Source organism: Ruditapes philippinarum, unplaced genomic scaffold, assembly GCF_026571515.1.
Source record: "Ruditapes philippinarum isolate M1 unplaced genomic scaffold, ASM2657151v2 ctg527_1_1_1_1, whole genome shotgun sequence".
NCBI classification, from domain to species: Eukaryota; Metazoa; Mollusca; class Bivalvia; order Venerida; family Veneridae; genus Ruditapes; species Ruditapes philippinarum.
Window position 1 is genome coordinate 850 of NW_026865278.1, and position 144,179 is coordinate 145,028.

General features: G+C 32.7%; 6 protein-coding genes and 1 long non-coding RNA gene across 7 annotated transcripts in view; 1 reads left to right on the forward strand and 6 right to left on the reverse strand.

Moving 5' to 3' along the window:
* Positions 1–7,131: 7,131 nt before the first annotated feature.
* On the forward strand, positions 7,132–30,620 carry LOC132728501 (uncharacterized; the record flags this gene model as incomplete). The annotated part of the gene is given in 14 exon segments (XM_060714141.1): positions 7,132–7,263; positions 7,955–8,724; positions 9,149–9,305; positions 9,624–9,817; positions 10,046–10,100; positions 11,355–11,613; positions 13,529–13,752; positions 15,440–15,478; positions 19,448–19,561; positions 22,891–24,059; positions 24,571–24,688; positions 27,033–27,083; positions 29,159–29,349; positions 30,117–30,620. Coding segments are annotated over 14 exon segments (3,704 nt in total), but the record flags the coding sequence as incomplete, so codon positions are not given.
* A 12,107-nt stretch (positions 30,621–42,727) lies between these two features.
* Positions 42,728–48,326, reverse strand: LOC132728509 (phenolphthiocerol/phthiocerol polyketide synthase subunit C-like). Its single transcript, XM_060714150.1, is given in 5 exon segments — positions 42,728–42,789; positions 42,792–42,917; positions 43,174–43,377; positions 43,861–44,021; positions 48,127–48,326. Coding segments are annotated over 5 exon segments (753 nt in total).
* Positions 48,327–53,648: 5,322 nt separating this feature from the next.
* On the reverse strand, positions 53,649–64,383 carry LOC132728511 (uncharacterized). The gene is made up of 4 exons (XR_009625495.1): positions 64,302–64,383; positions 56,700–57,559; positions 55,817–55,976; positions 53,649–55,311 (listed from the first exon to the last, which is right to left on the reverse strand). It is a non-coding gene; the product is annotated as an uncharacterized LOC132728511 (long non-coding RNA).
* A 28,379-nt stretch (positions 64,384–92,762) lies between these two features.
* On the reverse strand, positions 92,763–117,236 carry LOC132728500 (DNA-directed RNA polymerase I subunit RPA49-like). Its single transcript, XM_060714139.1, has 12 exons — positions 117,102–117,236; positions 112,837–112,946; positions 112,140–112,216; positions 110,549–110,634; positions 106,011–106,060; positions 104,106–104,265; positions 102,455–102,544; positions 97,811–97,907; positions 97,156–97,295; positions 96,379–96,457; positions 95,348–95,470; positions 92,763–94,291 (listed from the first exon to the last, which is right to left on the reverse strand). Exons 1-12 carry the CDS (start codon positions 117,151–117,153, stop codon positions 94,150–94,152), a joined length of 1,206 nt encoding a protein of 401 aa, XP_060570122.1. The 5' UTR covers positions 117,154–117,236; the 3' UTR covers positions 92,763–94,149.
* Positions 117,237–124,841: 7,605 nt separating this feature from the next.
* Positions 124,842–131,729, reverse strand: LOC132728496 (proline-rich transmembrane protein 1-like). Its single transcript, XM_060714136.1, has 4 exons — positions 131,551–131,729; positions 127,953–128,170; positions 127,410–127,547; positions 124,842–126,909 (listed from the first exon to the last, which is right to left on the reverse strand). Exons 1-4 carry the CDS (start codon positions 131,570–131,572, stop codon positions 126,757–126,759), a joined length of 531 nt encoding a protein of 176 aa, XP_060570119.1. The 5' UTR covers positions 131,573–131,729; the 3' UTR covers positions 124,842–126,756.
* A 2,438-nt stretch (positions 131,730–134,167) lies between these two features.
* LOC132728502 (proline-rich transmembrane protein 1-like) lies at positions 134,168–140,014 on the reverse strand. The gene is made up of 4 exons (XM_060714142.1): positions 139,851–140,014; positions 136,176–136,393; positions 135,646–135,783; positions 134,168–135,167 (listed from the first exon to the last, which is right to left on the reverse strand). The coding sequence occupies exons 1-4, from the start codon at positions 139,870–139,872 to the stop codon at positions 135,003–135,005; spliced, it is 543 nt and encodes a 180-aa protein (XP_060570125.1). The 5' UTR covers positions 139,873–140,014; the 3' UTR covers positions 134,168–135,002.
* A 1,438-nt stretch (positions 140,015–141,452) lies between these two features.
* Positions 141,453–144,179, reverse strand: part of LOC132728499 (transforming growth factor-beta-induced protein ig-h3-like) — a 4,449-nt gene continuing 1,722 nt past the window's right edge. Inside the window, exons 3-6 of the mRNA XM_060714138.1 lie at positions 143,222–143,408; positions 142,616–142,714; positions 141,933–142,046; positions 141,453–141,611 (exon numbers count right to left, since the gene is read on the reverse strand). Coding sequence (XP_060570121.1) covers positions 141,475–141,611; positions 141,933–142,046; positions 142,616–142,714; positions 143,222–143,408 — 537 coding nt within the window. The 3' untranslated portion in view covers positions 141,453–141,474. The remainder of the gene's footprint in view (positions 141,612–141,932; positions 142,047–142,615; positions 142,715–143,221; positions 143,409–144,179) is intronic.

The following is a 144,179-nucleotide window of genomic DNA, read 5'->3' on the forward strand; positions in this document are numbered from 1 at the left end:
CTTTCAGCGAATGTTCCCTTTTAAAATTACAGTGCTCGGCGAAGACCATAAATTTCAATTTCGGCAAAATAAGCTGGTCAATATACTATTAAAATGTAATATTAACACGTTTGAAAAAAAACTATCTATCAGTCAATGTTAAAATCACTCAGGCTCGGAATTTGTTTGCATATTTTATGACGTTCTCAAATTGTGGCTAACATACGTAGATAATTATCTTTTATCTGAAACCGCACAGTTTGCTTTCATAGGTTTAGAATAGGGAAAAAATCAATAAAAATGGCATTGAATAATTTTCTAGTTTTAACTAAACTATTTGGTATTCCAAATGTAAATAATTGCTTATACATAAACTCTCCTTAAATGAAAACATTAAAAAGAAATAAAACGAAATATGAAAAGAAGTTTAAATATTTGTTTTTTTAGTTATAAATGAAATATTGAGAAATGTCAATGTAATAAAATAATAATCTGTAAAAATATTTTTTCAATGCTGTGAAACATACTTTCCTTACTTTCACTGCTGTCTTGCCAGATTTCTTTCTTCTTATTTCAGCCAATATGTAGCATTAAAATGGAATTCTTTTAAATAAGAAGGTTAAAAAAGAGAAAAAGTGCATGTATACAAAACAGAAAATTAAAATAAAACTCGATATATTTTAAAAAGGGGAAATACACTCGTTCCCCTTTTTAAGGCACTATTTTTACATTATTTTCAGCTAAAGTAATGGTATTGTTTTGTGAAAAGTAAATGACAAACAGCTAAAGTAAAAATTCAAATTTTATTTTTTGTTTCTTTTGCAAATGTTTTCGGGGGAACCGTTCCCCCGAAGAACAAAAGCCATGTACAGAATACAACATGTTTCGATAAATAAAAAGCAATTTTTTAGTAATAAGAGATGCATTATGCTTACATGGGAACCATTTCCACATCAAAATAAAAAGTAAATTTCAAAACTTATCTTTAACACATATTCTAAAGTGGAACCATTCCCCCTTTAAAAAACAGATATAACAATTTGATCAAATAAAATGCAATAATTAAGATATAATAGTCATGTTACCAGTACGAGGGAACCATTCCTCCATCAAAATATAAAATAAACTTCAAAATTAATTAAACATCAAAACACATTTCTAAAGTGGAATCATTTCCACTTAAAAAAAAACGATATAACAATTTCATCAAATAAAATGCAATAATTAAGAAATAAGAGCCATGTTACAAGTAGGAGGGAACCATTCCCCCATCAAAATAAAAAAAATAAACTTCAAAACTAATTAAACTTTAAATCACATTTTCTAATGTGGAACCGTTCCCCCTTAACAAAACAGTAAATATAACAATTTGATAGTATAATGCAATAATTAAGAAATTTAAAGCCATTTTACTGGTAAGAGGGAACCGTTCCCTCAATAAAATAAAAATAAATTTCAAAACTTATCTCTTACCCATTTTCTAAAGTGAAACCGTTCCCCCTTAACAAAATAGACATAACAATTTGATAGTATAAAATGCAATAATTTAGAAATTTAGAGCAAGGTTACCCGTAAGAGGGAACCGTTCCCTCATCGAAATAAAAAACAAATTTCAAAACTTATATATAACACATTTTCTAGAGTGGAACCGTTCCCCTTTAACAAAACAGTAAATATAACAATTTGATAGTATAATGCAATAATTAAGAAATTTAAAGCCATTTTACTGGTAAGAGGGAACCGTTCCCTCAATAAAATAAAAATAAATTTCAAAACTTATCTCTTACCCATTTTCTAAAGTGAAACCGTTCCCCCTTAACAAAATAGACATAACAATTTGATAGTATAAAATGCAATAATTTAGAAATTTAGAGCAAGGTTACCCGTAAGAGGGAACCGTTCCCTCATCGAAATAAAAAACAAATTTCAAAACTTATATATAACACATTTTCTAGAGTGGAACCGTTCCCCTTTAACAAAACAGTAAATATAACAATTTGATAGTATAATGCAATAATTTAGAAATTTAAAGCCATTTTACTGGTAAGAGGGAACCGTTCCCTCATCAAAAAAAAAGATAAATTTCAAAACTTATCTCTTGCCCATTTTCTAAAGTGGAACCGTTCTCCCTTAACAAAACAGGTATAACAATTTGATAGAATAAAATGTCATAATTTAGGAATAAGAACCATATTACTGGTAAGAGGGAACTGTTCCCTCATCAAAATAAAAGCAAATTTCAAACCTTATCTATAACACCTTTTCTAGAGTGGAACCGTTCCTCTTTATAATAAGAGCACCGATAGGCGGAGCATTATATGCCCGAAAAGTGTTGTTGTTGTTGTTTTTTTTTTTTTTTTTTGGGGGGGGGGGGGTATAGTAAGGATGAAGCATTTGTAAGACATGGGAATATTTCACATGAATTTGACAGTTGTAAAACTGTTAACAATATTAAGGTCATTTGATATTGACCTTTGACCTTGTCACCCTAATATATACGAGGGCTGTCCGGAAAGTTCGTAGACAAGTGTATAATTTAATAACAATTGGTCGTATCAATGTAATATATTTATATTTTGCTAAAATATGCATTTGCTTAAATATCTTTATTAATAAAGATGAAAACACTGATATTTGCAACATACCCATCACCATGGTAACATGAGTGACGGTTTACAGAGCACTTTGATACTATTTTAATAGCCATTCCAACAAAACGTTTATAAAATGTGTAGCTATAACGCAAACGCATAATGATTAACGTGACGTCATAAGACACCAATGCATGACATTTGGTGAAAATTTTGACATCATCAGATAATAAACAACTTGTTTATTACGGTTAGACGCGGTTAGCTGCGTAATATTTTTGTAGAAAAAAATGACGTCAATTTCACGTACGGAGCAACGGAGTGTAATCAAATTTTGTGTCAACGCTAAAATGACACCGACTGAGACATGGAAGTTTATTTCCAAAGCTGATTCGGCCGCAAATTGTTCGAGACAACTTGCATTTAAATGGCACAGTAGATTTAGAAGCGGGGACGATAGTGTGTTAGACAAAAACCGCACCGGACGACCGAAAGTTGCACAGTCGAATCACGTTGAACGTGTAACAGCGTGTCTTCAAGAAGACAGACGTCGCACTGTAAGGAAAATAAGTGATATTTTAGGTTTAAAACGGACTATGGTACATGAAATAATGACAAATGAACTAAACATGTCCAAAGTGTGCGCAAGGTGGGTACCACGATTGTTGAAAACAGAGGAAATGGCAGAGCGGGTGGATGCGTCATCGGAGTTTTTAAGATTTAACGGTACCGAGGGCATTTCGTTTCTACCGAATATTATTACCACGGATGAAACTTGGCTGCATCTATATGAGCCAGAATCAAAGAGGGATTCAATGATATGGAAAACACCAAAATCCCCAGCACCAGTGAAAGCTAAACAAAATAAATCTGCAAAGAAGTTTATGTTCATCTTCTTTATGGACTCCGAAGGGATGTTGCTCCAGCACGCCGTACCAAGCAATCAAACAGTCAACGCATTATATTACCAGAAGGTAAATATTAAGCATGAAATAATAATATCAGGCATTAAAGTAAATTAATTCATATTTTAAACATATTAAAATTTAAGACAATATATATAGCATGTGTGCTTTATTTAGATGGCTTATAAACGAATACAGAGGCAATGATCAACTTTAACGGACTTTCTTTTTATTCCAGGTTATCCGCCGTGATCTTATTCACGCCATTAGAAAAAAGCGGCCTGATATGGACATAGAGAAAATGTATTTTCACCAAGACAACGCACCTGCACATTGTTGTGAGGAGACGCTGCTCACCATTGACTTCCTTGGCTTCCGAAGACTACGACATGCACCTTACTCTCCCGATTTAGCACCAATGGAATTTTCCGTTTTTCCGAGATTGAAGTCTGAATTACGCGGGAAAAAATTTTCTGACCTGGCGGAACTACGCATGGGTGTCCGATCTGTGGTATCTGGTTTCGATCGAAATTGGTACAGAAACGTTTAAATGCAATGGGTCAGCAGACATCGGAAATGCGTGGCATCACATGGACGTTGTTCTGAGAAAGAGTGAGAACAGACGTTCATTTGACGTTTATGACGTCAAAGTGATCCGTGATTGTTTGTTTATGTTATATGTCAAGACTGTTTTAATGTTAATATTCATCACAGTTAAATGGTTTTTTTCAAATTTGTTTATGAGATATGTATATTTTTGCTGGCAAAAATTCTTATATGTATGTATTGTTTAAGAGTGAAAAATGAAATAGTATATGAACTTTCCGGACAGCCCTGGTATATGGATCTTTTATTCAATGTAGACAATCATCCTTTGAAGTTTGAACACTGTAAGCCAAATGGAACTTGTGTTATCTCCAGAAACCACATGGCTGTTCATCCTATAAATTGTACAGCTGTAGGTTGATTAATACTTTAGTTATTGAGCGAAAAACCGTTTTTAGTTTTAAGGTAATACTAATAGTGACATTGACCTTTGATCTAAATATCAATAGGGGTCTTCTAATCAATATGGACAATCATCCGATTAAGTTTGAATATTGTGGGCCAGATGGAACTTAAGTTATGCTACGGAAACCAAATGGCTAATGGACAGATGGACGGACACCAGGGGGTATAACATAATATGTCTGACATTCTTTCGGGCATAAAAAGCGTAAATTTAGAAATTAGAGTCATGTTACTGGTATGAGGGAATAAGTACCTCTTTAAAATAAAAAATAAATTTCAAAACTTATCTATAAGACATTTTCTAAAGTGGAAACGTTCTCTCGTCAAAATTAAAAAAATAAGTTAAGTTTTTTTTTTAAACTGAACCAAACATGTAACAAACATCTTGTTCAAGACATCGAAAAACGCAAAATCATAATTCAATACACTACTTAAAATGTTTTTTAGATGGTTATATTTACCAATCATACAAATATGCTTTTATAGTATACAAACACACCTTTGATTAGAAAGATCTTGTTACATCTACAAAAAAGAGCCACCAAAAGGTGGGGGCAACAATTTACTCTTTTTTAAAACTTTTTCTAAAAGCAAACAAATAAACAGCTTTTTAAGGAGAAAATTTAACGTACCAATTAAACTTGTTTCTTTTATTTTAATAGGTTTGTTTAGTCACACTTGTTGTTTAGTCCATGTATGAATAATTTTCATTAATAAATGACAAAGTAAAGAAAATAAATTCAATCATCTGACCTTGACAGTCAAGGAAATTTAAAGGTCAGGATCATATCTAAATCATTCAACATGTCTGTTTGGTCGCAAGTGTTGTTTTTTCCATGTATGAATCAAATCCTACATAAAACACAAAGTTATGACAACTTAACCAAAATGCAATAATTTGAACTTGACAGTCAATGTCCTTTAAAGGTCAAGGTCAGTTCAACCTTTCAGCATGTCTTGTCCAAATGGTTGTTTTGTCCAAGTTTGAAATACTTCATCCGACACATGTTCGAACACATCTGAGCAATTACCTAGACAAGCATCCTGACCGAGTTTCATGACAGGTGAGTCAAAAATGTGACCACTAGAGAGTTAACAAGGATTTTCCATATTTGAGCAGTGTGACCTAGTTTTTGACCCCAGGTGACCCATATTCAAACTTGACATAGAAATCATCAAAACAAACTTTCAGACCATTTTCCAGGATATTTGGATGAAAACAGTAGCCACTATTTTTAGCTCCTTGGACCTAGTTTTTCATCTGAGATAACCCATGTCCAAACTTATCTAAGCAATTACATAGACAAGCATCCTGACAAAGTTTGATAATGATTGAGGTAAAAATTTGACTGCTAGAGTATTAACGAAACAAGAGCTGTCGGTAGGACAGCAACGCTCGACTATTCTTAGTGCTTTATAGTAAAAAAAGCCTTGATTAAAAGGTAAAATTTTCTCAGTAAAGAAAAAGGTAAAAGTTTTCTTTAAATCCATATTGCAGTTATAGGCCTTGGAGAGAGGCCTATTATGCTCTCAAAGAAGAGCATAAAATTTCAGCATGTTTCAAAGCCTTATGTCAATGAACTTTGAAAATATTTGAGGTATTACTAACGTAAATTCTAAGTCGTAAAAGGGGCATAATTCTGTCAAACTGCTTGATAGAGTTACCTCCTCCTGTCTACAGTTTGGGGTCATGATGGACTTTGAAAATATTTGAGGTATTACAAAAACTTTAAAGTAAATTCTAAGTCGAAAAAGGAGCATAATTTTGTCAAAATGATTGATAGAGTTACCTCCTCAGGTGAGCTAAAAGGAATAACAATGTTACAGTCAAATAAATCAAATATGGAGCAAAATTTAAAGTCTAATCATTTGACACTGTGACTTTGAAGGTCAAGATATTTTAAGTCATGGTCAAGTTCAGTCTGGTCTACTTGAAGGTCTTTTCCAAAGGGTTGTTGTGAAGACACTCTACTTTGTAATGAAACAAAAGCCAATGTTAAAGTTTTAGGATGGCAACAAGAAAGTAAGGCATGAGTGTACATGGCAATAGCTCGCACTTTTTTATTCTTAAAAAAATCCAGCTAAAAACTAACAAGAAATGTCGAACGAAATATATGCCCCCTTTCTAGCCCTTGACTCACATTATTTATAATTTAGTTATAGAAATTTGCCATCCATAAAGGGTTACATGGAAGTGTTCAATAATGGCAGAAAAGAATGAAGACTTTGTGATAAATAGTTATCGAAATAATGAGACATTTAAGGCCCCTGTGACCTAGACCTTTGACCTAGTGACCCAAAATCAAAAGGTGTCATCTGATAGTTATTCCTTGTATTATGCAGCTACCTCACATCATTTTATTTATTATGTTCTAAATATTCAATGATAAGGTGTAATCCTATCATAATTGATTGAAAAGTTCTCTGGCGCTTTACAAAACACAGTAACACACTACTATAGATTTAACAATTTGCATTTCCTGTCTCATAACATAAATAATTGTATTCAGAGAAAAGATACAATCAGCTTATATAGTAAAAAATGAAAAATTTTGTTTAAAAAGTTTCGATAAATATCTAAATTTTCACATTTCAAAATTATAACATTATTATTCGTTGATACCAATTTATTTCACTGCTTACAGGTCAAAATTATTCGACGTATGTAGTTGTTTTGCCGGGGCAAGACATACTGAATGGAACAGAAAACCCACAAATCAAGTATGAACTAGTTATGACCACAACTTCCCCTAACCCAGTGGATGTGATTATAACTGGTAGGATATTTTCCATTTTATCATCAACATTGCATGTATAAATATATTAGTTGGCAATATGACTGAAGTTATCTACTTATGTCATTTCTTGCATGTAATGCAGCGTAAATTAGGAGCTAATTTCAATCGAAATGGAGCAGTTGAAGAGACAAAGAAAAGAACATATTGGAAGAAATAGTTCATGATCACAGTAGAATACACCTGTTGTTAATAGAAGTTTATTGATTATTTCATTTTGAAATATTGTCAAATCTTTAACAAAACAACAATAATAATGACCAAAGTTTGTCATTCTGAACGTTGTATTCTGCGATTCGAGTTTGTCGGTATATATTACATGAAAACACTGCTTAATTAGCATATATTTTATACTTAAATCGATCGCAAATTATTCAACCTGGCACCTGAAGATTGATTCCAATATTTAGAAGTGAGTAGTAAGAATACCGCTTAAGTTGGTGATTTATAATAACGCTTAAGTTTCAGCCGTTGACCGGTATGAGGAAATTAAAATATTTACACACTTTAGACTTTAACTGCCAGAATTGAAAGCGATCAGCCTCTTGTCACCAGTATATACCCTGGCCATTTTGTATTATATCTGCGGGTTTTATATTTTGTTTTACGTTTATTTACAGTAATTTTCAAGATCTGATATGTTTTATTATGAAATAAAATAATAATTGAATAGGTGTTGGTGGTCAGATCGGATCGACAATGTCTGTCGCAGATAAAGAGGTATACATTTTCTACCACACACATGGTATGAACGGATCACAGTATGCGAACAAGTCAATTATAGTTAGTTCGTCCAACGGTCTATTTAATCTACAAGTTTTTGTAATAAGAGAAGACTTCAACCATATTGAAGGGTACCTTGGAATTCCAATCGAGTCTTTGACAGGCCCGCATCAACCGCCAGGTCAGACTGTGTACAGTTATGTTGTAGCGACGTTCTGTGACGTTGGAGGCTATTGTCAACTCTCGGTCGCTGCTTTGAACGACAAAACACCAATCTCGATAGTGTTGCCTAGCAACGTTGAAGAAATAGTTTTGTGCAGGTCAAAAAGCTACATTCGCACCAAGAGAGATACGACACTTACTTTAAATAGATTTGACGCTCTCCAGCTTGAGAGTACTAATGACTTAACCGGCACTGTTATTTACAGTTTCATGCCGATTGTTGTATTTGCTGGCTCCCGGAATGTTACTAATGGAGGCATCGTTGCCCATACAGTGGAGCAACTGGTCCCTACTTCGCATTGGGGATCTGAATATATTGTTACAAATTTAGGCACGAACGGTTATGGTGACATTCTGAAAATAGTAAGCAACTGGAATGATACTAAAGTGAAAATGACGGGTTACCCATCGTTTGTTATGAAAGACAAATTTCATACCACTGTGAGACGCCTTGATAAAGGACTTAACAGTCATATTATTGCTTCCCATCCAATCCAAGTAGGTATTGCAAAGTTACAATAAGATGTAATGTCATAATTCACAAATATTCATTTAAATGTTCTAAATATTCCAAGTTATTTAATTTGTTACAGCATCTGTGTAGAGCTCTTACAAATTGGTGATAGTTAAACTTTCTTCAAATTTTTACACAGGATGTTATTTTATATATGTTTGAAATTTCTAATTGTTGTTTTATGGTAAATCTTATAGTATTATAAATACCTTTCAGCAACTTGAACACGTATTACTTTCCATTACTATAAAGCAGCTGTTTTATGTGATTTCTCGTAAAGTCTTCAGTCACACTTTCAATGGCAGTGTAGAAAATGTTTCGTCTCCGCTTTGTAAGGACCATTGGTTTGTAATGGTATTATTGAATATTCTTCAATAGCATGTAGCACAATGTCTTTCACTTTCATAGGTAGTACAGTTCACTGGCTTGACATATGCTATTTTAAATGAAACATCAGCCCTCAGCATGACAGTTGTTCCCTCAGTACGTAACGCTTTTACAGGACAGATCAAGGTCGCATGCCAAAGTGATAAACCTGTCAAAGGAGCATTCTTCATCACATCAGGTATAAAAAATTTAATGCCAAATTATGCTCGTTATCACTTGGGCATTCTTCATTTACTACAGGCGGCAGTATTGCAACGGTAAACAACTCGGAATATCATATATCATCAGATATATTATGACAGCTAATGACTATCTATAAACCTAAATAAAAAATATTTTGCATACCCGCTGAACTTTGAAGTATCTTTAACGCTCTATGTGTTATTTCTTCCACATCCACTAATCTTGAAGACCCCCTTTAAGTTTTCGTGTTGTTTTCGACATACTCTGCTCTTTGAAATCCCTTTTAAGTTCTATGAATCATTTTTCATTTCAGGGAAGCTTTCAAATGAGACAATAATCAATAAGCAGAATAAAGTAGATAAAACCAGAATCAAATACAGTGACTACTTGATAAGTACTAACGAAGCTAATAGTCTATCATTTACAATAGAGAATACAGACGGTGCCAGTGGCATAATGAAATGTGACGATCAAGCAACCATGCCAACCTCTGTTATCTTCAACGAGGTAAGATAAGCTAATGTACACCAGATGTCAACATTGTAGCTGTGTGCCTTTCTACATATATCACTGACAGAAAAATTAATTTTATGACCATTTGGCCTCTGATGAATCAAGTCACGGTGTTTCATTCCGTTTCACTCATAGCTTTAATATAACTTTAATATAATTAGGTTTTATTTTTACATTTATACTAATACTTTGACGTATATGTTTTATGCTTTCTTTTTTCAGAATGTCGACAATACTCAAGTATTTTCTCCAAATTATAATGGAGGCACTTGTTATGGTGAGAACACGTTATACTAGTAGAATAAGCACATGTTTCATATTTATCTCTAAAAATATATGTCTGAATTAAGTACTTACTAGTGCATAGAAAAACCCAACACTTTACGAGGGTAATTTATTTTTTTCCCAAGTAATGTCAAATATCCTTAATAAAATGAAAGGCAAGCATTCATCAGAAACCATTTAACATTACCTATGATTTGTCTTTTTTACATTATGCCTCAGAAATGAAAACATTTTTCCATCATTATAAAGCCAATAGGGCAAACATGAGTTTTAATATGTTAAAATAATGGTTTTAGAGTATGTTAGATACTTCGATGTTAGATCACTAAACGAACTAAGCTTGGCCAATGAGTATAACATTTTGGAAACTATAACTGGACACCAAAAATAAAAAAAGTTTTTAGGAAATAAAATTAAAAAGCATTCCTAGGATATAATGCATAGATTCCTGACCTGTCTATTTCGTATTATCATAAGATTAGTAGATACAATACGAATTTCACCTCAACATATTTATTAACGAAAGAGCACATGTTGATGTTTGTGGTAAAAACTATTGTTATTCAAATGAAAAGGCAGAGTAGGGATCTATCAATGGGCCTTTAACTTGACTATATTGTTTAAAAAATGGTGAAACTATTTTTCATGTACATGTCATCAAAAAGCTCATGGACAAAGGATATTTTAAAACCAGCAAGGCAAGACAATTAAGTTGCCTCCTTCACATCAATCTAATCTAGCACGATTCAATAACTCACCGTTTCTAATTACTAACCAAAGAAACCCTGTTTCTTGCAAAACTTGGAGTAAAGGCAGAATTCAGTGTTGTATTTATCGCAGAAATTTTGTTAAATATGGTCTACTTTTATAAAGACAGTTCCCGTTGTCGTTGTCTATGTCCAGCTGAAAGTTATAAAATGCACATACATGTAGTTGTTTTGATTAAATTCTCTTATAATTATAAATTATAAAACAAAATATGCTGCGACGGAATAAAAAGATTTTTCTCTTAATTGCATTGATGCTTTCCCAGTTAGAGCCTATTTGTTTATAAAAATATGAAAAAAAAATGCTTAAAGTGATGAAAAGGTGAATCTGATTCCATAATCTAGGCCACCTTACATGACAAATTTCATCATTTCGTGCGACCATATGTCACCTTTTTGTCAATACAATCAATGTTAACATCCAACTTATTGAATTTTGACGCATTGAGGCCAGTGTGATTATATTCTTTATCATGCAGAGGGTGGGAAAGCGAGTACAGTATTCGACTCCTCAATGAGCAGCTCAGCACCCTACACGCTTAGTCTTCTAGATCATCCAGAACATGTTTTACAGATGAGAGTTAAAGTATGTGGCGAAGCTGCATTACAATTCTTCATGAATGACGGTGACCTCACGAATTCTGTGTTCCTTACAGTAACACATACTCAGGTGACAATCACCAAATGTTTAGTGGATTGTGGAACGGGTCAGGCGGCAGTTATAAGCGATACTAAACGGTAAGTGTTATTACAAAAAATAGTGACCATTATCTATATATAAACAGTAGTAGGAGTCAGACAAAGCTACATTTCTATAAAATCAGGTTAGACTGATACAATTTAAAAAAATTATTCTTAGCATAATAACTCGTAAGGAAGTCCAAATTCAAAGTAAAATATCCGTTATGTTCATTATGCAAATGATGAATGTAAGTATACATGTTTATAATCAGTTCAATTAAAACAAGCGCTTTTCTTTAGCTTTCGAGATTTGATCTTCTTCAGAAAAATGACTGTTATAAAAAAATGGCAAATGACAAATAACACATACTCAGGTGACAATCATCAAATGTTTAACGGATTATTTTTTTGTTCGTACAGGCATAGATAAACATATGGTCCCTGATATGCTATATATGTTTAAACACGGTATCTAACACCTCAAAAAATTAAATATACTGTAGCCTATATACGATCGTTGTACATATGCAAAAAATCTAAATTTAGTGGAACATGTAGACGTCACTGATATGTGCCATTCGTGTTTTCGCCCAGCGACCCATTCAAGCGAAAGGTCGAGAATTAACAAGTTTAAATGGCGGGGACGCGGGGCGAAAACGTGCTAATTACAAAGGACACGGGGCGAAAGGTAATAAAAAATATTAAAAAAAACTTCGTCACGCGGGGGCTCGGAGTGAGATTTAAGAAATAAAACGGTGAGGGGCGAAGCCAAAACAAGCTTACTAGCGCCCCCGCTAATAAGCGTGTTTTCGCTCCGCGCCTCCTCCATTTTAACTTGTTAATTCACGACTTCATGCTTGGCGTTGTCGCTGGCAAAATAGCTAATTAGAGGGGGTATGGGGCGAAGTATATTTATCAAACCTCGAACCGCACCCCCGTGTTTTCGCTCCGGTCCCCGCCGTTTTATTTCTTTCATCTCGTTTTGCGCCAGCGCGGGCGACGTTTTATTTATTGCACTTATGAACAAAATATGCGTGTTTTCGCTCCGCAATCAATCCCGCCATTTGAAATTGTTAATTCTCAATTTTTCTCTTGGGGCTGGCGGGGCGGAAACACGCTAATTAGAGGAGGCGCGGGGCGTTGTTTTATCATTATGAACGTCGCCCTGCGCCCCCTTATTAACGTGTTTTCGCTCCGCGCTCCGCAATTTTATTTCTTAAATCTTGGTCTGCGCCCCCGCGTGGCGAAATTTTACTTATTAAACTTCACACTGCGCCCTTGCTAATTAGCGTGTTTTCGCTACGAAAACGAAACGAAAACACGAATGACACAAATCAGCCACCATAAGACTCCTAGTTTTATTACTTTTTGAACAATCCTCGTATATGTACTATATAGTTTCAAAAATAGGTCAAACTTTGTTTAAAGGAAAATTATAAGTTGAACTTATTTAGAACAAATGACCATTTTTATAATGTAAGAGTTCAATACAGTATGAGACATAGCCTTTAATTTAAATGCCTACTTTGGCACTACTTAGTTCTTTTACTGAAAACAAAATACATCAGTGGAAGTAACTAGAATTACAATAAATCTATATGTCCGTGTGTTATTATTACATACATTATACAATGTTAAATAAATTGTCCTGTTGTATTTTGCTATTGATGACCTCTCAAACATTGTTCGATTTCATATTCTCCTCGTTTGAGTGTTGCCTTTTGTTTTGACTTTTTCTTTAAACTGCACACATATGTGTGTGGATATTTATTCGTTCTTAGGGAGATGTTAATATATTTAACATATATTTTTTTCGTATGGTGAATTCTACGGATGTTGGCCGCTTTTAGCGTTTTAATTATTTCATGTTTTTTTTCCGTGTTGCATACATACAAATAATGAGTCCAGTTGACATGTTTATTTTAAGATCTGTATTTCTACAAGCGTACTTATGTTGTTTTTTTACAAACAGATTTAATTCTGAAGACAGTGCAAAGTGGAATTGTAAAACGGACATGGCTTTTTTCTGGTTTACTCAAAAGACTGAGGCTTCAAAAAACTATTTTTGCTTCGGGATTGGCAAATACGACGACACCAAATGCACGGGAAATGAAACAGAAAGCTTCTTCGAAGTATCTAGTCCGTTTAAAATGATTAAATTGATGGGTGTAGCATCCGACGCAGCCTTTAATTGGGGTATGTGGTTTAATCTTTTTTTCTTTTTCATATTACAAAAAAAATCGATATAACAATCTTTAAAATCGTCTAATACGAGGGACGATCAGAAAATATCCGGCATTTTCATGCTTTTCTCTTCCCACGTGCAGCTATATACACACATTATATATTGGTGAAAACTACATTCATTCCCTAATAACGTGGTCAGTTTATTTTCAATGATAGTTGTGTATACACAGTATTTTGCCCTCTGATATATGATATGTGTTTCGTCTTTCATGGACTCTTTGTTAGAGAAATAAAGTTTCTGGTTGCAGAAGGTGAAAAGCCCTGCCACATCTTTTAGAGGCTTCAAAAAGATTTTCTGATAAATGTGTATCACGTTCAACCTTCTACAACTGGGTTTCTCAGTTTCGTGAAGGCAGAACAAGTGTTTGTGACAGGCCTAGGACTGGGCGGCCAGCTGAGGCGGTGACCCCAACAATGGTAGTAAATGTTAAAAGCTTTTGTCAACAAAAATCGTCGAGTAACTTTGGAGGAGGTAGCCAACAAGTTAAGCATCGGTAAGGCATCGGCACACACGATTTTACACCTAAGCATGAGCAAGGTAAGTGCCAGGTGGTGCCTAGACAGCTGTCCGCAGATCAAAAGGCAAACAGAGTAACCAATGCAAAAGAACATTTAAGCCGTTTCAATCGTGAAGGAGATAAGTTTTTGAACCGCATTATCACTGGAGATGAGATGTGGGTTCATTATTCCGAACCTGAGACAAAAGCTCAGTCAAAGCAGTGAAAACGAGCTGGTTCCCCACCTCCTACACAGCTTAAGCTGTCTCCTTCGGGTGGTAAAGTCATGCTTGTTGCCTCTTGGAATTCACGAGGAATGATACTTACTCATTTCATGCAAAAAGGTCAAACTGTCACCGCCAAGTTCTATTCTGAAGTAATTCTGAAAAATCTCAGAGAAAAGCTGAAACAAATGCGTCCCAGGTTAGGACAGAAAAATGTCCTCCTTCTTCACGATAACGCCCCCTCCCATACCGCCGCAGCTACAGTGGAGGTTATCAACTCTTACAAATGGCAATTGTTGTCTCACCCTCCTTATAGCCCAGACTTCGCCCCTTGTAACTTTTATTTGTTTCCAGAACTGAAAAAAATGCTTGCTGGAAAGAAATGTAAGACAATGGGCGGCTTTGATATCTGCTGTTACACAGTACCTGAAACATAGGTCTACGTCATGGTTCACGGCGGGAATACAAAAGCCTCCACGAAGATGGCAAAAGTTCGTAGACGTAGGTGGTGAATATTTTGAAAAAGAGTAGAAAGGTTTTTTTTAAAAATGTTGAATGGTTTTTGAGAACGAGTCAAAAGTCCGGATATTTTATGACTTCCCCTCGTATAAGACTATTAATATTGATTTCTGCTAATTTTAAATAAATGTGTAATAGAAAGAGCATCGAAACACGAGGCTATGTGATTTGTACGAAGGGGCGTAGCCCCCGAGTATTAATCAGATTGCCGAGTGTAGTTATTCTATTAAAATATGTGAAGTTCCTGAAACAGTTTTAGAGAATTATAAACCTACATGCAACTTATTTGATACAATTATTTTCAAATTATACTATCAAATTCAATTTAATTAACTTATTTTGCGTGTATGATTACATGCTATATATAAACTTGCCTTTTTTCATTTAAAATTACAGATTTTATTGATAAAGCAGGATGTGATGTTTACGAATCAGGTAAGTGTATTGTCAATGTCAATAAAATGATATTAAAAAAGAACATATCCTCCATATTAGGTGCAAAAATGACTGGAAATCCTCTGTCAGAAATGCGGGTTTTTTTGTTATCTGACTATATTTTTTCTTATCAACAGAATACTGTTAGAATTTGTCGTATTTAGATTGTCAGAATACTAGTCCTCTTACATTGATGTTGCAGTGTGGAGGGCGTTCGTTGCCAAAATTCCAGACATGTAAAGTGTTCCTTTTCAAATGACTTTTGAAAATGCGAACTTGTATGCCTACCATTTTTTATTGTACCCGTGCATAGCACATAATATGCCTCTTAATTCAATCTTTTAATTGAAGGTTCCCACCTTTATATAACAAGTTTACATATATATCGTAACAACTGACCTAACATCTAAAACGACAACAAATGTACAAGTTCGTACTTTCCATTGCATGCAATACATATGCATGTTTGCACACTTATAGATCTGAAATATACAAATGAAATGTAAATCCTCAATACAGAAAATAGAGTTTAAGAAAACGTATTACCAGTTGTAGAACTACAAGAGTACGTTAACACAGTAACATGTTTAAAATTACAAAAGTAGATTCACAAAGTTAAACGATTTTAAGTCAAGCATAACGCCCCGCCCCTCTCGGAGTATTTACGAACTTCTATTGCGGACAAGTATAAAACGGCGCCTCTCCCATATTTCTAAATAAAACTGAAGGACAACATACGGCATTTTTCATAACATATATTTGTTACATTTGTTACAAAATTTTTGTCACTAGCAACATCACTTGAAAATTGCTGATTTTACCATTTATGATGAAGATAACTTAGGCATTAACTTATTATTTAACATCGTGTTCTTATCAGTTACAAGTTATTTATCATTTTAGTGATTATAGCCTGTCCGTGCTCTGCCTAGTGCCCTGTCCTGTGTTTTGTTTGGGGTCCGCCTGGGCTCCTTGCCACTTGTTCTTGTTGCTGGGTCATGTGGGGTTGCTTTCATTGAGCGCCACCTTTCCTTGTTGATCTTGTTTATCATATATTCCTGAGAAACATCGGCGATTTGGAAATCTTTTAGGGGAACAATGACCAACTTCAATCAACTTCATCACTTTGTTTCCAGATTGTTATACTTCACAACAGCAGGTGTCAAGTGCCGTGTGGCAGCTGTAAAAAGATGCCCCGCACTTCACTTCAGTGTTGTTATATTTTTCTGGTCCTTCGGGATCATTGATGCCAACGCTATTAAGTGTCGAGAATTGAGTACCGTTCAAGCCGGTGCTAGGGGGCGTGAGGGATGTTGCACTTGTTCATTATCCATCATGTACAGACTCAATCAAACCGAGTCTTTAATTTTTATGTAATTTTGTTGTGATTAATGCTTTCGAGGGATCACTTTGTTTCCAGATTTGTAATTTACTTGTTCAAAGCTTATGGTCTTAACTTTCATTCAATATTCTTTTTCTTTTTTAAATAAAGTATCTAAAGGAAGCAGCGTGATTTTTTAACTTAATATATGAGTGTGGTTTTAAGAAAGGAAAAATAATCAACGATAAGTTTGAAACAAAATTTTTAATACTTCTACGTAATTAACTTTCATTTTTAAGGCATCACTAGAAAGTTCATGAAGGATTCTTTTACTTGAGTCTAAAATTATCAAAATTGACCAAGAAATAAAAAAAGTAAGTAGGGGGCGCCACGCCATGTTTCTCTTACTGAATTTCAGAGTGTGTTTTGTTTTTTTACTTAGGGACCAAATGCGGTTTTTCATGGTATGGTACTTACGTGTCACATTGAAGGTCTCATGATAATCGCCATAATAACACATCTGCGGATGTTTCAAAATTCAAAATTGTACCAGTTCATGTTGAATTTTGCTTAAGCCGGTGCTAGGGGGCGTGGACGGTAACTTGCTCTTTCTATTACCGTGAACAGGCTCAATCAAACCGAGCCTGCAACATTCTCAATTTTGTCGTTTTGAGCGTTCTTTAGGGATTCTTATTTTCTCTATTTTACAGAAAGTAACATGATAAACTTTTAAACAAAAAGTTAATTCATTTTGATTTAATTCATTTTTATTTTAGGCATATAATTATATATCATAAATCGTATGAAGCACAATTTTATTTCAATCCAAAATTTAGAGGGAACGCCGTGTTTTTCTTACCAATTCTCAGAGGAAAAAATGATACATTTTGAAACAAAAATTTCAATACATCTATGAATTCATTTTTATTTCCGAGGCACTCATGGAAAGCTTATGGAGTAATCTTTCATTTGATACCAAAAATATTTGACTTTTTATAGAAATAAAAAAAAAAGTTAGAATGGACGCCGTGTCTTCCTTCACTTTATTGAGAAATAGGAGAGAGACGACGGGTATTATACCTGTCCGTACATTTCCGTAATGGAAGATCGTAAATACCCAGAGAGGGGCGGGGCGTCATGCATGACTTAAAATCGTTTAACTTTGTGAATCTACTTTTGTCATTTTAAACATGTTACTGTGTAAACGTACTGTTGTAGTTCTACGACTGGAAACACGTTTTATTAAAATATGTTTTCTGTATTCGAGTTTTACATTTCATTTATATTTTTCAGGTACAGATAGATATCTACAAGTGTGTAAACATGCTTATGTATTATATGCAATGGAAGATACGAACTTGTAAATTTGTTGTTGTTCTCCATGTTAGGTCAATTGTTAAGATTTGCATGTAAACTTGTTATTTAAAAGCGGGTACCTTTAATTAAAAGATTGGATTAAGAGGCATATCATTTGCTATGCACGAATACAATCAAAAAAGCTAGACATACATGTTCGCATTTTCAAAAGTAGTTTTCAAAAGGAACACATTACATATCTGGAATTTTGGCAACGATCGCCCTCCATATTGCAGAAGTACAATTTGACAACAAGTTCGTTTGATTGTGGATATAAAAAGCACCTGCTTAATTGAATCTGAAATCTCTAGGTCATTTCTATAAAAATTGGCTCCCACATGTTTACGTTAAGGGCAAATTTTAACTTACTGTTGTTGCTTTTTTATTTTCAACATATTTGTCTTGGATTGCCGGATAATGTATCTGCATTTATGAAGAATCAATTTAATATTTATACACATAAAGAGTAGGCGACAATATTAAAAGGGTATTAACGTTGTTCACGATGTATCAAAGCTTCATATACTATATATCAACCAACGTAAAAAGGGATAGAACAACCAAATTTAAGAGGATAATTTCAATTCTAACATGCCAAGATAAAGCTAGATTGAGCAAGAAGTCTTTTTTATGACGGACAGTGGTCATATGGTGTGTAAGCATCTTTTTTTCTAATCATTTCATATCGTGCAATATTAAACCTTAGATAAATGTGTTCCTTCTTAATTTATATAAGTGTCAGCGCGCCTTTAAAAAATATAATATTAACAATGAAGTCAGAGGTCCGACAAAAAATATAAGGACTGCTTGAACAGGCATTATGACGATTTTACGGACTGCTATTTAGCAGCGTGCAACCGCGAGACGCAAAATATTAAAGTTTACTGCCAACAACAGTTACCAAATTTTATTAGAAATTTTGTTATTTAAACAATATGATTTCCATGTTCGTTGAGCGTTTACAATTCTGTTTGTAGTAGAGTGCAGTATGATATGAGAATTAGCGCACAGAACTTTATAAGTGCATTGTAGTGACTTCCTAGTCAGCCCAAAACATTAAACGGACGCAAGCCGAACGTTGATTCTAAAGATAATTGCTTTCATTGCCTGTTGAATAATTTACAAAAAGCTTGTATATAGAATATGTAAACGAAGCTTAATCCATAATGACAAGCAAGCCGACGATACAAAAATAAAGTGATGCAATTTGATCAGAATTCAAACTTTGATATTTCCAAGGACTCTACAAATGTTTAAAATGTAATTCAATCCGGATGTATTTTTGCCATCAGACTGGCGGTGTATGGATAGATGGACAAACTGTTCTGCATATGGTTCTAGCATGTGCTCCGATAGTACACTCACAGATTTCGTTATGTACAATTGTGCAAAGTTTTGTGGAAAATGTAAGTAAAATACCTAAAAATGTTTACTTAAATTCATTCATTTTTAGTATTGTATTTAACTTGTATTCTTATCAGTATTGTCATGTAACTCTTTTATCATTATTAGTATTGACTGATCACATAATCCACGGCACTGGAATATAAAAAAGCCATGCAATGAAAACGATATTACACTAATGTTCTAACTATTAGATTTGCCAAAGAGTAGGCTTATAATTATATTTACTGATTCATATGCACTGACAACATAATAAACAAACATGATCGGCCGTCGGCGATAGTACTGATACTTTCATACAATGATGACCATTTTATCTCATACCCAATATCTGCAGAGATTTTTTTTTATAAAAAAGGTGAACTTAACAAAACACACACGCACACACACGCACATGTACGCAAACTTAGTGTCACTTACGTTACAATAGTAGTTGAGTTTAAAGGATTGCAGCTCAAATATTAATCTAATTGGTGGAATTCTAACTAAAGCATTTTATAGTCTCAAAATCAGGGATATGATATTATCTTGATTCATTTATCCCAGGCTAAGTAGGATCCACAGTGGTTGTTGTAGATCAAATTAAATATACAATTCTGTTTAACTAAGAAAAGGTAAAATGATTGAAACACGGTAAGCTGACATACATTACATTATATGTATTGGTCCGTGTAAATCATCAATGACATAAATCACTTCGTAAATGTGTAATGTCATAGTTTGCGTTCCTTATACATGGGGGGAGAATCACGCCGTTCGTTACCCAAACAAACAAGATGACGGATGCAGCCAAAAGTAGGTTTTCCCTTTTTTTCACTGAAATTCGTGATGTTCTTGTGTAAAGGTACATAAAATAACCTTCTCCACAAGTTTCCTGGCACACATGATTTTATTTTCGTGATGTTCCGTACTTCATCTCCAGATTCGAAGCGAGAGAACTTTCAACCGGTTTTATCGTGGTAACGTACGGCTTTTTCTCTCAAATTCACTGTTTCTTTCACATATATGCGTATTAACTGAAACCACTGGCTTTAAAAGTTGTAATATGTTGTCAAGTAAGCATCCCTGCCCATTCTATCTAGAATAACTGTTCAAAATATTAATATCGGGGCATTTTCCGGTAATGATAACGTATGGCGCACAAAATATCAATGGTATTTAAAGTCAGTGGTTTCAGTTAATATACATATATGTAAACGAAGCAGTGAATTTTAAAGAAGAAGCCGCACGTTACCACGATCAAACCTGTGGAAAATTCTCTCCCTACGCGCAAGTCAGATAAGGTACGAGACGAATCATGAAACAAAATCCTGTGTGCTAGGAAACGTGTGAAGAAGGTTTTTATATGTACATTTACATTAGAACATCACGAATTTAAGAGAAAAAATGGAAAACCCTACTTTTTGCTGCATCCGCCATCTTGTTTGTTTGGGCAAGCAACGGCGTGATTCTCCCCCGTTTATAAGAAACACAAACTATGACATTACAAATTTACAAAGTGATTTATGTCATTGATGATTTACACGGACCAATACATAGATATGGACGTTTCAATATATCAATTCAATAAAAAGGTAATGAAATAAATAAATTGAAACACAACTTTTTTATTTGCTTATTTATATTTAAATACAAGGGCCAAGTACGACTTCTAAATATGAATTAATATGGAAATGTTTCAAAACGAGTTCTTTGACAGAATAAATATCATATTATACGATATATAATATTGAAAAAACCTCCAGGTGACTGCACAATAATTTTTCTAGAGCCAAACACTAAGTCACACTTTCCGCAATTCGCTGACACTATTTTTTATTTTTTAAATACGGACGTGACATTCTTATTTGATATCTAAATTGAATGTCATCATTCATAGGCAAACATGAATTCACTTAGAATTAAATTTGGGTAATAGATCCTACTTATCAAGAATTCCAAGTCGTAAAATGGGACACCTACCGGAAGTTGATATTGACTCGACGGCTGTTTCTGCTTATTTTATCAATTTGAGTTATGTAAAATAGTATTTCTTTGAATATATTTTATCAAATGTTATCAAATGAATTTGAAACAGTTAATTGTTCATAAATAGGATCGTATTTGTCCAACGATTGTGTATCTGCTAAGAGTCCTAAGATTCACTATTCGGCACAAAACTTTGTATGAGAATTGATAAGCAGTTTGTCCCGAATGTCCATTTATAATGGAAACTGTAGTATGACAGAAAACCAGAATGTACTGATTCCTGACGTACTTCTTAAATAATTGGATTGGTAACCGATTTACCTGCAAATTGAAGAACAGACATTCCAATTACCCTTTCTTCAGTTCTTTCTGTCAAAGTTTTCAAATTAAGCCATCACATTTGAAGATAAAAGTTACCGTATCGCTCGCTGTGCGGGCTGTGCTGTCCTGCTCTCCGAATTTCCCACTAATATTGCGTTTTAAAAGGCTTAGTTGGTTACTGTGATATAAAAATGTTAACTTATTATTTAATTATTATCGTTATCATTATTAGCAGTAGACGTTGAAGAATGTCAAGTAACAGTGGCATTTGTAGTAGCAGAAATAGCAGAAGTAGCATCAGCAGTTGTAATACCAGTAGCGGTAGTAATGGTAGAATAAGTTTTATGTTACCACGATTAATGACGGAAACAGTTGCTAATCGCACATTTACACATGGCTTGATACTATCCGACAATAATAATGTCTTAACAACTTTGTAATACATGTAATAGTAGCACCGACATGAAAAACGTAACATACTTAACTAAAGCCGCATGCCTTCTGATCCATGCTTCTTTTAATGAAAATTTTGAAAGTGTTTTAAAAACCAAAATATTGTTATAGTTACCAAAAGCAGGTCAAAATATGCAAAAAAATGTCCTTACTGCGTTTTGTCACGCAGTAAAAATTTGGTGATAAATAATGCAAAATCTGACATTAGCCGCACATAACATGCAAATTATAACTTAAATCTTTTTTACTTTCAATAAAATCATTTTTATATTTTCTTTAATATTTCTCAAGCTTGACTTTCCTTGTAAAATAATTTGTGTCATCGCAGCAGGAAAGAAGGAGAGGATATTATACAAATATGGACCTCTAATCTATTCTAAAATCTATTTTTAGAAGAAAAAACAGTGAATGTACTCTGATATTGACTAGTTTTTTTTTTACGAAAAATTACATCTAAACAAATCGGAGAAAGTAATTTTAAGACTATTTATAGATCATATAATAATAAGCTTTATTGAATATTTTCGTATCTCACATCTTATTCTTAAGATGTTTTCTATGTTTTATTTTTATTTCTTTTATTCAAAAGGTTTCGCCGATAGCTATGGACGTAAATTTCTATTCAGAATTCCTATATCTAGTTCGGACGTTACAGCTTGTTCAATAGTTGTATCCCCTCTTAATCAACAAACAAACGTCGCTTTCACTGAACTTAACACATATGATCAACCGCATCCAGAATATGTTCGTCAAGGGACACGAAATGATAATGGAGAAATATACTATGACTGTACGGTTAGTTATCGATTGAAGTACGTTTATGAAATAACGTCTGATGACGATGTTGCCGTTGTCGTTGCAATAAAAGTTGCCGAAGAAATTGTAAGTGCTCGAATATATCCCGTGGACACGTTTGGCACTCACTTTATGCCAGTTGAAAATGACAATGAAAGTACTAAGAAATGTTATTTTGTGTCCGAACATGACATCGTAAACCTTAAGGTATATTATTCCATCAAATTAGCTTCTTCATCTGATATTTTTGATGCGAAAATTGAGGACAAAGATGCAAAGGTTCTAATTTCGCAAAATGGAAACGACCTTACCGGAACTTCAATTCTTTTTGATAAGCCATCTACTGTATTTTGCGCAGATAAGTTTTCAGATATTACAAAAGGTAACCATTACACTCAGCTAATGCCAACAAACACTTGGTCAACTGAATATACTGTTCCTGCATTTGAGGTCGATGTCATGAACAGACCATTTGACGGAAGGCTTATAATTGTATCTAATGCCGACAACACAATAGTTAATGTATCTGGAGGATTTGATGCTATTCATGCCATATATAGCAGAGGGGATAAGCTTGAGCAAGAAATAGACGTTTCAGTTGCTTATCGAATCAAGGCATCCGAAAATATAGCTGTGGCGTTGTATCTGTACGACCCTACAGACGAGAGTAAATCATCATACACCTTGTTACCTCCAACACAAAATTTTCATGACACGATGATTACGTCAGTTCCAAACAAAATTATGAGCAGCCTTCATAGCTTTGATGTGACAGAGATTAAAACATTTTATATTGACGGAAATCTCAATTCCGCCATAAAACCAAAGTCTGCAGACGACAATGAACCTTTTTATAGGCAACAGATGCTTGGAAGCGATAGATTTGAGATTACAATTGTAAAATCTGGTACAGAAAAGTGGTTTTCGGTTCCAGGCAACAGTAAAGCTGCATTTTTACAAACGGTAAGTGAATAGTAAACAAAAGAAATACATCTTTTTATTGCTTATAATGTATCTGGGATAAATTTGTTTAACGATATATTACAAAACTACCCTGGTTATACCATAAGATGTTAGGCTTTAAATTATGGAGGGGAAATCCGCCAGTTCGTCTTTTATGTTGTAAGAAAAAAATGTGATTCCAATAAAAATTTCATTTTTTATTCTCCATTCTTTTAAGAAAAGTGTAATTATAAGTGGCTAGTGTCTGCCATTTTGATGCTTAGTAAACATGCTACTCCATTTACCTATGCACTGTAAGATATAGATCTTATCCTTTGAATTAGAATAATATGAAGTTGGTATCAACGAATGAAAATTTGCGATTCTTATCTTATGACACATTATAATGCCTTCTTATTTTACAATAGGACGGGTTAAGTATATATATGCACTTACTGGTGGTTTTAGACAATTTCTTGGTTAAGTTTTACTGAAAAGCATACCGAAATAGTTACGATGTTTTGTATTCTAGGATCGAGATGTTTGCAGCATATCAATACAAGAATCTGTTGGTGACGGTATAGACAATGATTGCGATGGACTGAAAGATGAAGATACATGTTTTGGTCCTTATGGCGTATATAGAGAAGGTAAGTTATATGGGTAGGGAAAGCGACATAATAAATCACGACATATGTAGGAAAAAAGAGTTACGTAGCAGTCTTTTATAAAACAAATACTAGTAGTAAATAAATAAATAACGTATGCAGAAAAAGCCCGATAGGTTTGTTGTTACTCAAATGAAATGTTACATACTTACCTACTGGTGTTTCTTGAAAGTTATTTTGTTGTATACCCACCACTTTTTTCGGATTAATATAATACTACTTACATTTGTATGGATTAATCGATGAAATATTTTACTGATTACGACTAAGAGTGAGAATACAAACACAAAAAAGAAATCTCTTATATACTTGTAATTGTTTTATATTTCAACTATTTCTTTTCAAACTCCAACAGACTTTTCATCTGTGAGAAAGATTTGTTAACTTGTTGTTCGCAAAAATATGAACAACTAAAATTATGACCAACCCTTAGAAGAAATACGAAAATAGAAATATCGCTTATTTTAAATGAATTCGACAGGTATGATTCCTTAATAGTCAACAAGACACACTCATTGAGAAGTAAGTATTATAGCAGATACTGTTTGTCTGAGTTTTTGAGAGTGGTTTAAAGTACGTACTCTTTGCAGCTGAAAAAAAATGTCACTCTTATGGCTTACGAAAAAGAGTGATATTTGTGACAAGGAAACGCCTGGAAAAAAGCGCAACACAAAAAACGGCCATTGGACTCTTGCTGTTGTGACACAGAATATTGAAACATGTTAACATAGAGGTTAATACTTGGTTGTTGCTCGACAATCTGCGATAGTGAATCTGTCGTAAAGTCACAAATCTAGCTCCCATGCATGAATCAGATTGTTCCCCTGTCTTGTTGATGGTTCCAGTACTTGCTTTGTTGTACATAATTTGATCGTTTCTATAGATCTATCTGGAGATGTAGCCCTAGATGTTGACAAATTGTGTGGTTTTTATTGTTTTTAAAATGTCTTCATATCGATACTGTAAACCTAAACTTTTATTTGCATGTGACTATAATTTATTCAGGAGTCATCTTGAACGTCACTGGTAGTTGTTTACATCATTTCCATGTACGTTCATTCACTGGTCCATTTAGGAAAAATAATGCCGAGCAGCAAGGCGACAAAAAATTGCATGATTACCTAAATTTTTGCCACAATGGCCTTGAAACACCCTAAATGTTGTTACTTTATATATAAAAACATGGTATGTGGTATATGGTAATAAAGTAATAAAACAGAAAGGATAAAGGATATTTGTGATTGAGTTGTAGACAACAGCTATCATGACTTAAGTATAACAAATATTTTGCTGCTTGTATCGAAAAATTGGTATAATCAAATTTGATAACAGGAGTTAATTTTTTTTATATTTTGCCTATATTTAGCAGAGGTCAATCAAACGCTTAAGCGGTTGCAGATAAAATAATTCATCAACCGACCTTTATCGCCATATTGTTTAATTTTTGAATTACATATAATAATCACATACAAATGTCATTCGTCTTTTATTCTGACATGCAAATTTAAACAAAATTTATTAAGAAAAATCTGAAAAAAGGGAAAGAAATGAAAACAAGTTACAAGGCGAGATGAAGAAAATAAAATGTGCGTATTGGAATTCAAGCAGCACGCCTTCAGATTCATGTTTATTTCATGAAAATTTCGAAAAAGTATTTGAAAGTGTAATATTGTGAAGGATCAAAAGGAAGCAATTTACGCATTAAAGATGGCACTTACAAACCATGTTAATTACCAAAAAAAGTGCTCAAAATATGCATAGATAGCATAGCTTTACTTTGTTAGTAACGCAGTAGAAATATAGCTGTAAATACTGAAAATCAGTCATTAATCGCACATAATATGTAAAATATTACTTGAATCTTGAAACTTACATCTTAGTACATTTTTCGCAAATTTGATTTTATTGAAATAGAATATTAGATAATATGACTCATCTGGAGGCATGTAGCTTAATCCCGAATTATTTAGAGAAGAATTTTTCTAGGACTTTGTCTTCCATACTAGTCTTGTTTTGAAATAGATGTGTTATTAACTGTAACGTGTATATACTTTATAAAATTATTAATTGTAAATAATGTAAACTAATGATTTAAAAAGGCCAGAACAATATATGCTCTTATCTTGAAGTCATGTTATTATAAGTATAACCATTTTATAATTCCTGTGACGACACGTAAGTGTTTCAACTCCTTTTTGTTAAATCTATGAAGTTGATAATGCATGGTAAAATTATGCAATTTGTACATGCCAGATGAAATTATACTTTTTCGTGATTTATGATATATAACAGATGCTTCAATTGGAAAAGAATATTTCTTTCACAGATTACGATCTCGATGGAGGATTTGGCGATGACTGTGTTGAAGAATTAAATGGTAAAGGTTTTTAAACTTACTAACAGTAAACGCTGAGAGAAAGCTATTTGTTTGTGAGAACAATGCTCTTTTGCTCTTTCTGAAACTAACTGCCAATGTAAACTTCAAATTTGAGGTGTAGCGTCTGTATCAATGGAAAATTTACTGCAATTAATAGCGATATATTATATCAAAATGGTCCCTTTCGAGATCACTAGAACTTTGAATAGAAAACAACCTGATTTATAAATGGATGGTGTGTCAATAACTTTGTCTGCTGCATATTCAGATGCACATCTACAAAGTTTGCTGCACTGATGTCCGGGACTTTTATGGAGTCTCACACGAGCTTTGAATAGAAGAATTAAATGTTTCAACATATTTTCCCGTTATCATTCTTGTCCCCCGCCTTTTAGAAGAAAAAAAAAATATAGAAATAGGTTCCGTCCGTCTGTCCGAATGTCTGCATTACCGAATGGGATAGGTGGCCATCTAACTGTAAACAAACCAGAAGAGAACAATAGAGTTCATTCCGTAACAATAGAATAAGGGCCTTTAGCCCTCTATTAAACAATAGAAAATAACAAAAGAAATTGCCCTTTATTCCATTCCGGCCGGCCGGACGTCCGAACGTCCGTCCATCACACTTTCGTGTCCGGTCCATAACTTTGTCAGTTATCAAATGATTTTGAAATAACTTGGCACAAATGTTTGTTATGATAAGGCAATGTGTCATGCGCAACAACAGACCCCTACCTCTATGTTCTAAGGTCGAACTTGCTCATTCAGGGTCAAAATTGCCTATTTGAGGGTATATGTCGTGTCGGTATATAATTTTCTTATCTTTGAAAGGATTTTGTAAATATTTGCCACAATTGTTCACAACGAGACGATGTCATGCGCAACAATCGTCAGTCACCTACCTCCAAGGTCAAGGTCACACTTGGAGGTCAAAGATTAACAAGTCTGTATAGGGTATATTTTGTGTCCGGTTCATAATTTTTTTCATCTATCAATGGATTTTGAAAATACTTGGCACAAATAGTCACTATAGTAAGACAATGTGTCATGAGCAACACCTGCATCCCTACCTCCAAGGTCAAGGTCTCACTTAGAGGTCAAAAATTATCATTGTCTGTTGTAGGGTATATATTGTGTCGATCTACAGCTTCTTCATAGTTTTTCAAGGGATTTTAAAATAATTTGGCACAAATAGTCACAATAATAAGGCAATATGTCAAGTACAACACCTGCATCCCTAACTCCAAGGTCAAGGTCACGCTTAGAGGTCAAAGATTTACATAGTCTGTTATATGGTATATTTTGTGTCCAGTCAATAACTGTTTCATAGATCAAGGGATTTAAAAATACAATGCACAAACATTCACAATAATAAGACGATATTTCAGGCGCGAAACATGGGTCCCTATCTCCAAGGTCACATTCAAAGGTCAAAGATTAACATAGTCGGTTAACGGGTATGTTTTGTGTCCGAACATCATCTATTACTTCTTTATAGTTTAATGGATTTTGAAAATACAAATTGTTACAATTATAAGACAATATGTCATGCACAACACCTGCACCCTTACTTCCATGGTCAAGGTCACACTTAGAGATCAAATGTTAACATTATAGATTTTTAAATTATGTGTTTCATTTTTATTTCTTTAATAGATTTATTGTTGCATTTGCAGATCGAGCATTGATCATATTTTGGACTAAAAGTTCTGAGATCCATACCAAAATCTTTTGAAAATAGCACAATTTTATGCTTCATATAAACTTCCCCGAGGCGGGGACGTTGGTAACTCTGTTACAAATTCTTATCTAATTTTATTATTGTTTAGTTAAGTTGTCAAGACGTTTCGTGTTAGGATTAAGCAATGTTTAAGCTATTTCTTGTGTTCCTTTAAACGCAATGAACATAATTTCATATTCTTTCTTTCCGAATATAAAGTTGAAGAATGTGTCTGTTTGCTGTTGAATGAACAAAAACTGTATTCTAATATTTTGTGAATACTTAAAACAGTTATTTTATTTTGTATTTTATAGCGAGTTGATCAATTGTCTTTTATTTTCATATGTGCTGAAAGAACCTGTAATAGTTACTGCACCAACAGAACCATTGTGTCTGGAAATCAAAAAACCTAAGGATCAGTGCTGGACCGTATGCACTTGCAGCTGTGCCTGGGTAGAGAAATACGAGTCTCAGAAAAACCTGACACACGATGAACTTGTTGAAGCCCAGCAGGAAGATATTCAGCAAATACAAAGTGAACTAAAGGTACGTCCCTGTTTTTGCAATATCCAGAACTGTTCACTATTCATTCATTTTTTCAAGAGTTTATCTTAGTAACCATCTCAGATACAGAGATTGATGTAAAATATAGACGATTTAGCATTTAAGCAAACGTGTGTTGCATTGTTGATTTTGTTGTCATTTCATTTCAATTATTTCTGTTATGAAAATGTCTTGTGAGCAGTGTTGATGAACGATAACAGAGTTAAATATACAACATATTCAAATATATAACCATTTGTCATGTAAAAGACGTGATTAAGATAGAGACTAATGTTTTGAATTATATAAATCATATTTGTTGATTTCATATACAACTTTAAATAAACAGTATTGTTTTTGTAACGATGGTTTCACTCGTTTGGAATAGTCGGACTTTCCATATATTGCTTTATGAAAAGTAAAGTAGGAGTTTGTTATGCCGACCTGTTTGTGTCATTGTACTACATTTTGGTAGTTTGAGAGATCGATATGACGAACAAACATAACATTTTTTGGTGTTTCCAACTTTTAACCTTTGCTTTCTCCTCGCCACTTAAAACATTTTCGTTCGTTTACCAAATAATCTATTCCATAATTTGTATGTAACTGTACAATGATTAACTTGTTGAACGTTTATAGATATCTTGGAAACATTAATAAAGAATATAATTCGCTCAAAGTAGATTTAAGATTAAGGAAGACAATTTCACCACAGTTTTTAAAACTTTAATACTTGATTTCATGTCCTTTGCTTAACTACTGACTTTCAGGTCGACCCAAACGCTTTGCAGACAGCATCGGCGCAGAAAGAGAGCGCTAGCGATGAACGTCAGAGTGCTGCAAACATTGGTTATGTTGGAATTGGTTTGTTTGCTCTAGTCTTTGGTACGATCTTCATCATGGACATATTTACTCTTGTCAGGGACGCATGCATCCTTTTCTCCAACCTGCGTGAAGGATTTCAACGGCTTTCTGATTGCATCAAAGGGAAACTGTGTTAAATTGTCATCCGTTTGGTTTTCACTCTTTTAATTATTTCCTGTTTTCGTATGAATACTCATTCATAAAATAAAAAGGTGAAGCCAAACGAAATAAATTTAAAATGGGCCTTGTCAAACTGCTTGTAAGTAATAAAGTTTACATTCCACGTGTTTATAAGCAAATATGTAGCAAACAATGTTTATCAAATTGTTTACAAAGAGTAAAAATATGAAAGTATGTTGGCTTTAATCCGTCTTTTTATATATTCTTTTAAAAAATTATAGTCTAATCATCAAAAAAGCTATATAATAAATATATATATTTAATGCAGTTTTTGTAGAAATATAGTCTATGACAATATATTTCTACCACTTCAGGTAAAATTTTATAAAAACGTGCCATATTCATCAGAAACATTTATCAATTTCCTAATTGCTTATTTGAAGCAATTTTCATAAAAAAACTACTATTAAATATATTACATTTTTTTCAATTTGGTCATAGCTTTCACAAGTACTACATGGATATGATAAGGTAAATATTCAAGTAATTTTTCATCGAGCAATATTCCGACGACAGTATAAAATCCTTATTGGCATCGCTTTGAAAGCGTTTTTGACCAGGTTTGCCGGTCTATTAGTTGATTTAACACACATATGATGTGATATGTTTTTTTATTGAAATTGGTAGATCCACAAGGAGTTTTGTCCTTGTTTTTGATATTGTTGTTGTTATTGTTTGTGTTTGATGTTTTTTACGGCTATGTATCTGTGATAGTAAATGTTAATTTTGTCACTGTAATTTTAACAAAATAAGCATGTATGAAATCCGTTTTATTTAAAATCATTACTAGATAAACAGGTAAATACAATAAGGACCATGTGTCAAATTTTACATATAAAATCATATCACAGACTTTGCTTTGGTTTTTTAGAATGATGGTATTTTGAATTAGACTAGATCACTCTTTCAAGTTAACTTTTTACTTTTAATGTATAATACACAAAACTAATACGCTAATCTTTTCAAAATGCTTTTACTTTTGGCGTAATTTTCAAAACAGATCTAAAAGCATGTAAATTGGCTTAATATGCTTGTATATTGATCTTATAGTGGTATTAAATATATAGTGACCTAACATAATTGCATGTAACACTAAATACGTGCTACTGCGTTGAATAAAAATGGTCTTATTTTATGAACAAAGTGGCTTTTTGTAGAAGACCAAAGTTTGACAAAAGTGTGTGTTTAAACATTGTTAAAGGCTGAAATATACAATTCATGTAAAATAAAACAAGTAATGAAATTCTGGAGACCTATATTTGCTTGAAGTTTTTTGCAGATTTAAATTAGACACTATTTGTTTAAAAAATATGTTACAAATTTTATTTCAGAGGAAATGCTACAATTCAATAAACATGGAAGAAAATATTAAGTTTATAATTCTTTATGTTTTGACGGTCAATTGTGAAATGTTTAACAGTTTTATACAAGCAAAACTTGAATAAAATTATAAGCTTTTTACGTCAACTTTCATCTTCTTTGCCTTTCTAAAGAAAAATTATAATTGTTCTTATTTTCACTGAATAAATATGTAAAATGACATTACAAATGATCTGATAAATGTATACGTTTGTTTACTTTGTACATATATATGTGACTTTTACACTCGTTTTTGCTTTGAATTTTTATTGCTTTATTATAAACATAACGAACTTTGTTTAGCTTTTTAGTTTGCAACGATTTCATTGAAGATTATTTTGATGTAACTTTCAAGCAAAGTTCATCTGCGGTCTGTACTTATCCCTTCTGTATAATTATTGATAGGTATCATTAAGACAAAACGCCATCGCAGCAAATAAATTTTTACATTGTTAGAATCAATATTCTAGATTATACCTAAAGCAACATTTGAAACAATTAACGTATACATGTAGTAAGTCAAATACCTATACTCCCCCACCCCCTGAATCACTGTGTTACGTCTGTCCGTTACGCATTCCCTCGATTGGTGTCTCCACCATGTCTGCTCTTTAAATCCTATACCCCCTTAAGGATTTTTTTCAAAGATGAATCAGATACTCCACAAAATAAGGAATCATGACAACCATGTGCCGTCTCAAGTGAAGTTGAATCTATTGTCAAAGTTTTACGTTTATGCTCAATTAAACTGAATACACTCATAAGATTTTCTTCAGTGCTTGCGCAAGTATTCACCTATTTACTTTTTGCTTGAGCAAAGTCCATGCTATTTTTGTGGCCAATTCAAAGTCAACTTTTTAATGGTAAAATTTCAGACTATTTTGCGTCCGCTCTAAAACCGCCTTCGTCCATTAAGGGTTTTCTTCAATCATGGTTCTACTGTTCAAATCAGTAAGATGGTATGCAGAACCAACACCGCCTCTGTGCCATTTCAAGGGCAATATCGCACTTGAAGGTTAAATGTTAGACAAATTTCGTCGCAATATATGCCATGCATTTTGAAGGATTTTATTTAAATTACAAACCCTTAAATTAGCCAGGTGATGTCAAGGATCCACGCAGAAGATGTGCAAGGTTAAAGGTCAAAAGTCAGGCCATTCTATGACAGCTCTAAAGATTCTTTATCCATTGATTTTTTTTCAACCTTGACTCAAATTTTCATCAGAACAAGGAGATGTGCAGAACACATGGTGCCTTTTGTGCTACCTCAATATCACTGTCACATTTGAAGTATAAATTTCAGATAATTTCGTGTCCGCATAAGAAACATGTACTACTTAAAAATCTTCTTAAAACTCTGTTTAAATGTTTAACTCTACAAAGTTATGTACGGAATACATGCCCTATTGGGCCATCTTCAGGTCAAAGTAATCTTTGAAGGTCAAATGTCAGACAATTTTGTGTCCGAAGAATCGGTTCAATACTTATTAAGTGATTTCTATTAAACTAATATAAAATGTTTGGATAAATGCACATACATAAAATATGTGATATAATGATTGAGGGAATATTTGTCACTCCTGTGAAGCTCTAGTTTTCTATATTTTTTATATCGAAGCATTAAGACATTTCAAAACGTTTATATGCACAGTAGCATTTTAATAGACACGATTCATTACATATAATTTTTCTTGTGATTATTTCTGATTCATGTGTGTTTTTTTCTGGTTGCACTGTCATTAAATAAAAAATAAAGCATGCTTCTTATTTTTTGTACCCATTCTTGTTGAAAAAAGAAATTTAATAAGGCCATTAATGTCATTGTTCAGGTTGTTAAGATTTTATCCTTAAATCGTTATATACATTAGATCACATAAAGTTAACCAAAATAGACTTTTAAATATGTTTCTTTGTTGTTGGTATAATTTAGGCAAGGAAATCAGTTTTCCATATATAATACATGTAAATAACATATATTTTTTCAGAGACTCATAAAAAGGAAAGATAATATAGAAATAGGAAATTAACATAGAAACAATTAAGGAGATATAGAAATGGCGTTGACCGTCTCACTGATCGTCCATCTGTCAGACCGTCAGTCAAAACCAAATTGATTTTGTTGAGCTGAATCTCTTCTAATATCATAATTTAAAAAATCCGAAAAATATAAGCTCTAATGTCCATCCGTTTTAGCCATATCTTAGAAAAAATTGGTCTAATAATCATAAATATTGAGAATATGGTTAAAGATCCTGTATGTTGTGATCAAAGTGGTTAACCACACTAAATGAAATTATACATATGTAGATAATTATGCAAATAAAACAATTTTCAAACACCGAAGAATATGTAAAATATGTACTGCAAATATTTGTGTATATTATATGTAATCATTCAAATATATGCATACATTTCTTATTGTAAAATTTGAGTTAAACTTTATAGAAAATAAAGTCCTAATTACTCCCTACTTACATGAAATGTTAAATTCGGTAATATCCTTATCAATAATGCTTTTTGGAACCTACAATATTGATAAATCGTAATTTGAGCATCATATTTATGATTTAAAAACATAAAAGATTGTGTTACAGGATCTTTGATATAAATATGGGGATGAGGATCACTAAATGCTATTAAAATCTGTTTAGAGGATTTTGAATTATGGCCCTTCAGTACCTAAAATGAATATTTTAAGGAAAATTGCCATATTGAGTCTTTTTTTACAAATTACTTTGTAATTAATCTCAGAAGGAATGTATTTACATATAAAGAAATCACGTTCCTTAAATATTATCACAACCTTGTCACTCCTTACCTATTGCTATCTTTGTTTTTTTCAACAAAGGCACTTTATTTTATTATAAGAGCTATTTTGATTGAGATCTTTCAATATTTTGTAGTGATAACATTACAAATTCGTTCCTATAATGTGCCTAAGATAACTAAAAACATTTTAGTCAATTGATTTGTTTCTAATAGCAGAACATATTAATCATAACGTTTGATTGTTCAATTAAACACATTTTTTTCTAAAAGGGTGGTTCCAATATTCAGCAATCGAATATTGCTGAATCACCCTTGGACATGTGGCCTGCTTTTTATATTTGTCTGTTGACGTCCTATTTGTGATATGTAGGCTTCATAACTTCTGATCCCCTTTCAAAATTCATTACATTTAGTTCCGTCCATTGTTTTCTTATTTAGGGCACACGCATTCTTTTACTTTGGTACCATAAGACGTTTTTAATGGAATGTCACTGGAATGGAGGTTGGATGTTTTCATGCATATTTCAGTACCGTTCATGAACAGACTCAATCAAACTGAGCCTGCAACAATTTCAATTTTGTTGTTTAGAGGTTCTTTAGGAATTCTGCTGTTCTCTATGTTATTGCCATATCAGTGTTATTTGTGCCGTGCGAAGACCGTAAATGTCGCCCTGTACATTTAAACAAAGATGTTATATTTTCGATCATTGAAGATTGTTCAGCACGACATAATTGTTGTGTGTGTGCGTGCGTGCGTGTGTGTTTGTGCGCGCACTGTGTTTGGTTTATGGTTATTTTAGTTTCTTCTATATTTTATCGTTTAGGGCACATGTATTCTTTTACTTGGGGATCATACACATCTTTTGCACAGTTTCACAAAATTAAAAGAATTTTCATTGAATTTATAACAATGATGATTAAGAGATAAAAGGCTATGTGTTAAATCGTTCTCAATATATTTTGCAGAAGCGGTTACAATATTCAAGGTCACTGTGATATTTACCTTCACGCATGGACACCAAATCAATAGGGTTTTGTTTTACTCATAATGTTTATACTACGGTTTAAAGGCTGTGAGTCATTTGGTTCTCTAGTAATTGACCAGAAAGTTTGTTTTTTAAATTCAAGGTCAATGTGACCTCGGCTTTCAAGCGTGTGTGCACAAAAATAAGTATTTAACTAAATTTGGGTGGTCGTTATGTGAAGTTTGAATCAGACGGTTCTCTAGTTATTAGCAGAAAAAAGAAATAATCTACAGACAGACTGACTGACTGACTGACCAAGATATAAACAGACAAACCGACATTTGCAAAACAAAATACTATATTTTCTTCAAATGAAGAAAAAAATAATGTTTATTCAAATGTAGATTTCGCAAAGTCAACTGCATCATTCAGAAAGTCAAACCACTTCTAAACATTCTAAATATAATACATTTAGAACACATTCCTTTTGTGTAATTCGCCTGTTTTATTATTAAAATGATTTAACAATAATATAATGAATGTTTACTACAATTGACAATAATACGTCTGAGATTTATATACACTTTCCTCATAAGAAACAAACATTTATCCTTAGTTTGATAGAAGCTATGTCTATAAAGGCTAGATACGATAGTGCTTTTTGTAAAATATCAAGGACACGATATAAATAAGCATTATCAATAACAAAGTTCGAAATAGGAGTATAATGCAAATCATAATCAGTATGCGTAATAACTAATCTTAAAACAAAAATATGTACAATACAATGTAACTGTAACACCAACTTTACATTTTCAAAACATGTTTCTTACATAATCAAAAGCTTGTCATTTAACTCAGATTTATAACTTTAAGCAGTATTAACGATACTGTAATAGCATGTTCTCCCTTTAAAATGGTTTTAAGAACATTATTTACATTTGCTTCTCTTTTACTGGCATCTCTCAATTTTAAGATACAGAGTTGGTGAGTTTAAATAAGTTTTCAGCAAGAAGGTGAACGATACCATTGAAAGTAATGTTACTGTTTGACATGAATGCTGGAGGAATTCGATATCCTGTGTAGTGTTGAACGACATTAATGAAAGTCAATGTTGACATTGAATCAAAACCTAAATCAGCCAGTTTAACATCAGTGCTTATTTCGGGATCGACTTCACCTGTTACTTTACTTGCAGTATGCATAACAAAATATGTAAGGGCCGACATCTGCATCTCTTTGTCTACGTTTTGAAGACTTGTAGTGTCAAATTTGTATGATGAACTATCAATATCTGACTTATTGTTAAAAGAAACTACTTCATCAAAAAGCACTGACATGACTCTTCTATTTCTTGCCATAAATGAATTTGAATAACTCCTTGACAGTGTTTCCCAGTTGATATCAGCATAAACAATATTGGTGGAGTTTTGCAATAATGCTGCTTGCATGCAACAACGTATTTCCGCAACAGTCAGGAGGTTAAACCCCAGTTTAGAAAAATTGTCGGTAAATGCAGGCCTTGATGCCATACCAACATTCAAAGGACCCCAACGTATCGATTGTCCAACTAAGCCCCTTTTTCGTCTCCAGTCAATAAAGTCATCTAAAAAACAGTTTGCAGCCCCATAGCTACTTTGACCAGGAATTCCAATTAAACTGTTGATTGAAGATGATACAACGAAATAGTCCATATCCAATCCGTCTGTAACATTATGAAGATTCATCGTCCCGATGACTTTAGGTTGCAGAACAATGTCGATGTCGTTTTCTTCTAGTTTATCTAGAAGTTTTCCGTGCAATACTCCCGCACAATGAAAAATACCACGTATACTAGCAGAATCACACCGCTCATGGATATCATGTATTGCATGTTGCACTGATTTTAAATCTGTAACATCACCTTCTATACATAGAATCTTGCATTTAAACTTCCTTTCGATCCTTGAAATCTCCTTTTCTTTCTCCGAATTTGCCCGGCGTCTCGATATTGTAGCAATAGTACCAGCACCCATTTCAATAAGGAGAACCAATATTTCCCACCCAAGACCAGTGGCTCCTCCAGTGACAATATACACCCCTTGTTTGCTGAAGAGTTTATTTAAAGGGTTTCTGATTGGAAGAGCCAGGTTAAAATTCTTTGTCACCTCAAAAGATGTACAGGCGACACTGTTCACCTGTAATGTTAAATTTTGAATATTGTCGTGTGCATCAAACGGAAAAGTGGCGGATAACAATATCCCTTCTGACGCCTTTGATTTCAGACTAACTTCCTTATAATAGCTTTTCAACCAAGGAACAATGTCTGTGAAAGCAATAGTGATATTATCTTTTGTCAACAGGTCAGCTGGGTACAAACAAACGAACTCCCGTTTATTTGGTATTGTCAAATATTGTCGAACTTGTTCCGAAATACTTCCCTGAAGATACAATATTTTATTACATCTTCTTAAAAAAGAAAAATTTGGATCAATTTTCCCAATAATGATAAGAATATCCATACCATTTTTCGATTCTCCTTTGCTTTCTTTTTGATTTATGTTGACATGTGAACGTCGTTTATCAGACAGTACGCTTTTTAGGATCATAGCAAGCATCCTACATTCTTGTGCACTGTAGATTAAGACATTGGAATGTTTTGGAACATGTTCAGCAAATTTCCAGCTGATGATTGTGTTAAGTAGTACTCCAGGCTGATAATGCGGAAACATTTCTAGCTTTCTGGTGCATCCTTTAGGAACAGACACCTCCGTCATGATTTGTGTCGGATATATGCATACAACTTTGTTCCTATTCAGAAGACAAGTTTCTCTAGAATCGGATGTCTTGTCTATTATGTATCCTGTGTACTCAATGCCACACAGGATATGTGGATTTTCTACGTTCAATACATCCTGATATGGGGCTACACGATTTGTCCTTCCTAGAGATATTATCATGGGGTGTTTATAAACTGACTGTATTCGAATTGCTATGTTTCTTTTCGGCTTTGCAACTTGACTGATCGATTGCTCCGTAAAGAACATATGATCTCCCGTATCTGAATTTAGTGAACATGCTTTGTAAAGAGTATTTACTTTAGCCACAGTGTTGGTATCTGCTCTCAAATTAGGGACGATATCACTTTTCCTCGTCTTTAAATATTGGGCCTCATATATTGTGCCATGTTGAATTACAATTTCAGGTGGCAAAGCTTTCATGTCTTGACATGTATCAAGAATAAGTTGTAGCAATGCTTCTTTTGTTTTTACAAGTGATGGTTGCAGATCTACGAGCGTTACCTCGTTGTAAATGAACTCTACACTTATTGAACGTACAAAGCCCCATATTGCTCCAGAACTAACTGTTTGCTTATCCGAAGCGGAAGTACATATCTGTGAATTTTGAGTGGCAATATATACTGGAACATTAAAATTCCGTTCCATCATATATTTCAAGAGGACACCAATGATAAAACAGTTGTCTCTGACCTGAATATGAATCTTCTTTGAGTCTTTCTCGCTAAGATGCGAGTCTGTGTTTGGTTCATTTACAATAAATAACACAGCGGTTATGTCTTGGATGCTTCGAAATTTTGAACCGATTTCAAATGCGTCTTTTACATATTGTGTTGCCGTCTCGCGTTTTTGTTTTTGGAAAAGAAAAACGTGTTTGCAATCATTAAAAACGCTTTGTGTTGTTTCATCATATAAGTTTGCTAACGCTAGAATGTTTGTACTTCGACTTTCAATTTGCGGAAAACCCCTCAATGGGTGCCATTCTTGGTTATAGCTTAGCTCACATGGTGCTTGACAGCCGTTTCTTCTTCCGTAAGTTGTATAGTTTTTGACCTCTGCTACCAAAAGTCCATCAATTGTCGTCAAAAGAACATTGAAATGGACTTGCAAAACAGTATCTAAAACCGTCGTGTTTATTCGACAAGTATATATGTACATAGTTTTCTCCGGCTTTCTGAAGACTTTAATTTCTCCAATAGCAACTGGGAGACATGTTATACTTTCTGTCTTCATCATTTGAATACTGTCTTCCGTAATTGTATGGAAAGATGACTGTATCATAACATCAAGAATGCAAGGGTGAATAATTGTTGATTCACTTTGTTTTATGACAATATCAGGCACTTCTATTTCCGTGAAACTGCTTTCTCCATTGGTATCACAATGCTTCATCATTTCAAAACACTCTCCGTACTTGAATCCCATTAATTCAAGTGAATCATACATTTCTTTGGATTCTAAATGTGTGTCTAGCGTGTCCGTCATGGCGAGCTTCAAAGTATCAATTTCTATTCTTCTTTCACGCTTTTTCTTACATGGAAGCGCAGGACGAACCCATCCCTTGCAGATGGTATTTTGACGGTTTTTGATGTGGAATAAAATTCCGTCCTCTTCTTTTATTGCATGTACATTAAGTATACATTTTTTTCCCGTTTCTACTTTCATCGGCCTTAGAAACTCAAGAGAAACAACGATGCTATAACAAGGTATACCAAATATATTTCGTCCTATGACAAATCCAATATCTGCATATGTTGCACCGGGAATAATATGCGCTCCTGAAACAATGTGTTCATATATAAAGGCAGTTGTTTCTAGATCAAATATAGCTTGGTATTCAGGCATGGTTGTTTCAAATCCAATTTGCCGTATGTAAAGATGCATTGTATCTGCAGAATATGACGCTTGGATTCTTGCAAGAGAATCCTGACTTTTGTACAGGTTCCTGTGCTTCCTGAGATTATGCGTCGGTATATCTGTTACTTCTTTTTTGCATTGATGTATTTTGGTCCAATTCAAGTTTACATTATTTTCATACAATAAACACAGAGTACTAGCTAACGTAGTAATTTCTTCATTTCTCTTCATTGAAAAAAAACATGAATAAATGTGGTTTTTTGGTCAATATGTTGGCTATGTGTGATCTTAAAACAGGTGATGGTCCGATTTCTACAAATATATTTTGAGGGAACATAGAACCTGCTTTTTTGATGGCTTTTGAAAAAAGCACTGGCTGACTTACATTTTGTTTCCAGTATTCACCTGTCCCAATAACTTCATCACCTACAACATCTCCTGTTACAGTTGAAATAAGTGGTGAATTTCCATTGACAACATCTATATGTAGTTTCTTGGCAAATTTTGAAGCAGCATGGTTCACGTAAGTGCTATGATATGCACACCCTACATTTAAGTCAATTATTTCAGGATTCAAGCTGTCAGTCTTCTTTATTTCTTCTACAAACAATTCGATATCTTCAGCTTTTCCAGATATGGTGCAAGATAATGAACTGTTGTTAACTGCTATTGAGACTCCTTTATGACTTTTGCAAAGCTTTTCGATAATAGCGATATCTACATTACGAACAACAGCCATTGTACCCTCCTTTACTTTCGACAGGTACTTCGATCTGTAATAAATTATGCGTACAGCAGTTTTAAGATCAAAATATCCAGCGACATGCGCTGCTGCTACTTCTCCAACAGACTGACCTAGTACAACATCTGGTTCTAGACCAAAATGTTTCCACATAGCAGCTAATCCAATCTGACAAGCAAATATTGCAATATGGGTAACCATGGCGTCTATGGTAAAATCGCTTGATTCTCTTAGTTTGTCTGATATTGACCAGTTGATCCTTTTATGTAGATATCTATCAACTTCTTTAATAGCTGTCCTAAAGACATCGATTTTCATAAGACTGTTACACATGCCTTTCCATGCAGTCCCCACACCACAGAAAACGAAAACTATTTTCTTTTCACCTATAGGTGAAAAAACATGTGTTGTACTGTTGAGGTATAATTTGCATGCGGATATCAATTCGTCTTGAGATTTACCAAATATAGCTTTGCGTATTGGTCTGTGATCTTGTTTACATGTTGATGTACAAGATACCGCTGAGGTATCGTACTTCTGAACATTTAAATGTTCAAAAACATTTTTTACACTATCTACAAGACTTGTTCTGTCATAAGCAGACATTGTAATAATGTGAGGCAATACTTTGGCATCATCATTCTCTACATCAGTTTCTTCACCAACACAGTATAAGTATTCCTCTATTACGGCATGGGCGTTTGTTCCGCCAAATCCAAAGCTGTTTACACAGGCTGTTAGCTTTCCTGAACCAAATGATTTCCATGTGATACATTCTGTAGGAACTTTAAAACCTTTGTCACTCAGATTAAGTTTTGGATTTTCATCGTTTTGTGTATACCAAAGAGATGGTACAATCAATCTATGTTTCATCATCAGTAGCACTTTAATAATACCTGCCATTGCTGCTGCAGCTTCCAAATGACCAATATTAGTTTTCACAGATCCTATGTATGCTTCTGTTGATGCAGTTTTGCCAAAGTGCCTAGCCAGTGCGTCTACTTCAATTGGATCGCCAACAGAGGTTCCTGTACCTGTAAAGTGTTTGAAAATGTTCGATAAATGGTTAGCATTTTAGATAATGTACAAAATATCCCTTATAACATAGACAAGTAAAATGTAATGAGTGCCAATAGATTATGACTCACTCCAAAAAGGACGGACACGAACCTGACGTTTTTAGTTTCTCGTGTTTGAGAAACTTTATCCGACGATTTATTTTTGTTGTAACGCGAAAAATCTTGGGAATTGCTTTTATAATTTTCACAACCAAGCGTTATGCATTTTTTATCTCAAAACTTAAAACGTATTTACTTCATTAAATCATTAAACAGTCTTCATACATTGTTTAACAAGTTCACGTATTTTAATTTAAAATTTTATCAAACTTTCTATTATTAATCCGGCACTCAAATATTTTTGTTGTGAAAGTTATATTACCATGTGCTTCAATCACTTGTACCCTAGATTTATCCACTTGATATTGCTCATAGAGTTTATCAATCAAAATTGATTGCTGTAAGCCAGATGGTGCTGTTATAGGTACAGTCATGTGACCATCTTGATTCGTACCAGTCTTTATCGTACCCCAAATTCTGTTTCCGTCTTGTATCGCCTATTTTCAAAGAAATATAGTGTCTATGAAATGTTTTAAGTACAATGTTTAACAATAAATAGTATTTAATAACAAATTGTCTTAATTTGTGAAAACTCTAAAACACACGACGTATTTTTTTATTTACACAATATTTAATCTCTAAAAAAATGGGGGAAAAATAAGAACAAAGGTTTTCTTAATCAACTACAGTAACTTATAAACATGCAATATATTTTCCAGATTTAATGATACAATTTTTATTGACGATATTTTAATTTAAATTATTCAATGTCTTTGTGATGACAATTCCACACCCTTCCCCTCTTGCATACCGTCAGCTTCTGCATTAAAAGCTTTACATTGACCACTCGGAGACAGCATTCTAGCTTTGGATAGGATGATGAACATATGAGGATCCAGTAGAACATTGACACCTCCACATATGGCTGCACTGCACTTACCTTAAGTGTTACAAATATTTGTATCAACGTATTAGTATTGCAGACTTATTTCGTATGTATAGCTTACACGAACTAACCATTCTTTACAAAAAAATCATTTACAACAGATAATATCATCATTAAGGTTATTTTGTAATTCTTTTTACTCTAAATGGACAAGAAAAAAGAAAACATTAGTGTATTGATGTTTACGAATTATGACCGAAGCATTTTCGCTGATGGTATATATACCTGTGATTAAGAATATATATAGTACCTGTTTGTAAAGCTTGCGATGCAATGTCTATAGCAACAAGAGAAGACGAGCATGCTGTATCAAGAGTAACGGCAGGACCTGTGAGGTTGTATGCATACGATACTCTAGCACTTATAATGCTGTTGTGTGTACCTGTAACAGTGTAGGTGTTACTAATTGCATTGTCTTCTGCTGCTTGAAATTTATAATCGTCCGTCATGCAGCCTGAAAATATAATGTACTCTTTTGGCACAGACCAAAATGAAGAAACGTTTGTGATAATTCACTGACAATTCTTTACATACATGGATGGACATGTTTTACTGACTTTGTGGTTTTCTTTTAATAATTATGATGATGATAATCTATGGAAATTTGATACATTGATGATTTTCATGATTTGCCGTTGATAAATGTACTTTTGGTTATTGATGTCGTTTTTGTTTTGTAACATGTGTAGGTTCTATACAGCCAATTTAATTTTTATTGATTCCTAAAATCAAACATGGGAATTTCAATGATCTATCGCTGATAAGTGCACATTTGGTTATTTTTGAAAAGTGTTTAGTTATATTACGGTATCTTTAATTTACTTCTTTAAATATCCATCTAATTGTTATTTGGTCTTTCTTATATAGGTATCTGAAAGTCACAATAATTATGATTAAAAGATTAAATTTTTTATAATCAAAAGTACTTTTTACAAACCTATGTAAACTCCAATAGTTTCGCCATCAATGTCCTTTTTTAGGATACCACCATCTTCTAACGCCATATGCACACAGTCTAAAACCAGTCTCTGTTGGGGGTCAACAACTTCTGCCTCTATGTCATTAATTCCATAAAATTTGCTATCCCATTTGTTGATACTGAAAATAAACAAAAGAGCAATGGTTGCTCTTATTAGCTTACCTAAGTCCCATCGCTTAAAACGACCCTATGCACATCTAATTTAGAAAGTGAGTAAACAGGTGACAGTCAAAGTAAGTTTACATTTGGCCAAAATTATTTCAAAATTTTCAAATATCAACTGTTGGTCAGTCACCATTATGACAGTCAATCTTCTGGCATATACATGTATAGTCAATTCAGTTAAACTTGACGGTAAAAATAAGTTTATTAAATCATCAATGCATCCATACAAAAATAGATAAAATTCAAATTCAACAGTGACTTCCAGAATGTTTGAATTGTTTTGACCCAAGTTTCAAAAATATAATCTTGCCATTACTATAAATGAGACAGGAGACAAAAGTTTGATAAACAATAACATAAAATAGGGACATGTATAGATTTTCTTCCACCTGACTTTTATACGAGGGATGATCAAAAATAAACCGGACTGTGACTGTCAATTAAAGAATTATCAACGTATCACTTATTGTTATATATCACACTTAATCGGAAAACAATACCTGTAAACTGATGTTATAGCTAATCTGAATACGCAAATAGCTTGTCCGTAACAGCGAATTCAAAAACCATGGTAACGCACACCCTGCGCAGTGCGTTAATTCGCCTTGACCACAGGCGCTTTATGCTGCGTATATTTTACAATATGGCACATTTAGATTTCAAACTACGCCAAAACGTCATGAACCATATCTTTGACATTGTCAGTAAAAATGACTTCATTTAAAACATATTTATATTTGCAATCACAATTCAAACGTCACTTGTTAAAAAAATATTCGTGTTAAATCTATGTCGTCTGAAAGTCTCGAAAATCGATCAATAAGAAAAAATGGTCAAAATTAAGACGAGAACCTGTTTAAAATGTAGAAAAAGATTATGGATATCAAGGGAAAAGTTCCAGGAAGCCACAGTATATTTTTTATTAGCATGAAGGATTTAGAAAGGGTAATAGAGAAATAGAAAACAAGTAAGGGAGAGACAAAAAAAGAAATTTCAAAGACGTTGATGACGTCAATCGCCAAGACGTTGAAAATGACGGTCGATTGACTGCGGACATTGTCAACGATGTTCGACAGTAGCTACGGGACGGTGCAGTCAACTCTAAGGATTTTAAAAAGATAATAGTTAATGCATTTATTACATATACTGTATTCTTGGTTTACAATTGTACAAATTATTTTCTGATTTTACGCAGTAGTGTTATCATTATGGAGAAATTGTGTCAACAATTTAACAGTCACTGTTCAAAATCGGCTATGCATTTTATTTATTTAAAAAAAAATGACAGTTTTGGTCATAGTTGTATTATTCTTCTTTTATCGTATGTATGATACGTTATCATTCCCCAACATTATTTTACTTTATTTGTAATACATAATATAGTTTATTGCATGTGCGATTTTCCCAACAATCAAGTTACAGAAGGAAAGAACGGAAGTTTGCGTGTTTACAGGAGATCTTTATTATAATCCATTTTATTACAATACAATGATACCCACTTGTACAGAAATATATATAGGCAGTGGATCAGCCGTATCAACAACATGACTGTATCACGTATTGGCCTACTCCGTAATTGAGTGAAAAGCTGCTCCGTTAAGGACAATACGCTTGTGACGTCGTTAACGTCATTTTTAAAGTTATACCGTGCGCCGCATTGCTATACATGTACATGCCAATAACAGCATAACTTTTTTCTTTGTTAATATTTCTTGTTGGTATTTTTGTATCATTCAGGGAATAGATTCCGATTTATTTTCCGTGTATTTTTATGTAAATTCATTTAACAGGTAAAGAACCATTTACAAAGTCCGGTTAATTTTTGATCACCCCTCGTAACTACTTTTTAATCCATATTCTAACGTGAGCAATATATCATGGAGACGAACATTCTGAAAAAATTTTAAGATCAAATAAAATTTTTGAAGTGTCAACAAGATTTTTCGTTGTTGAAAATTAGAAACATAGTTTTTAATTTAAGATGTCAAATATTCAAGCTTAGCCAAAGTAACACTTATAAAAACATTCTGATAAAGTTTGTTGTAAATCAAATCAAAATGTATACCTTTGAAGAGTTAACAAAGTTTTTACTTTATTCCCTGCTGTCTGGAGACCGCAGGGTATTGGTACGCGTTTAACTTTTGAGGCATGGAGGAGCACGTGACCTGTTTTCGGTACATGGAGGAGCATGTGATCTGTAAACCGTACATGATTGGTTAATTGACCTTTTCGAAAACCTAGCTAAATACCGTTTGCCGGTACGTTACGGATTTACCTGTAGGGAATTAGTCCGAATTACAGCTTATCGAGAACAAAAAACTATTACGTGATATTTCTAATTTTCTATAATTATTTTACCGTTTAAGGTGGAAAAAATTGAATGATGTGTTTGAAAATTATCAATATTTCTGTAATATAGATCTATCTTAAATTTTACAAACAATGAATTTTTTATACTGAACATTTACAGAATTAAAATATTCGTAGGGGATTCTGCCATAATAAATAGAGATATTTTCTGCGTAAACTTGTGTGTTTAGTTTATTTATTTTTTGCTCGGAATTATTTTTAAAATGGTAGACCTATTTAATCATTTTCTTAAAAAGAAACAATTGTTTTATGTTCGACCTTCTCCTGTCTTCAACGGTCACCAGTTTCCAAAGAACTTCTTCTATAGTGATCGTTTATTCAATTGTCAACTAACTAAAACGTTCACCGCAGGAAACCATTTTACTTGTTTAATCTGGTGACCTATCTTTCAATGTATGATGGCCCTTCTTTAAACCTATCTGGTATTATCATGATAAACATTCAAACAAACACCAAGACGACCCATCTTAGTTTTCCGTTATATCGATAATGTGGCAATTTGATGAAATAAAAAATGTGTGCTCTGGAGAATATTTTTTTATTAGAATTGATGACACAAGATGGCACATTCAATCTTATTTGTGGTATAATAGGGATTATTCTTCTGAAAGTCAAATAAAAAACGTAAACATAGTTTATCTTTGAATGACCTCTTAACCAAGTTTTAAACGCAAGATGATCAATCTCCAAACTCATCCATGATATTTTTTCCATAAACTTTTCTTACAAAGTTTTGATGAAGATCAAATCGAAAATGTGACCTCTAAGCTGAAACCAATGTTTTTCTTGACATCATTATAATAGTGGTTATAATGTTTTTCTTTGATTTGACGGTGGATGATGGACGACTGTGTCGGATTGACAGACCTACGTTTAAAAGCTAATCATTTGAGCTTAAGCGCAGTATGTTGGCTGATTTCTGTCATTTAGTGTCTCCGGGCTTCAAATGTAGAAGGCGAAGACACGACTTTGGAGAGCGCCGACACGAAGACACAATACATTTTCGGCAAATAAAAACAATATTTAAAAAGGCGACGGCACGAGATCTTCTTCTGCAGAATTATCGTGTCAGCGGGTATCGCAAAGGCGAAAAGCGAAGACAAGATAATTTAACAATTTTTCGTGATATCCATTTTTCGGGGCAAAGGCACGACGACACGAAGGCTCGATGAATTGACACGAAATGGCAGAAAACATCCACCATACATTCTGTACATACGAATAAGAAACGGAATTCATCCTCTATTAAAGCGTATAAATTAATGAAAGCAAAGGGACTTCAGTATGATAAATTCACAGGCAATATTATCTGTTAATTATTAAACTCACAGACTAGGTTGTAATTCAAATCAAATTTTGAATAAAAATGTTGCAGCAATTTTCCGGTGAGAGTGTTATGAGATCAATATAAAATCATTATACAGTTTTGACATACATTTAACAAAATGAACATTTAAATATAGAATTGGAGGTTGTACCAACCTAAAGGTTATATAATTATTTGCTACTGGTTTTGAATGGTTAATTCAATATGTAAAGGAATAACATCTACTAAGTATCCTTTTTCTTGAGGAGTCATCAACTTACAAGTGAAAACAAAATTTGCATTAAGATTATTCATTTGCTGTGTGCACATATGATAATAATAAAACATTATTGTATTAATAAAAGAAAACACGTGATACGTACTCGCTGACAAAACCCGCCTGTCGAACGTAAGTTTTACCGGAGACACTCGGATCTGGATCATAAAACGCATCATTATTCCATCTTTCACGTGGTATCTCCTTTACGTGATTTTCACCCATGTAAAGTACTCTCCAAAACTCTTTAAGATTGTCTGCCCCGGGAAACCGGCATCCGACGCCTATTATGGCAATTTCGTCCATTTCTCAATGCTCTTTTCTTGTCAATAAAAAAGTCATTGTCTATTTATACATCAGTTAAACACTTTTTGATAATAAATTAACATTCTTTGATGAAGCTATTCATTTGCTAAAATCCATCATGTTAAATATAATAATTCATACATGCGTTTCATTTTGAAAATATTGAAAGTCCGCTGTCAGGATTGATGGGCGTCTTATAACTAAAATTATATACAAGTAAACTTATAAAAGTCTAAAAACCAAATTAACCAATGGAACAAGACGTTAATTAAATTTCTAATTATTAACAAATCATACGACTCGTTTTATACACAATTATTTTAAGACCCTATAATGACGCATGACTCAAACCTTTTAAATCAATTTAATTCATTTTAACTTTTTATTGCAAATTTAGTCATGTGTTTTGACGTTCATCAAACAAATATTATAAAGTATAATTTGATAGTAATCTTATAATATAAATTAGTGTCATTCTAACTTAAAAGCGTACTAATGGAGAAATTGTTTCAATATTTCTGTCTCCAATGGAACGCAAATCATAAAGATTGTTTAACCAACTCACTGTAGCGTTTAAATTATGAACAGTTTATAACGTAGACTCAATTTTTATCGTAAATTACTCTTGCTGTCTTTCTCCACCAATAAAACTGAAAGGTTCAGAAACGTTCAAGGAATATGTTTGACTTTAAATTTGATCAAACTAAGATGATTACCCCACGTCCTTTCAATATTTTGTCAATATATTGTTGCTGTTGCTTTTGTTTCGTGTGCGCGCGTGCGCGCGCGTGCGTGCCTGCAAGCGTGTGTGTGTGTGTGTGTGTGTGTGTGTGCTCTAGACGATACTCTCCTACCTGATTATGTCTGCTCTAAATTGCCTTATACATATAACATTTGCAAATTAAACATATACACCACACAGCACATTTTGAAACTTCAAATACATTTCTTAATATATAGCAATGATACTTTTATAAAGGAGATACAAATATAATTTAACTGTTTACAGATCATGAAATGAATAAATAATAATTGAAAACCTGTAGGTGCTAATACTATACGTGTATCAGTTTTTTCAACCTTACGCTTGCGCAAGTGACAGAGGTCAAAGATAGATTTGTTAAATGAATTTAGTTGAGGGCAATGTTTTATAAGTACAATTAGTGTTGTTAGAAGAAATATAATTTTCTGTTAATATGTAGTTAAACTGATAGCATCGTATTTTATTAAATTAATATAACTATGTTTCTTGACTTATTGGTTATTGAACCTGGTCAGTTAAATTTTATTTACCCTTTCAAAGATATTTAGGTTAGATAAGTTAATCATTTATATTAGATATGTCAATCATTTATATTTGATAAAATCTTTGATCGTTTCGACAGCTTGGCGTGAATGGGTTGTTACTCCTTCTTTGTTTAATATGAGTTACAATCCTTTAGCATCAAGCCCTCGATTTAGGGAAGGTTCTCACAGTATGTATCTACTAATTATCGAACGTATAAAATCCCGACTAATCAGTTCAAAAATCTTCAAAAGTCACTCGTGGAGTCGCAATTATGAATATAAGTATGCTTTTAACAAATACACATAAAAATAATTATGTTTTATAAATGAAACAAAAAAGCTTTTATCATAATTTCTCATATCATTTTAAAACTTCAATGATATTTTGTCGTAACGTTTTACTTATTTCTATTAAAGTATAAACTATATGAATACGTGAAACTATCTATATATTTTTAATTAAAGTATGAATTATATAAATACGTGTTACGAAGAAATGACAGCATAACATTGTCTTGCGTCAATGTCTTTCAAAAAGAGAGAAAGAAACTTCTCACTTTGCATGTTATTATTCAAGACATATATCATTATGGAATTCTTGGCTTTTTAGTCCCCTACCAGTTTACCGGAGGGGACTTAAGGTTTACCCTCCGTCCGTCTGTCCGTCCATATGTCAGTCCGTCAGTCCGTCCGTCCACAAAACTGGATCCCGCGATACTTGAAAAGTACTAAAAATATTTTTATGAAACTTGGTATATGGATAGATGGCAGAATGGAGATTATGCACGTCTTTATCTTTTCTTCCTATGTTGAAAATTATGGTTGCTATGGCAACAAATAGGCTGAAAATATGGCAAATTTTACACATAAACTGGATCCAGTGACAACGCAAAAAGTACTGGAAATATTTTTTATGAAATTTGACAAATGGGTAGATGGCAGTCTTGAGATTATGCACGTCTTTTTCTTCTTCATATGTTGAAAATTCTGGTTGCTATGGCAACAAATAGGCTGAAAATATGGCAAATTTTACACATAAACTGGATCCAGTGATAACGCAAAAAGTACTGGAAATATTTTTATGAAACTTGACATATGGGTAGATGGCAGTCTTGAGATTATGCACGTCTTTTTCTTTTCTAACTATGTTGAAAATTCTGGTTGCTATGGCAACACATAGACTGAAAATATGGCAAAATTTACACATGAACTGAATCCAGTGATAACTCAAAAAGTACTGGAAATATTTTTATGAAACTTGACATGTGGGTAGATGGCAGTCTTGAGATTATGCATGTCTTATCTGTTCTTCCTTTTTTGAAAAAATATCTGTTGCCTTGGCAACAAATAGGCTTAAAACATGGCAAATATAACAATATTTGTGATTAGTCAAAAAGAGCTGAAAATTTTTATGTTATCTCCTGTTTAAGAATTTTGCTTTTAAAATGTTATATTTTGGTAACAGGGATGTTTCAAATATTAACTTTAGAGTGTCCTTCAGTCCGTCTGTCTGTTTGTTCATAAAAACTGTTTCCTGTGATCACATTTAAAGAACTTTTCCAACAAATTTTCTTAAAATAGAGAAAAATTGAAACATTAGTGAATGGCCCTTCAGAATTTTGATGTGGTTCTAACCGGTAGGGGACTTATGGATTTTTTGAAATACTATGATAATTGCTTGTTATTAATAGATTGATTTGCGGCTTAAGTGGTAAAAAACGTCATTCTATTTACAGAGTGATCGTTTATAACTTTAAAGAAAGGGATTTTAAGATAATTAGTGCGTATTTTAGTGAACGGCTTAATTCAAAATCAAATGTTGATCTTTGGGTGGCGATAGACGTGAAACACGTTTCATATAAAATGTAATTGTATTACCTAAAACTGACTGAAAACAATATGGTATTATCTTGTGTGTTATTTACGAAAAACAACATCACATATTATGTTTAGATATTTATATCGGAAAAACAACTCACCCTTACTATTGATAGTACTTTTGAATATATTTTTTCATTTCTTTGTAATTTTATTTATTGATAAGTTATAACTTAACAGTAATGCCGAGCGGGCAATATTTATAAGGATCCTTTCGACGAGGTGCTCTTTTTGTACTTGTTGTCGTGTAAAACTCGTATATAATGCTAAAATATACTTTTAACTTTTATAATACAAAATAGTTATTTTACATCATAACTTTTCCAGATGTAAAGTCTAGGCTTTATATTATTCAAACATTCTGCGCAATATATCCTATTTTAAAATCAAAGCACTGAAAGTACTGGAGTGTCGATTGTGTTGTGAAATATATAACCTTTCACAGCCTGAGTCTGTTTATTGATTACGCCATTTATTTTCGTTGCAGATAATGTACAGTTTGAAATTTATTCAAATATTTTAGTTCTATTAGACCTATCTCTAAAAAAAAGAAAAACAGATCTAGATGACAAAAATTATAGGTTTTTACAGCAAAAGTGTGCCTTATGAAAGATATATAGGCACACTTATTAAAATATTGGCCCAAAGTTAATGCCGGTTAAGTATACCGGTATTTTCTTAATGAACACTTGCCCTGTATCATAACCTTTTTATTGCATTTGCAGCAATGCTGCCCTGTATTTTAATCTTATCAAAATTTGAGACTTGGGCAGCCCTTATACTCCATATGGAATCACATGGCCCCACCTGGGCGGCCCATGTACTCAATATGGGCCCCATATGGGCAGTCCTTGTACTAAATATGGGTTTCAAATGGGCAGCCCAGATACTTCCATTATGGGTAGATTTTGAATTCCGGGATAGATCTATTTTCAAGTACTTCAATTATAAGTTTGCTGGACGTTAAGTTGCAACTGTCATAATTCTTGTACTTGCATTAAATATTCAAGTGATGTTTTAACTGGAACAGACAGATTATGGCACAAAGCCTTTATTATCCTGCAAGAAAACAACACACAATGTATATGCTTTAACAATGTTAACTTTATTTAGTAATCTCAATTATGGTAAGAGTGTATCATATATATACAGATTCTCAAAGACACAACTGCAAACCTACTCCCATGTCTTTTTAAATTTCTACATAATTCATAGGAAAGTATTATACATTTATTGTAATTCATTACAAATTTCTATCTACCAATTACTTTCATTTTCAAATGAAATAGTATCTATGTTTTATATGATATTTAAATTTTCAGATATCTTTGTATTGGACAAATGAAATAGATCTACATGAATAAATATAAAAAGTTGTTCATTACAACCATATATTACACTTTGGTATGATAGTGCTGAAGAAAAAAATATTATACAGCTTGTGAAATGTAACAAATATAATAATTTAAAAACAAAACCTTGGCACAGTTGTAATACTGTTCATAGATGTGTAAACAAAATATACAGCTGATGAACAAATATAATAACAAAACATTGGCACATAGAAATACTGTTTATAGACGTGTAAAAAAATATGCAGCTGATGAAAAGTAATAAATAGTTTGTACAAGTTTGTAAAAATAACCAGCTTCATTTCTCATATCTTCATCAACAAAATCCACAATAAAGGCAAGAAATAACAAAAGTATTTACATTTTAATGCATTTCAATTGTTAATATCAATAGTTATAGTAACCTTTTGTGAAACGTTACTGTTTGGATCAGTTTTCTATGTGCTTATATCATTCTCAATAAGAATTTCATTAATCTTTTATCAATTTTCAATGGTTTATGGAAGTTAACGTTGAATTATATCCTGACTCACTAGCCACTTTGTGAAAAAAGTTATCGAATTTGATAACTATATAAATATCAAAAAAGTTAACCAAGTATACTGAATTTCGGAAAAAAAATATGACAACAACGACAATAAAATGACTTCACATGCGATGCTTCCTGATAAAAAGTTTTTACGCATATTTCAACCTTTTTTTGAAAGGAACCAAACATTAGTGGAGTTTTAGACATAAAGTAAACACATACATGTATACTGTATCAATGTAAGTATCATGACAAGTTTACTTCTGGATAACAACACTTTAGGTATCCACTCTGTGAAATTAATAATAATTAAAATGTGATATTACACCGAAATTAACAATTATCCTATATATCACAGAACAGTAATTAATTATGGATATATTCCTTTAAAAATGTGAAATAATACTGATTTAACGAGATCAAATTTGTTGTGAAGAAGTTCATTTAAAAAATTGTCAGTAAAAATAGTTGTTTCAGTAATTTATCCGATATTATCAAAGTTTCAACAATAACAAAAATAAAGATTACAAGAAGCATCATTGTACAGTATTTCAACTTGATTTAAAAGGTTAATACCATATCTATATATGTGTTCCCTGTTAGTGTTAAGTTTGGACAAGATGTTATAATTGTATTGATCAGTATCAAAAACATTCCCCAAGCATTTTATGTCTTGATTTAAATAGCAACAATGTTTAATGAAAAAAAATAACAACAGCATATAGACAACAGAAAAACAGCATATAATGTCAACAACAAACATTACATAGCAGCAAAATAAACTGACTAGAAGGCAAAGAATTTTGTATTTACAAGAAAGACATGCTATGCTGATGACCTCAAACATTAAAATTAGCAACAAAAAGTATAACAAGATACACAAATGAGCCACTTACTGTAGTTCTGACCCTTATCACATTTTAAAATACTTTGATATCTATTGACTTTCAATCATTGGAATAACTTATATGCCGATGAAGAAAAGGTTCGAAAATGTAAAATAAAAGTCATTCATTTCAAGCTTTTGTGTGTACTACTGATGTATCCGTGAAAATTATATTTGATAAATTTACAGTGAAAATGATCCAAATTTCAAACTTTTCAATGACAAGACTACTTTTTAAAGATTTTCCCCATGTGGTACCTTAATAATATCATTTTTGCTGACAATTCTGACATTCTCAGGACTGTTTCAAGACTAACCTATCCAAATAATATTCCTCTGAATAAAACAAAATTAATTTTCCTTAAAATACACAACTTTTAAAAATGGCCGCCACTTACATTTCACAAAGCCAGGTCATACATATATTGCCTGAGTAACAGAAATAAGGTGGGATGGTGTGACTTTTTCTTCTAGAATTGGTTGTTTTTATTATTAAAAAAAGCGATTATTCATATTTTTTTAATAAAATAAATAAAATCATTGCCATTCAACGTTGATTGTCAAACTTTTTGTTCAGCCCAAGACTCCTTTATTTATGAATAATTGGACTTAAATTCAACTAAAATTGATGTTAACAGTGGGGAAAACAGATTTAATAATTATTAAAGTTAATATTGAGGAAGTTTCATTAGCATAAAATAAAAAGACACTTTATTATTTGTTGTGTAAGATGTAATTTTATATCATTGAGGGACTTTTAAATAACAGTGTTCTCACTTGTGAGAATAATGTTTTTACAGCTCACTTGATGATATAAAATTTCATCTTACACACTAACAAACAAATACATGTATCCTCTATAGATTTGCATTTTTTAAAAATAAAAACATGTCTAGTCACTTCCTTCATTTGCTTAAGGTAAGGTCTCGGACAATTTGTTTCTTGCTTTCCTTCCCCCATCGCGGTCCCACGCCCCAGCCAGCCACTTTGAAACCTTTATTTCAATATCCTTCCTCGTCGCAGTCTTTGCCGGCAAGTTCCTTTGGACACATTCTATAAAACAAGCATCCTTATCCTTAATGAATGAAATGAAATGCAGTGAAATGTAGGTATTGAAACCATTCAAAGGTCATAAGTCACCTTGTAGCATTTTGAGCATAAAATTGGAATATAAACTAATTCTAGTATGTTTTAACAAATATAGATGTTTGTGTCCCGGTTTTACATAGCTTTTAACAATATTTCTGTGATATCGCTGCAGTCAGTTGTAAGCTGAGATCATCTTATCGGTGTATCAGTAAAGAATGTTAAGGTAAGCAAATAACTTGCTTTACAGGAAGGTGATTTCTGCTTATATTATGCATCACAACACAATGCATGGGATCAAAACCACACAGCATGTAAAATATTCTCTCTTATTAATTTCCATAAAAGCTATTCAAGCATTTTCATTCATTAAAGCGATACCTGAAGACACAATAACAAGATCTTGGATAATATATCTATTTTGAAGCCTACTTAAAGACACCACTTTGCAAATTCGTAATATATCACTTACTATACAATACATTCAGTATCTAGAGGCCCCCAAATGTTTTCTTCCCTTTCAGCCCCTTCATATTGAACATTCTTGCCAGTTCATTTGACATGGTTTCTATCATCTAGCGGTCAACAGTTTCCTGCACAACTGCCCCACCAAACATTGAGAGGAACCGCACCTTAAATAAAGCAGATCATAAACTTTTTTTAATTTTAATTTTAACACTACTAATTTTCAAAATTTGTGATGCGCTGCAAGTCACCAACAAATAACAAATAATTGTCAACTGGACCTCAAATACATGATCTGCCAAGAAAAATGTTTGAATTGACAAATTAAAAGACCTTTCCTGATATATTTACAGCCTAAGTGACTTGTGCCTTTTTGTTTGTCCCCTCCACCGAGTGTAATGGGGCACATTATCATTGTTGTTTTTTTAACACAAGTTTATACAGTATGAACAGAATAATTTTTGATATTATTATAACAGCGCAATTCCTGGATTTTGTGGGTACTAGTCATTTTCCTGGTATTTTAAAAGCTGCCAGCATTTTGATTAATGAATCGACTGTCTTGTCTTAATAATCAATGTTAAAAAAACGAGGCAAACTGCCCATGTCTTGTGCTCATGGCTATTATAGCATATCTAAATAATAAGATAACTGTTTCAATATGAATCAAAAAATTAAAACAAGCCAGTTTTAAATTCCGAAATTAATGCAGTAAAGTGTTTGTCCACTGTGCAATATTTTCCTACATAAGTATAGCAGAATGATAATACATTATCATCAAGTGCTAACCACAGACCATTATGTTATTTCGCATTTAAGCCAGTGGATATGAGGTATACTTTTTTCAGTTACTAATGGTGCAAAAATTACATGACTAACACTATGCTTACCACAGATGACAGCTTTGTCTGATCTCCCAGAAGCTCATCGAATGTTTCCATCTGCTAAGGAGAACGAATAGGGAATGAGATATCTTCAGGAAGCTGCAGCGGTTAGTCATCTGCTGCTGACCTTGACAACAATTGCTACATCATCCTCTTAATGTCACGATTCTCCTCCTGCATTGTCTCCAAGACTCAGAGAATCTGTGTAACAGCAGCTGCAAAAAAGGATTCATAATTCTAGGCTTTATACTTTTAGAGCTATGTGAATTACAAATGAAAAAAATCCAGTATTTTAAATTTTTCCTTGGCTTTAACTTAAAATATTTTTGAGCTAGGCATGTCATGGGGTGAAAATAAACATTTTTGACTATTCCAAGGACCGTAACTTTGGATAACAGTTGTGGGGTCAGACAAGAATAGGCGAACATTAATTCACATCATGATAAAGACTAACACAAGTAATCATCAATTTCTTTTGAATTTTTTTTAACTAGGGGCGTCATAAGGTGAAACTTTCCATTTTAGGCTGTGTCACTCAATCCAGCTTGTTACAACATTTATTGGCTTGTATTGAGTATAGAACATTTAATAAGTATGTACTGTAATGAATATATTTACAGCTCCGAAGTTTATACTTACTGGGCCCAATAATCTGCCCACGGGAGGGCGTATCAGAAGCACCTTGTATTAGAGAAGCACTGCCGGCCTCTCGCAATGCCTGTGCAGATAAGCAAGGCGGAGGTGAAAGTAGGCTTCGTGCCTGTTTGGGCGTTGTTGCTTTGTCAATAAGTTGTGATGGCCTACTCTCGGTGTCTGTCTCATTCTCATCAGTGTCACTATCCGATTCATACAGCCTTTTTGATGGCCTATTGACAATAAAATGAAAATACATTACTAAGTAGTTAAAAAATACATATACATTAAGTGAGTTATTGCACCAAGTAACAATATGATTATGACCTGTACACGGCTGACAAACATGTATTAGTGTATGTTTACGTACCAAATTGTTGTGCCGCAATTTTTTCTACCAAGGATTTTTAGCACGAATGCGCTCGTTTCCTGATAGGATTATTTCATGAACAGGAAGGGCTAGAGACTTGGAGTTGGTCTCATTTGGAAGCTTAATACAAATGTGAAATAATGATAAAAGATTTTTTAATTGTCTGGACAATTGTTTTCACAACGGCCCGGGTAGTGAATCCCTTGCTCGTAGGCTCGAATCTAGAGTTTCCGGCCTTCTCTTAACTTATAGTATGTTTTTAAAGGGGGTCATAATTTACATTTTTTTTGGTTTTCGAATTTTTTAAGATGAACACAGGTTTAATTATCTATCAGGTCATATTTTTTCTTCTCAGGTCCGATACTAATGCCTGTGCAACAGCTAGAGGGCTTGGTTTGTACTTGGAAAAAATACTTGAATTTGTAAAAATAAGTATTTGTATTTAATATTTTAAAATGCTTATGAATGAAATGTTGGTACAAAATGGAAGGGACTTCTAAGGCTAGGGGGGACACTGGATTTCAAATGATGGTGTCCCTTTAAAAAAAGATCTCTTAAAATTTAGTCTAGATAGAAACAATATTTTTTAAATGTTAGTGTCGACTCCGTCACAGTTAAGTAATTCAACAATAACAACTACACACATGCATAGGTCAGCTAAAGTGCCTAAGAGTCAGGGCGTAAATTCTAGAAAATGTCGCAAATTAAACGACTATTGGGAAATTACATGGCAAAGGCAAAACCAAAAACTAAACAGCGTTTACAGCTTACCTACACACACAATAAGCATGTAAGGATATAATATGAAAAGTCGTTATACGAAATCGAAGTCGTTATACGAAATTGTGGTTAAATGCTCGGAATCGAAAAGAAATATTTTTTTCGTGTACAATTTTACAATTTAACATTTCTGATTTCAATACACAATTTGATTTTAAGCGGCAGCAGAAATCACGTTTGCACATGCTCGAAATAAATTTTTTCCATCAAAAACTGATTTTTATAAATTATTTCTGAATTTATAGTCTAAAAACACATTTTTATATTTAAATAATAAAAATTAAAACCAATATAAAAACTTAACAAATTAATTTCTCGCACCTGCTCAGGCATGCTAATATTTATCGGGTTGCCCAAATGAGACCCATATGGGTCCCTCATGGCTTGTATAAATGTTTAAAATTATGCTACGATTTTATATAAGATAATAGCAATTTAATAAATTATGCCAAGGTGGTCACACTATAGCTCAAAGTAAACGAGTTCTAAAGAAATAAATAAAAGAAAAATCGTTTTTCCTTAAAGTGCTGGAATATGGTACCCATATGGGTCTAATATATAGGCGTACCCAAATGTACTTGCCAATATTGGATCCATATAGGTCCAATATGGGCATACCCATTAGCTTGCCTAGATATAGCCCATATGGGTCCCATATATGCATGTTTGCTGGGTATGTATTATTCAGTACAGTACCTCCAAAATCTGCATATTCTGCACATATGTCAATAAGTATACACATTGTGACAATAAGAAATATTTAAGGTTAAATGTGGTAAATACTCTGTGATTACTTCTCACAATTACTTGATATTAATAACCAAGACTCGTTACATTAAAAAGCATACTAGTGACACTGGCGAGCAACTCCAAAGCAATACTCGGTAAACTTACATGTTTATTTATTCTCAAAATGCACTGTCATCTGAAATTTTATTGTTGTGAGATTGAACGTTTACCTTGAATTTACCTTTGTTCATAGTCTTGAAATGGGATGAAAGTCCTCGTAATATCGAGCAATATCCGGCGGTAAAGGCTTCCACGTTTACAATTTTTTGTAAACCTTTACATGATTGCTAAGAACCGAATCGATACCGTTTAAACGGTGGTACTTATATGCACTATACTATACCATGTATTCGAGTCGCCAAATGATGACTTACTTTCTATACAAGTAAATAATGTTCAGTGCTCATCACGATTTAGACGGCACACATTTTCTGCATTGTATCCGCATTTCATTATTTAAAAAATCAAAGAAAAATCAACTTTAACAAAAATGAATTATGTCACAAGCGATTATTGCATGGTGATGGTGTGTGGTCCGGGTTGTAAACACCCATTTTCCATTTTTACTTTAATAAACCAATTAGTATAGATAAAATCCATGATTACAGGAAATTATTAAGATAATTTGTAAGACAATATGGTCATCTCGAATAAACGGTAAAAAATATCATAACCGTTTATGAATGAAAATCGAAACAAATCCGTTTAAAAGTGTAACCGTGGGGGCCTTACCGGCGTACGGTATTCCTCAGGGGAACTAGTTTTATTGCTCTATGTTGAATTATCTTTGTTTCATGTGTTCATACCTTTCATTGTTTTACGTTTACGTTGTCATAATTTATATACCTTTTCTAATTGAAATTGTTATTGATGAAAGTGTGTGAGGGAAGAATTTACAGTTCATAAATGTTTAGGCTACTGGTTGGGGACCACCAAAACCGGACAACCACCAAACCCGGACGGCCCTGAAAATGCTTAATTTAGTATTTTCTTTGTTCAGTGGTTGTCACTTTTTTATCAACAATAAATGCATGTTTCTTCTAAAAATAAATAAATAAATTTATTTCAACCACCGTAAATGGTAATATTTTAATGGCTATTTCAAGAATGTTGACGTTGAAATTTGGGGGGTCAAGAAAACAATGCCTGACCTCATATACCATCTATAATCATTTGCAGAGTAAACAATAGAATTTCCAAAACTTCAGCATTTGTTTCTGAATCATTGTCTATCATGTTAAAAATTAAAACACCCAAGCTGTTATCTGAATTAAATAACGTCATGTACATAAATGTCCGGATACATGGTACTGTAGTGTAGACAATTGAGGTAATTTTGATACCTCCTTGTCGAGCCTCAGATATAAGTGTCAATACAATCAGACAAACAAGTTTGTTAGTTAGGGGAAGAACCTAGCTGAACCTTGTCAATTTTTTTGGTCTCTAGGTTAAAACTTATGAAACCTGTACAGAAAAATGTTCAAAAAGTGTCAGCGGTTGATGGTCCCTGACCCTGTTGTATTAATCACAACATCTCATCTTAACAAAGATAATAAAACATACAGACCTTTTCAATTATTTTTAGTATATGTGATCTACCGCTGGATGTTCATCAACTAAACAATCTAAAGTGATTTCTTTTTTTTTTTGCGGACCGAGTTGGTTTAGGGCCGAGTGGACACTTATCTTATACCTCTTCGTACACATTGATAAGATAAGTTTTATTTCAAATCGGCAAGTTTCAACAGTACAACATAAGCACTAGGAGCTTTTACAACCGACTGTATATAACATAATGTATAAGATCAACAAAGATAAAACAACTACAATAAAAAAATGATTAGACATGATATATATAGATCTACATCACATACATAAATAGACCTTTTTAGATATTTTTATAAAAATGAATCAGATGGTAAAAAAACTAAATGAAAGTTAGTTCTGGCTTCCATAACTTTATATGTCGCTTTTATTTTGACGTTGCGACAGTAAAGAACAGGTCTAGCAATACTATTAAACCTGTTCGCTGAAGTATCTTTAGCTAAATGATAGTCAAACTAATTAGACTTGTCAAAGAGACACCGAGATAATTTTGGACGGGCGCTGTCTTTTTCCAAGTCCATCCACGAACTGCATTTTTATGCACGGACGCTTCCCAATTAGAAGTTGTTGGGAGCGAAAACTAAAAAAGTTTCAAAGAAACGGTCTACATTACCTGAAAGAGAATCGTTTTTATGCAAGGTATCATACTTTAAAGTCGAACACAAGTCTAAATATTCCACTTTAACTTTTTAAATCGTTGAAAATTATTGTAAGCGGCCATATTGGAAAATGACGCAAGCGGTGACAGGGTAAAACAGGGTAAAATTGTAAACTTTCCATGGTGTAACACAGGTATCGGCGGCAATCGATTGTATTTGTCAAGCTTTATAATATAATTTGTTTAAGTTATTTATTATGAATTATGCAGGAATAACTTTTTTTTCACACAAGAATATTTCAGCATTAAAAATAAAATGTGAAAAGGATATTCTGATAACCTTACTTAGATGTCCGACGTCAGATCATACTGCATTTTAAAAGTCCATTTAAATTGTCAAATTAGAAATTGTAATGTCGGATTTTTTAACATCTGTGATCATTAGGTGAAATTTCTGAACTGCCTTTTTATTTTATAACCCTGCCATGATTTCGCACATATGAAAATACAATGTAATTGTAGGTACATCTTAATGAATTATAAGTATACTATACATGATGAAGCAAAGAAGAATTTCAATTTATATTAAACTCCCTATCAATTTCTAGTTTATTATCTTTAAAAAAATTGAGGACAGTTGTGTAGGGGAAGAAGTTCAAAACAACCAAAAATAACTTTAAATTCTGAGAAAAAAATCTTAAAATTTCAAACTATAAAATGGAATTTCAGACAGTCCTCAGTAAAATGCAATTGTCGAACAGATATGACGGGGTTTATGATAAAAACGCAGCAAGCGGAAATTTAGTGACCCTTATTTAAGACGTAGAATAGCATAACAATGTAAGACAGATGGGAGAAATAGTCTGATTAGATTACTGTAGTCGTCTGTTAGAACGACTGTCGCAAAATGACACCAAAACCTATATCCATTTAAAATTCCATATTATCTAGTTCCCGCTTTTCATTGAACGGCACCTCGAATGTGTTGCATTGAAAGTTCCATGATTACCGCCGTATTTTGTACACATCTGTGGGTGTTGATTAAAATGTCTACATTATTATGTTTAAGTGATGAATTCTGTTGAAACCGGCGCAAGGGAGCACATGTACCTACCAGAGCCGTCTTTGGCACCCATGTGTATTTACGTTTCGGTTTTGCAGTTTCAGGTGTTTTTTGGTGTGTTTTTTTTTGGAGGGCGGATATGTGGATACGTTTTTTCTGTTTTCTTTACATTTCTTTGCTTGCTTGTCGAACCTTGTATTGATAATCATTATCTGTTTGTTATGGTTCGGTTCGGTATACAAGTATAAATTATGATAAATAAGATGAACAAGGAAAGGCCTGCGTTCAATGAACGCAACCCCCGCACGACCCAGGAACAAGAACCATTTGCAAGGAACCCAGGAGGATCCTTAACAAAAACAGGACGGCGCAAGAGAGAGCACGGTCTGGCTTATCACTAAAATGATACAAAATGATAAATATAAAGAAATAATGGTAACATACAAGGAAATCAAAATCAAAGAAAATAAATGAATGATTAATAGGACCATTAAGTAAACTGGCACAGTGGTAGGGGATAGGAAATTCGGGGAAGGGGGAGGGGGCGGAATAAAGAAATAAAACTAGGGGCAAAGGGAAGATACTTACCATAGACGAGAAAACAACAAGGGACACAAACAAAAGTGTCACCAAAACAGTATGAAACAACAAGACATACACCTTATACATGTATAAGTCTCTTAATCTGTTCATTTGAAAATTCTTATCTTCTCAATGACTTTTTTTTAATATCCTCTACTTAAAATTTATTTCAATTAAAATATGTGACCCTTCCCTTATAGTTACACAGCATATGGCTGGATCACAATAAAGTTCCTTTTTTAGTAAATTAATAAAGTATGTCAAGAAGACATTTAAATTTATCAGTAGGTTTAATATGGTATTATAATATATATCAGCAATAGGTGAAAAAGAATTCCTTTATTTCTTTTACATTCTTAATTGTCATTTAAATATGCATGTATAAATGAAGTCAGTATTTTATCGGCAGTCATTAGCAGTAAACAAGAAGGCAAACCATCCATTGATAAATGTTGAGTACATGTATTAAAACATTTAAAAAATATTAAACAACAGTACTTGTACGGAGCCTATTTGCTACCATTGTATTTTAGGTTTAACACATTAATACTTTTCAATAGTATTTAATAATGCACAAATTTATTTAAAAATAATGAATATATTTATTTCCCCGATATTTTTTTGAAGTTTTAATCTTCATGCGTAACCCACACTTACCTGCTAGACACACTGGTTGCTACTACGAGCTTTCACGGAATCTATTTTTTACGATGACGTTATAACATATCCGCCGGAGATAGTGTATACAGTACAAATTTGAAATAAATCGCATGTATGCGTTAAGACAGGTACAATCTAATATTTTTTCTAGGAGAAGTTAGTACTAGAATTTATATTCTATTGATTTTTAGAGGACATTGAAGTTACTTTCAGGTTTAAGCAGTAAAAATCAGTCCAAACTATCGATAGTGTTGCCGGTAGATTTTCCGTGCGTAAAAATGACAGTTAAAATTAGGCGTAACGGTTTGACAGTAAGAAAAAAAAATCTGTAAAATGGGTCAAACCGTTCACGCCAAATTAATTAGGCTAGCTAAATGAAAGTCAGCGTTCCCATTCACGCACAAATGTGAATTTCCGTATAATTTACAAAAATCACGCATGAAATTACAACTAGGTGCGTGCATGCACGTATAAAAATTGAAGTAAAACTGTCAAAAAATTATCCGCAAATTCGAATAATCTACTCACAAATCTCTGAAATTGTTTACAAGACCGTAATTTAATCCGAGGTCATAACTTGGGTTTCCCAGCTGTGCTATTTTTAGCTCATGGACTGGTTTATAAAATTTATTAACGACGGCTTCGCACGCTTTGCTCATTCTGGGACAATTTATTTTGTTTATTAGTCAAAATCGCTGTATGAGTATCCGAAACTTACAATTTCTTCAAAATAACCTGATATTTGTGTCAAATAACGAAGTCGAAACTGTATTTCAATCTGCTTGAATTAAAATGGCGTCGTTGAAAAGCCAATCACGTGATTCACTCGCGCATTTATATAATTTCTGCGTACAGTACAAATTTAAACTAAATTGTAATTTTAATTTTCAATACTTTAATACAATTATAAATGTATGACAACCCCTTCTATATTCAATGCATGAATGGATTTTCTAACTTGTAACCGAACATACGGAACTATTTTTTTTGTCAACGAAATTCGGTTGGCAATAAGAAATAGTTCGGTTAGCGCTAGCGCGCGCGGAGCAAAAATACCGTATATCGTGAAATGGAAAGGCAGAGTTGCGATTGTTTGGAATTGCGATTGTTTGCCTGTAGATGGGTGGTTATACCTTTGTGTCGATTGTACATCGACACAAAAAGACAAACTGTGTACACGCAGGTTTACGATATTCATATAGTGATGCAGACCAATAAGGGAAGAACGTTGATATTAGACTAGTTTAAACATATTCTATCCAAGAACATATAGATTCAGCTATATACACTGAGAAAATTGATTAGAACGGACGATGTCAATTCTTATAAAAGTCTTTTTATTTACAACCAAAAGATGGCGTCTATTTAAAACAAAACTGTGTATGGTTAAAGAATTGAGCACGAAAGTGAGTAATCTTAAAGTTAAATTTAAATAACACTGTATTCAAACGGTTCATTGTAATACGTTTATATTTATATAACAAAAAATTGTAAAGAAAAGTATAAAGAATATATTAATGAGATAGGATGGTTTTAGAAGGATTACGAGTTTGCTGAGTAAAAAGACGATGTCAACTTTCCATGAATTATGTTCCAAACCTTTTAATATGTTTGATATATCTATAAACTGCCGAAAAAATGTTTTATTTACTTTATTTAATTTGATTTCTTCTAACGTATGGGATATTATACTTGAAACAGTATTAAACAGGTTATGCCTCAAGTCATGAAATTTTCGACATTCATAGAAAAAGTTTTCCCAATTCCACACAAATGACAAAGGTGCGATGGAACACTATTTTTCAGAAATGGTGATGGTCATGTAATTCAGTGAGCTGTACTTCCGTCAGAATCGCGCGTGAGACTTGAAATTTCTTTCACTGAAGAACGAAGTTATACAAATATTCATTAAACATTCTAAATTCATATCAGCAATACCAATTTTATATGAAAATGCATTAGTATCAGTTCTAAACGTGGAAATATGATACGGCAGTGCACTTAATGTAAAATAGTATATGAATACCTGTATCCTTATTCAAAGACAAATCGATTAGTTTTCACTGTAATAAAATGTTTGAAATTGCAAAAATAAAGAACTCTATTGTTTACACTCTTAAGCAACGTGATAGATGGCTGTTGTCATATATAACGTTGAAAATGATTAAATGAACTGAACTATATTCACAACATAGAAGCAGAAATATTAACAATTACATTTTTTAGATCAAATCAAGTATGAAAAGTATCCTTTTGACATTATAATTTTCAATGTATTTAAAATTAAACCATGATGATAATAATGTATACTGATACAATTGTTTAATAAGGGTATATTTATATACCGGTGTACAAAAACCTAGGATAAAATGTAATTCTCTTAACATACCTATAACACTTAAGTCATTATTCCTTGAATAATACACATCAGAAATAATAATTTTCAATTGCGCAAAACGTCTATGAACTTCACATAACATCTTCTAAGAATTTTTAAATTAGTTCTTTCTTCAATAAACAGGTAATTTAAGGTATCCTTGCAATTACCTTATAACATTGATTTGATAAGTTACCCACTTATCTTTGACCGCATATTTTTTTCTCGATTATTTCCTTGCATAGACTGACTGTATGACGTATATATTCAGATGTTGCTTTTCTAGATTCATTTGGTCGCCAAACTTTCTCCTAATTGTCCATAGACCTAGCTATATTTTTTTAATAAGTTTGTTTTTTTCCATGGTTCAGTAATGTTTATATCACAGTTTAATAGTATTACTGACTCTTTATGTACAACAGAATAGTTATTCCAACCATTTGCTTTTGCTTCATCGCTCATTCGTTCCCCTCGGTACGTGTACGTCGTCGAGAAGACACAGGGCATCGGCAGGTTATTGAAGAACCAATGCTACGTGTAAGACGGCAAGTTCGCATGTTTTCTACAGCCCGGGGTAACGTTTAAGGCGGCACGACTTAGCTTGCATGAAGTTAACTGCCGGTGTCCTGACTAAAGCCGGGGTTAGGGGCCCAAAGTAGTCGACGAGAGTTGTGTGCGTGGTAGGGTGCGTGAGCCCCTAGCACGATTAGACGGCTTGAACGGCAGGCCTTTTGATGGCACCGACAGCTCTTTTCAGGGCTACCCTTTCATACTATCTCAGGTTACTGTACATTTAGGTTCTCTTTAACCGCCAAACACTTTTCAGTGACCTACTTTTGGCTTAAAATTCATATTTTTTGGCTTAAACTTGAAATCACATGGAGGTAAAATTATCACCACTTTGTTCTTCAAAATTAACTCTTTAAGGGCATGACTGGTGACATGTCCGGGGTCCGTACTCGACAGCAAAAGCTGCATTTTGTACCGGAAAGGACGGATGGACCTTCATTAAAGATATACTATATTTTGAAATTTCATATATTTCATATTTGAAAATATTTATAATTGCTACAAACTCTTTTTGTAAATATAAAATAAATATGTTTTTACTTCACACAAAGTAGATATGTTGTATTTAAAATTCTAAACAGTATAGGTGGTTACAATATGAATATATAATGTCATTAAAGAAACTGGCAGTTTTTTAAGAAAAGACCAATTTAACTTGACCTGTAACAAACGAAAATCTTGGTATCCTTAGATACTCGTATGTTTTTTTACATTTACCATCTTTTCAAACCATCATATGATTTTGATAAATACTGAGATTAACTTTCGCCTCAAACATTCAACTCGATATGCCGATATATAATGCCTGGAGAAAATCTTTAGTACAGGTAGGTACTAGTATCTGGTACATAAAATTGATGTGAGATAAATGTGTTATTACTCTCACGATTTGCTAATATTTATTCACTACTTATAAAAGTTCTAACCTTTTTATAAAAATAGCTGTTGATGTAGGGTACAATTTCTAATGAAAGGGATGGTGCTACAAGAAATTGTCTATATTGAATACATACTCAAATACAAGTCACAATACGTTTGCACTGCTTCAATATAATTTTTTTTAAAAACTAATAATCATTCTTCAATTTATTTATTGAACATTGTAAAGTGACACTGTATTAATTATACAAGTTACTGGCGGAGAAAGGAGAGTATGTGATGAATATAAACAGTCGGAGTCAGTCGATGGTCATGTAGATCTCAGCAAACTGTAGACTGTAGAATCTTTTATACCATATTTCCTATAAGAATATTTAAATGTTTTATGACGAATTTGTAATATTGCTTTATTTCATCTTATGTAAGTATCTTCTAAAACAAAACTGAAAAATAAATGGAAATTAATCTATCAGAAGGGTCTGTTTTGCATATTTCAATGAATACAATTTCATAACTTTGGGCTTTCATACTCATTTACAATTATCATTACATGAGCACATCACATTTTGAATATAATATGAAAACCAGGATCTAGCAAAATAATAATACAGTTTGTCTGTAGATATATATTTTTAAAGTAAATACGTCCCCCTACAGTGATACATTGTTTTAGATGAAGTGTAAATATCCTGTTTCAATGAAAAGTTATTTTTAAATCAGTTGCTCTCTTCTGTACCTGTAAATGAGAAATAGCAAATATACGAGTTTTGGGAGAGATTCAGTTTAGGAAAGGCACGCGCTTGAGGTGGGTAGCAAATTTTTTTTTTTTTTTTATGAGAAAAGAATTTGTTGTTTTGAAGGGAGTTTTGTTAATTTGTTGAAATTGGTTGAATTTAATTGTGGTGATCTTTATTGATCAGGGCTCATTGGTTGTAATTAGTTGTTTTCGTTGTTGCATTATATTTGGTTGTTGAGTTATATTTGTTTGGTAAGATACACTTTGTATACTTGATTGATATTGGTTGAGTTGTATGGAGTTTATTTTGTCTGGTCAAGATTATATAAGTTGATGCTTTGTTTTTGAGGATATATGTAAATATTGATTGCTTTAGTTTAATTTGTATCTGATTAGATGTTGTGAAGTTAATATTGTTGGTTGAATATTTGTGGTTTATACTGTATATAAGAGTTGTGAGATAATTTATTTTGTGTTCTTTATTTTGTGGCGATTTTATTGTTTTGTTTGATCATTAGTTTTTTTTAGAGAGTGTCTGGTTTAAAGACGCATACATGAAAAGATATTTTTATAAGTGATTCATAAATGGTGTGTGTATGTTTTGGTTGTAAATAATGATCAGAGTTCTTGAAAATTGGTTCTAGTTGTTAGATTAAATAACATCAAGGCAGTCATTCTCCTGACACTGATTTGAATTTAGATGTCGAGATTGTATCCGCCGTTTTAATTCCCTTATGCATAATGCATACCTAAGTCTCCAAAGTAAGGTACTGACTTTTCGTGAATATAATAGAAAATTAGATAAATAAATTGAATATCTATTGTATAGACCACAATTATAAATGATTGTTCATTTGAATAATATTGAAAAGAGTCTTTTATCAACGACTTCAAATATTGTATAAAATCGTATAATTGATTGAATACCCTTTGCATAAAATACAATTGTAATTGACACTTTAAATAAAAGTTATTGGAAATTGTCCTTATCAACGACTTCAAATATTGTATAAAATCGTATAATTGATTCTCATGGATTGTTTACCTTTTGTCGTCTGTTAAGATTGATGTCTATAATATCAATTATTTTCTTTTCATCTACTTGCTAAGGAGAATTACTTGTCCTCTTACTGATATATGCCGTCTGTTATTGCTTTTCTCCTTTAAACCATGTTGAAATAAAACGTGAACACGAAATCAGGTGCATTTGTTGGTTTTGTTACATCTATTTTAGATGAAACCAGAACATGACCATTGTCGGTATGGTGTTTTGAAATGTGATAAAAATCATATTATTTGACTACTTTATTAAATGTTCTAACTTTAAAAATGTTTAAAATGCAAAAAGAATGAAATGGATTAAAATGCTAAGAATCATAGTGTTTATCCCGAATGCATTATAAACTATTTGTGACATTTAATTTGATTGTTTATGTATTCGAGATATTTATTTGCAAATAAAAGTCACTTATGTGATACTTATGAAGAGGGAAATAAACATGTTACACAAAATTGTGCTGCAATATGCAACACATACTAGATGAATCAAACAACATTAATGTAGGGTCGTTATTTAAATGTGACATAAAAACTGGACAAATGCATACTAACAAGACAACACCTGACGTAATACAATAGAATAGAGAAAAGGGAGTCTTTATAGAACGTCCAAAAACGACAAAAATAGACAATATTTAGGCTGGGCTTGAGTCTGTTCATTGATAGTGCAAGTTACCGTCGACGTCGAAGCAGTCTACAATTATAGATTTATTACATCTTAATTTTAAAGAAAGATGAATGGTGAACGGATTAATGACAAAAGTTCAACAGGAATAAAGTTACCAAAAATTACTATAAATAGTTTCCTAACACAAAACAAAACTACACACTCTTCGTTTATAAACAAACATAAGAGCTACCTAAAAATAAAAGGATATAATTTAGATGACGTTTATTCCTTAAAGCGAAATCGTAAACATAATGAAAATATAGACAGCGGATTGAGCAACACGCATTCTGTATCTATGAGGACAGGTAGAATGCCGAAAAACAAATTTCTTTTACCAACATTAAAAGAGGACAGCGCATCCTTGTTTAGAAATGGAATCTTTCAGAAAGATGTTCATGATGTTTGGAGGCCAAATGACTCAAGACAACATAACTACAACGCTGTCTTATACAGAGACTTTGTTGAATGTGAAAATAAACAGAAACTGCCACATTGTCAACGAAAAGTGGGCTATTTATGTAGTGACCACTTTGATCATGTAATGACTACAACTCGCTTACGATCACTCTTGGCTAGAGAGGAAGCTTTTGTTCCTAAAAATGTCTTTACGTATTTTTCAGCAAGATATTGATTTTGTGATTATTGCACTTTTTGTGCTGTAAGATTTTATCATGTAAAAATAAATTGACTTTTAACATATATGTCAAAGGCAAAAAGTATAAATAGTTATTTTCGTCATGTAAAACTTACAAGCACATATTTAAATGATCAGGAAAAACTACTTTCATTTGTCTTATTAACACAGTTTTAGGTGACGGACTTCAAGCAGATTGAAATACAGAGCTTGTCCAAATTAACTGTAATACTTATTGAGTGGACGATTCGATATATTGATTCATTATAGGGTATTATATAAATGTCAGACAAATATCGTTAGACACTGAATTTCCTCGACATGTTAAAAAAGCTGATTGTAATGCTTCCATATGAGAAATAAATTAAAAGTGATATTGTCCTTTTACCTTTCACGTTTGTAACAAAATAATATTTTTTCATTTAACTTTTACTTATGTGATAAGAACACTTCACTGATCTTGTAACTTTTATGTGTTTAATGTTGTTTAAAAACGTGTTTGATAAAAGTGGGATGAAAATCTGTGAACGTATAGTTTTATAATTTGTTTACAATAAAATTTCCACTGAAATAAATCGACTGTTTTAAATGTAAAATGTAAAAAAAATATAAATTTGTAAGTTATTAACATCTAGTCAGCAGATATATTTAGAAATATATTAAACCAATATAAACACTAACCATTTAAAGAATTATTGAAAACCAGTTTCTTAAACCATTTGTTGTCAGTGTCGTGAATATAAAACGTTTTGATAAAGTAAATTTATTTAAACTGAATAACGCCAAATATGTTTTGTACATTTATCTTATTGATCATTATTGGTTTCACCTTAAATAATAACAAAAACGAACATCATATCTGTGTCACTGTCAGCTGGTATGAATAAAATATCGTATGGTAAAAATAATTATATTAAAAACTCTCATCTCAACAGTTGAACATTTGCTGTGTTGAGCGACATTAAATGACCCCATGTATCGCAAGTTATATAACATATATTTTTAGAAACCTATGGTGGCAACTTTTCGACAATTTATCATTACGTCACTTGCTATGAGCTTTTCAGAATTTTAATAAATCTATCTGATATACAAGTCAAACAAAATTATATCCAAGTTGTTTCATCTTAAGCTCATGTTTCAGGTTTGAACCTTAACACTACATCGTAGATTGAAAATGTACCGGTTTTAGTTGTAGTATATTAGAATTGATCATTATTTCAAACTTCTAAATTGTATAAAACTTTCATCAAATTATACTTTACAAATATATAGACCAGCCTAAGCATTTGACTCTTATCATCAATCTTCTGTATCTATTGCCAGACTAACTGTGTGTGAATTTATGAATCTTAAGCAAAATCACGTATGCTTCATTTATTTGAAAACAAACTGGTTAACATTGTAGGACTTTAAATAAATCTAAATTGTTATGGGATCACAACCATAAAATATTTTTTATGTCGGTCTTTGTTGCATATAAAAGTATTCAGTAACGTCGTTTCAAAAAAGATGAAATTTCATTTTCTATAACTGTATATTAAAACCATTATTCCTTTTTTATGTAAAACTTATAAAAGGTCTATAAGAAGGAGAAAGAAAACATTGAAAAGGTTCAAACTGGCAAATTCATCGGTCTATTTGTTAAAAAATCGTTCAATAGTTTAAAAATCATTTAAATTGCTAATACAGGTTAACTTTGAATTAAAATTTATTATATATCTTGAGTTTTCGGTATCGTTGGATGTTGTTTTATACATCGATAAAATGATTATAATACATGAGATAATATAATAATTCAAAGGTATTAATGGTTATCACACGGGACTGCGTTGCATTTTGATATTAATTCTGAAGTGCCTCTGACGAGGATGTCTTTAAAGAAGCGTGATTTGAGTGTAAGAAGTAGAAATGAAAGATCTCTAGAAACGTTGCAGATATTACCAACACAGGAATATAATTTCAGGACTGCACATGTATACAATTATTTTCCAAAACGAAAACAACTCAGACGGTCTCAAAGAAGTAGCAAGAGTGACAGAACGTCAAATGAAAACTTTGAGAACTCGCTTGCCTTGATCAATCAAAAGTTTCCTATGTATACAGAGAGATCGATGCATTTCTACATGCCACGGTTAACATTTAACCACAGTGCAGAAGCCACTCTGAAAAGCAGACACAGTACTCCATGTTTATTTGTAACAAATAACAAGTCGTATCTCCAAAGGAAAGGATTCGACATCAATGCTCTCTATTCTTTCAGACAAAGACACAGCGGAACAAAGGCCGACAAAAGTTTAGACAACAATTATAATTTTCAGATGCCAAAATTAAATTCTGGTGATAAAACAGTCATTTTTAAACGCCGATCGACGATCACAATACATGGTCAAACCTCGGGAAAATCTGAATTTGACAAAAAGAGCGAATTAGTAATTGATAGCCCAACCTTAGTGAAGATTATGAGAGGATTAGAACGTGACACAAAAATACCTGGCTATATTCGAGCAGACGACACAAATAGGAAAATATTGGGCAAGGTTCTTACGAAGGCCCATCGGAATTATCTTTTAAATCAGAAGGAACCAGTTATTCCCGAAGTGTTCTACAATAAATCGTAACGGGTTATGAAAATATTCAGTATATTTAGATATAGTGATAAAATAGATATACATGTATATCTAATTTAAGAAAAATACTAGAAACTAGGATCGTCGTTAGAATAAGTATTAATATATTTTGGATATATCAATTACATAAGTTAGGATTCCGCTAAGAAATATGCACAATTTTATGAGTATTTAAGACTTTTCAAACGTTTGAAATTAATGTAAGGCCTAGGATTGAAGATAAGCTTACATGATATTTCCATTTACATGTGGTTGACTTTCTTCATTGGCTCATTTGAACGGAATTAACTATGAGTTCAAACGATAAAGTGTTTTCGGTCTTCTCAACATGTAATCTGACTGAAGTGATTAAAACGGTAGCTGGGCTGTAGCCTGTTCTATTTCAACGAATAACAGGGAAACAATTTAACGAAACAATGACACAGACATGATAATATTAAATAAAATAGGATAGTATTACAATTGGCCGTGAAAAGTTCTTAGAGTTAATAGTTTATTGTTTGTTTTATTTCTTTGTTCGTTTTTGTTTAAGGCAACCTCAAAATATTATTAAGACAAGTTGAGTATCAGAGCAACACTTTATGATATATGATCACTGTGACTACCTTTTATATAACGTTGAAAAATGTGTACTGAATAATAACAAAAACTTCATTCACATCAATTTTTGAACTATTATCTTTCCATCTCCAATGTCCATGTTTCCCTTATTTTTAGATATCTTCGCAATATATCCTTGTAAAATAAATGCAAGGATGAAATAGTTGAAATATTCTGATAAATGATATGCACATGATTATGCAAGATTTAATGGAAGAAAACTTATTTTTATACCTAAATATGATGTCATAAATGACGTTAAAAACTGAACATTTTGAAGCATTTTCTTCCTTCCCGAAGAAAGAAGTTTAACATTTATCCGTTAAAATAATAATCATCTTGCTAAGGACATACTAAAATGACTTGAATTATTTATAAATAAATGCGCATTCAAATTAATTCCAACACGACAGTGTACTCAAAGTACAAGATCAAACGATCAATATTTTAAATTAGACAGGTGAAATCCTACTATAATGACATGTGCTGTAATGTATCAAGTGGATGATACCAACTTTATACGAACGTGATTGATGATTTCAATTATCTACTGTTGTCACAGATAACGTTGAAACTAAATGACAGGCCAACATAATTGAAGGACATTTATTAAATTCAAAGGCGTATTATGCCCCAGAAAAAGTTTTATTTTTATTTCTTAAAATCTTTTTTAACTTAGGTGTTCTGTTATTGTTTCCAAAACTTTACTTTTTGACTAATTACCTGAACAACCTTCTTCTAATACTTTGTGGCCGCTAGTACTGTTACATGTATATTGCTATACATTTTATGTTTTAAAGCCAGTATACAAATTTGTTTACAAATTGCTACTTTTATTACAAATAATTTCACATTAATTTCTTCTTTCATCATGTGATAAGCACCTAAAATGCTCTTAAAACTTTAATCTAAACGTGTGCATTTTGTAAAGAATAAAACAATTATTTGTTTCTTAATTAAGTATAATGTGCCTTGAACAAAATAGCCAAAATGTCGTCTTTATAATAAAATTGATTCAAACAAATATATCAATATACAAAAGTTGAAAAAAGATCATATAGATATGTTTTATAATAGACGACTACCACAATAATTAACTCAAATTATGAAAACATTATATTGTTTTATTAGGTTATTAAGTTTTACTTTTTCCTCATTAAAACAAGGTATCAACATTCACCTAATTCTTAAACAAACTAGTTTTAAACACACATATAATTCGTTGAAGGAGTCTTACTTTTTGTAAAAACATTATAAAATTGTCATGTCTACTTAAAAGGTACATGCCAAAAGGAGCTTGAATAGGTCGACCCGTGTAATTTCCCATATTCTGATTTTTGAATTTAATTTAACAAACAGAGCAAGAAATATTATCTAAATACACTATGCGAGGACAGCATAAAAGGGATATTAAAATGCCAGCATGATAAGTTATTTTTAAAGCAAACATCAAGTAAGCAATTACTATCATTTTAATATTTAATAAAATTATAAGGTAAAGATTTTTTACTGATATAGTTGTTTACTAGTATATATACATGTAGACTAAGTATATTTATACATAAATAATAACTTAGATTTTAGTAGATTTCTGTCAAATAATTATATCTACAAAAATTACGTCAATTTTGCTTGCATAATACAATACAGAAAAAACGAATTTTTATTTGCGCAAACCGTCTGTGAACTTAATATAATATGTATTTTGAACGTCAGTTTCTTCTTTATCAAGCAGATATCTGAGATTCGTCAATGTCATTACCTTACCCAATCGTTTGTTTGGAAAATAACCCTTATGTCTTTGACAATATATTTTCAAATCTCCATTAGTTTCTTTCACAAACTGACTGTAAGATACGTGTTCACATGTTGCTTTTCTAGATTCATTTGGTCGCCAGACTCTCTCCGATTCTTTTTTAGACCTGACCATTTTCTCTACTGGGTGTTTATTTTTCCATAGTTTAGTCATGGTCATGTCACTATTCAATAGTTTTGCTAGCTCTTTATGTTCAACAGAAAAGTTATTCAAACCATTTGCTTTTGCTTCATCATTCGTTCGTAATTTTTAAAGGATAGACATGATTTTATTCAAATCCTCTTATTTTGATGTATGTCATTTCCTGCGGGCCGGAGCCCGCAGGGTATTGGTACGCGTTTAATTTTTGATGCATGGAGGAGCACGTGACCTGTTTTCGGTACATGGAGGAGCATGTGATCTATTAACCGTACATGATTGGTTAATTGACCTTTTCGAAAACCTAGCTAAATACCGTTAGCCGGTACGTTACGGATTTACCTCGAGTTACATCTGATTAAGAACATAGAACCATTACATGATATTTCCAATTTTCTATAATTATTTTACCGTTTAAGGTGGAAAATCTTGCATGATGTGTTTGAAAAAAAATATTATCAATGATCAATGTTTCTTTAATATCTATCTCAAATTTTACAAACAATAACTTGTTTATAGTGAAAATCTACAAGGCATCTGCCATAATAAATAGAGATATTTTCTGCGTAAATTTTGCACGGAATTATTCATACAATGGTATTTAATCATTTGCTTAAAAAGAAATACCGTAATTGTTTTATGTTCGACATTCTCTCCGGCCTCCGGTCTTCAACGGTCACCAGTCTCCATAGACCTCATTCTATTGATCGATTATTTTCAACTATATTCCTGATACAAACGTTTATTTATTTTTTCCCCAAACAATGTTGAAAATAGTTAAATGAAATATCTTTATATCATTAAAAATGTTTCCCGCAGGAAACCATTTTACTTGTATGATTATGGACAAACGAGCATGTTGACCTTTTCCTTTGTACAGTAGATTTATCGAACGAAAGTGTTGGCAACCTAATGTACTCATGTCTTACATTACTAGCATTTCCAAACATCATGCCACGTTGTACATTAATTCCAATATTTACTGAGATAAATAATTTTCTTAAAACTTGAACTCGATCGTTCGATATTACGTTCTGCAGGAAATCCTTTATGCTGGTAAGTACAAGCAAGCACCCATTCCAGAAGAAAAAGTAACTTAAGATAAAATTGTTGCCTTTGAATTAAGCAATAACGAAATTGCCTTGAAATATTATAAGGTAATGCATAATTTTAGAAAAGTCAAAGAATTTCATAAAAATAATTGTTCCATGATCTCCACAAAAATACAGTAGAATGTTTAGCGACGATCTTATCTAATACACTTAGTATAAATGAAACAATAATCAGATTTATTGGTATTTCAAATACCAAAATGTAAATAAAAATGTCATAAAACACTCCGTTTTGCACTTCACATATATTTATACGTATGTTTAAACTTCTAAAAGTTTTAAGGCGACTAGTTTAAACATTCATCGTAAATTTTGTAATTCATTTTTAGCACTGAAAGACCCTGGTATATTCAACAATAATACTTGCATAGTCCTACATTAACATCAAAATATATTTTCAAGGACTGCTTTAAAATTTTACAAACTTACTTAAAATTGGTTCGATCTAAAGATACTAATTCAAAGCTTATCCGGAGAAAACGTTTATACATAAGTTGTATATAGATGTATTTATCAAAATTTTGTTCAATAGATTAAAACACAATTCTTAATGATTAAATGATTATTCGGAATGCCTCTTTAGTATCATAGAGTAATATGCCATAATTGGTACGTAAACATTGTTTTTCAATCATTTACTCTTATTTTATATAATTAGAACATTCAACGTATGTATTTAATATACGTTTCAATATTATACAAAAGCGATTGTGATCCAAAAAAAGGATTAACATTATACGGAATGCACACTTCAATACATGTCTTTAACGGTTGCAATACTTCGACATTTTTTATGAAATGATCATCATACTTTAGTCTATGTCAAGTGACACTGTAATACCTATTCAAATTACTGGTAGGAAAAGTCCAGAATATGATGAACATCAACAATTGGAGTTAATCGTTGGAGTTACTTGTATAATACAATACAGAAAAAAAAACTTTTATTTGTGCAAACCCTCTGTGAATATATAATGTGTATTTTGAAAGTAGTTTTCGCATTTAGCAAGCAGAGATCTAAGGTTTATTTGATGTAAAATGAATTCTTTGGTCATCGAAATTAAGGTGCTGAATTTACTTAAGCTGCTCGAATACTATAGAAATTTAGAGAAATAAATGGAATACCCTTTGTATAGAATAGAATTGTAAATGACACTTTACATAAAAGTTATTGGAAATTGTCCTTTATCAACGAGTTCAAATAATGTATAAAATCGTATAATTGATTCTTATGGCTAATTTACCATTTGTCGTCTGCTTAGATTGATGTCTATAATATCAATTATTTTCTTTTTATACACTTGCCAAGGAGAGTCACTTGTCCTCTTACTGATATATGCCGTCTGTTTATTGTATTTCTACTTCAGAACAAGATGAAATACAACGTGAAAAGGAACACAAGTGTATTTGTTGGTTTAGTTACATTTCTTTTTACGTTAAAAGCGCAACATGAAACAAATCATATTATTATTTGATCAGATAATATAATGATCTGACCTTTTAAAGGTCAGATAGAATGAAATGGATTAAAATGAATAAGCATCATCGTGCTTGTATCAAATGCATAATAAACATTTTATGACATTTAACTGGTATGTTTTAGTATATATATATGATTTATTTGCCAATAAACGTCGCTTATGCGATACTTACGTGGACGGAAATATACATTTCACAACATAGTATATTGTTACATGCAATAATGTCTAGTGAGTAAAAGATACATGGATGTTGTGTCGGATATTAATAATATACTGATGTTAAATAATGGTATTTAAAAGTACTGAGAAGGCAGAATAAACGTTTTTTCTGAAGAATTCGATCAATCGGACATGTGAACAACAGTTAAATGATACTTAATGTAATCTTTGAATAACAGATTTGCTCAAATTATAAAATAAGTTGAATAATGAACGGATAAATCACAAAATGTCAAGGAAAGTCAAATTACCGAAAATAACTACAGATGATCTTACACAAAGCAAAGGTGCAAACTGTTCGTATATAAACAACCATAAGAGCTACCTTACAATGAAAGGATATAATTTAAATGACATCTATTCCTTGAAGCGAAATCGTAAACATAATGAAAATATGGACAGCGGATTGAGCAACTCGCATGCTGTTACTATGAGGACAATAAGAAAACCTAAAAGAAAATTTCTTCTACCAGCATTAGGAAATGGAATCGTTCAGAAAAATGTTGAGGATGTTTGGAGACCGGATGACTCAAGACAACTATGTGATAAGGATGTGTTATATAGAAATTCAATTGAAGGTATAAGTAAACGGACAATGTCGCATAATCAAAGAAAAGTGGACTATTTATGCGGTGACCAGTTAGATCATGTAATGACTACAACTCGCTTACGATCACTGTTGGCTAGAGAAGAAGCTTTCGTTCCTAAAAACGATTTTACAAATTTTTCAACAAGATATTGATATAAAAAATGTTTCAAATATCTGTGCACTTAGATATAATTATTTATAATTGTGTCTGTTACATCACAACATGTTAAATTTTATCTTTATACAAACAAAGTGTGATAAATATGTCGGGAAAATAGTTATTATTATCATGTATACATGATTTTACACGCATATAGTTTCATTATTTGTGCCAACACAGAAACATTAAGCATATAAAGAAAAAGAGCTCATCTTAATTGACTTGAATGATAATAGTATGGGCGATTCCCTGAATTCAATCATGTTTATAGAATATTACATATATAAGATGTATCATTTTAGACTATGTTTCGTAAAAATGAAACAGTAAAGCAGTCAGCATGTATAACACAATGTATAATGAAATATCTACTAAAATAATTACTTATTTCGTATAAAACTGAGAATATTTAAACAACGTGATATTTTATCTTGTTTCATTAAGATAAGGTGAAAGTGATATCTGTCATTAATTATAAACTGAAAGTCAGCAGATAAATTTAGAAATAGATTAAACCAAAACAAATACCACATGGTAAAAAAAGATTTATTGTTAACAGTTTTTGAGTATTTAAATAGAGGCAATCCCGGAGAGACATATTTATGATGTAGTTTATTCATTGTAATTGATTACAATAAATTATTATACAAGCTGTTCTTCTTATATAGCTTTTCAAAATGATCGTATTTTTCAGTATTTTTGTTTCGCATTTAAGTTAATCTAACGCTCGTGCACAAAACGATCATCGTATCTGTGTTTTATATGTAAAGAATGTGAACCATATTAGTACAGAATATCGCCTGTATGTCATAAGGTCATATATTATTAAACATCTAAATATATGTAGCTTTTTCACGGAATGTTAATATGTTATATTCCTATGATCACCGTCGTGTCAATATGTCCAATGAAGATCTAAATTCTAATTATTTTATTTCAAAATCATAACAGTGTATAAATTAATCGAACCCCGTAAATGAAAATCTGTATAAGTTAACTTTTGATGTATTTGTGTCATAAGTTAGTTTAGGTTAAGTTCAGTTTTTTTTACCATAATCCAGCTCCATTGGTTTAAATGGAATTATAAGATTTTTATAGTTCAATTAAGTCAACTCAAACGTCACTATGACTCCTTTGTGCAAACTATGCTCCAAAAATATGCTCATTTTAGACTCCATCTATATGAACACCCTTCCGAGAATTTAGCCATTATCCTGCCGCTGTCTATATTATCAGCTAGATAAAGACTTGCCTATGTCCAGTCATTACGTCACATGGTTAGCCTATGATGAGGTCTCATGGTTAGCAGTAAAACAAAACTACATATTGACGCTGTTTTATCGGAAGAAAAAAAGTAATAATGAAACAATTTAAATAATTTAAAAAAAAAACATTACTAAACTAGACAAAAGCAGGATAGATCGAATACAAGGTTGTTTTCGGGGTGGAAAAGGTTTATCTGGTTCGCTGCAAAAGTGAACCTTGGCCGACTAAAGCTCGCCAAGAAATAGTACACTTTCTCCATTCCGACATCAAGCATGTAAATGAAACAATTGGAATAATCTTAAAAAAAACATTACTAAATTAGACAAAAGCAGGATAGATCGAATACCGTATATGTACTTATTTCTGCGGGCTTAATATTCTGCGATTTTTTGTTAAAATAAGGGGTTTTAAATTTCTGCGTATCTTATTTCTGCGGTTTTATCATTCTCGCATTGATGTTTGTTATTTCTGCGTTTTCATTTAAATTTTTTTACAAAATTAACCCATACAAACAGACAACATTTCAATATTTGTCGATTTAACATGTACAGTACTTCCGGAAAACATGCAGACGACTTTTAACGTGTTTCATCATAATCATCATGTATTGTTAATAAACAAAAATCAACAACGTGCAATGACAACAATTAATTGTAATACTGCATGTGTATAAATATGTAGAGTGAAAAATAAACAATGGTAAAATTGCAAATAAACACAAGATATTGTACAAATACAAAAGGGTATGTTTATTGCACCTGTCACACTATAATAGTTTTATTTTACAAAAAAAAATCAAGCTTAGGCGGAGCGAAAATCATACAAACATGATATTTATTTAAACAGAAAGAACAAGTAAAGTAACTTTTTTCCTAATATTTTATTCATGACAGATACATAAAGAAACATATCTATAAAAGCCGATAACAGTACAGAGTAATGTAATTATACAGTACCGGTAGTTGACATATTCCGACATAGACATATGGGAAAGCTTAATTTCCTACGGTTTTTATTTGTTTGGGTCGTGAGACCAAACAAATAATGGTAGCGAAATTTCAGAGTCTAATGCTGTTAATTGCAAATGCCGAAAGTAGTCCACTTTTCTGAAGCGGTTACTTCCCTTTATATGTACACTAACGCCGAAAAATTCAGGGGAGATCACTGCGTAAAGATGGACAAAGACAGGCACATAAATTTTTAAGAAAAATAATTCCCGAATGGTCGAAGATTTTTAATATAGTTTTATTGTATTTTCTGATCGAAAATAAGTAAATACAAAGCGGACAGTTGTATTCAATCTCTGACACAGAAGTTTACGACAAACCTAACAACAAGTAGTTCTCAAAACAGCTTAAAACTAGCGATTTAAAAGAAAGAAATATTCTTATTTTGTTACAAGTATCCAAAAAATTACAACGCATTTAAAGTTTAGAAATAGCGTTGGCTTATAGAATTGTCAATAAATGCACAATCACAAATTACGCGGATGAATATGATTTTATCAATGAAAATACTATTTATAGCGATGTCGATTACCGAATACTACACAAACCGAGTAGTGGAATATATAGATTCTACATGTCGGACTGTTTGGGCGAGAAGATTTTCGCTAAATTATTTACTTCAATTTTAAACAACAGGTTTATCCTGAACAAAATACCTCGAAATTAATAAGGATTTCAAACCCGAAATGCAATGGAAGTTCTAAATTTAGAATGACTTGATGCTATTCAGGTACTGTTTGTATAACTCCTCCGTGGTGCAGTGGTAACGCGCTCGCTTAGTGTGTGAGAGGTCTGGAGTTCAAATCCCAGTCGAGGAAACTTTTTTTTTTTTTAATTCTTTTTTAGGTGTCTTTGTTAAGGAAGTAGCCATGATATGCAAGGATAAAGTGTAGCTGTCGTAAAAAGTGAACATAAATGATATTTTGATGCAACTCTAGCTATGCAGAATTCAGTATGTATCAAACTCTGGTGCCTTGCAAAATGAATTATAATACATAAAAATAAACTTATACAGGAAAATACATACAGCAATACAGTACGATTTAGATTGCAAAGATCAGAAAATACCACAGAACTTGCAGCCCTTTGATTCTTTATAAATATACATGCTTATAGTAAGCTCCAGGATTATTTACATCTGTGTTAAACAACAGTTAAAGTCGTTACAAGCCCTAATTTAGAATAATATGGTTTTCTTCAGGCCGTATACATATAGATTCACCGTGGCTGAAGGGTTTTCGCGCTCGCTTAGGAAGCGAGAGGTCTGGAGTTCAAATCCCAGTAAAGGCAACTCATTTTTTTTTTCAAATTGTTTCAGTCAGATAAACATTGGATTGAACATCAGTGTTGCAATTAGTCTTATAGCCAATTTACTACAATTAAAACGCTGGAAAGCATTGGTGGCACTATAGATATAATCTCAAAACCTGTACCTTTCTTATATTCTGAGACCCAAACAAATTCAGCGCCTTCTGTGCTTTGATTAAATCTGCGGTGTGGTTACGAACCGCAGAAATAAAGTTCCCGCAGAAAAAAGTACTTATACGGTACAAGGTTGTTTTCGGGGATGAAAAGGTTTATCCGGTTCGCTGCAAAAGTGAACATTGGCCCACTAAAGCTCGCCAAGATATAGTACACTTTCTCCATTCCGACATCAAGCATGTATTCTCTATCTATCACAAGTCTCCCCATTACCCTTATTATACAAAATAAGATAATTCAATCAATATCTGGTATTCTTCATTTTTTCAATATGAACGGTTAACATTAATATAAATTTTATTCTAAAATGTTTTAGGATCACAAAAGACACTGAATTATTTTATTATACCAGTCTTTGTTGCAAACAAAACGATTCGACAATTTCATTTCTAATAGATGAAATTTCCTTTTCTATAACTTAATATTGAAGCCATTCTTTCTTTGTATAAGGTCGTATAAAAAGAGAGAACAGCGAATAATAGTTTTGAAATCTTCTTTATATTGGTTTATTTACTAAACGTTAACATCGTTCAAGCTGAGTAGTTAAGGATTAGTTAAATCACAAATAAAATATTATTGGTACATATTTTTAACTTTGGATTGTTATTTTAAATACATCTTGTAATTTCGGTTGCATTACAAGAACCAAATATAATATTGCTTACTCTTTTTATTATTTATATAATAATAATGGACTTAGTGAAATGATTCAAGGGCATTAATTATTGGTTATCTTATAATTTTTTATAACTTTTGAGCAAGTAATTGCAATATCTCTTTGGAAAACAGTGTAATAAATTAAAAAAGAGTGATTACCTTACATGAGAGTATATTGAAGTGAAAACGACTAAAATGTCTTCAAAAGCAAAAGAATGTGATTTCAGTGTAAGAAATAAGACTGGTAGATGTATAGAAACGTTGCAGATATTGCCAACATGGGAACATAATTCACCGACTGCACACCGATACAAATATTTTCCAAAAGGACAACAAATCAAACGATCACCGACAAGTAGCAAAAGTGACAGAAGAATATCAAAAGGAATTTCTGACACCTCGCTTGTCTTGATTAAGCAAAGGTTTCCACTGTATGCAGAGAGAACGATGCATTTCTACATGCCTCAATTGACCTTTAACCGTAGTGCAGAAGCAACTCCTGAAGGAAAACGTTGCACATCGTGTCCATTTGTATCAAATAACAAATCTTACCTCAAGAAGAAAGGATTAAACATCAATGACCTTTATTCTTTCCGACATAGACACATCAGAACAAATAACAACAGAACTTTAGATGATAGAAATAATTTCCAGATGCCAAAATTGAATTCTACTGATAAAAAGGTCTTTCTAAAACGACGATCGACGATCACAAAACATGATCAACTATCGGGAAAATCTGAATTTGATGACAGCAGTGAATTAGTTATTGATAGTCCAACCTTAGTAAAACTTATGAGAGGATTAGAACGTGACACTAAAATACCTGGCTATATTCGAGCAGACGACAGCAATAGGAATATATTAGGCAAGGTTATTACGAAGGCACATCAACATAATCTTTTAAATCAGAAGGAACCAGTTATTCCAGAAGTGTTCTACTATAAATCGTAACGGGTAATGAGAAATCAGTGAGTTTTCATGTTGATGAATTGTTATATCTAAAGAAAGAGAATGAAGCTTTAAAACTCGGATGGTCGTAAGAATCAGGAATATCAATACTACATGTTAAGATTATGCTGAGATGCATTGTTAAATGTGTATTAAGATTTCCGAAACATGTGGAGACATTATTTATTACGACTGTGAAATGCTCGAGGGGGATCACCTACTTTTCAGTATTTGGCATTATATAAGTTCCACTAAATCAGGCATGTATGACTCTTAACAATCTGAAATAATATAAAAGAATAATAGTTTTATTCCTAGTGTATGAACTACTGAAATTGTATCTAGATTTGTATTTGTTTGATTGTATATCTGTATATTTCATAGTAAATGGCCAATTATTGCTTTATAACTTCAAACAAGCTACTACGGAAAACATTTATTTTGTACCATCGCGTTTTCACTATCCCACTTTCTTGTTTTCATTTTCGTACCAACATGTTTTCACCATCGTGTCATTCCGTTTTAACCATTGTGCCATTGCATTTTTTCATCGTACCATGCCGTTTTCACAATTGAACCATTAGGTTTTCATCGTCGTGCCATCGCATTTTCACCATTGCACCTTGCGTTTTCACCATAGTATCATCGTTCTTTTGCCTTTTGACCATCGTACCATCGAGTTTACACCATTGCGTTTTCACCATTCTTGCGTTTTCATCATCGTACCATTGCATTTACATCGTTTTATCATCAAGTTTTCAACAACTTACATTCGCATTTTCACCATCATGCAGTTGCAATTTCATCATTGTACGCCATCCTGACATCGCAATTACAGCATTGCCTTCCGGGAACTATACTTCGTACTGAGTTTTCATAATAGTGTAAGTCGGTTTTAGCGAGCACGTCAGAAAAGTAACTTCATGTATACCATACAGGCGACAGGCATTGTGATACAACAAGAGTAAATTCGCATATTGATAACAACTCTTGTTGCTCCAGAAGATTTTTAAAAAATATAAGGAAGAACACTAAAACACAATGCAGACCAAAAGGTCAAGCTTAGGCGTGTGTATGCTAATCAAACGTATACTTGCATTGTAAAATAACTTATCAGTGCGTAGTTAACGCGTTTATGTATCAGAGCGGGCTAGGATAGATATATTCAATCAGATAGTCCGAACGGAAGGGTATTTATAAACCAACCTTACTCCCTTTGACCCTCAGCAATTCTAAGGAAAGACGTACAGGTAATGATTCAGCAACAATTATTTAATTCAGCAACAATTATTTAAGACAAGTAAAGGCAAACAGGGGAGGATAAAAAAGGTTATACATATTTTTCGAGTTTTCCTTGCGGGACAATTTAGTTCTTCTTAAATTATTGACAGGCAAACATTATTTTCGCAACATTTTCCTATATAAACAATAAGCTAAATATTTAAGTATCGTTTTGACTATCAGGAAGTTGCAGGTACAAAAATTTCGCACTTCATATTGTCAACAGATCATACGTATTTGTCACTCATGTATGAAGAATTCATACCCATTTTTACAATTCAACATGCCTTCAATAAATCTGTGTCAAATTTTAATAATAAGATGGAAGAATGGTCCCCTAATATTATCTATATACGGTAGCTTTATAATTCGACTTTTTTTCATTCTATCAAACATCTTTTTTAATATCTTACGTACAAACTTGCATACTTATTTGATTTAAACATAAATATGTGTAAAAGAAAAAATAACTTTGATCAAATATTAACATGTTTTGTTATTATTTTATCCTGGCTTAATAAAATGCAAAATATGAGCATTTTGGCAGACGGCAAATGTCTAAGCGTGCAAACTTTATAATACCCTTTTAAAATGGTGATAAAATCGTTCATATTTGTTATCCCAAAGTATTAAATTTCCCGATCCTAAATCGTTCAAACGTGCTTACCCATTTCATGGGTTATTTTTTCAAAAAGAAAATATTTGTGGTTTGATAAACGTGAATAACTTAAGAGAGAAAATGACCCATTGTACTTTTGAGATCATATTTTATCAGTTTATTTGGTTATCGCCCCGCGTTGAGAGAAGTGTAAATCTATTTTATCATTTAATTGCATGCCAATGGCTCAAGTTCAATTTCATCACGATTAAATATTCTTCTTTTAAGTGAAATTCCGATGCGTATAAACGGAAACATGCAGATAAAGTCTTTACTATTTTCTGCACAATGAAAATGAACCATGGATATCTTTGTGAAATAATTTAATTATTTAATTTGAAAGGAAATAATCTTAACAATGCGAACTTAAACAATGTGTCATTCATCCAGTGATTACTTTATGACAATGGAAAAATATTTCAAAAGTCAGCATGCGCTCGTTGATTCAAAACTAAACAGTTACAAAACCATCCTTCCCGCTGAAACCGAAAACACAGCATCAGCAGTCGATGGAGAACCTACATGGAAACCTCATGCATTCAACAATGTGTTTCCAAGGACACAGCATGTTAGGAGACATCATATAACTAATAGAAGGAGGCAATGTTCACCAGAAAATATTCAAAGTTCTTTTGTACCAGTTAATGGAAAGCGTTTACATGATTCTGGAAATGTGATCAACATGTATGTACCTCGTTTACCTGTAAATAACTGCTATGAAGACAGTAGAAGTGATACTATTAAACGCACATATTGTTCATTCGTAACAAATAATAAGATGTATCTTAAGAAAAGGGGAGTCAACATAAACAATCTATATTCATTTAAGCAGAGCAGAAGGAGACCAAATGACAAAACAACAAAAAATGAATCTGATCTGAGCGTTGGAAAATATGTTTCAACAAATTCTAAAACAGCAAATGCTTCGGATTACTTCAAACATCTAACTAGGGATAGCTCTCAATGTCAATCCAAACCAAGTACGAGCAGTATACCTGCGGCTGATAATAAAAGATATGCTAGACTTATGAAAGGATTAGAACGCGAAGCCATTATACAAGGTCACGTTCGAGCAGAAGAAACTAAAGGAAACCACTTAGGTAAAGTTTTGGCAAAAACTCAGTTAGGACGCTTATTAAGACAAGAACAATCGGCCATTTGGCCAGACTTTTCTGTAAAGTAATACTTTGTAAAAATGTGTTAAAATACGAGCAAACTAAATATTACTTCTGGATATGTTTTCCAAATTTGATGAATTATTAAAAGGGCATGTTGTGCTTCTGTTCACAAGACGCCGGAACTATTTCAACAACTCACAACAAACAGATGGAAACTGTTACAACATCTAGTGATCTACGTACGCTTACCGTATATATTGTTAAAATCATTTAAGATAAGAAAGGATTTGGGAAGTATTCAAAACAATAAAAAATTCAATATACATTCATTTAAATTTTGACTAAAGCCTATCGGAAAAGTTCAAGATCTGGCTTCGGACAGATTTTTGGTCTAAATCAAAGGGGGTCGTCATTCAATAAAAAAGAAAACTAATTTGCGCTTGTAAATGCTTAATATATGATTCAATTCTTGATTGTAATACACATTTATGGAAAGACAGAATAAGTGCTTAATGGTTTGTTTTTCCTTTAAATTTATATCTGTACACTTTGTTGTTGTGAGCTGAAAGTAAACATACATTTCTGTTTACTTTACTTCTGTTGTGCTATGTAATCAATTATTCAGATCTGTTCTTTGTATAGAATCAATAAGACAATACGACTTCGTGAGCACATGCATGTAAACTGTAACTAATTATTTCATTTTATCGACAGTTTAATTAAATATTTCAATTGCAGATTAAATAAGTTCACGCTGCAAAAATCGATATAAATATGAACTTCATCTATATTCAAGCATATGTTTATAGGCTTGTAAAACATTGACGTTTAAAATATGAGATTTATTATGTATTGCATGAATACAAAATGCCAAAATATATCATTACGAGAAGTCACGTATCAAAATAGATACTCTACACACTCAAGATTTGTATTCATTTTTGCATTTATACTCTCGGCCTCAAACTCTCAACCTAGTTATGTAATATTTTGCTTTATGTGGCAAATATTTTTGTCTTAAAAGATCGAAACTAATCAGTGCATGAATAAGTCAAAGCGTGACAAAAAATATTACACTACTACTTTGATATTTTACATCTAATTATGAATATGACATTTTCAGGTGTAGTTCCCCTCCTTTTATGTAAAATAGTTACATTTCGGCTAGCTATTTTAGACCTGAGGGGCATGATCTTCGAGGACCACAAGGGCGTATATTTACCCAAGTTTCAACAATCTATAGATCTAGCGAAGAACAATATATGCGTAATACCTCGGCTCTTTCAAGGCAATGACATTTAAATAAATTTCTTTGTAAATGCATATGCCTATGTAAAAATAAAGCCCCTGGGGATGTCAATTTAGACCACAGGGGCATAAATAAATAAGTTTACACTTTTACACGTTTACAACTTTTCTTAAAACTTAGGTTGAGGGCTTGTAAATTCAGACATGTTTATTTATTTGCCTTTGTAAAATAAATAACTCACAGACAAAATCACATTGGTTTAAATGAATACTACACAGCAATAACTTAAATCAAATATCTAGCGTGCAATAATTTATAAGAAAAATGTAGAGCCGCATGTGTAGGACCAGTAGCGGTAAGGCTTTATTTTTTTATTTATAGGCAGTATTCATTTATTTCATCAAGTATCATATTCTTCCTAAGGTAATAAATAACTTATTAATTTATTTCGACGAACAAAAGACATTTATGATTGTTGTATGTCTATCCTTGAAAAACTGTAACTGTTAATAACATCACAAAACATACTTGGATTGTGAAAAATGCGCAGTTTAATTACCTCTTAAATGAACAATTGATGAACATTCCTGATAAAATAATAATTTAAATCGAGTATATTTGTTATCCCTTTTTATCAATCAACTTTGTATCGCCCCACCGCGTTGACAGATGTGTAAATCTATCTTATCATTTAATTACATGTCGATGACATTAAGTTCAATTTCAACGCGATTAATTATTCTTCTTTAAAAGTGAAATTCCGATGCGTTTAACGGAAACATGCAGTCGGAATATTTACTATTCATTTCAACATACACACCATGCATGGATATCAGTAAATCTATTGCTAAATAATATGAACAATCAAAACTTGTAAAATAGGTGGCTTTCATTCAGTGGCGATTGTTGTTCTGACAATGGAAAAATATTTTAAAAGTCAATATGCTTTAACATATTCAAAATCAAACGATTACAAAATCATTACTTCTACTTGCACTGAAATTGAAAATGCAGGATTAGTAATCGTGGAGCCTGTGTGGAAACCTTGTGTATTCAATAATGAGTTTCCAAGGACACACAGTGTAAAGAGACATCATAACATTGGCAGAAAGAGGCAATGTTCACCTGAAAACTTTCCATTTGAAAATTCTATTGTGACAGATAATAGAAGGTATTTACGTGATTCAGAAAATGTGATAAACATACACATGCCTCGTTTACCTGTTAACAATTTTTCTGAACACTGTAAAAATAAGATTAACAAACGCACGGTCTGTTCTTTCGTAGAAAATAGTAAAATGTACCTAAAGAAAAAGGGAGTTAATATAAATAGTCTGTATTCATTTAGACAAAGCAGAAGAAAACCGAATGACAAAACGCCAAATTATGACTTTCATATGAGCGTTGAGAGATACGTTTCAAAAAATTCCAAAGCATCAAATGTTTCAGATTGCTCTAAACATTTAACAGTGGCACATGTTTCTCGATCCAACAGTACGAGCAGCATATGTACATCGGAGGGTCAAAGGTATGCTAGACTTATGAAAGGATTAGAACGCGACGCCACAGTATCAGGTCGTGTTCGCGTAGACGAAACTAAAGGAAACCATTTAGAAAAAAAAATTGGCAAAACCCAATATAGAAAGCATATTGTGACAAGAATAATCGGGCATTCAGCAAATGTTATTATATGTCCGGGAGTGATCATTTTGACTTAATTTCTACATAAACAGAAGTGGTATTCTTTATGAACTGATTAACTATCATCAAAAATTGTGCTTTCCGAAAAAATATTTGTGAACAATTCAAGAATATAATTATATGGAAACAAGTTGAATATTTCAGATTTAAATATATATTTTCATATATAAAACATTCCATATTCTAAAACAGTAGACATCGATGTCCAAGGATATATAGTTAGTGAACAGGTGAAAGTCAAAATAAGTTTACATTTTGCAATAATTCCTTTTAATTTGTAATTTACAATCGGATTTTACATGTAACGTTCAATTTGTTAAAAGACTGGGCAGTCTTTTTATATTTTAGGCAAAAGATAATTTTTTTATCCTTTACATTTTTAAATATTAGGTCAATCACCACTTTTTAAATATACAGTCAATTCAGCTGAAATTGATAATGGAAAAGAAGAATCATAATGTCACTTTAAAATACAAGCAAACTAAAAACCATATGAACTGGTCTTAATTTTGATTTTTACAAAGAGACCGGAATACTGGAATGTATTAATATTGTATGGTACATCACGATATGTTATTGGGCATGGATGATGTTCATCAAAATGGCATGCAACATTTGCATGAGGTGAGTGATTGTATTGCTGCAATTACATCATTGACCAGACAAGGATATGAAGATTGTAATGTGCGTGGTACACCTTTCAGCAATAAACTGAAATATTCGTAAAAACACTTTGAATATAATGAGAAATATATAAGCAAATATCGTGACAAACGATGGAGATATTGAAAGAACTACGATTAAACAGACTTGAAACTATTTACATCTACATTTGTATGTACAAGATATTGTGAAAATATTTTTAATATAACAAAGACTTGAACTATTTTGAGATATATTTGTTACAGCAACGAAATAAAGAAAATAAACGTAAATATAGTAAGAATAACAGATAAAGTCAATAAATATTATATGGCAAACGCTGGAAATATTGTGAGAACTATTTTTTAGGAAAAGCCTTTTCAATGTTTTATTGTGTTAGATTCGCATACATTTATAATGTAACAAAATGAATTAATATTTCATAAACTATAACTGAACCACTCAAATGTGTAATATAGGCAATCTCATCCGCTCCATCCTTTAAGTTTATCAATCAATTTTGTTGTTTTTGTGAGATTTAAATATGCATGCATGTTTGCTCAATTTCCTTTCAATGTACTTTTTAATCAATTATTCATATCTGTCTTATCAATAAAACGTGCACACATGTAATTGTTTGATTAATTTCTTCATTTAACTTGATAGCTTAATTAAAATTTCAATTACAGATCACATCAGTGCACGCAGCACATCAAATTCTCCATATAATAGAAGCACAATGTTCACGTTAAAACTAAGAGATTCCTGTATTGAATAGACACAATATGTCTTTAGAAATGTAACATGTCGAGAATGTCATTGCAGGAGAAAGTTACACCCGGAAAAAAAAAAATTTGCAACAAATTTCCAATGTTGTATGATGACTAGTATGACGACTACTATGTAAAATAACTTGGTTCGTAAGGTCACATGCTGACAACCATTCTTAGACGACCCCATTGCTCTAGCAGTTATACTCTTGGGGTGACATGTGAAATAGTCTAAAAATGATCTTTCTTTATAAATCAAAGTACATGACTGCCGATATCCAACAAAGTTGCTTCAACATATATTGGTTCATTCAAGTATTTTTAGAATACTTCGTGGTTCTAGCAGTTTTAGAGTTACACGAGTCACAAGTATCAAAATTGCCGGGATCCATTTGTGCCGAGTCATTTAAGAAATCTTAAACCTATCACTCAAACCATTATCAGACTAAGACAGACAGAAATTCTTTTGTATGCTGAGTTTAAATGGTGGTAAAAAGAAGACATTTCATTTTACTGTTGTTTTTATTATTATTATTATTTTCTACTCATTATTTTTCTTTCATGTATTGTTATATGTAAAACCAACACATAAAAGTTAACAAAATATATACTCTATACTTCACAAATGAAATAAGATATTATCATTATAACCATGGCAAACAAGAAAATAACAAGTATATACATTTATATACCAATCAATCAATAAGGTGCAATTAACTAAAGAATGTAATATTGAATCTCGAACAAAGATTTATCTTACATTGATTTAATCAAACATGACAAGTTCAACCAAGCATAATCAAAGATTGATTTTTTTATCAGTAACTTATAAGACAAAATGTGTTATCATAACTCTATCCAGAGCAATTTCAGATTTTTTTTTAGAAAGGCATGTATTGTATATAACTTCTAATTTCATACACCTGCATATTTCCACAAAAATGGACAATTTCAAAAAAAATTCAACCTTAGAAAAAATAATTATGTTTTAAGAATCTGTTTTATATTTGTACAATCTTGCCATCAACCTAATATGTTACAAAACTATAGACCAACACTGGTCTTCCCCATCTGACAGTGCCTTTAAGTTATTTCAGAACTTTTAAGAAGACGAAAAAGCCAAAGTATTTCAATATTTATGATCAACAATAAAAGTACAAGTTTGGACTACCTTTTTACATCACAATAACTCTACCCAATCACACAGTAAGAGCTTATGGGTTTTTTTTTGTTTTGGTTTTTTTTTTATTTTCACGCATTTCAGGTATTTCAGTTGGTAGTCTGTGCTTGATATGTAGGGAAAGAACAGACATAAGTATTGATTTTTCTCAGCTGTGCATAAATTTCAGTTGCCAAATCATTACCATAAACTCCCATATCCCGTTCTTAACTTATTTCATATCTTTACTATTTCAAATGTTCATTACTAAAACAGTTGCACGAATTGGTATGAAGTTTTAAATGTCTTAATGTTGTTAATTTTTAGAGAAATGAAGTCACATTTTCAACAGTTTTAATTTATATTTCAATCAACTTAATATAGGACCAAAGAGCAGGCAACATTGTTTGTTTGCTAGTGTCACTACTATAGCATAAAGCCAGCATTCACTTTTATTCTGACTGTTTTAACTATGCAGGTATCTGCTTAACTTCAGCATTTTAATATTGCAATTGCTTAAATAAGGAATGGACAGTTTATGGCAAGGTCAACATACATTCAGCATATGTTAACTATAAACCAAAATTGATATATACAGTCATGTATGCGTTATAAAAACATTAAGTTTTTTGGATTTTAACAAATTTGTATGTATTTCTTATTCACTGTGCATATACCATAATGCTGTCTGGAAAAATGATCATCATTCAGTTATGTACCTCGTCATAGTACTTTGGGTTTAATATACACATATTAACTGGCCAATCATCTCCTCTTTGATCGCTCTTTAAACAGTGGTCTCTGAGGGAAATCTAAAGGCAGTTTTAATCTTGCAATGTATCTGACTTCCCCATCTGTTTCTTTTTTGTTTATTTTACATCCCAGTGACTTGAGAATCAAAAACATCCTGTAAAAGAAAGAATGACTCAGTCAGTTTTTATGCTTCAAAAACTTCAGATCCAAAACAATTTTGTAAAAAAAAGTCAATGACTTTATGCTTTTTTTATTGACTGATTTCCCTGAATCTGTACAGCTCATATGTATGTAGAAAGATTCCTCACTTAAAACAATTCATTTGAAAAATTAATTAAAACTATCACTTTTGTGGGTGAGTGACAGTATGTGTAGAAAATATCATTTGACTCTAGGAATAGCTTTACACTGCTAATTTACTGTATGTAATGTCTTTATTACTATGAATAGCTTTACATTGCTCATTTAGTATAGGTAGTATCTTTTGACTCTCGGAAAAGCTTTACATTGCTCATTTAGTGTATGTAATATCTTTAACTCTAGGAATAGCTTTGCATTGCTCATTTAGTGTATGTTATATCTTTTACACTAGGAATAGCTTTACATAGCTCATTTAGTATAGTATCTTTTGACTCTCGGCAAAGCTGTACATTGCTCATTTAGTGTAGGTAATACTTTTAACTCTATGAATAGCTTTACACTCTCATTTAATGTAGGAAATATCTTTATCTCTAGGAATAGCTTTACACGCTCATTATGTGTAGGCAATATCTTTATCTCTGTGAATAGCTTTACATGCTCATTATGTGTAGGCAATATCTTTATCTCTAGGAATAGCTTTACATGCGCATTTAGTATAGGAAATATCTTTTGACTCTAGGAATAGCTTTACATTGCTCATTTAGTGTAGGTAATACCTTTTGACTCTCGTGTAGGCAATATCTTTATTTCTAGGAATAGCTTTACATTGCTCATTTAGTGTAGGTAGTATCTTTAACTCTAGGAATAGCTCTTCATTGCTCGTTAAGTGTAGGTAATATCTTTAACTCTAGGAATAGCTTTACATTGTTCATTTAGTGTAGGTTATATCTTTAACTGTAGGAATACCTCTACATTGCTCATTTAGTTTAGGTAGTATCTTTTATTCCAGGCATAGCTTTACAATGCTGTGTGTTAAACATTACAACAAAACATGGTTACTCAAACTTACTTGCTTCTTTCTAGCTGCATATCCTTCATGAGATCAATAAGTTCAACAGAAAATTCATCTATCAGCAAACATAAAGTGAGGATATAAGCTGCTAACCTATCCTTTAAACGACTCGGCATACATCTGAACCAAAGAATAATTTAATATATTATTACCTAAAATAACAGTTATATACTCTCATATTCACTGAAGTCCTTAGGCGTACTCTAAGAGTACAGTACCACTTTAAAACAATTCCTACTTTACTTGACACATTTGCTGCCAGAGCTCTTACTTAATTATGGAGCATTAATTTTGTCATGAACGTTTTAAAGCATTATAGTAATTTACACTAAAAGAAGAAATTTCAATGCTTATTTTCACTTTAAGTATAGAAAAATCTATACATTAATGGGAGAAAATGACTGCAATCAACATATGATGACTTTTTACTAAAATAAGAAACATACAAAGGTTCCTGCACTGTTACATTATACAGTAAAACTTGTGTATAAGACCACATATAATTTTTTTTTTATCATTTTACCTTCCAGTGTACAAAAATTACCTTATTTCAAAGACAAATTGTCAGTAAGATTCACATACATGTATATCCTTTGCCAGTATGTTGTATAAAAGTTTGACTGTAAATCATATTTTTGAACAATGACAGCATCATTTAACATTGCACTACTACACTTTGAAAAATTCGAAAAATCTGGAAAGAAAGTGATCCTCGGACACATTAATCACAACAAAATTACATGAAAATTGTAATCTTGGTTTGATCGTGTCCGTGCATGAGGGATAATGAATCAGTGTAACATCCCTCACGCCCCCAAGCACCGGCTTGAGCTGAGCTAAATTTTCAACACTTAACAGTGCTGAAATCAATGATCCCGAAGGACCTAAAAATATAATAACACTGAAATGAAGTTCGGGGCAACTTTTTACAGCTGCCATACGACACTTGACACCTGCTGTAGTGAAGTATAAAAATCTGGAAATACTAAAAGAAGCAACAAAAATTCAGTAAAAGTTCAAAGTATCACCTTGTCTTGACTGCTTGTTTTGTGAAGTTTTCAGACAGTTTACTCTTCATATTTCCTGGACAATCTTTTGGAAAAGGGTCTGCAAAAAGCAAAAACAAAAATACTTAAAATACATATCACATGGTGACATTATGTTCAATTTTTTGTTACCAAGTTGAGCTAAATTAGTAATAAATTTTAAAAGATTGATTTCTATAATATTCATTGACCAAAAAATTTAATAAAAGAATGGTTTGGATGAAATATTAAAATCGACTTAAGACTAGAGACACTTTCAATTGCAGTATGTTAAGGGTTAAAAGAAAAAATAATTCTTATAAGCTTCTTGCAGCTTTACCTGTCTAATTCTGAAGGCTTTATATATTTGCTATGACAAAAGATCTTATAAAATTTAATTTGTTAGCTTCTTCAAATGACATGTTCTATCCTTTTGACAATTAAATCTTTATTATAAAGTGAGGATGCAAATGATTTCAATTTATTGATCAAAGCATTTATCTTGCAGATTGATATTTCCTGTAGCATAAAATTCATTAATGACATTTACCTATATATTCTAAAAGTAAATTATTATCCTAAAATGAAAATAAATACATGCAGTTGTAAAATTTTGGGTAATTTTTACATGGAATAACAGAATAAGCAGAAAAAAGGTCTGAAAATGCAAATATTTAAGTATGGTATTATTTACCTTCACTTTAAATTCACAAAGTAACAATGTCTAGCCATAGAACATTATCTAAATTATATAAATTCTCTCTCTGAGATAGAGTTTACCTTTTTGTCTCAGTTCTTTCGGTGATAACTTGTACAAATGTATCATATAATACAAATATATAAGACACTTGGACCTCTCCCAGCGAATGAGCGGATCTAATGACATGCTTGATACATGACTTAAAACATATGCTGGATACCTGAAAGTAGTAAAAGTCAAACTATACAGTATGTATGTGAACCCTTTTTTTTAAATAAAACTAAAATCAAAACTTAGTATGGAAAATCTACCTGAAATATCTTACGCATAAACGTAACTTACATGTAAATCAATTCCGTATGTACCTGATGATAGTTATAAACATGAAACTGTCCATTAGTACAATAAAAACGTAAAATGTTTTTCCTTTTTTTGTTTATTTATTTTATATTACCTATTTCTATCCTTATGTTTATGACAGCAGTTTGTAAAGATTTGAGCTTAATTCACATATATCAATTATCTAACACTACTTTTACAATTAGGACTGAAAATCTGAGTGGTATTTAGCACAAAATTGGGAATTCATTTTGTGGGGAGATTGCCTAGACTTGCAGCAGGTATTAAAACATTGTTTTTTTTTCTGCAGATAATGCAAGAGATCAACATAGACTCTTATTATTTTTTTATTTTTTTTTCAATCTAATATTTCGATAAATAAGAAATTTTACATACGTTTTGTTATCTTTCCATTCTTTGATTTGTGCTGGTGTACTGTCAAAGAACACTGCAGCAGGAGATTGTAGGGAATCCATGTCAATTTCTGATAAAACTACAAGAAAACAAAACTCAAATTATTCCTAACAGTGATTGACAATAAAACACTACTCACATTAATCTAACAGAGTGATCAATCTCTAATCAAAGTGTAACTAGAACTTCTACTGTCATGGCGTGAATACCCCTGCATACCACTTTGTCAGAATCAACAGTGGCCATTTAGAGCTCAAGGACAACTTCCCTGCCAAATCTGAGGTTACTAAGCCAGTGCATTGCTTAGTTATGTATTCTACATGATTCAAGTGTGAAAATGTCAAACTCAATACACTGCCGACAGGCATTCTTAAGCATTTTAGCAGACAAGCTAATTGTAGTAAAAGCCCCTGTGATCTTGACCTTTTGTCACAGTCACCTAAAAATCAATAGGGGTAATCTACTAGTCATAAACAACCTCAATACCAAAATATGAAAACTGTTGAGCAAAGCATTCTTAAGCAATTGAGCGGACAAGCTTTTTTTTAGTCAAGGCCCTTGTGACCTTGGCCTTGATCCAGTGACCTCAAAATCAATAACGGTCGCCTAATGGCCATGACCAACCCCCATGCCAAATATGAAGAGTGTGGGTCAAAGGATTCTTAAGTCATCGGGTGAACAAACTTTTTGAAGTCGTCAATAGGGGTCATCTATTAATCATAACAAATCTCAATATCTTAAGTTATTGGGTGGACAAGGAACAAGAACTGTCGGAGGACAGTATTGCTCGACTATTCAAAAATTTGTCACAAGGGTGTTTCATTGAGTATAATAATGCTTACCTATATGAATACATAAAATTGTCCGAAAAGGTACAAACCCTTCAAGTTTCAATACATTCCCTTTAGTAGTTATGGAGATACAAGCTTACACACAAAAACTTAACCAAGAATTTATGAATAAAAAAAGGAGCATAATTATGTGAAAAAGTAAATCAGAGTTATGGGACTTGTGCCAATCATCTTAGATAATCACAGACAACAAGAGTGTGAAGTTTCAATCCATTCCCTTCAGTAGTTATTGAGATACCAGATTACACGCAAAAACTTAAACAAAAATTTCTAAGTCAAAAAAGAGGCATAATTATGTATAAAAGCAAATTAGAGTTATGGGATTTGTGCCAATTATCTTAGATAATCACAGAGAACAGTGTGTGAAGTTTCAATCCATTCCCTTCAGTAGTTATGGAGATACCAGCTTACACACAAAAACTTAACCAAGAATTCATAAGTCAAAAAGGGGCATAATTATGTAAAAAAGCAAATCAGAGTTATGGGACTTGTGCCAATCATCTTAGATAATCACAGAGAAAAAGTGTGTGAAGTTTCAATCCATTCCCATCAGTAGTTATGGAGATACCAGCTTACATACAAAATTAACCAAGAATTTCTTAAGTCGAAAAAGGGGCATAATTATGTAAAAAAGCAAATCAGAGTTATTGGACTTGTGCAAATCATCTGAGATAATCACAGAGAACAAGTGTGTGAAGTTTCAATCCATTCCCTTCAGTAGTTATGGAGATACCAGCTTACATACAAAAACTTAACCAAGAATTTCTAAGTCGAAAAAAGGGGCATAATTATGTAAAAAAGCAAATCAGAGTTATGGGCCTTGTGCCAATCATCTTAGATAATCACAGAGAACAAGTGTGTGAAGTTTCAATCCATTCCCTTCAGTAGTAATGGAGATACCAGCTTACATACAAAAACTTAACCAAGAATTTCTAAGTCAAAAAAGGGGCATAATTTTGTAAAAAAGCAAATCAGAGTTATGGGACTTGTGCCAATCATCTTAGATAATCACAGAGAACAAGTGTGTGAAGTTTCAATCCATTCCCTTCAGTAGTTATTAAGATACCAGCTTACATACAAAAACTTAACCACAGGGACGCCGACGCCAACAAATGGGTGACTGCATTAGCTCGATTATTCTGCGAATAGTCGAGCTAAAAACCAACGGACTGACGGACATTTAGGCAAGGCCCCTGTGACCTTAACCTTTGACCTGGTGACCTCAAAATCAATAGGGGTCATCTAATCATGACCAATCTCAATACAAAATACGAAGACTGTGGGTCAAAGGAATCTTAAGTTATTGGACAGACAAGCTGATTCCAGTATACCCCCTTACAACTTTGTTGTGGGGAGGTAAAATAATAAGAAATAAACTCCAATTAAAAAAGATATCGCTTACAGCCTTATACCCCCTTATAATGAGCTGTTGCTGTGGTCCCAACTCATGTTTTCAAATTGATTGCCTTTCCGGTATATCAATAACCGGATATACCAATATGACTATGGCAGTCACCTAAATATCATTATCAGCAGTCTACTGTGTATTATAAGAATATTTTGCTTGAAAATAAAACCCTTCTTTCAGAAACCTAATCAGGCAAGTAATATTCATAATAATACTAGTCCTACGCTTGCTTTGTATTCTGGGAATGTGGCTTGAAACTGATTGTGACATAGCCTATAGTAAATGTCACAATATTTTACAATGACTGTGACATTACTTTAGTCACATAACTAATCATAAATATGAAATTACTTACAATGATTGTGATTTTATCTATAATGAATTACTTCCCTTAACTGAAACTTGACTATCATGTCATTTGCCATAAAATCATAAATGACTCTTTATACGAATTTTCACTTACTGCAAATGTTACTATTCTTGCACAGAATGTGACATATACTTGGTTCCTATGATATCAAGGGTTCTATGATATCAAGGTATTAAAATTTTCTGTGACTGCAAATAAAAGCAACACGTGATGATGCTAATATTTGTAAAACTTGCACACTATATTCATTTAAATCTGCCAATAAATTTAATTGGGTGAATAATGAATGTATTTGTGGCAAGAAAACTATTTTATAAAACCTTCATATTTGACTACCATTTTCCTTAATGGTTTTTACATGGTCAATTAAAATATGTTATAAAAACATATACTGACATATAGTCTGTTCATATAGTTTTAATTTTATAGCAAGTGAACTGTTGGAAGTTTTTCACAACTTAACTTGAAAGTTTTGACCCATCAATCCTTCTATACTTGCTTTTTTCGGGGATTACCTTGATACCGTAGTAACCTCCTCTGAAATTACCCAAAATGGCAGACATTGAAAATATTCAAAAAAATATCATTTTTATTGGTTCTTTTGAAATAATTTTTTGACAAACTGTTTTGGAAAAGGTTCAGTTATAAGATTGAACAAAAATCTCATTCATTTATGATATTTATATTAAATATTTTCCGATAAACTTTTAAGTACCGTGATATCATAGAACCCCGGGCTATGTATTAAATGTGACATTACTGCAGTTAACTGCAAATGTTAAATTACTTACATGGAATATGACATACATATTTACTGTGACAGTACTGCTGTTACTGTGACATTACTATTGTTACTGTGACATTACTGCTGTTACTGTAACAGTACTGCTGTTACTGTGACATTACTACTGTTACTGTGACATTACTGCTGTTACTGTGACATTACTGCTGTTACTGTAACAGAACTGCTGTTACTGTGACATTACTACTGTTACTGTGACATTACTGCTGTTACTGTGACATTACTGCTGTTACTGTGACATTACTGCTGTTACTGTGACATTACTTACTGCAATTGTTACAATTCTTACACAGAATGTGACATACATATTAAATGTGACATTACTGCTGTTAACTGTAAATGTTAAATTACTTACATGGAATGTGACATACATATTTACTATGACATTACTGCTGTTACTGTGACATTACTACTGTTACTGTGACATTACTGCTGATACTGTAACATTACTGCTGTTACTGTAACATTACTGCTGTTACTGTAACATTACTGCTGTTACTGTAACATTACTGCTGTTACTGTGACATAACTGCTGTTACTGTAACATTACTGCTGTTACTGTGACATCACTACTGTTACTGTAACATTACTGCTGTTACTGTGACATTACTGATGTTACTGTGACATTACTGCTGTTACTGTGACATTACTGCTGTTACTGTGACATTACTGATGTTACTGTAACATTACTGCTGTTACTGTGACATTACTACTGTTACTGTGACATTACTGCTGTTACTGTGACATTACTGTTGTTACTGTAACATTACTGCTGTTACTGTGACATTACTGTTGTTACTGTAACAGTACTGCTGTTACTGTGACATAACTACTGTTACTGTGACATTACTGCTGTTACTGTGACATTACTGTTGTTACTGTAACAGTACTGCTGTTACTGTGACATTACTACTGTTACTGTGACATTACTGTTGTAACTGTGACATTTCTATTGTTACTGTGACATTAATGCTGTTGCTGTGATATTACTGCTGTTACTGTATCATTAATGCTGTTACTGTGACATTAATGCTGTTACTGTGATATTACTTACTGCAAATTTTAGATTACTTACATGGAATGTATATTTATCTACTGTGACATTTATATTGTGACATTGACTTTACATAAAGCAAATTCATTTAATGTGACATTATTACTAAGATATTGCTGCTGTAAGTGTGACATTACTTACTGTCTGAGAGACTATAGACATCTTCAACATTTTCAGCATTTTTATTGCATGGAGGTATCACATCTAACACTGATTGTGTGCTTTTTGTTTCTGTAATATACATAGAGAAAATAACATCATAAATAAGCTATTCTGGTGGGTTATATGCAACTTCTTTTGGTTCAAATTCTTACACTATTAATGTCATAAAAGTATTATAGTTGTTTTTTTTTAAAACTTCCTGAAATGGAAGATTGCATTTCCTTATGAACAGGATACATACAAGATTATTGATATTTTATTATCATTCCTGACAAATTCAGCAATACAAAGAGAGAAATATGGGAAGAATATATTTAGTTATACAGTTGACTCTTGTTATCTCAAAGCCACTGGGACCCTTAAAAAAAGTTTATACAGATTAAATTCTAAAATTTTAACAGTCAAGAAACTTTAAATCCCATCTGAACACTGAAAACTTTTAATTGTTCACAATCCATTTTAACAAAATCAAAACATTACGCGCACTTTAGAAAAAATAAATTACATTTATCTAATTAATATAATGTGATAATTGGCCTTATGTTCGTCATTCAATCTTGTACATAGATGCAAAAGCAAATAATAAAGTTCCATATTATTTAAGTTAATCAGAACAAAATCCCACAGCTGTGCTACTGGTGTTAGAAAACAAAACACCAACCCAAACCATTCACCCATGGTGAACCTCTCAACAAACCAACAATCCCAACCATTCACCCATGGGGAAACCTCACAACAAACCACCATCCCCAACCATTCACCCATGGTGAACCTCTCAACAAACCAACAACCCCAACCATTCACTCATGGTGAACCTCACAACAAACCACCATCCCCAACCATTCACCCATGGTGAACCTCTCAACAAACCGACAACCCCAACCATTCACCCATGGGGAACCTCACAACCAGGCCTCGACATTAGCGGTGGTCCGTTGGTCCGAGACCACTTGATTTTGGCAAGGACCACTTAATCTTAAAACCCACTGGTCCGTTGGACCACTTGAATTTTCTGGTTGATGCAAAGCTCACTTGGAAGAATGGCGATTTGGTCAAAAACAGTTTATATGATTTTGTTAAAAATCTTGTGTCCGATGTACATGTATATGGTTCATTAATCTCTGATTAGTTAAAGAAGTTCTTAAGTCATTGATAACTTTCGTTTGAAGTCGCTAAAATTTGTTTTGCAAGTTAAAAGAGTTTAGAATTTGTGATATTAATTTAGGTACAAAATTCATTCAAATGGTGCTAGTAATTATGCATCGTCGGATACCGACGGCGGAACCATTAACATTTAATGATAACTGACCACCTTACTTCTGGAAGGACCACCTAACTTTCAAATCTAGTGGTCCGGCGTACCACCTGCTAAAAATGTTAGTGTCGAGGCCTGACAACAAACCACCATCCCCAACCATTCACCCATGGTGAACCTCTCAACAAACCACCAACCCAAACCATTCACCCATGGGGAACCTCACAACAAACCACCAACCCCAACCATTCACCCATGGGGAACCTCACAACAAACCACCATCCCCAACCATTCACCCGTGGTGAACCTCACAATAAACCACCAACCCAAACTATTCACCCATGGTGAACCTCACCACAAATATAAAGCACTAACCTTCTTTCTGCAGCTGATGAAGTTTCACCTGTTGTTTTCCATGGTGTATATCAGCAGCTAGATGGTCCTTCATTGTCCCTTCATCTATCATGTTCCTTTGTTGTTTCTCCAATGCTGATTTCTTCCATTTACTTCCAAACGCTTCCGTTAACATTCCAAGCTAGAAATAAAAACAACATTCATAATATTCATGTTATCAGATATTGTTAAGTTCACAATCATTTTTTACTTTGCAAACTTTACTGCAATTTTAAAAGTCAATCTACATCCATTTAATTATTTCTGTCAGTGGGATACGGGTTAAGTCAGGTCTATTTAGGTCATATAGTGATTTTTGGAGGAAGAGCAAACAACATCCCTTGATGCTTTTTTTATTTTTTCGGCACCAACGGTTCAGTTCCTACAATCATTCCCATATGACCTGCCATTAGCAGACTTGGTGGTTTCATTACATGTAGTACCCATAGCAGTGAGTGACGAATGATTTCAAGTCAGCCATGTTAACCACTTATTACTGAGAAGCTTAAATATTCCTGTCACTAAGATAGTGTTACTGTGATTCTTTCCCACCAAAAAAATTCTCACATCAGCCGATATCGTAATAAATCAGTCATTTCCGGACCGTTATTTTGCACAATCTTCGGTATCTAATAATTTTTAACTGTTTATAACAAGAATTTAGTATATAGCGATTAAAGATGAGTAATAATCTAATGCCAAAGATTTTGAAAAAATAACGTTCCAGAAATAACCAATTTGCTATGATATTGGCAAATGTTAAAAAGTTTTGGCGGTAAAGCATTACATTAAGACTACCTTAAGATCAAAATGATAATTGTGTATTCTAATTATAACAACAAGGTTCAAAATATAAAATCTGATCATCTTCTAAATTAAAACAGAATTAATGACGTAACTTCGCTACTAGATAGATAGATAGATAGATAGATTTATTTCGGCATAGGAAGCATATACATAGTTGACAACATAACATAGGATAAAATAATGAGCATTATTAAATACTATATCACTAGTAGTCTGTACATCCATGCCGTCTACTAACGCTCTTAATGCGAGAGTTGATCACAAAACTGTTGTATGTCCTTCATTTTTTATAGGTTACTGAAGTTTTGTGGTCAACACACAAACTGTTGTCTGGCACATTCAGTTTCAGTATTCTAATACATTGTATTGCATATTTAAATCCTTCACACTAACAAAATAACAACTTAAACTTGTCAAAAGTGCCTTACTCTGTTAACCTATTACCATATATACACGCCTTCTCATGCCTTTTTTACCCCCCCCCCTTTTTTTTTGTCTAAATGGTGAAAAAATGCCTTATTTAAGCCCCAAACACATGTGTTTGTTTGAGAAGTGTTGTTTTAAAAAAGTGACCAACTTTTCGGTGCCGCCCCTTATCCAAAAGATACATCAGGGGATGTGCCTCCTTCTGTTTGGGGCTTTGAAGGGGGGCAGCAGCTTCCCTCATCCCCAAGAAAATTTTGGACTTGTGAGTGGCTAAAAATGACCCCAGGTCGATAATAAGGTAATGTGTAACCAACGCTGAAAAGCCTTTGACTCTATCTCAATCCAGATAACTATATCAGTTGCAGCTCTTTGGAATCAATTTTGATGGAAAAAATCAACGCAAAATAATCATTTATGGCAGTTTTGAGATGTCCCCTCGTTGCCATGGTAACAGGAAATTTAATACTAAAATATTGTTACAAAGGCAATGGTCCAGTAAACATTTGTGCCAAGTTTGATTAGTATAGAAGAAGTTTTTATAGTTTTATAGCAATTTGAACTTGTAATGGGAGGCTTTTCAATTAAAACAGCCATTTTTTACAAAATGCTCATGCAGTAATGGGTTAACAAATGACCAATATTAACTACATGTACCTTCTGAACATAATTGTGTTGAGGCAGTGGAGTGTCATCATCATCTCTTCCTGCAAGAACACAATATAAATGTTATATTATATAAAATCACTACACATAAATATGAAATAAACAAAATCATCTTGCCTTCTACTTTTGTCAGTTTTAGTCACTACAGAAATATATCTTTGTTTTAATAAGATATTATGATTATTCAAATCGTAAATCCAGGTAAATTGTTGAATCCAAGCAAGTCCAAATATCTGCCTGACAAAATGTATGAAGGAACATCTAATTTCATTCCTATTCATCCACTTCCAGCTTCACTATTAGGCTAATATAGAGCTTATATGACCTAAACAGTGACATTGAAATGGAATGAGAAAGAACAAGAGCTGTCCGTAAGACAGCGCGCTCGACTTTTTTAGTGCTTGCCTATAATACAAAACATTGACAGTTAAGGGCCATAATTCAAATAAAATCTTTGACAGAATTACCTTCTCCTGGACATGTTTGGGAATCATGATTGTAAACAAGTATTCCAACTTTCAAATTAATATCTCAAACAGTTCAGTCAAAAAGTGGACTGGTACTAAAAACTTAACCAAGATTCTAAGTCGATAAAAGGCCTTAATTTTTAAAACAAATCCTTGACAGAGTTACCTTCTCTTGCGTACAGATGGGGGTAATGATGTGAAATAGCATTAAAAGTTTCAAAGCAATATCTTCAAAGGGTTAAGGCAATAAGTGGATTTTACCCATATTCAATGTATTTTCTAAGTCAAAAAGGGGCATAATTCTGTCAAAAACCTTGACAGAGTTATGTCCTCTTGTCTGTTTGATGAAGGTCGTGATGGTAAACAAGTATGGTCAGTTTCAAAGCAATACCTCCAATGGTTTTGAAATAAAGTGAGGTGGTACAAAAAACTTAACCAAGCTCAATACACTTTCTAAGTCAAAAAAGGGCCATAATTCTGTCAAAAACCTTGACAGAGTTATGTACTCTTGTCTGTAGATGGAGGTTATGATGGTGAACAAGTATGGTAAGTTTCAAAGCCATACTTGTAATACTTCTGAAATAAAGTGGGGTGGTACGAAAAACTTAACCAAGGTGTGACGCCGACGCCGACGCCGACGCCGACGCCGACGCCGGGGCGAGTAGGATAGCTCCCCTTTTCATAGAAAAGTCGAGCTAAAAACGGGTAGTCTGAAAGGTTGTTTTATCAACACACTTAACATGCATTAAGTTTTAATGATGAACTTAATCTTTTATTTTGTGATTTTGTTGAACTGGGTCAAGGATGAATTACATCAATGTGCACATGACCGAAATTATAAAATTTGAATACATCAATAATAAAGATAGATAATACAAAAAGCATGTCTATGAGCTGCGTCACAACAAAACCAACATAATGGGTTTGCGACCAGCATGGATCCAGACCAGCCTGCGCATCCGCGCAGTCTGATCAGGATCCATGCTGTTCGCAATCAGTTTCTCTACTTGAAATAGAGTTGGTAAGCGAACAGCATGGATCCTGATCAGACTGCGCGGATGCACAGGCTGGTCTGGAGCCATGCTGGTCGCAAACTCATTATGTTGGTTTTGTCGTGAAGCAGCTCAATAATAGTGATCATCTCAATATCTCTACTGGAAATGATATGTGAGAAAGTCTTCTGATGCTAATCTTCTTACACTAAATATTTAAACAGCTTTTACCTTCACATCAAAAATACAAACAAGAGGGCCATGATGGCCCTGAGGTCGCTCACCTGTATATAGCCCCCCCCCCACCCCCGGGCCAATTTTTACCAAAGGGCTTTTATTTGTTTATTTGAACAGACTTGGTAGACACCCATAAGAAGATGTTTCATGCTAAACATCTAAGTTCTAGCTCATTGGGTTTTTTAAAAGAAGATTTTTTAAGGTTTTTACTATACACATATAGTTAAAAACAATGACACCCCTGGGGCAGGGCCAGTTTTGACCCCCGGGCTTTTATTTGAACAAACTTTGTAGATATTTACTTAAAGATGTTTCATGCTTAATATCTAAACTCTAGCTATTTGGGTTTTTTCAAAGAAGATTTTTCAGTTTTTGCTATACACATATAAGGAAAATCAATGACCCCCCCGGGCAGGGCCAGTTTTGACCCCAGGGCTTTAATTTGAACAAACTTGGTAGACACCCATTAGAACATGTTTCATGCTAAATATCTTAGCTTTAGCTCTTTGAGTTCTTTAAAAGAAGATTTTTTAAGTTTTTACTATATGCATATAGGGAAAATCAATGACCCCCTGGGGCGGGGCCAATTTTGACCCCAGGGCTTTTATTTGAACAAACTTAGTAAACACACATTAGAAGATGTTTCATGCTAAATATCTTAGCTCTAGCTCTTTGGGTTCTTTAAAAGAAGATTTTTAAGTTTTTACTATATGCATATAGGGAAAATCTATGACCCCCTGGGGCGGGATCAATTATGACCCCAGGGCTTTTATTTGAACAAACTTGGTAGACATTCACTAGAAGATGTTTCATGCCAAATATCTAAGCTCTAGCTCTTATGGTTCTTTAAAAGAAGATTTTTTAAGTTTTTACTATATGCATATAGGGAAAATCAATGACCCCCGGGGCGGGGCCAATTTTGACCCCAGGGCTTTAATTTGAACAAACTTGGTAGACACTCACTAGAAGATGTTTCATGCTTAATATCTTAGCTCTAGCTCTTTGTGTTCTTTAAAAGAAGATTTTTTAAGTTTTTACTATATGCATATTATAGGGAAAATCAATGACCCCCTGGGGCGGGGCCAATTTTGACCCCAGGGCTTTTATTTGAACAAACTTGGTAGACATTCACTAGAAGATGTTTCATGCTAAATATCTAAGCTCTAGCTCTTATGGTTCTTTAAAAGAAGATTTTTAAAGTTTTTACTATATGCATATAATAAAAATAAATGACCCCCTGGGGCAGGGCCAATTTTGACCCCAGGGCTTTTATTTGAACAAACTTGGTAGACATTCACTAGAAGATGTTTCATGCTAAATATCTTAGCTCTAGTTCTTACGGTTCTTTAAAAGAAGATTTTTTAAGTTTTTACTATATGCATATAGGGAAAATCAATGACCCCCCGGGGTGGGGCCAATTTTGACCCCAGGGCTTTTATTTGAACAAACTTGGTAGACACTCACTAGAAGATGTTTCATGTTAAATATCTTAGCTCTAGCTCTTTGGGTTCTTTAAAAGAAGATTTTTTAAGTTTTTACTATATGCATATAGGGAAAATCAATGACCCCCTGGGGCGGGGCCAATTTTGACCCCAGGGCTTTTATTTGAACAAACTTGGTAGACACTCACTAGAAGATGTTTCATGCCAAATATCTAAGCTCTAGCTCTTAGGGTTGTTTAAAAGAAGATATTTAAAGATTTTTCTTTCGGTTGCCATGGCAACCAGAGTTATGCATGGAATTAAATTCTTTGAACAATTTTTAAAGGTGACCACCAAAGGAACATTCCTGTGAAGTTTGGATGAAATTGGCTCAGTGGTTTATGAGGAGATGTCATTTAAAGCAAAAGTTTACGGACGGACGGATGACGGACAGACGACGGACGGACGGACATCGGACGAAAAGCGATCACAAAAGCTCACCCTGTCACTTTGTGACAGGTGAGCTAAATACAATAATTCTAGGGCTGGGACATCAGGCATCAAAACTTCATCAAGGGTAAACATACCTGGGACATGTGATATCATAAGTTTATCAAGGGTAAACATACCTGAGACATGTGGCATCTTAAGTTTATCAAGGGTAAACATACCTGAGACATGTGGTATCATAAGTTTATCAAGGGTAAACATACCTGAGACATGTGGCATCATAAGTTTATCAATCGTAGACATACCTGAGACATGTGGCATCATAAGTTTATCAAGGGTAAACATACCTGAGACATGTGGCATCATAAGTTTATCAATCGTAGACATACCTGAGACATGTGGTATCATAAGTTTATCAAGGGTAAACATACCTGAGACATGTGGCATCATAAGTTTATCAATCGTAGACATACCTGAGACATGTGGCATCATAAGTTTATCAAGGGTAAACATACCTGAGACATGTGGCATCATAAGTTTATCAATCGTAGACATACCTGAGACATGTGGCATCATAAGTTTATCAAGGGTAAACATACCTGAGACATGTGGCATCATAAGTTTATCAAGGGTAAACATACCTGAGACATGTGGCATCATAAGTTTATCAAGGGTAGACATGCCTGGGACTTCTGCCATTATAAAATTATCAAGGGTAACATACCTGGGACAAGTGGCATCATAAGTTTATGAAGGGTAGGCAAACCTGAGACATGTGACATCATAAGTTTATCAAGGGTAAACATACCTGAGACATGTGGAATCAAAAGTTTATGAAGGGTAGACATTCCTAGGACATGTGAAATCATAACTTTATCTGGGTTAAATATACATGAGACATGTGGCATCACAGGTTTATGAAAAGACATTATGCATATTAAATTTATCAAAAGTAAATATACCTGGGACATGTGGCATCATATGAAACATTTCAGCATCACATATTCTCATCTTTCCAGACTTCTCATCATATATTCCAACATACTGTCTGCAAAACAAACAAATTTACAGTAACATGATAATGGCCAGTTTTATAGGAAATCCTCTGAGGTCAAAAAGTCTAAAAAACATAAATTTTGAAATCTTTTCAAACTGAAATATCAGGTGATGCACATAAAATTGAAAATTCTGCAAAGGAAAATAAATATTTGTGTGAAAAGCATTGCAACATTTTCTGTTTTTATTTCTGGGTCATTTAAACAGTATAATGATTATATTAGGAAAACAAGGTGAGGGAATGATCTGAAAATCTGCCACATAAGGAATGGATAATTAACTTCCCCATGATAAGGCTCAAAAACTATGTTCAACATGATATGACATGATTACTATGTTCCTCATAATGAAGCATAATAACAATGTTGCCAAAGAGAAGGTTGGGTCACTATGTTACCCATGATAAGGCAGAATAACTTATGATATATCCCTAACAAGGCCTGAATAACTATGCTCTTTATGATAAGGAAGGATAAATGTTTCTCATGTTAAAGCAGAATAACCATGCTCCTCATGCTATAGCAAAATAACTGTGTTCCCCATGATAAGATTTGATAATTATGTTATTCATGATTACTATGTTCTCCATGACAAGACAGGATAACTATATTCCAAAGATAGGTCACAATTATACTATGTTCCCATGATAGGTCAGGATAACTATGTCCCCATAATATGACAGGATAGCTATGTTCCCATGATAGGACAGGATAACTATGTTCCCATGATAGGACAGGATAGCTATGTTCCAATGATAGGACAGGATAACTATGTTCCCATAATAGGACAGGATAGCTATGTTCCCATAATAGGACAGGATAGCTATGTTCTGATAATAGGACAGGATAGCTATGTTCCCATGATAGGACAGGGCAGCTATGTTCCGATGATAGGACAGGATAGCTATGCTCCCATGATAGGAAAGGATAGCTATGTTCCCATGATAGGACAGGATAACTATGTTCCCATGATAGGACAGGATAACTATGTTCCCATGATAGGATAGGATAACTATGTTCCCATGATAGGACAGGATAACTATGCTTAATGATAAGGCAGGATGACTATGTTACTCATGGAAAGCCAAGATTACTATATATATCTTTTCATGATAAGGCAGGACAACTATGTTCTCAATGACATGACAAGACAATTACATGTATGTTTCCATGATAGGACAGGATAACCTTGTTTTCCATGATATCAGGCAAGATGACTATGTTTGCATAAGACTGCATTACCATCTTCACATGATATTGCTAAATAACTATTTTCCCCCTGACAAGGCAGGATAACTATGTGTTCCTCATAATAAACTAGGACCCCCCCCCCCACATGATAAAGCAGGATACCTATATTCTTCATAATTTGGCAAAATAATTATGTTGTGTTCAATGAAAAAGACAGAATTACCAATATATAAGGTCTTGAACAAAATCAAAAAATGAGATAATGAAGGAAACAAAGATATATTGAAAATAATAAGCTAACACTCACTTGATTGTACGATTAGGATTACAACGATATCTCCCGAAATTCTTTCCTATATATGTCATATCCTCTGACTCTGAAACCTGTTAATATGAATACAGTACAATCACAATGAAACTGTTAAGCACTATACTTCAAGACCAAAGTAAAACATAGCACCAATTGTTTTGCTTTTTAATTCTTATATCTTTATTTTTGTAAGGTAAAGAAAATGAAAAACAAAATACATTCAAAATACATGTAACACATACTGAACATGATAACTGTAGCTTTGTATTTGGTACAAAAATATTTTCTTGGAAAATATTTAGAAAAATAAGCAATCTCTATGACAAAAAAACATTTTCTTTATAAGGACTCACAGTTTTATATCTGTTTCTTATGTATTTAAGTCATTTTGGGGTATGTATTAAATTGCTACAAGGAGTGTGAATCTAATGCACCAGTCAGCAGTTTATTCCATGCACAATTGATACACACCCAGAAATATCACTAATATCAGTCTGGTTTCAGTTTTTCCTTTTTGTTTTGTAAACATACAAAATATTTATTCTGTTTCAGGAGTCTTCCTCTTTGTCCATTTTTTGCTTGTCCAAATGGACAAGCACACTACATTTTTTACTTTCCTGTTGCAGATACTACTCATAAATTTATATGAGTGGACAGGTGGAATTAAAAAGAATCATTAAAGTTTTTTACATACCATTATTTTCTGATCTTTAGTTTTAAGATCAGATTGACTAGATCGATGGAGAACTCTACACTTTAGTTTTTCCTCAGAGTCTTCTTTGACATTTCCATTCATGAATTTACCTATAGATTTAAAAAAGTATATAAATAGCATAATATATCTTATTATACATGTACTTATGAAAATATTCAATAAAGTTTATAATTATATGATCTATAAATAGCTTTTAAATAACTTTCTCCAATTGGTTAAGATGTATTTTTTTTTCGTAAAAATTAACTCATGAATATCACAATTTCTGAGTATATTCACTGTTTTTTCTCTCTAAAAATAGATTTTCTGGAATGCCCACAAAAGACGTGTGCTATGACGTGAGGTCACGCCAAGTTCGTTGTTATTTTTCTGAGTAACCCTTGGGCAACTCGCAAATAAAGGTCAAATTAGTCTATTTTAGTTACCATCTTTTCATTTTTTAGAATATTTCAAATGTAGCATGCCTATGCACTCATTAAATTGTTGGAGCCAGATAATGGAAAAAGCAGACAAGCTGAAAAATGTAGATTTCCTTCGTATGCAATGGCAGATTTGATATCTCATATTAAAAAAACATTTATAGATTATATAATAAAACAGATATGTACTTTTTAGCTGGTGAATATGATGTTATATGTACTGAGATTTTTTTTTTTTTTTCAGTACATATCACAATTCACATCATATTCACCAGCTAAAGAGTACATTCATGTATATGTGTAATATTTTTCAAAATATGTGCTTATTTTGTTATACATATTATACATGTGTACAACATCTTTGATAGATTATCTTATGTTTCAGGGTGTTCACTATCCATGAAATCCTGAGGGTCATTTTGACTAAATTTTACTGACTTCAAGGCCCAATCCCCATGATTTTAACAAAATTTGACCCTCAAGTTAAAATCCCGAGTGTCAAATCGGGCTTTTTGGAAATTTGAAGGGTCACAATCAAATCAAGTACGCTATTTTAATGTCGCAAAAGGCCTGCTCACAAAGCCAGCTTTACAGTAACGCTAGTACCTGCTAGGTGATGGTTTTGAAAACTTTCTTCCAAAGTACCGAATTGACACATCGCAACTTTTCGAATTACAAGATAACGATAGAGGCCGATGTACTCTGATTGAAAACGGAAGCATAGACTGGTGTCCTGCGCACTTATATGGGAACCATAATAGAAAGGAGGAACCAGAATAAACGGAAGCAGTGTATAAAATACTGAATGACAATTTTAAAATTGTAAATGCAAAATAAAAATGAACGATTATTTCAAACTACTTTACGGTAAAAGAAAATCGAGCTCGCTTTGAGGCTTTGCCTTTTTCATATTATAATTATGTTGTGACTCTAAAACTATTGTTTTCTGCCTAAATATCTGTACAGCTACTGCAAGTCATTGAACTGTTGAATTAGACCTCTATGTATTTCAAAGTAAAACTTGTATATTAGCGAGCTCCACGAACTGGCCCAAAGGGCCTGCTCGCAAAGCGAACTTTACGGTAACGCGAGTACCTGCTAAGTGATGGTTTTGAAAACTTTCCTCCGACTTAGTACCGAATTGGACACATCGCAACTTTTCGAATTGCAAGATAACGATAAAAACTGAGGAATTCTGACTGAAAACGGATGTGTAGACTGGTCACTCGCGCACGTCTATGGGAACCATAATTGGACAGGGAACCAGAATAAAGGAAGCTGTGTATAAAATATCGAATGACAGTTTTAAAACGGAAAATGTAAAATGAAAATTGAAGGTGCCATTTTGTTTGAAAAATCTGATAAATAAAAACAATTTTTTGTCAAATTTTGTTGTGAAAACTATCTAGAATGAAAGAAAATGGTCTAACTAAGAAAATGAATGCGAACACCAATATCTTTTATTCAGTCGTTAACGCTGTACAGACGTTTAAAGTATTGATTACGTGACGTCACAATGTAGCGCCAAACAGCACGTGCAAAACAATCAAATCAAGTACGCTATTTTAATGTCGCAAAGGGCCTGCTCGCAAAGCGAGCTTTACGGTAACGCGAGTACCTGCTAGGTGATGGTTTTGAAAACTTTCATCCGAAGTACCGAATTGACACATCTCAACTTTTCGAATTGTAAGATAATGATAAAAGCCAATGTACTCTGAAAAAAAAAAACGGAAGCGTTGACTGGTGTCCTTCGCACTTACATGGGAACCATAATAGAAAGGAGGAACCAGAATAAATGGAAGCAGTATATAAAATACCCAATGACAATTTTAAAACGGAAAATGTAAAATAAAAATGAATGAAATTAAACTATTTTACTGTAAAAGAAAATCGGGCTCGCTTTGAGGCTTTGCCTTCTTCATATTAAATACAAGAGCGATCAGTAATCACATGTGTCGCCTCATGATGGCCAATTTCATGTTGGGACAAATTTTGTGACAGACAGACGAACAGTGCACAACTAGACGGTACTGATCATTCCTGTAAAGTTTGGATAAAATTGCACCAGTAGTTTATGAGGAGTAGTCCGGACAAGCTTTTGCGTATCTGGCAACACACAGAAAAAAAACACCTTTTTTATTCAAGGGCCATAACTTGGCCAAAAATCATTCAACCAACAAACCAGTGCATTATGCTCAAGGACTTGAGCTACAGATCAATCCTGTAAAGTTTCATTGAAATTGCATTCGTGGTAAAAGAGGTGTAGTCTGACAAACTTTAATAATAAAAATTATTAAAGGGCCATAACTCTGACAAAAATCATTGAACCGGAAAATGCTGACAATATGCACAACTAGACTTAGTACTGATCATTCCTGTAAAGTTTGGATGAAATTGCACCAGTAGTTTATGAGGAGTAGTCCGGACAAGCTTTTGTGTATCTGGCAACACACAGTAAAAGCAACCTTTTTATCAAAGGGCCATAACTCGGCCAAAAATCATTCAACCGGAAAACCCGTGCAATATGCGCAAGGACTTGAGCTACAGATCAATCCTGGAAAGTTTCATTGAAATTGCATTAGTGGTATAAGAGAAGTAGTCCGGACAAACTTTAAAATTAAAAATTATTAAAGGGCCATAACTCTGACAAAAATCATTGAACCTGAAAATGCTGACAATATGCACAACTAGGCTTGGTACTGATCATTCCTGTAAAGTTTGGATGAAATTGCACCAGTAGTTTATGAGGAGTAGTCCGGACAAGTTTTGTGACGGACGCACGGACAGACAGACAGACAGACAGACAGACGGACAGACAGACGACGGAGAAGTGATCCCTATATGTCGCCACTACTCCGTAGAGGCGACACAAAAATGAACCTTAAATATAAGAAACTTAATTTACTTCGAAATGTTTAGATACTATATAATATTATGCAAAAGCAAGGTAACTTTGGGCAGTTTTATGAATTTAAATGGATTTAGCTCAATACAGGATTGGAGCAGTACCTCTGGACGCTTGCAGAAATCATGATCACAAAATAGACAAATATCGGTTTTTTTCGCCGATTTTTATATTTTTCCTTCATTATCGTACTTTATTACATGCTTTTCGATGGATTATAGAAATATATCAGTGATTTATAAACTGGTAATTTCACTGTTTGAAACAGTGAAATTATCAATTTGATAATTTCACTGTTTTGAATTTAAGCCCGTTACGTTGTCTCAGAGAAATACCAGCGTGCACAGTACTGGAAACCAGCTTAATGACGTGACGTCGTAAATGACGTCACGTTGTATTAGAATTTGGCGCGCTTTTCATTTAGTACTAGGATAAAATGTCTTTTTAAACGTTTCTTAGCATGTAATAAAAAGAAAATTTGTTTAGTTTAGTGTAAGATCGAAATATATTTCACCTCGTGAACACCAAAAGTTCATATTTCACTCGTGGCTGCGCCACTCGTGAAATATACCTTTTGGTGCTCACTCGGTGAAATATATTCCGAACTTACACTGAACTTAACAAATATCCTCTATTAATTCGGTGTGAAAAGTTGAATTACACCTGTTTAAGTTCATTCCGTTGGGTAAAAAGGCGAGATTTTAGCATTTTATCATTCAAGCGCCTTGTCCGGTATATACCGGAATGCGGTATTTAGTGTGGTGCTCCAATCCTTTTTTTAGTCACAGCCAATTTAAATAGCAAAATCAATAGGAGTATAGGACCTTTTAAATAAAACGTGACGCGAAAACACATGACATTTGCATTTTACTTATGGATAAAAAATTTTCAATGCATTCAAAATTAAAAATACCACTCACACAAAATTAATTTGCGTTTTTTAAACGTTTCACTGTCTACCACTTCCGACATTTTATTAATATTTAAGGTGTTATTGTAGTCACTATTTTAATACCGCACCGTGCAAGACCGTAAAATTTTTGCTTTGTGAGATCGTCACTCGCTTTTAGGCTGAGCAAACCTAAATTAAAAAACGTTATCCTTCATTTTTCTCTTTATAAGTGTCCGAGTAGTCAAGAAATTAAGGAATTTTTGGGGAAAAATGAAATAAAAAAGAAAATTTCCAAAAAAAACGTTAGAATGGTTTTCTTTATCTTTATCAAAGTTTCCTTAAAGGGGGCAAGTTCCACCGCCTCCAAAATTCATGCTTTTTTTTCAAAAATTGGCATAAAAAACTTTTAATGCTTAGAAACGAAAGAAAAAATATAATTTGTAAATACGAAAAATTTTCTTTGACCCGTCATAATTTAAAATTTTACTTGAATCTTAAAAGGGTTTATTTTCCTTACATTTTAGTACATTTCTCTAATTTGATTTTGATTGTTTTAAAAATATTTTTTAATTTTTGGGTTTCATCTGGATGCATGTGGGCAGGAACCCAAAATTTTAATTTTTAAAATATTTGTCAATCCAAACCCACCTAAAAATTTAAAATAAAATTTAATTTTACGCTGTTTTGAAAATTATTTTTTGGAAACAACTTTCTTTTTGGGTTCCCCTTTTAAAAACCATGCGTTCTTCTCCTGAAATAAAATACGAGGGTTGTCCAACAAATTCGTGCACTGCAGTTATTGTCGTGAGAGTTATTGACAGAAAAACATGAATTATATTTCACTCAAAGGAGAAATCTGTCTCAAAAAAGAAAACAAAAGAAAAAAATGTGTAACCCCCGTGTCGTGTAAACGAATCGTCATACAGTTACCTTGGTAACGCAATACCGGCACACGACAAAAAATTGGGTTAGTTTTTTACTTTGATGCATCACGGTATTCTTTAAACACTACATATAAACGTCAAAATTCAGGAAAAAGTGTGTGTACGTATTCCTGATGTCACTAGAAAATATAGCGTCATTTGCCTCATTGTAACGATCGTAAACAAACATTTGTGGATGGTCGTCAGTACTGTAATTACGTGATATTGTCAGTCGCTAAACGTCTGGAAATACGGACGATCATTAAATTTTGAGCAAATATTGGTAAAACACCAACAGATTCCTACAAAGAACTTAAAAGGGCAAGCGGGACAAGTTCAGTGTCACGGAGGCTGGTTTTTAAATGACACAAACACTTTGTAGTAGGGCGAGTGTCGGTAGACGATGACAACCGGTCAGGCAGACGTCCGTCCGTAATGCCGGCGCATGTGACGAGGGTTGTCCAATATATTCGAGCACTGATTGAATATGTTACATGTACGTTGCATAAGAACAATAGAAAGTACAAAATACTTTGCATCAATCATTTCTCTATTGACAGTTAAACAAATTATAACATAAAAAGCAAATGCAACTTTACAAGCAACAAACAATTTATGCAATTACAGAAATGAACTAACCCATTTTTTGTCGTTGCGCCGGTATTACGTTACTAAGGTAACTTAATGACCATTCATTTAAACGACACGCCGGTTACTCGGCTTTTTCTTTTGTTTTTGTATTGGAGACAGATTTCCCCTTCAAGTGATATATAATTTACAAATGTATTTGTTTTTAATAATTACTCTCACGACAATAACTGCAGTGCACGAATTTTTTGGACAACCCTCGTAATGATACACCCATTTAGACCAATTGCAAATTATTTACTTTTGCTTTGAATCATTTGGACCTATTCTGATGAGAGACGAAGGGTCATCATGACCCTCTTGGTTTTTTTTTATTGTGTTGTTGTTTGAGATTTTCGTTAATAAGATTGACAATCTGCTGTTGATATTTTCTTTCTACAAAATTTTACCTTCGGGCGTACATACTGTATATTGCACGATTGGGCCCGTGTGATATAGATCAGTACAGAACAGAAATGCTCTTACTTAGTCTAAGCATAACAAGCCCGTCACATATAACATATACAAATGCAACATATGGCACATAAATGCAATTTTCCCAATAAAAACAACGGGGAAAACATAAGGGTTTAAAAAATTGAGAATTTTAAAGTGAGACAGGAAAATTACTTAAATTTAAAAACATTGAATGTGTACAAAAAACGCCCCAAAAGTTTTTTGTAAAAAAAATAACATTATTTCAAATCTTGCTACGATACATTTTGTTTTATAGATGGAATTTAGATAAAGCCTATCAATATAATCCAAATAATGAGACTAAGCAAGTGCGACAAATGAAGGGGATAACTCGTGAATACATATTTAAGCATTTACTTCCCTTTAATAATTTATGGTCAATAATAATATTAACGATGATTAAATTCATTGCTGCATGATAAACGAAATATTTTAGAAAGCTTAGTATTTCTACATTTTTATTCTAAATAAACTTAATTTAAACAAATCTCGAGTTATTTATGAGATCAGTTTTGTCAAAACGTATACTCTTGGTATTTATATTTTGTTGTCTGTTGGAAAACAGACAGACACGCGTCTGTGTACATGGATTTTATTTGATACAAATGTAAATCCATAACAAAATATTACAATATCATATTCACATATGAGTCACGTCACGACAAAACCAACATAATGGGTTTGCGACCAGCATGGATCCACACCGCGCAGTCTGATCAGGATCCATGCTGTTCGCTATCAGTTTCTCTACTTGTTACAGCCTACAGGGTTTGCGCGGATGCGCAGGCTGGTTTGGATCCATGCTGATCGCAAACCCATTATTTTGGTTTTGTCGTGACGCAGCTCATATAACTTAACAAATCTACTTATTGAATGTACAATGGGTATTCAACAATGACAATGATATTTTTTTTACCACAAAATAAAAAAAAAATGGAAAAATAGGAAAACTTTCACGTCAGACTGGCCCTCAATTTAAAAGTTCAATCACAGAATACAGGTAAATGTTTAATTTCTTTCTTACGATCAGTTTGCCATAATGAAATGAAATTAAAGATACTCGTGTTGCATTAATAGTACCTTGGAGTATATTGTATTCGCTTCACTTTTACAGAATCGGGATATAACAAGACTTCATACAATCCTGCTGACTGAACAATGTTTCTTACTTTCAAAGCCTAGTTTCTTGAACAATTTACCGCATTAACAGCACAATATTGTTCTCAATATACAATTATTATTATTATTATTTACCTGTGTTTAATTTTAGAAAATATTTGATCATACAAATATGTTTTTCAGTATATAGAGACCATTTCCACAATTCTGCATGTAATGTCAAAATATCTGTAGACTGTTAATTAACATTAAAATAAATCTGATTTTTTATGCACTCTTCCAAAACTTCTGCATTCATAAACTCCATTACGTCACATCGATAAAACCTATGTGTCAAATAGATTAAACATAGTATTAAGTGGTACTTTGTAGTCACGTAAAAATTTTAACAATCAATATAAAAGTCTGAGCTACAAAAGCCTAATAGTGTCAAATGAAATAAAAAATAAAAATGCAAAGGCGTTATAACGCGAATAAAGGCATTATTACGCGAATCAAAAAGGCGTAATAACGCGAATAAAGGCGTAGCAACGCGAATCAAAAGGCGTAATAACGCGAATAAAGGCGTAGCAACGCGAATAAAGGCGTTATAACGCGAATCAAAAGGCGTAATAACGCGAATAAAGGCGTTATAAACGCGAATCAAAAGGCGTAGTAAACCCTTTATTCGCGTTATAACGCGAATCAAAAGGCGTAGTAACGCGAATAAAGACGTTATAACGCGAATAAAAAGGCGTAATAACGCGAATAAAGGCGTAATAACGCGAAATCAAAAGGCGTAATAACGCGAATAAAGGCGTTAAAACGCAAATCAAAAGGCGTAGTAACGCGAATAAAGGCGTAGTAACGCGAACCAAAAGGCATAAATAACGCAAATTTAAACACATTATAATGCCAATTTAATACCATATTTTTTACTAATCAAATTCGCGAGAAAGGAAGACCAATATGATCTGAATTTAATTGCTCAAGATATAAACTCGTATACAATAATACAATATACATTTACAATAACTTTCATTCCATTTGCACAGTAATTATGCAAACTAATTTTGTCATAAACTAATAAAGACTCTTTAATATTTGCCAATATAAGATGACTTCGTGACTTATAGGTTATAAAGTATTACCTCCTTCAAATAACAATCTCCTATGAAGTTTGAATATTGTGGGCCAAATGGAACTTAAGTTATGCTCCGAAACCGAATTGCTTACGAACGGACGGACAGACAGACATACAGACGGACGGACGCACGTTTCCAACATTTTGGGTTTAGGGGCTATTTTCTTTGTTATTTTTTCTTTGTTCTCTTAAGGGCTACTAGCCCATAAACCCTTTGATCACGGATTTGAACCTATTTTCTCTTTTGTTCTCCTTAACAGTTATATAGCCCCTAAACCCCAAAATGTTTGCTCGGACGTACGGACGCCAGGGGGTATAAATAATATGCCCGAAATTCTTTCGGGCATATAATAAAACGTACATGCTAGATCAATTCATTTTAAATCAACATTGTTTCTTCCTTCTATACATTAATAGGCACTGTTTGGAATTTATATGGTATTAAATTAGCGTTATAACGCCTTTTTGTTTTGTGTTATTACGCCTTTTGGTTCGCGTTATTACGGCCCTTTTGATTCGCATTATAAGGCATTTATTCGCGTTAAGTAACGCCTTTTTGATTCGCGTAATTACGCCTATTGTTTTGCGCTTATAACGCGAATCGCAAAGGCGTAATTACGCGAATCAAAAGGCGTACTAACACAAATAAAGGCGTTATAACGCGAATAAAGGCGTTATAACGCGAAACAAAGGCGTAATAACGCGAAATAAAGGCGTTACAACGCGAATCAAAAGGCGTAATTACGCGAAGGAAGGCGTAAAACAACGCAATCAAAAGGCGTAATAACGCGAATTAAAGGCGTTATAAACGCGAAACAAAAGGCGTAGTAACGCCTTTATTCGCGTTATAACGCGAAACACAAAAGGCCGTAATTACGCGAATAAAAGCGTTATAACGCGAATCAAAAGGCGTACTAACGCGGATAAAAGGCGTTAATAACGCGAATCAAAAGGCGTAATAACGTGAATAAAGGCCGTTAAAACGCGAATCAAAAGGCGTAATAACGCAAACCAAAAGGCATAATAAACGCCAAAAAAAAAAGGCGTTATTTAAAGCTAAAATTTAATTTCCATATAAAATTTCCCAAACCGTGGGCCCAGGGAATTAAGATGGAAAGGGAAAAATTTTATCTAAATAAATCGGGTCAGAAGTCAGTTTTATTTTCAATTCCTTTTCGGATTACATCCTAAAGGGCCCCCAGTCGATTTTTAAATTTTTACCCTTTGGGAAAAAACTTTCGTCAGATTTAAAAATTAACTTTCCCCCCCAACTAGAGATACTTTCTACATTTAAAAAAGAAAGGAATGGGCTCCCTTTTGTGAAATTAAAATGAAAAAACTATCCCCCATTTACTTTAAACAATAATCCCCCTTTAATTTTACTAACTTTATACCTTTTCCTTTTCCCAAAACTTTTTACCCATAGCAATAATTTACCTATAAATGTTTAAATTAGGGAAACATTTTAAAATAAAATTTTGAAAGATTTCTAATGTTTTAAGGTAAATTTAAAAAAGGATTATCCGAAGATTAATTGAACCCTTTTGACCCCACCCTTAAAAATAAGAAAATTTAAAATTTTAAAAATAAAAAGAAAAAGATAAGATAAAGAAAAGAAAAAGAAATTTATTTAAAAAGTTGGGAAAGGTTTTTAAAAGGGAAAATAGGAAAACCCTGTGAAATAGATTAACTGTATTTAGGGCCAGTCCCCAAAGGACCTATAAAGGGACACAGACCCCCTTAAAAATTTGGGAAAAATTTCAAGAAGGTTCATTTTTGTTTATGACAAAAAGTTTTTCATTTTTAGGGGCAAATGAATGTTAGTTATTTTTAAATTTTATATTTATTATTTTTCAGGAAATTGGGATAAAAATTTAGATCAATATTTGGGCTTGCTTTCTTACGTTTTCAAGGCCATTTTTATTATAAAAAATATTTGGGTTTTAAATTTGGCATTATAATCCGTTTTAATTGGCGTTAGTACGCCTTTTGGTTCGCGTTACAACGCCTTTAGATTTTGTGTTATTTACGCCTTTCATTTCGCGTTATAACGCCTTTATTCGCGTTATTACGCATTTTGATTCGCGTTATTACGCCTTTATTCGCGTTATTACGCCTTTTGATTTTGCGTTATTACGCTTTTGATTCGCGTTATAACGCCTTTAATTCGCGTTGCTACGCCTTTATTTGCGTTGCTACGCCTTTTTTCGCGTTATTACGCCTTTTGATTTGCGTAATTACGCCTTTTGATTCGCGTTTAGTTATAACGCCTTTATTCGCGTTATTACGCCTTTTGATTCGCGTAATAACGCCTTTATTCGCGTTATAACGCCTTTGTATTTTTATTTTTTATTTCATTTGAACACTATTAGGCTTTCGTACTTGAGCCCCTTTATCAGCTAAGGTCTTTAAATTGTAGCTTACATGAATGACCCCCAACCGTGAATACCCCCCCCCTAAGTTTTAAACAACCCTTTATTACAATTTTTTACCCGATTTTAAAAATTTGACCCGGCGGAAATCAAACCCAAAAATAACCCCAATTTTTTATTGCGACAAATTTTTCACCCAAAGTTTTATGGGGCCTAGGCTCAAATACTTTTGGGCTTTCATGCAATACAAAATTGCTTTTCAAAATTTTTCTAATCCAAATGCAATAACTCTGGGTATGCCTCTTGATTCGACAAGCCCAAAACCCCCCGGTGCAAAAAATTTTTGACCCCAAAAATAAAAAATTTTTTTGGAGGAAAAAACTATTTGGGTTCCCCGGGGTTGGGGAAAACGCCCGTAGAAACACAGGGGGCACCGGGGGAAATAAAAAAATTTTAAAAAATTTCCCCCTTCCCCCCCAGAGTGAGAGTAAAAAGGGCGATATTTTATCTTCGAAGTCAATAACTGATTTAACTAAACAAATATTTTTAGAAACATATTTCGCACAAAGCCAGCCCCACTTTTGTATGACATTTTTGATCTTTAACTGGTTAAAAATGATTAAGGCAAAGGGGCGGCGTGGAAACTTAAAAAAATTATATTGCTGATTATATTGATGAAGAGGATGTTGATTGTCGGGTCTGCTACTTGCTGCTGCTGATGATAATGATTGATATGTAGTTATTAACGTTGATCGTGAAGGTTAGCTTCAAACTACGATGAAATTTGTTTAGTTTCAACTGTGTAGAAATATTGTGACATTATATACGGGTCGTTAACATTTACTACCATATATTAAAAACGTGAATATGGACATAAAAGAGAGCTGTGTCTATATTCGACCGAAATATGTAGACACACATGAAAACATATTACGTTTGGTGCCCATACCGGCCGCGCACAGCATCAACAGCAAATAAATCAATAGATAAATTAATAATATTATTGATATTTGGCAACGTCAATATTTTCTTGCAAGTGTAAATATCATGCAAAAAAGAGAGAAAAATATCGGAGAAGTTATCTCCCCTGGCAGAGACTGATGTTTTTAGAAATAACTAAACATAAGTACAAAACTCACATTTTAATTCAAGAAATGAACATGTTTAGTAACAATTGTTAACATAAGAAATGTCAAGTCAAGCCTTATCCAGTATTGTTTTACTTTTCTTTCATACATCATAAATGAAGTACGTCAGTGTAACATCAATGTATTAATTATATCTTTTACTTACAGAGATAATAACGATGTAATGCCTATTAAATCATTTGATACCTATCTACATGTATATTGTTATGTACATCAAAGTTTATTAAAAAAGGGCGATTACCAATAAACAAACAACCGAGAAAAACAATGGAACAATTTGAAAAAAAGATATTCAAATAACAGAAAAATAGAAAAAGAAAATGGCAAAAAAACATCAAAAAACAAACAGCCTCAGAAGCTGGCTGTCCAAAATAATTGTATCATATATAAAAAAAAAAGAAAGAAAAAAGGAGATTGTCAGTAGTTTCCAAACTATAACTAAGTTAGTGACGCCTACGGAGTCATTTTATTTTGATCTCTATAGTTTTGTACATTCAAGCAAAAAATAAAAAAGAACGAAAAAATACGAAAACAAATAAACTACAAAGAAAAAAAACGCTTGAAAACTGAATTTCAAATTACAGAAAAAAAAAAGAAAAGGACAAACAGAGAAATAACCTAAAACGGAAAATAATTCCATCGTATAACAAAGAAAGAAAACAATAAAAAAGCTTCTCTCAGAAAAAAAACAACTTTTATTTAAAGGTTGGTTTGACTGAATGTCATATACATTGTTGGACGTAAAGGAATTCACATAGATAAATCAGTCCACAGTTCCAAAGTTTTGATAATATCGGTATTCCAGTATTATCATCAAGATATTATTTATGGTTCAAATCTTAATGATCAACATTATTTTTTGTTCAATCACATTGTAGTATTTTTCAAATTTATGCTTTGTCTAACTTTTGGTTAATGTGTACTAACTAAATAAAATTCACTTAATCTGTCGTCTAACCGCAGTCTAACAAATTTCAATAATGCATTATATTAGGGAGGAGTTAGAGGTATGGTTTACACTCTGATTTGTAAAATGTCAAGGTTAGAAAAAAAATGCCAACATAAAAAAATTAGTCGAGGTCAGGTGTTTCTAATGAGGATACAATCAACTGATTTATTACATAGATAATACATGTTGGGTACGCAGAGACAAATGATTGCATATTAACTTTTTATATCCTTTGAACACTAAGAAAAATGACTGTTATAAATTGCTGTCTGTTTTAAACTTTATATTTTATAGTAAAAGTAACCAAAACATTATTTTCTTTCACTTGATAGGAATAAACTGCATTAACAATCATTGATATCAAGAATACAATGATTACATTTTTGGCCGGAAAACTCATTGAAAATGGACCCCCTTCACACAGAAAAAAGAACTGCTTTTCAAATGAGCAAACCAATAGGGATTTTGAATGTTAGTGAATACCTTGAAGCTATTAACGAATTTGTATCAATGAATAATCTCTAATGCATTTTTTCTCACATTTTCCATTTATTTTAAAAGGATGTACACATTTCATTAACTCCATTGTTTTTTACCTAATTGCATCGTTTCCTCGCTGTTTTTTTTCCAGATATATTATAAACATGATACTGTAGACAAAGGTATAAATTCTGTGACTTTTCAGTAAAAAAATGTGCCTGGGCCATTTATTTAGCTTATCTAAATGTGAAACGTTAGAAACTTGACAAGGTGTAGACATGTTGTAGAGGGAAAGGGCAGAGCTATTGGTGATTTAGAGAAATGCCTTGTTGTTAGTTGAAAAAAATAATGTTGATCATTAAATAGGTTAATGTTTAATAATATGCATTAACAAAAATAATTGGTCGCCTGCCTGCGGCAGCCTTGACCAATTATTTTTGTTAACGCATATTATTAAACACTAACCTATACATAATGTGGCCTAATTACATGTGTGTATATCACATAGCCGGCAATAAATAGAATGCCGAGGACCACAGTAGCAATCAGCATATTTCGAGAGTGGTTTGACATTATCCTCGCATCTTCCATGTGCCCTTTACTCGCTAGAGAACTTGCCTGTGAAAGAAAACAAAACACATTATTTATAACATTTGGCTAACGTTAGTTTATATAACCCGATTGGCTACATGTCTTTTATTACATTACTTAAAAAACGACTGCAAAGACAATAACAAATAAACAATAAAATATCACAATTTATCTCAATTTCTTTATGATTTCACATACTATTCTCATGTAAATCAAAGAGAGCATGTTTTTATCAAAAATTTAAAAAAAATTAAGAACTGTTGACAAAGTTGTTATAAGTTTTTACTTTTATTTGAATTATTTTTAAAACTGAAATTTCTTATCATTAAGTTTATCCCTTTATAGCCAAATACGTATATCATTTCTCAACAGAGCGCCATGTCTGACAGTACAACTAGATAGGTTTACACTAAGTATTAAAGCACAATTCTCAACAGCGTTTAAATGAATAAAATTTGTGCATAACTTAGTCATAACTTATTAATAACTTATTCATCATAACAAACAAATTAAATTTTATACTTTACCACGCAAGAGAAAAAAATTGCAGAAATTCCTGTGGGCCAGAAACAGCACAAACAAGCCAGAATTGACGGGCATAGATAGTCTGGTGGCTTCTGTTGACTCGCACCAACAACCTGTACAGGTACAGGCTGGCAAACAACCTATTGCAATAATACTAAAATTTATATTGTTCCGGTTGTCAGGACTTTATATTCAAACAAGAAGAACTTTGTCAATCAGACGTATATTCTCTTTTGTACAGTTAAAATGATAAAATTAACTTACAACCTGTATTTCAAAGATATGCTATTAAATTACAAGAACATGAATAATTAAATAAATAAAATTTAAAATCAAACTAACAAAAAGGCTTACAATAACTTAGCATAAACAAATCTTTATATGCCATAAATAAATAAAAAAAACTTCTCGAAAGACTTGTATGTATACTTGCTGGCAAGAAATTTGTACAAAAACCATTCGTTTCACGATTTCACACATACACAAAGACCGTTAGATTATATACGTAGAAAAATTTAATAAAAGAAAATTTTACAAATATATACCACTTGGGACATTCCCTTTTCAGATCCTCCATTTGGATGGATATTTGGGATGTAACCAGACTGGGCCTGTAAAGGTTGATATCCTGGTTGGTAAGTGTACCCGTCTACGGTAGGATGTGGATGTGGTTGATGAGCGGGAAACTGTACAGTACTTGGCGTCTCAAGTTGAGAATCGTCTGTTACTGCTTCATAGGGTGGAGGAAGATCAGACTTGGAATCTTTAATATAGAAAACGAGCTATTTTAGTTAGTTAATTAGTTAGTAAGTTCGTTCGTTCGTTAGTTAGCGAAGTTAAAATATTGCAATAAAAATGAACACAACGTATGCATGTCAGAAATCACACAGGCTAGAGGTTTGTGTCTCACATTCCTGTCTCAAAGATTAAAGACACATTTTATAGTCATATTATTATTAACAAGTATAATATATTTAAGCTCAGTTGCAAAACATGTTCTTACAACTAATGCAATATTTTGAATACTTTACGTTAGGTCGCTGTGGATTCTTTTATGTGAGGAAGCTATAGAAGGTCGGTGGTTCTAAACAGGTGACCGCTGTATAGTATATAATGTACAAAGGGGTCAACAGAAAAATCGAAACAGATGCTAACAAATAAGCATTCCCCTGAAAAAAGTGTACTATTAACACTCTAAATATCTTAAACGGACTTTTTAGTGTGGACAAAAGTGTTGATCCTTTCACATTTAACAATACGTGACTGAATAGCGAAAGTTCGTAAGCTAGGTATATAGCTAGCTTTTTTCTATAAGGACCTGCCTGAATGAAGGGGCACCATTACTTATGTCTTCCTCCACAGGTAAAGTTAGAATGCCGCCATAGTGTCCTTGTGACATAAAATCCCAACACAAAATTACCTTGTTTTTTAATTGAACTTAATAGTCAAGATATTTCTCTTTCATTGTGCGCTTCTAATGGATATTGTTAAACTTCCTTTAAAGCGAATTTACTATAAAGAAAGAATATTTTGACCTTGAATATTTGATTATGCTTTCTTGGGTGCCAATATTGGATTTTAGTAACTTTCTTTAAAGAAGAAGAAGAAGAAGAACGTTTATTTCACTTAAACTACAAGTTTCTCGTGATTAACATATATACAAGCATACATATATAATGACATGAAAAATACAATGACATGAAAGCAAACATAATAATTCTATTGAAATTTAGTTGCGTATGCAAATATTTTGAAGGATGGTAGACCTGAAGGACAGTTGAATATACCTAGCTCTAAATTCACCTGTTTTTCAAAATGATGCATAGTGGATGACAACGCATTTGTTATGAGACAGTTTATTTAAGTAGCATTTAACTATGCAGGACACACACATTTCTTTAAAAAAATTATTCCTTTTCTCTATATGTTTGGTAGTTGATGACAGAGCCAAAAGTTAAGACCCTAGAAAATGATAGCGATTTCTGCCATTCGTGTTTTCGCCCTACAACCCCGCCAAGCGAAAAGTCGAGAATAAACAAGTAAAAATGACGGGGCGCGGGGCAAAGTTTAAAAAAGAAAAGCCAAAAGATTTAATAAAAGTTACGAACTTGTAGGCGGGGCGAAGTTTGTGTGTGTAGTGGGGAGGGGGCAATGGAAAGGAAGGAGAGGGAAACTTATTAAACATCAATACACATTAATTACAGGAAATAACTTTTTAAATTAAAAGTGTACCGAACCTCAATATTGTTTATTTCTGTAATACAAAACATTATCAATAAGCTAATTCCCCGCCAAGCGATATTCTAACAAATGTCATAATTACACAGGATGAAATAATAAAAAAACCCACAAAAATGACCATGTAAATACGATGAGTAGACCAAATGACCATAGCAAATGTACTCAATGTATTTAAGAAAGGCATCACAGCCAAATACCATGCATGTGCTGGTACAAGTCGTCTACGACAAAATTAAGAAAACGAAATCAATTCCACTTTTAATGGGTTTCAACAACTGCCAATCGTAGTCTTGCATCTTGATTTGATTAAAAGTGGAAAGCGTTGCGTCTAACTTTTAGCGTGTTTTCATATCAAGCATCCACAGTGTTTCATTATAATTGAATCATGGCACGATTCATGATTTGATAATTTCAACAAAAACAAATGTAAAAATACCATAACCCAAAATCATACGCAGTTTATAACAAAGCACTTTTGGACCTCAATTTTTATAAAGCATGTATGTCACAAAGTATGACATATACTTGCGACTATCTAAATTACGGTCGGACAAAAAAATCATACGAACATAAAACTATATGTGTCACACCTCAAAATCTAATTAAAAAGGTGAAAAATATAAGATTATTTTAGTTCGTACGCATGTGTCACACCTGCAAGTAAAGGTTTTGTCTCACATCATAGTCTCAAAGAACGGCACTAATGGTTTGCCCACCGTTCGTCTGTTCACACTTTTGTCCTGGTTATGTGTATGTTATGCTCTTAGGAACTTACATTATATCTAGTGTTAAGAACCTTGATGCGCAGTGTTGGAGTAAAATTTGTTTAATATAAATATGTACTGCAGTATGCATATTATTGCTCTGATATGCGCCATGAAATTAAATACCAAATCAGTGAAACAGGTCCATGATTGTGGGCAGATGGGGTACATGTAGTATGAAGGCATTATATAACATAATTTTATGTTGTCATTTTATCAGGTTATTTTATTGTCGTTTTTTTTTTCATGGAAATGAAATGAGGAAGAAATGTGATAAAAATATATAGACCCTTTCACTCGGACTATAAAATGATGCCAATGTAACAAATAAAACTATTTAAACTATTCATTTGCATGTTAATGCCAATGGTTGCAGCCTAGTCAAATTTTATACTCTATATGTTCTATCGTAAATCAGTTATATCTGAGACTTAATTCTGGAGTCAACTGTTCTTGATGAGTTAAAAACTGTGTTCAACTTTAAACATCAACACTATCTTAGTGAAATGAGGCCCGAAATAGAACAAGCTAGCATTCTACTCGTTTTCAGTTATCTTCATTCTGTTGTAACACTGATAAAATTCACCACTTTAAAAACTCTGATTGCTGGCGGGTAGGACATCTTTAATCTTTCCTGATTAAAACAACTTTTAAGTCATATAACAAACAAAAACTACAAAGGAAATCTTTATACATGAGATTGAAAACGGGACTTATTGAAGGAGTACATTATGTATTTAGATCTAATATGGATGTTTCGGACTCTTAAAATGAATATGAGACCTAACTAATACAATATAATCCAAAAGTGATCCAATGATAATTCATATTATGCAAACATGACTGAAAGCATTTCATAAAGGTTGAAATTAAACGTGATAAATTGCACATACATGTAGATTGATAATATTTATTTTAACCGAAACCGGAAGTTTAAATAAAACACATTTTAAACATTTTTTTAAAGAATGCATATTAAGTGTGTCATTAGAGTAATGCTTACCACTCAACCTGTACACTTAACTATTCTTTATTAAATTATCCAGTATAAATGTTTAAGTTTAATACTAGTTTAACACGTCTAGGATATGTTAGAATAAGCGGAATTATAAATGGTATAAATTAAAGATGAACTTACCCATTAGATTGTCAGTACTCATTTTCAATTGCTGGAAACTTAGATAGTCATTGAAAATGATTTGAAAACACAATGTTTTTACTTTTCTCTTAAACGAAATATCCGCACTCCTTAAACCTCGAATGTTTTAAAAAAATTGCGTTTACATTGATCGGTAATAAATGCATAAAAGAAACATGATATCTGGGTCACGTGATACTTAAATTGTGCGTTAAGTTATTTATATACTACACGCTGTCATCGATCGGAAAACAGTAACTGAGTTTACTAAACAATAAAAGATTATTAATAACAATGTAAATATTTTTGTTGTAAAGTACGTGTAAAGCAGTAATAAACATAAAATTAAGTCGGTAAATAAAAACGCTACAACGTATACCTTGTGTGGTATATTTCACAAGACAGTCCAGACAAAGCAATAATTGTTGCATTAAAATATATTTATAAATGTTCTGATTTTTTCCATTTATTCTGTTTAAGTTTAGAGATTGAAATTCATTGAAACAGGTCATTCAACATTTCCTTTAACGCGAGGAAAACTCTTAAAGTTACTTCCGTGCCATTATTATATTAACTGATTTCGTTAGTGCATTTTACACTGAAAAAAAATATGTTTGACGTTTTAACAGTTTATCAATTTATTGAAAATGCTAGGCCTCTTAGAGGCATCAGTCACATATACAAGAATATACATAGAATGTGAATTATCATAAAAAGATTTCCACAAAATATACTTATGTACTAGATGGCATATACAAATCAAAAACCATGAAAATTAGCTTAGTTATCAGTCACTTAAATGCTAATATATTTTTACAAAATACTTTGGTGGCTGATTTGGAACGCTTCTGTGCGTCGTGTTGGCGTCAGACTGCGCGGATGCGCAGGCTGGTCTGGATCCATGCTGGTCTTAAACCAACATTTTAACATTAAAATAAACCTGATTTTTTTATGCACTCGTTCAAAAACTTCTGCATTCATAAACCCCCTTACGTCACATCGATAAAACCTAGGTGTCAAATAGATTAAACATAGTATTAACTGGTACTTTGTAGTCACGTAACAATTTTAACAATGAATATAAAAGTCTGAGCCCTTTATCAGTTAAGGTCTTTAAATTGTAGCTTACATGAATGACCCCCAATCGTGAATACCACACCTAAGTAGTTATAAAACCATTTATTCATATTACCAAGTCTGCCACCAATTCTGAATACAATTATTTTGGTCTTTTCAACAACAATCGTCAAGTTCCAACGATTACATTAGGACAATAAACCTAAATCGGAATTGTCGGTCGAATATGACACACTCTTTAGCCGAAAACGGAACATAAAATCTACCATATTCGTTCGGGTTGAGTTTTTTCTCTGCTCACCAAAACGTGTTTGTCACTTACCATAAAAAGCGCTTAAAAACTGAAAATACTAACTTATGCGTCACATGTGTTTTCTTTTTACTTAAATAAGCCCGTTTTGCACAACACCGTTTATTTTAAATAACATGCATGACAAGTTGAAAATAGCATATTTTGACTAAAAAATGGGCAATAACTCTGGTATAAAGGCAGAAAATCGACAGGCAAAACCAACCGAATGTACACAACTTTATATCGTCACCATAGTGCAATAACATAATAAGTGCTTTTAAATTTAATAGCATTTATTCAGTTATTGCACTAAGGTGACGATATGCTGACAATTATTCACCTTAAGTTTCATGACCTAGCTCAAATACTGTTTGGGCTACATGCAACACAAGTATAAATTGCAAATTTGCCTAAGTCAAGGGCAATTACTCTGGTATGCCTCTCCGATTCGACAAGCGAAACCCCGGGTTCAAAATTTTATGACCCTAACTAAATATTTTTGGAGCAACACTATAGATTCCGGGATGGACAAACGCACGTAGACAGACACAGGCGCACGGACAAGTAAACTGTTTAAATTCCCCTTCCCCTCAGAGTGAGGGCATAAAAAGTCGATATTTTATCTTCCAGTCAATAAATATCAATCTCTAAAATATTTAGCACATATTTTCGACAAAGCCAGCCACTTTGTATTGACAGTTTTCATCTTACTGGTAAAATGATAAGCAAGGCGGCGTGGACTTAAAAAAATATATTGCTCATTTACAATGACGATGTATCATTGATGATAATGATGATGTGATGTCGTTGCTGCTGCTGCTGCTGCTGATGATGATGATGCATTATTATGTTGATGAAGGTAGCTTCAAACTACGATGATAATTTTAGTTTACTGTGTAAAAGGTGCTTCAAACTACGATGATAATTTTAGTTTACTGTGTAAAATATTGTGACATATACGGTCGGACATTTACTACCAAATTACAAAAACGTATATGGCACATAAAGACAGCTGTGATCAATTCGACCGAATATGTAACACACATGAAACATATACGTTTGGTGCCATATACGGCCCGACACGGCATCATCAGCAAATAACAATAGATAAATAATAATATTATTGATATTTGGCAACGTCAATATTTTCTTGCAAGTGTAAATATCATGCAAAAAAGAGAGAAGAATATCGGAGAAGTTATCTCCCCCTGGCAGAGACTGATGTTTATAGAAATAACTAAACATAAGTACAAAACTCACATTTTAATTCAAGAAATGAACATGTTTAGTAACAATTGTTAACATAAGAAATGTCAAGTCAAGCCTTATCCAGTATTGTTTTACTTTTCTTATATATATCATAAATGAAGTACGTCAGTGTAACATCAATGTATTAATTATACATGTATCTTTTACTTACAGAGATAATAACGATGTTATAGACGCCTATTAAATCATTTGATACCAGTCTATATTGTTTGTACATTAAAGTAATTAAAAAGACGATTACCAATAAACAAACAACCGAGAAAAACTAACAATTTGAAAACAGATATTCAAATAACAGAAAAATAGAAAAGGAAAATGGCAAAAAAAACATAAAAAACAGCCTCAGAAGCTGGCTGTTCAAAATAATTGTATCATATATAAAAAAAGAAAGAAACAAGGAGTTTGTCAGAAGTTTCCAAACTATAACTAAGTTAGTGACGCCTACGGAGTCATTTTATTTTGATCTCTATAGTTTTGTACATTCAAGCAAAAAATAAAAAAGGACGAAAAAATACGAAAACAAATAAACTACAAAGAAAAAAAACGCTTGAAAACTGAATTTCAAATTACAGAAAAAAAGAAAAGGACAAACAAAGAAATAACCTAAAACGGAAAATAATTCCATCGTATGAAAAAGAAAGAAAACAGTAAAAAAGCCTCTCTCAGAAAAAAACAAAAACAACTTTTATTTTAAAGTTGGTTTGACTGAATGCCATATACATTCTTGGTCGTAAAGGAATTCACATAGATAGATCAATCCGCAGTTCCAAAGTTTTGATAATATCGGTATTCCAGTATTATTTTTATCAAGATATTATCTAAGGTTCACATCATAATGTGGTCTAATTACATGTGTGTATATCACATAGCCGGCAATAATAAGAATGCCGAGGACCACACTAGAAATCAGCATATTTCGAGAGTGGTTTGACATTATCCTCGCATCTTCCATGTGCCCTTTACTCGCTAGAGAACTTGCCTGTGAAAGAAAACAAAACACATTATTTATAACATTTGGCTAACGTTAGTTAATATAACCCGATTGGTTACATGTCTTTTATTACATAACTTAAAAAACGACTGCAAAGACAACAACAAATAAACAATAAAATATCACAATTTATCTTAATTTCTTTATGATTTCACGTACTATTCTCATGTAAATCAAAGAGAGCATGTTTTTATCAAAAAATTTAAAAAAATTTAAGAACTGTTGACAAAGTTGCTTTTATTTGAATTATTTTTAAACCTGAAATTTCTGTTCGTTAAGTTTTTTCCCTCTATAGCCAAATACGTATATCATTTCTCAACAGAGCGTCGTGTCTGACAGTGCAACTAGATAGGTTTACACAAAGTATTAAAGCACAATTCTCAACAGCGTTTAAATGAATAAAATTTGTGCATAACTTCTTCATAAATTATTCATCATAACAAACAAATTAAATTTTATACTTTACCACGCAAGAGAAATAAATTGCAGCAATTCCTGTGGGCCAGAAACAGCACAAACAAGCCAGAATTGACGGGCATAGATAGTCTGGTGGCTTCTGTTGACTCGCACCAACAACCTGAACAGGTACAGGCTGGCAAACAACCTATTGCAATAATACTAAAATTTATATTGTTCCGGTTGTTAGGACTTTATATTCAAACAAGAAGAACTTTGTCAATCAGACGTATATTCTCTTTTGTACAGTTTATATGATAACTTTCAACCTGTATTTCAATGATATGCAATTAAACTACAAGAACATGAATAATTCAATAAATAAAATTTAAAACCAAACTAACAAAAAGGCTCACAATAACTTAGCATAAACAAATCTTTATATGCCACAAATAAATAAAAAACTTCCTGAAAGACTTGTCTGTACTTGCTGGCAAGAAATTTGTACAAAAACAATTCGTTTCATGATTTCACACATACACAAATACCGTTAGATTATATACGTAGAAATATTTAAAAAAGAAAATTTTACAAATATACCACTTGGGACATTCCCTTTTCAGATCCTCCATTTGGTTGGATATTTGGGATGTAACCAGACTGTGCCTGTAAAGGTTGATATCCTGGTTGGTAAGTGTATCCGTCTACGGTCGGATGTGGAAGTGGTTGGTGAGCGGGAAACTGCACAGTACTTGGCGTCTCAAGTTGAGAATCGTCTGTTGCTGCTTCATAGGGTGGAGGAAGATCAGACTTGGAATCTTTAATATAGAAAACGAGCTATTTTAGTTGGTTAATTAGTTAGTAAGTTCGTTCGTTCGTTCGTTAGTTAGCGAAGTTAGAATATTGCAATAAAAATGAACACAACATTTGCATGTCAGAAATCACACAGGCTAGAAGTTTGTGTCTCACATTCCTGTCTCAAAGATTAAAGACACATTTTATAGTCATATTATTATTAACAAGTATAATATATTTGAGCAAAACATGTTCTTACAGCTAATGCAATATTTTGAATACTTTACGTTAGGTAGCTGTGGATTCTTTTATGTGAGGAAGCTATAGAACGTCGGTGGTTCTAAACAGGTGACCGCTGTATAGTATATAATGTACAAAGGGGTCAACAGAAAAATCGAAACAGATACTAACAAATAAGCATTCACCTGAAAAAAATGTACTATTAACACTCTAAATATCTTAAACGGACTTTTTAGTGTGGACAAAAGTGTTAATTGATCCTTTCACATTTAACAATACGTGACTGAATAGCGAAAGTTCATAAGCTAGCTATATAGCTAGCTTCTTTCTATAAGGACCTGGCTGAATGAAGGGGCACCATTACTTATGTCTTCCTCCACAGGTAAAGTTAGAATGCCGCCATAGTGTCCTTGTGACATAAAATCCCAACACAAAATTACCTTGTTTTTTAATTGAACTTTTAATTGAACTTAATAGTCAAGATATTTCTCTTTCATTGTGCGCTTCTAATGGATATTGTTAAACTTCCTCTAAAGCGAATTTACTATAAAGAAAAAATATTTTGACCTTGAATATTTGATTATGCTTTCTTGGGTGCCAATATTGGATTTTAGTAACATTCTTTAAAGAAGAAGAAAAAGAAGAACGTTTATTTCACTTAAACTACAAGTTTCTCGTGATTAACATATATACAAGCATACATATATAATGACATGAAAAATACAATGACATGAAAGCAAACATAATAATTCTATTTAAATTTAATTGCGTATGCAAATATTTTGACGGATGGTAGACCTGCAGGACAGTTGAATGTACCTAGCTCTAAATTCACCTGTTTATCAAAATGATGCATAGTGGATGACAACGCCTTTGTTATGAGACAGTTTATTTAAGTAGCATTTAACTATGCAGGACACACACATTTCTTTAAAAAAATTATTCCTTTTCTCTATATGTTTGGTAGTTGATGACAGACCAAAAGTTAAGACCCTAGAAAATGATAACGCTTTGGTGGCTGATTTCTGCCATTCGATTTTTCGCCTTACAACCCCGCCAAGCGAAAGTCGAGAATAAACAAGTAAAAATGACGGGGGCGCGGGGCAAAGTTTAAAAAAGAAAAGCCAAAAGATTTAATAAAAGTAACGAACTTGTAGGCGGGGCGAAGTTTGTGTGTGTAGTGGGGAGGGGGCAATGGAAAGGAAGGAGAGGGAAACTTATTAAACATCAATACACATTGATTACAGGAAATCATTTTTTAAATTAAAAGTGTACCGAACCTCAATTTTGTTTATTTCTATAATACAAAACAGTATCAATAAGCTAATTCCCCGCCAAGCGATATTCTAACAAATGTCATAATTACACAGGATGAAATAATAAAAAAAAAACCCACAAAAATGACCATGTAAATACAATGAGTAGACCAAATGACCATAGCAAATGTACTCAATGTATTTAAGAAAGGCATCACAGCCAAATACCATGCATGTGCTGCTACAAGTCGGCTACGACAAAAAAAAGAAAACGAAATCAATTTCACTTTTAATGGGTTTCAACAACTGCCAATCGTAGTCTTGCACCTTGATTTGATTAAAAGTGGAAAGCGTTGCGTCTAACTTTTAGCGTGTTTTCATATCAAGCATCCACAGTGTTTCATTATAATTGAATCATGGCACGATTCATGATTTGATAATTTCAACAAAAACAAATGTAAAAATACCATAACCCAAAATCATACGCAGTTTATAACAAAGCACTTTTGGACCTCAATTTTTACAAAGCATGTATGTCACAAAGTATGACATATACTTGCGACTACTTAAATTACGGTCGCACAAAAAAATCATACGAACATAAAACTATATGTGTCACACCTCAAAATCTAATTAAAAGGGTGAAAAATATATGATTATTTTAGTTCGTACGCATGTGTCACACCTGCAAGTAAAGGTTTTGTCTCACATCATAGTCTCAAAGAACGGCACTTATGGTTTGCCCACCGTTCGTCTGTTCACACTTTTGTCCTGGTCATGTGTATGTTATGCTCTTAGGAACTTACATTATATCTAGTGTTAAGAACCTTTATGCGCAGTGTTGGAGTAAAATTTGTTTAATATAAACATGTACTGCAGTATGCATATTATTGCTCTGATATGCGCCATGAAATTAAATACCAAATCAGTGAAAACAGGTACATGATTGTGGGCAGATGGGGTACATGTAGTATGAAGGCATTATATAACATAATTTTATGTTGTCATTTTATCAGGTTATTTTATTGTTGTTTATTTTGCATGGAAATGAAATGAGGAATAAATGTGATAAAAATATATAGACCCTTTCCTTCGGATTATAAAATGATGCCAATGTAACAAATAAAACTATTTTAACTATTCATTTGCATGTTTAATAATGCCAATGGTTGCAGCCTAGTCAAATTTTATACTCTATATGTTCTATCGTAAATCAGTTATATCTAAGACTTAATTCTGGAGTCAACTGTTCTTGATGAGTTAAAAACTGTGTTCAACTTTAAACATCAACACTATCTTAGTGAATTGAGGCCCGAAATAGAATAAGCTAGCATTCTACTCGTTTTCAGTAATCTTAATTCTGTTGTAACACTGATAAAATTCACCACTTTAAAATCTCTTGCTGACGGGTTGTACATCTTAAATCCTTTCTGGTCAAAACAATTCTTAAAGTCATATAATAAACAAAAACTACAAAGATGCACGCCGTGTGACAATTGCGTTTTGTGAAAATTGAGGTTCAACAAAGGAAATCTTAATATATGAGATTGAAAACGGGACTTATTGGAGGAGTACATTATGTATTTAGATCTAATATGGATGTTTTGGACTCTTAAAATGAATATGAGACCTAACTAATACAATATAATCCAAAAGTGATCCAATGATAATTCATATTATGCAAACATGACTGAAAGCATCTCGTAAAGGTTGAAATTAAACGTGATATACTGTATATACATGTAGATTGATAATATTTATTTTAACCGAAACCGGAAGTTTAAATAAAACACATTTTTAAACATTTTTTTAAAGAATGCATATTAAGTGTGTCATTAGAGTAATGCTTACCACTTAATTATTCTTTATTAAATTATCTAGTTTTTAAATGTTTAAATTTAATACTAGTTAACACCAAATCACACGTGTAGGATATGTTAGAATAAGCGGAATTATAAATGGTATAAATTTAAGATGAACTTACCCATTAGATTGTCAGTACTCATTTTCAATTGCTGGAAACTTAGATAGTCATTGAAACACAATGATTTTACTTGTCTTTAAACGAAATGTCCGCACTCCTTTAACCTCGAATGTTTTAAGATTTTTTGCGTTGTTGATCGGTAATAAATGCATAAAAGAAACATGATATCTGGGTCACGTGATACTTTAATTGTGCACTAAGTTATTTATATACTACACTCTGTCATCGATCGGAAAATGTTAAACAATAAAATATTATTAATAACAATGTAAATATTTTTGTTGTTAAGTGTATGGCAGTAATAAACATAAAATTAAGTCGGTAAATAATAACGCTACAATGAATACCCTTTGTGGTATATTTCCTTATGCGTCCTTTCCCACAAGACAGTCCAGACAAAGCAATAATTGTTGCATTAAATATATTTATAAATGTACTGATTTTTTTCATTTATTCTGTTTAAGTTTAGAGACTGACATTCATTGAAACAGGTGATTTAACATTTCCTTAAACGCGAGGATAAAAACTCTTAAAGTTACTCCCGTGCCATTATTATATTAACTGATTTCGTTAGTGCATGTTTACACTGAAAATACATATGTTTGACGTTTTAACAGTTTATCAGTTTATTGAAAATACCAGGCCTCTTAGAGGCATCAGTCACATATACAAGAATATACATAGAATGTGAATTATCATAAAAAGATTTCCACAAAATATACTTATGTACTAGATGGCATATACAAATCCAAACCATGAAAATTAGCTTAGTTATCAGTTACTTAAATGCTAATATTTTTTTACAAAATACTATGGTGGCTGATTTGGAACGCTTCTATGCGTCGTGTTGGCGCTAGCGAAAACACGACAAAGCCCCAAACGGCGCGTTTGGAAACTTTCGTCTTGTCGTTATGTCGCTAATGATGCACGCCAAACGGCGCGTTGTCGTGCGGCGTGTTGTCGCGATGTCGCATTGTCGCTTGGTTCAAATCGAAGGATTGGCTTATAAGCCAAGCGACCGGGCAACATCGCGACAACGCGCCGCACAACAACGCGACGTTTGTCGACAACGCAACGCGCAGTGTACCAAATCAGCCACTATAGAATACTGCAAGTTTTAACAGTATACTCCTATCTGTGCTATTCAATAACATAGAAAACTTGATTGAATTGACATTAGTACTATATACTCTCTAGTAATATATTTTCTTTTTTCAGTATCAAGAATTGGCAATTATATAAGTAATGATATTTATCTCCAAGTGAGCTAGTATGCACAAGCATTGCTTCGATCCATCCCTTAACATGTAAATTATTCCTTTGAATTTGAATATTTTTTCTTTTCTTAAAATCTAATTACAAATTTCTCTAGTTTAATTTCTTTGAAGTCAAATCGTAAGTTAGGGGTTCTAAATTTGAATGATACCTCTTTCATATAAAATTCCGGGAGCTTTATTTATTGATACCTCTAGTATAACTTAAGGAGGCCTATGTCTTTTAAGATACATCTATTAAAACTCTCGTGATAGATATTTGTATAGGAACGCAATTTCAGTGTAATCGCAAAGGCAGAGCAATAAAATGATAGAACAAAATAACAACGAATTTTAACAAATTTATTCAATTATGGGTTCATTAAATTAGCAATTGCAGGTTTCAATGAGCTTGGGAGGAGCACGTGATCTATAATGTGGATGACTCCATTTGTCGCACTGATATCTTTTGAAGTCACACGTGCACCATCGACACTAACCTGATAACCTGAAAAAAATGTAACATTCGTAATTTTATTTATTTTTATAATCTGCTCCATATCTTATTTTCCAAAAATACATTATCATTCAATTGTTTTGATTGTCAAGGTACTAACTACATACGGTTAACTGTCATTTCATAACTTTAATTAGTATTTTTATTTCAAAGTTCAACCTTGGCGATTTTAAAACATTGTACCACACACAAATGCTAGTCTTGTCAAAACAAAATTAAAGATGAAATTGTATCTAATATTAATTTCTTGCTTGAAAAGAAAACCTAAACTTCTTTGAATTGAGACGACTTATTAGATAAGAATGTCTATACCTCCAAAAGAAGCAACAAGTCTTTCACTGTCTACAGCTTCTAATGTATGCAGAGCTCCAGAGTGCATGCCAGTACTATACAGAGTTCCATGTACCACATGGTACAGAAGAATTGCTGAAATGGTAAGAAAAATGCAAAACTAATAGATTACTAGATTCAATTCAGAACTGTTATTATCTCTACGCGCAGTAATCATAGTAAAGCTCGTTAAGACATAAACGACTGTTAGCTCACTGTCTTCTTTCTTATTATTGAGACAGTATCAAATCAGTATAAGGAATAAAAGAATAAACGCCACGAAAAGAATCTATTTCAGTAGTTTTGATATATATATATATATTGCAGTAAAACACAAAAATACAGACATGTACGAAGATAAAATTGCTAATGTATTAAACTTAATTGTGGTGTGTGATCTATCTAGAATGCCGTGACAGCCTTTTTAACATTTGAAATCAATTAAGTTGGACTAATATTACTAGGTATATACATGCCAAAATCATAGGACACGATGAGAAATGGTCAACACTATAATAATTATAATACTAAATATTTTTGACTTTTGTTGTTGTTGTTGTTTTTATAACATTATAAAATGGATCATAAATGAACCTACCTTTGGTACCCTACCATAATATATTATCCATTTTATTATGAGATATACTATTAAAAGTTTTATTTACATTGCAGAAGGTCTGTATTTCCGAGAAGTGCCTGTACGGTGTCGTTTCCAAGACGATCAAATGCTGAGTTTTTAGGTGCAAACAGTGTGTACGGTCCGTCTGGAATCAAAATAAGATAGGAAAATAGTTCTGACGCAATTGTAAACAGATGCAGTTTAACTTTCGAATAAATAGTATATCTTGTTTTTCTGTCCACTTCTAGCGTGCAACATAGTTGATTTAGTGTGCATGTAGCAACAATACGTCATATTCATCCGAATATAGCACCCATGGTAGACTTGGTTGAACTATTCGCTTGTGTAACAATTTCGATTTGTACGGGCCAACTGAGCTTTTGTATTCATTTTTAGTGAATTTATGTCATCAGAATTTGGCAATACAAGTTCATGCGAAGCTAAATTTACCCTGAAGTAATTTGATATTAAAACAATTACTACAATTACTGATTCTAACTAAATCCATGTCATATAAGCACAATGTTGCAAAATCATTTCATGACTATAAAGTTAACCATGGTCACTTATTTTAAACCGGCCATTTTATATACGTTTATTTTAAACCGGCTATTTTATATATATACGTCAGTAAATAAAATATGGCACTCACCGGCTAAGGCACTGGTAAGTCCGGCGGCATCAACTGCGGCTTTAAGTGTTGAAAGGTCTGGGTTTGATGCTAGAATATCAGCAATGGTTCCACTTGGTGGCATCATCACGTGATCTATGATATGAACGATACCATTGCTGGCCTTGAAGTTGGCACTTATAACACGTGCACCATCAACTGCTATGTGCTAGAAATAGGGTAAAAACATAATTTGTTTGCTTTTGTTTTAGAGTTGGAAAAACCGTAATGAACAGCGACCTTAATGTAACCTACGTAGAGAGATTTTATGTTCAAATCTCAACTAGTTTTAGATAACATATTTATAACAGAATCAAAAAGTTGTAACAATGTTTTGTGAGTAACAAATAATATGGAATATTTTACAATTTATCACCTGTTTCCATAGGATGCCCAGTCTCAATAATAATTATGGTGGAATTGCATCATTGTAAGAAAATGGATAGTATCAGACAAATTGTTTTGTTTATTTTTTTCAACGCGGTCGACGCGAAAATAACAAAAACCCTAGCCATTTTATGTGGCCTATTTTATGGTCGATAATCCTAAGTTATATGCAATCAACCGTTCACTGTTATAACCAACCCAACCTTTCAAAAGTCTGCATAATGACTTTATAGATAATTTGAATTACGATAATATAAATATCACGATTATCCAATGAAATCGATGTTACAAAGGTAACAGCAATGAATATTCAATAACCAATAGGCAATATCATTAAACTTTAAACATAACAATTATCTAATGGAAATCGACTTTGAAAACGTGCAGCATTCTGGTAAAATATTTAGCGCAGTCAAAGATTTAAGTACAGTTAAATGCTATTATGGATAATTTGTATCACGGAATTTGTGCCAAAGGATATGCAGATAGAGTGTAAGAGTCCATCCATTAAGAACTGACTACATTATGGGAATACTTGGTTGGTCTTCCCATC

What these genes read in the sequence shown, in the direction of transcription:
- LOC132728500 (XM_060714139.1), bottom strand. Translation starts at nt 117,153, where the DNA reads ATGTCGGAAGTGGTAGACAGTGAAACGTTTAAAAAACGCAAATTAATT. An exon ending in CTAAAGATCAGAAAATAATG is followed by an intron (nt 112,217 to 112,836) that starts GTATGTAAAAAA and finishes TCATATTAACAG; the next exon opens with GTTTCAGAGTCAGAGGATAT. An exon ending in AATCCTAATCGTACAATCAA is followed by an intron (nt 110,635 to 112,139) that starts GTGAGTGTTAGC and finishes TTTGTTTTGCAG; the next exon opens with ACAGTATGTTGGAATATATG.
- LOC132728496 (XM_060714136.1), bottom strand. Translation starts at nt 131,572, where the DNA reads ATGAGTACTGACAATCTAATGG. An exon ending in GAGTACTGACAATCTAATGG is followed by an intron (nt 128,171 to 131,550) that starts GTAAGTTCATCT and finishes TCTATATTAAAG; the next exon opens with ATTCCAAGTCTGATCTTCCT. An exon ending in AAAAGGGAATGTCCCAAGTG is followed by an intron (nt 127,548 to 127,952) that starts GTATATATTTGT and finishes TTATTGCAATAG; the next exon opens with GTTGTTTGCCAGCCTGTACC.
- LOC132728502 (XM_060714142.1), bottom strand. Translation starts at nt 139,872, where the DNA reads ATGAGTACTGACAATCTAATGG. An exon ending in GAGTACTGACAATCTAATGG is followed by an intron (nt 136,394 to 139,850) that starts GTAAGTTCATCT and finishes TCTATATTAAAG; the next exon opens with ATTCCAAGTCTGATCTTCCT. An exon ending in AAAAGGGAATGTCCCAAGTG is followed by an intron (nt 135,784 to 136,175) that starts GTATATTTGTAA and finishes TTATTGCAATAG; the next exon opens with GTTGTTTGCCAGCCTGTACC.